Source organism: Miniopterus schreibersii (genome assembly GCF_964146895.1).
Source record: "Miniopterus schreibersii genome assembly, chromosome: 8".
Taxonomy (NCBI): Eukaryota; Metazoa; Chordata; class Mammalia; order Chiroptera; family Miniopteridae; genus Miniopterus; species Miniopterus schreibersii.
In genome coordinates this window covers 21,975,305-22,119,483 of record NC_138109.1, presented here as the reverse complement: position 1 = coordinate 22,119,483, position 144,179 = coordinate 21,975,305, and positions in this window count along the sequence as shown.

Sequence of the window (144,179 nt, the reverse complement as noted above, 5' to 3'; positions counted from 1 at the left end):
AATTGAAATTGTTTTTGTAAATACAGCAACAATGAAAGGATCTCCCCAGGAATTAAAATGCCTCTGATCATGAAACCTGCTGGGCAAAGGAGACTCTCATATGATCAGGCTCTGGGACCAAGGAAGGGGGCTGGATGGTCCCCACATGCTCAGGGTTTCCAGGGTGGGATAGGAGTTGCTGAGTCCCAATTTGCCACTGACGTCACTGGGATAGTTTCTTTCTCTTGTTAGTGTCTCACTGGCCTGTCATAAAAGAGTTAGTTGAAGCCAAGGTTTCTTTCAGCCGACCAGCCAGCGAAGCTGTGGCCGAGTTTCCTCCGGGGAAATCGGCTCTAACACAGGCTGGGAGGGAGCCAAGTCCTAATGCGGTGTCCTTTGAAGGTGCGCCCAGCCTCACCATTTCACATGCAATATGCTTACTGCCGGTCTGATTTTTATTGGGAAAAAGCAGTGGTGTACTTTCTAGGTCCCTGGGGTCTGAATTAAAATAAAGGAAGTACTTTAAAAAATCAAATCCAAATAGCAGGACTTGGAAGCATGCTGTTAGGCGAGGGTATCACAGACCTCGGAAGCTGCTTCCACACCAAGCCCTGAGACAAAGCCCCACAGTAATTGCATTTGGAGGTCCCAGAGGCATTGGTAATAGGGGCCAGCTTCTCCTGGAACCCTGTCTGCATTGCAAAGCAGATTCATTACAAAAGCTACAGCTTGTGGAGTGCCCACCAGTGCCCAGTCCTGTGCCATGTTACACATGCTAGTAAGACGGCCACTGTCTTCATTTTACAGATGAGGAAACTGAAGATCAGAATTTTTTTTTAAAAAAGCAAACAAACAAAACTCTTTCCTATAGTTACACCGAGGTAGTAAGTGGCAGAGGTGAGAGCTAATCTGAGGGATTTTTAAAATACCAAAATCTATGTGCTTTCCATAGGCCAGTGTTTTCCAAATTGCTGAGACCTAGAAGAGAGTCATGAAATCACTGTAGTGGGTAGCAACCAGCATTTTCAAAACTGAAATAAAATCGAATGGAAAATATGACTGCATTGCATGGGTAAGGATAACTAGTGCTTTATGACACACATGTGTATATAGTATGTATATATTAACACATATATACATGTTACAATAACATGTTTGTATGTTCTGGGTGATGTTGCCAGATGTACTCCTACTGTGGGTCACAGTCAAACATCTGAGAAAGTGACCGTGTCAGGCCATACTGCTTTTCAGCTAGTAAGAGCTAACGTTTACTAAGATTTCGCAGTGTGTTTGAAATGTTTTACATATGTGGGCTTAATTAATCATTACAACAACACCGCAAGTGACTATCATCCCTGTTTCCAGATGAGAAGACTGAAGTTCAGAGAGCTGAAATAATTGGCCCCGGGCCGCAGAGCCCATAAGCAGCAAAACCTGAACTTGAACCTCGATTGTCTGGCAGCGACACCTGCGCGCTCCGATGCCCGAGGCCTCCCACCGCCAGCACCGTTCAAGGCCCCAGGTCTGTGAAATCCGATGCCCCTGGAGCAAGCGGCTCTGCCACCGGCTTCAGCGCCTCAGTCTCTCACCTCCGCGTTTTCATTAGCAAGTCAGGCTTGCAGACCTCTCTGTTGAATCTTGGAGCTTCAAATTTCTCTCATCCTCCTATAGTTTAGATTAATTAACCTCCTAATTATTTAGACATTCATTCCCCAACTTGTGTGCAATTCAAATCTATTACACTTCAGGGGACGTGTCTATATCGTGTGTATTCTGCCGCAAATCCCACGTGGTCAGAGGAGAAGTGGAGGGGGGAGATTTGTAGAATCAATTTTTAAAAATTCCGATGCATTTCTGAGGCATCTGAAGTGTTGATGAGATAGCTGGGGTTCTTGGGTGCTTGACTTTTAAATTCACATTTCTGAAAAGCCAGATACAAAATTGATTATACAGTATGATCTCAACTGTGTTAAAAATGTATATAGAAAGGATGGGAAGGAAGTGAACAGTGGTTGCCTCTGGGTGGTGGGGTGCTGGGTGATTCTGATTTCCTCCTTTTGTGTGTTTTTTTACCCCTCCAAATTTCCTGCGGTTGCTAAAGAGTGTGGCTTTAAAAATTCGCTAAGTAAAAGTTAATTTCCAGGTAGAATATGGGATCGAGCGAGAACCACATAATTGAGGTTGTGCTTCCTGTAGAAGGGAATGTGTGTGTGTCTGGTTTGTGCGTTTGTTTTAAATAAGGGGACCGAGTGACCCTGGAAGGAGGAGAGTGGCCCGCTCCAGCGCTTCTCCAGCTGCCTTCGCCGAGGGGCTGGTCTCCCTCGCGGCCAACGGGCAGGAGGCGGCGCGATGGGCCGCAGAGCAAATGGGTTTTGGAGTTAGAACGCCTGTAGTTTCTCATGTAAGATAACAGAAGAAAACAATAGTACTTGCTCCCAAGACTTGCTGTGAAGATTAAGTGAGATAATCCATAGAAAGCTTTTAGAACAGCTCCTGGCACACGCTGGATGCTCGGAAACTGTGGATGGCGATGGCGATGGCTGAATGATTTCTTGGGGCGCAGTGCTGTGACTGGCAGGGCTCAGGTCGCCTGTGCAGCCCCGAAGTGGGAGTGGTGGCGATGTCTGAGCCACAGGGACTGAGAGCGGAGGAGGTGTGCTTTCCAGAGGAACAGCCGGACTGCACCTGGAAGATGGATGAAAGGGTTGTGGGGTGGGGTGGGGAGGGTCGGGGGTGCAGGGGGAGGTGGGCAGTGAGTTCGTTGCCTTGGAAGGAAGGGAATTCGGGATGTTAAAGCGCCAGAAGACCCGTCTTTGAGTGCCCAGCCTTCCACCCACCGCCCTGGGAAATCGCTTCTAACTCTGCTGGTCAGGTTAACGTTCACCAATGTCCCTGCTTCCTAAGGAATTCACTCTGGTTTCTTATCCTGGTTTATGAAGCTTTTCCCATCTGGGCCTGGGCTTTCACTGCCTCACATGTAATCTCTAATCTGGCCATGAGCTAACATTTCCCGTACTTCCATACGATAGTGACTTTGTACATGTTGATCCTTTCGACTAGCAAGGTCTTTGACTCTTTTTACACCTCAACAACCTCAAGTCTCTGCTCTTTTTTCAAGATAACGATGGCTGACACTTACTGAAGACTTGCTATAGCCACTCTCATTTTTTAAGCACTTTACATGTGTTAACTTATTTAATATTCACAACAAACCTAGGAGGTGGATACTATTATTATCTTTATTTTATGGATGAGGAAACTGAGGCAAAGGCCATTCAAGTAACTTGCTCAAGGTTGCACTGCTAGTAAGCCACAGAACTGAGATTCAAGCTCATGCAATATGGACATAGAATGTCCTTTTAGCCTCTGCAACACAGTGCCTCTGACTTTACGATACTGGTGAAATTCAGGGACAGTCACAGGGAACCCAGAAGGCCTTTTGGCTGCCAGACCCTCAATCACAGAGAGTAACAAATTTAAAGTCTTGACATTATTTCAAGTGAAAACTTTATTCCAGCCCGGCTGTGCGTGGCTCAGCGGTTGAGCATCGACCTAGGATCTAAGAGATCACAGTTTGATTCTCCGTCAGGGCACATGCCCGGGTTGCGGGCTCGATCCCCAGTCAGGAGTGTGCAGGAAGCAGCCAATCAACGACTCTCTCATCATTGATGTTTTTCTCTCTCTCTCTCTCCCTCTTCCTTCCTCTCTCTGAAATCAATAAAGATATATTTTAAAAAACAAAACAAAACCAAAACTTTATTCCAATCACAGAGATGCACTGACAGGACTGAAAGAGGAAGATGTTTGTCATGTAGCCTTAGTCTGTGTCCTCTTATTGGACCACCCTATGTAAAATGCACAACAAATCAATGTTTTCATAATCTTGAAATCATCTTGTGACAAGAACAATGACATTGCATTCTATCACACATGCATTACAATAATACGTTAAGTATAAACATTTAAAGCATACCAAAATTCTATTAGTTTGATTTTTATGTATTTAATATACGAAAGCCTTAAACACAGAAGTGAGTTGGGCCTTTGGGGCTCTGCGAGAGCCCTATTTAAATGACCTCCTGCCTTGGATTCTCCAGTTTTCTGCCTCACCCATTCCTCTTTACTACAATAGCAAGGTGGATATTTCTAAGCTGGTACTTACCACATCACATTGAGCTTGAATATCTATAGTGCCTAAAGGTGTAGACTTTCCAGCCAGGTTGCTTGGGTTCAAATCCTACCTCTGCCATTTGCTAGCCTGAGAATCTAGGGAATTCAGTTAACCTTTCTGGGCCTCAATTTTCTTACCTGTAAAATAAGAATAATCACTGTGCCTACCTCAGGGACCTGTTGTGAGTGTTAAATGAGTTGCAGCTTATGAATTGCTCAGACAGTGCCTGGCATGTGGAAAAGCTCAGTAATGTTAGCCGTTACTAGGATGAGCATGGTGATATCCCTCTCTCCTCTCTTGGAGTTTGAGCTCTTTGAGAGCAGGAGTCACATGTTAGTCATCTTTCTACTCCCAGAACTCCCAAGAATTGGTACTACCAAAATATCTGTGAAGTAAATGAAAATATAACTCTGTAAAAGTGGGCTGACTGCACCTACCCTGTGGGGTTGTGGTGGAAATCAAATGAAAGAAATGGTGCTAAAAGTAAATGGTAAAAATGGGGTGGATGTTCCTTTCCTCTCTCGCCCCACCTTCTTCCAGACCCAGGCCTTCTTGACAAGAGTGCTTACTTATTTCACAGGCCTGCTCATGGAGAGCACCTGACCAATGGGGCCAAGGTGTCATGCACTTACCAAGCACCACCAGACAGGCAGGTGCTGACCAATCCCCAGTCTGTGGGGTTATTCTGACCAGTTACAAGCACAGGTGACAAACATCTTTGAGAGGAGGGCACCAGAAGCAGAGACACCCAGGTCCAGACATACCTGTGGCTCAGCTGGTGCCTCAGGGAGGCCCAGGTCCTATGTTCAGAAACTGGGGGCCCTGGGGCTGGAGGGGCCTGGTCTTCTCTCGGCCTGGGTCTTGGCCAGCCTCGAGCTGAGATTGCCTCCAGGGAGGAGGGACTGTCAAGGCCATGGACCCCCCTCGCCCAGCACCAGTTGTGGGAGTAAATGCCCAGCTTCATCTTCATCAATGGCCTGATGCTGTCGGAGCCGCATGGCTGGAACTCCCCGTTTCCCATGTTTATGGCATCTTTGGCTGCCCCTGCCCTGTTGCACAAGAAGGAAGCTAGAAGAACTGTGAAATCACTAGAGGCGTTGTCCTGTTTGGCACAGAGCCGTGTTCCATGTGCAGGTGCAATTCCTGTTAGAGCCCGGCCTTGATGATGGTGCATTAGAGCAGGGAGGGCGCAGGGGGCCACGGGCTGGCCTTTGACTTGGGTAATGAATTCCAGGAGTGCTGCTTTCTTGTTCCCTCTTGAATTACGCTTCTAACAAGCTCTCTGCGCGCTCTTACCTGGCCTTCCTTTCATTGTAAGTGCGGTGTTCACAGCTCCATCTGCTTTGTCTGGGGGAGGGAGCCAGCAGGGATCCACAGCATGAGTGGGGGGAAAACCTACAAGATACCACAAGCTCTGCAAACTTGGTTGGCTTGGCCGGGACTTGTAGCCCCCTGTGGCTTTGAAAAAGTGTTAAAATCTGTGACCTGTCCTCTGAGTTTTTTCTCCTTGTCTTGTTCTCAGAAATTTGTTTATTCAAATCTCAGAAGATTAACCTATTCCTTCCGTCACTGGTCCTGAGAACCCGCTACAGACTTGGGGTGGCCCCTGAGGCTCAGCATGGTGAATGAGAGGTTGCCCCAGTCTGCAGGCCGCCCTCTACAGGGAGAGACGACAACTGCACGCTAATTCTAACAAAGCCGGATAAAATGAGTATTAATTGGAGGAACAAATTGTCTGTTATAAGAATCATAGAGGGAGTGACAATTATATTCAAAGAGCTAGGAGTCGGGGAGATCATGTAGAGAACTCTGAACTGGATTTGAAAGACAAGGAGATGGATTAAGGAAATGGAGGGATGGCCCCTGTTTGAGGACAGGAGGGAGCAGGGGACAACGGCACGACCCCCAGCCAGTGTGCGGGCGCTATAATCACGGCACAAATGAAATATTTTGGGACCATGAAGAAGGGAGATGATCACATGTCACAAAATAGTTGGCATTTGGCTATATTGTTCTTTTTAGCTTCTGCTTAGTCCATGATTTCTTGGAAAATGTCATCTTCTTCTCTCCCCTCACCCCTTGATCTTCATGCCACATCTTTTCTGCAAACAGATTGGAGGCAGTTAGCCCATCTCACACCAACAATAAGAGCTACCACTTCCTGGCTATCACACGGGACCTGCGGAACCCCCAATGCCACTGTGTTAGCTACTTATTGCTGCATAGCAAGTGACCCCCAAGTTGAGGGCTTTACCACAGTAAGTACTGGCTGTCTCGTAGCTTCTGTGAGTTGGAAATCTGCACATGTCTTAGCTCCAACCCAGGCCTCTCACAAGCTGCAGTCAAGGTGCTGGCGGGGCTGCAGTCACATGAAGGCCCCGCCTGGGGAGGGATCTGCTTCCGAGCTCACTTATAGGGGTGTCGGCCGGGCTCAGCTCCCGGTGGGCCGTTGGCTTGGAGGCTGCCCTCTGGACCTCGCCATGTGGATGGCTCCTTAGGGCAGCTCATGGCAGGGGAGAGGGGCAGAGAGGGAGCGCGGGCAAGACGGACGTCGCTGTCCCTTGTAACCCAATCTCGGAAATGACACCCCATCACTTGTGCTCTACTCTATTTGTCACCAGGTACAGCGCACACTCGACAGGAGGGGATTACACGGGGGTGTGGATACCAAGAGGCAGAGGCGTTGGCTGTGTTTTAGAAGCTCGCTAACAACCACTCTGTATGCAAGGGGTTCTCCCCATTTTTAGAGAAAGAATCTGAAACTCGCAGACCTCGCTCAGGCTCACAGGCTGTCTGAGTGGTTTAAATTTGAAATAGAATCACTCCTGCCCTGAAGCCTGCTCCTTCTCACTACCTCACACTGCCTCCCGTGGCTGATTAAAGTCTCCCAGCACATCCCACGCCCAGAGTCACCTGTGCCAGTGGCTTGGTTGACAGCTGCCCAGCCTCCCTCGAGGCTTAGACGGCCGAGCCTGCATAGCTTTTGTACTCTCCCTGGTCTTGAAAGCATTTTTCCCATTCTAGTTTGAGACAGCAGTGAAGTCCAGGGAAGGCCAAATATCGGGTGCTCTGTGAGCAGCTTGGGTCCTGAAGGCCTCGGCACTCACTGCCCAGGGTCCCGTTGAAAGCACTTGAGTGAGAGCACACACCTTGCACTAATGCCCTTTTCACAGACGATTCATCAGCAGCGTGCCGGGCTGGTTTGGCGCAGATGGAAGTAAGGACAGAGCCGGATCATAAATCCAAATAAACTTACAGCTTCACCATCCATCCCGCACTACATCAGGAAGGCTGTGTTTCCCTTTAGTCCTTGAAGGTATGGAAGAGGTTTTGCATCTCGAGGGCTCAGCACCGAGGCGTTAAATCCACCTGACAGGTTTTTGATGTTGAGTAACCAATGGGACATCGTTTTGGACGAACTTAAGGATCTTGCTTTGCTGAGAGGCGCGGTGATAAAAGTTTCACAAGAAACTCTTAAAGCACTTCATACGTGCTGCCTTAAATTGTAGCTTTCTTTAAAAATTTTTTATTTCAATTTAATTTCTTTTTTAATTTAAATTTTTATTGTTGACACTATTGCAGATGTCTTCCTTTCCCACCCCACCCCCTTTGCCCAGCTCCACCCAGTCCCCCCCTTGCCCCCCCTACACTATTGTCTGTGTCCATGGGTTATGCATATATGGTCTCTTTTCTTCTTTTCTATTTTTTCCTCTGTCTTGAAACTTCTTAAAGATTATCATCTTCGTATCTGTACATCTCCAAGCATATCTTGCTCATGGTAGCCACCCAATACCTTTCTTTTCAGAAACTATGCAGCGTGTCCCGAATGGATTTAAACAGCCCCCTTCTGTTAAGCTCGGCTCGGCCGCTTGTTTTTCTGAGGCCCGGGTGACAGAGCCAGCTCCCCGAGTGCAGCAGCTCCCCGAGAGCCTCCGGCGCGTTCCTCCGTCTGTCTGGCCAGGAGGTGGAGCGCATGAATTTGCGATTTCACATTCCAGGCTTGTATAATTACCTAGGAAATGTTCGGATGAGGCTGTGGCCCTGGTTCTTGCCTGATTCCCGGGCCTGCTCTGCACGGGACTCACCCTCTGCGCCGTTGTTTCCTTTTGTTCAAGGTTGTGAACAGAAAGCCATCTCTATTTCAGGATGAGTGCAGACAGACAAGCCTCTCAGGAAAAAAAAAAAAAGCAAAGAAAAAGAGCATTGGCCCAGGGACCAGATCTCCGTGTAAAAGCTGCTTTGTTTCTGTCTTTTTTATTTTGTTTATTTGTTGATTTTTTTTACAGAGAGAGGGAGAGAGAGATGTGTTGTTTCCACTCATTGGTTGACTCTTGTATGTGCCCTGACTGGGGGTCAAACCTGCAAGCTTGGTGTGTCGGGACGACCCTCTTACCACCTGAGCTACTGGCCAGGACGAAAGTTGCTTTGTTTCTGATATTGTCCCTTTTATGGAGTGGTGGAAAAAAACACTTATTTTGTTCCGCCACTTTCTAACCACATGGCATTGGTTCAGTAAAATACATTCTAACCCTAACTTTCCTTATCTCTATAATGAGACGATTATTACTGTCCTGCTTACCTCATAGGGTTAAGGTGGGGATCACTAGAAATAATGGACATAAACCACTCCATGATATGATATTAATGATAACAATAGTGATTGCAATAGCTATCATGTATCACATGGTCACTGTGTGTTGGGAAATGTACTAAGTGTTTCAGATGAATTATCTCAGTTAATCCTCATAACAACCCTGCGAAGTGGAAATATTTGCCCCAATCTACAGATGAGGAAGCTGAGGCCTAGAAAGGTAGAGTGACTTGCCCAAGGTTGTACAGCTAGTAAGTTATGGAGCCAAGATTCAAACCCAGACAGTTCAACTCTCAAACCCATGAACCTGTGTGGTTTATATGAAACTGTCTCATGTTCTATAACAATGTATAAATATAGGCTTATGTTAACCACCCCACCTTTTACACAAGTGTAAAGAGTTGCTATTTTATTTTTCACATTTAGTCACAGAGCACTTTGAATTCTGGTGTCTTTCACAATACAAAAAGCATGTAAAACTTTCAAGGGTGTCAAGACCATCCAATGGGGAAAGGACGGTCTTTTCAACGAATGGTGCTGGGAAAACTGGATATCCACGTGCAAAAGAATGAAGTTAGACCCTTACCTTATGCCATATACAAAACTAACTCAAAATGGGTTAAATGCCTAAACATAAGTGCTAAAACCATAGAACTTTTTGGAGAAAACATAGAGGATTTTTTTTTTTTTTTTTAAAGAAAACATAGGGGAAAGCTTTCATAACTTTGGATTTGACTTTTTGTATATAGCATCAAAAGCATAGCAACAAAAGAAACATTAGGTAAACTTCTGTGTATCAAAGTACACTATTAAGAGAGTGAAAAGACAACCCACAGGATGGCAAGAAATATGTGCAAATCATATATCTGATAAGGGATTAATATCTAGAATATATAAAGAACTCCTCCAATTCCATAACAACAACCAAAAAAAAAAAAAAAGTCCAATTTAAGAATGGGCAAAGGACTGGAATAGACATTTCTCCAAACGAGATATATACAAATGGCCAACAAGCACATGAAAAGACGCTAAGCACCATTGATCATTAGAGAGATGTAAATCAAAACCCAAATGAGACCCCATTTCCCACCAATTAGGATGACTAGACTAAAAATAGAAAACAGCAAGTGTTGACAAGGGTTTGGAGAAACTGGAAACTGATGCATTGCTGGTGGAAGTATAAAGTGGTCCTGCTGCTGTGGAAAACGGTTACTCAGAAGGTTAAATATAGAATTACCATATGATCTAGCAATTGCACCTCTAGGTATATACCCAAAAGAACTGAAAGCAAGGACTCAAACAGATACTTGCATAGCCAGGTTTACAGTGGCATTTTTCACAATAGCCCAAAGGTGGAAACAACCTGAGTGTCCATCAGCAGATGGTACATGTGGTATAGAGCAGGCCCTAGACTCTGCCTTGGCCTGAATATAATGGGATATAATTCAGCTTTACAAGGGAGTGACATTCCCATGCTATAACATGGATGAGCCTTGAAGACATTATGCTAAGTGAAATAAGCCAGAGACAAAAGGACAAATATTGTATAGCTCCACCTATGTGAGGTACTTAGAACAGGCAAGTTTATAGAATAGAGCTTACCAGGGGCTGGGAGAAGGGGGATGGGAAGTTATTGTCTAATGGGTACAAGTTTCTGTTTGGGATGATAGAAAATTTCTGGAAACAAAGGGTGGTGATCATTGCACAAGATTGTGAATATACTTAATGCCAGTGAATTATACACCTGACAATGGTTAAAATGACAAAATTCATGTTATGTATATTTTATCAGATTAAAAACTTTTTAAAAAAAAGAGAATGTAAGCAATTTTACCTCAAGATATTTAAATCTTGTCAGTTTTAATTTTTTTGTTATTAAAAAACTTGTATTATATTTTGCATTATTTAAAATAGTAACAGCTCTTTGAAGAAAACAGATAAACCAAAAGAGGAAAATGAAAACCTTCATTGTCCTAGAGATAGCCACATTTAAATCCTTAGGGTCCTTCCAGATCTTCTTTCTCTGTCATTTCCCTTCTTTTATTTCCTTTGGAGGCAGCTCTGCACCCCTCCATTCTCTAGCTGCTTTGGGGGCATTTTTTCTTTGTGAGTTTTCATCTACATCAGAGTTTGGTCTTACCCGTCCAATGGGTGGAAAAACACTTTCTAAAACCAAGAGAAGTGATAAAACACTGAAAAGAAGCCAAGAAATGTGTGATCAGAATTCTCCGATTCCTGCTGAGACCATTTGGAAGTTGTGTTGGAAAGGACAACTTCTAACACACTATGCCCGGAAGTCTCTGAAGACATGTGGCCAAAGGAGTGGTCTGCCTGTTTGATGTAGTCCATGTCACAGAGGAACATAATTTTTTCTTAGCTCCTACCTGTCCCCCATTTTAGCCTCTTTATTGAGTTGTAAGGCAAGGGCAAAGGGCAACACATGCTTAGCTATGTTCTTGGTCAAGATATTATTTATTTGCAGATAAAATCCCAGGTCTTCCTGAGCAGGAGCATGAAGGAACACCACCCTTACCTTTCAGGTCACACATAGGGTTCTACCCAGCTAATCGCAGAATGTGAACTTCTGTTATTGTCTATCTGTGCCTGTTACATGCCGTTGAGTTGGCTCCTGGCGACCGTGAATGAGTGATGTCCACAATGTTCTGTCCTCGACAGCCCGGCTCAGCTCCCGCGGCCTCATGCCTATGGCTTCTTTTATGGAGTCAGTCCATTCGGTATTTGGCCTTCCTCTTTTCCTGCTGCTTCCATTTCTCCAGCATGGTTGTCTTTTCCAAAGAACTCTGCCTTCTCAGGATGCACCTGAGGTGGGACAGCTTTAGCTTTGTCATTTTTGCCTATTCTCTGGTTATTATAATATTCTCTATTTACCATGATATCAAAGATAAATCGATGGATTCCTTTTTAAGGAGCAAATGAGCTTCTGCTCAGTAGGGGTTGCCTTTCCTGTGGAGCAACAGAGGGTCTGCCAAGGTACATAGGCTCTGAACAGGAATCGTCAGAAGGTTTACCCTGTGGTCCTAGACACTCCTGCTCCATGGGGTTGGTTGGAAGAAGAAAACATTGCTAGAGCTTAGAGTTTTGCTTATAGGGTTAAGAAAAAGAGGGAAGGAGAGCCTGGTTTCTAGGGGCAAGGGAGCTATGCTGCTAATTTGGCATATGCCCTACAAGGCTGTCTGCCTCACTTCTCAAATATAGTTTCAATGATGCAGTGAGAACCCAAATCCAGAATTTCTATTTTTATCACTTTCGGCTTTCTTAAGCACATCCAATAGTTCCCATTTCCTCTTGGCTCTTTGTCTCAATCTCGCACATTTTGTCTACCTATGCTCCTGGGCCCCGAGGCCCACTTGGGCTGGCTTCCTTTGGTTTTTTATTGCTCTTCCTTAAATCTCGCCCTGTGTGGGACATGACAAGGCTGGCAGGTCTTCTGTGAGCCAACACACAGTTTGGTGTGTTTCTTCTCCTGGGGAACATTCCAGATGGCCAAGTTTATCCTGATCCTCTCAATAGTTCTACTTAGCACTTAAAGCCATTGTAATGCTTTTCCCAAATAGTTCTTAAAGATTCATTAATTAATTCACTCATTCAACAAATATTTATAAAGCACTTCCATTCCAGGGCTTCTCATAAGTGCAGAGGATGTATTTATGAATGAGAAAAATCCCTGTTCCAGAATTCAGTTGAAATGAAGAAATACTTAGGTTTTTAGCACTTTATACAAAATTCCTTGTGATGGCTCTTAAGACTGTATAATCTCAGTGTCTAGGGAACATAGAGAATGTGAGGTGAATCTTCCTTTTCTCTCTTCTCCTTTGTTCCTAAGACATCATAAACCTGACCATCTTCCTGCCTCTCGGACCAACTGTTCAATATTGGTATTAGTCAAGATCCTATCCTAGGTTCTCTCCTCTTTTTTCTTATTCCATGTGTTTTTTCTGGATCCCCCCCCCCCCCCCCCGAACTTCAGTACCACCAATTACTGATGAACTCTCAATCTGTTTCTCCAGGTGGGGCACCTGTCCTGAGCTCCCCCTGCCACATACCCCCTGCCTCCTGGCCATGTGTTTACTGCACTAGCAATTCAGCACGTGGAGGTCTTCATCTTTCTCCAAAACCTGCTTCTCCTATCTCAATCATCTCCTAGTCCCTCAAGCCAGAAACCTAGGACTTGAGCAACTAGTCCAGTAACTTTCTGTTACCTACACTCCTCCCCAACTGAGAGGTTGATTCCTAACGTCTGCAGATCTCACCTTCTCTCTAGAGTCTCATAACTATCCCTCTCCCTTAGTCCCGGCCAGTGGCTTTCAAACCATTTTACTGGAGTCCTTACAGGGGCTCCCAAAATTGGACTGGAAAGGGGTATGGAGCAGGCAGGAGCCAGGGCTTCTCATCCCTGATTTAAACAGAGCAATTGCAGGTTTATCTGTTCTGCGTATTTGAAGAGCAATCGATGGCTACAAATTTGAAGACCATTGGTCTTCAATACTTATCGTTTCTTTCCTGGATTTTTGCAGGGCCGCTGCTGATCATGGTCTGTCCCGTCACCCCGAGTCCAGGGCTCTGAACCTTTTCTGGGGTGCCCCGCATGCGGGGCGCACTTCCCCTGGTCGGGCATAAACACCCGACGTGCAGACCGTGGAGCAGTGAGAGCGCAAGTGGAGGAATGCGGCGCTATGATAAGCATCACCTTGAATGCACTGTAATTTATTAAAATAAGTAAACCCTCTTTGGTCTTCACCTATTACCTGTGATAAATGACTTGCAGCACATCTCACAAGCGATCCTCGCTCTGCCCTAACCCCCTCCGCACAGCTACCGCAAGTGGGAGACCTGCCGTTCTCTCGCTTGACACCCTTCGGTGGCTCCTCGTTGGCTCTCAGACGGGTTTTGAGCTTTTTGGTGTGACTGGCAGGTTCTGCTGCGACCTGGTCCGTCTGTCCTTTCCGGCTTCAGCTCTTGCTCCCATCGCCCACGCCCCGGCCACCCGCCCGGCGCCCCCGGGGTAGCTGGGCTTCTGGGCCTTGGCTTAGGCGGTTCCCCCTGCCCGGCACTGCTCCTCCTCTTCTCCTCCCCTTGCTGCCCGCATGTGGAATTCCAAATAAAAGTTTTTTAAATGAAACTTTCGTTTCTTCCAGTAATTGCCACCCGTGGGCTCTCTCAACCTCGTTTTCCTTTCTCGCTGAGTAGCAAGGATATTTAGTCACATCTTAATTTGATAATTTTTCAGTCTGTTTATTTCTTAAATGGCTCGGTCCTGTGTTACTCTGTCCTAATCCGTTTTAGCTCTTCATTCTGAAAAAAATTCAAATGTATGGCAAAGCTGCAATAACAGTACAGCTTCCTATGTCCTTCGCCTGGCTTCACCGATTGTTAACCTTTTGCCACGTTTGCTTCTGTCTTTCCCTCCTTTTCATATATGTGTATGTGTATGCATTTTTATACACACACACTCACACTGTTATTATTATTATTTGCTTAATCAATTGTAGACACCAATACCCTTTATCCAGTAGCAGATCTCCCGGAACCTTTTTTTTATACATACCCATGACATAATATTCAAAATCTGGACATTTAACATTGATAACAATTCATTATCTAATAAGAAAGTTCATATTCATAGTAAAAAATTTTTTTTTGGTTAATCCTCACTTAAGGATTTTTTTCCATTGTTTTTCAGAGAGAGGGGAAGGGAAGAAGGGTGTGGAAGGGGGGGAGGAGAGAGAAACATCAATGTGAGAGAGAGACACCAACTGGTTGCCCCCTTCACACCCCCTACTGGGATCAAGCGCACAGTCGGGAATGTGTCCTGACTGGGAATTGAACAGCCATCTCCTGGTCCATGGGTCGACGCTCAATCACTGAGTCACAGTGGCCAGGCCTGAATACTATTCTTTTTTTTTAAGTCCTTACCAAAGGATATTTTTTCCATTGCTTTTCAGAGAGAGTGAAAGGAAGAAAGAGAGAGAGAAACATGGATGTGAGAGAGACACATCCATTGGTTGCCTCCCGCATGTGCCCAGACGGGGGCCAGGGACCGAGCCTATGACCGAGGTACGTGCCCTTGGCTGGAATCGAACCCAGGACGCTTCAATCCTCTGGCTGATGCTCTAACCACTGAGCCAAAGCGGCTGGGGCTTGAATACCATTCTTTACGGTGGATCTTTTGCCTGGGGGCCCTGACCAGCTCCTCCTTTGCTCTCACTCCATCTCTCCAGGCCTCCACCACATTGAACATGGCCCTGGACCTGTGTGCTTGCTTAGGTGCCTCAGTCTTTCTCACCAGGCTGGACACTTCTTGAGAACAGAGGCCGTACTTTATTAATCTTTGTCTCTTCAGTGTCTATCACCTAAGTGAATTCAGGACTGAGTATTTAATGAATAGCTCGGACATTTGAAACCTTAGGTGCCTAGTGACACTTTCCTGGTTGGTGGTGTCTTGTCCCCTGACTATTGGGGCACAGGGATGATGGTAAGTGGGCTGGGCTGGTGGAACCTACATGGCCCCGAGCAAGAGAAGGCCCTGCTCCTAATCCCGGCGGTAAGGTGGCCTGCGGCAAGTTGCTTCATCTTTGTGAATTTCGGTTTCATCGTCTGTATTATGAGGTTGATATCACTTGCTCTGCCTACCTCACCGGGGTGTTGGGAAGATCAAATGAGGGAATGAGTGTAAAATGTTTCAAAACAGTAACATTGCTCCAGAGGCCACGTTGTGGTCCACCCACTAAGAATGTTCTTAGCTTCAGGTCCGTTGGGAGCACTGTGTTGCAACACCCCAGACACACTCCGGGGTCCTTGCTCTGCCTGCTGAGATGCTGAAAGAGCTGGGTCTTGTTCATGAAGCATAGAGACCAGCAGCTGGTATGGATGGGCCTCTGAAGCTGGGTTAACTGCAGTGGGTTGAATGGTGTGGCTCCAAAATTCATGTCCACGTCGAATCTCAACGTAACCTTAGTAGGGTCATTGCAGATTGAATTTTAAGCTAAGATGCAGTCATACTGGATTAGGGTAGGCCCTAAACCCAACGACTGCTATCCTTATAAGAAAGCCATGTGAACACACGTGGATGAAGGCCATGCGGCAATGGAGGCAGAGGTTGGAATGATGCAGCTCTGAGCCAGGGAAGGCTTGCTAGAAGCATTCTTTCCCTGGAGCCCTCAAAGGGAGCATGGCCCTGCTGACACCTTGATTTCAAACTTCTTGCCTCCAGAAATGTGAGAGAATACGTTTCTGTTCTTTTATGTTCCCGTTTGTTATGACAGTCCCAGGAAAGGAATACAGTGGCTTTCTCCTTGCCACCTGCGTGAATCTGTTAGCAGAACCTTCCTGCTGGTGTTGAACTATCAGACAAGTGGAAGAGGTAGGAAAGGGTGGACCAGGCTGCTGAGGGAATTCAGTGCCCAGCCTCTCTAAACCCCTGAGCAGATATAGCCCTACAGGAGGGTCATTGGTCTGCTCAGGGGACAGAGCAGGGGAGGCTCTGGTTGGCGCCAGGAATATGCCCCATCTCTCTTCTGTAGTCTCCAAAAAATGCTCTGAGTCAAGGGGTACAGAGCCCGAGCGCTCCACTTTGGGCCCCGACCTCCTCAGGATGGGTTCTGTGGTTCGTTCCATTGGCAGCCGTAGCTTGTGAGCTCACTGAACACTGGGTTTGTCACAGCCTCCAGGGGTTGGCTCGGTTATTAGTGGAGTCTGGAGTTTGGGGCCTGTGCCTGCTGGTGCCGTTTGATGCTGAAGGAGATACTGCATCTGCGATCTGAGTGCCTCCTCTCCTGTGCCAAGGCATGTCCGCACTGGGGCTGCTCTTCCCTGAGCAGGAAAGACACTTCGCACACCTCAAGGTACCCTTGTGGGCTCCTGGCCCCTTGCCTGTCATCTCCGGGGAAATGGCATCGGGTGGGTGTCAGTGCCCTAGCCTTGGCTCGTGGGTGTTAGAGAGGAGGCGAGGAGGAGGAAGACTCACAGCTAAGAGTCTTTCCCTCAAATTGAAATAAGCTCCAGGGGCCCACCCACTCCCTTTATTGTGATGTCACAGAAAGGAGCAGCCGCGGCAGGGGTGGAAGAGATTCATGAAACCATCTGGCTCATTGCCCTCTTCAGCCTTCCTTGCCACCAGGACGCCAGAGGTTGGCACATGTTCCTGGCAGCTGAGCGCTTGAATACCCAAGGCCACACAGCGACAACGTCGGGCGATGAGCTCACTGGGCCGATGCCCGGCGGCTCGCCTGGAAGTTCTGCTGGGTTCTCACTTGTAATCAGCAAACCCAGGCTCCTCCCCTGAGGGCCCATCAGACCGAGCGTCTCTGGGGATCGCTGACGGTGGCTGATACCGAATGCGAAATGACTCATGTCACACTGAAGCAAGACTCTGGGTGTGTGTGTGAATGGGAATTGCTCAAAATCATGTTGGGGTGCTGCGGACTACATCAAAGGCTCTCTGTGGCGGGAGGGCGGGGGCGATAACGCGATGGCAGATTTCAGCGCTGATGGGAAGCGATGACCTGGGAATCTCTCTAGCGAAAGGTGATTGGTGGCTGGTTGATTTTACCTTCATGGGCTCCGGAAAACACTTCGCTGTTTTCAGAGTTCTCTAGGGAGAAAAAGTAAGAGAGACCTACCTTCGCCTTATGTAAGCATCAAATAGAGTATAAGGCAGTCACCGCAGTCCCCATGGAAAAGTTAGGACCAGAGCTGCTCCCAAGGGAGGAAGGCGGGACGGTGATCTGGCCTGGGGACGGTGATCTGGCCTGCCCCTCCCCCCCAGCTCGTGGGGTTTAGCACATTGCAAATGTCTATTTGATCCTGGTTAGAAAACTCCAGAGGAGGGCCACGCGGCTGATGGGTTAGAAGAGCTTCAGGGTACCACCAGTGCCATGGTGCCCTGAGAGCCGCTCTAGCTGATGACGGACTGACTTTTTTTTGTTACACACTCTTGTAACACTAGCCAAGGGAGTCAACTGGAATCAAGCAGTTTAGTTTGTAACTTTGTTCCATTGTCCTTCGGGGAAAGGGAAGGGTCAGGTGTGGGAAGTGGGCCAAATGGTTCCACATTTCTCTTCTATCTCAGGTGGAGATTAATTATGTTGTAACTTCACACTGTGACAGGCTAGCACTCAGTCTAAAGGGGCAAGGTATTGATGCCATTGAGGCCAAACTGTAGTCCTCCCCTTCTAGCTGGCATCCGGAAAGCCTCACATATCCAGCCTTTTAGGAAGTTTTAATAGCAGATGGAAACAATTGGATGGACATGTTTTAGGGTTACTTGAGGAAGGTATAAAAGGTTAAGCCTGTTTAAAGCCACATGACCCCAGAGCTATAAGCCAAAGGGAGAGAGAAATGGAAAAACAGCTTTGGGACAAAGAACGCAAATATTGGGCTTGAAATCAAAGGTCCTGGGTTCAAGGCCCAGCTCTCCTACATACTACTAGCTGTGTGACCTTGTGCAAGCCATTTCACCAAAATTTCCTCTTTGGTAAAATAAAGTAATAAGTCCATTAAAAATTGTTGTAAGGATCAAATGATATATTTGCAAGCGCTTTCGTATTGTAAAGTGCTGTGCAAGGACTGGGTGTGATGATTCACACTGTGGTGATCCTTAATGTGAGATGCTGAAGGGCAGAGGTTGTGTTCACATCGTGAATGTCCAAGAAACCTGGGTGGCCATGAGAGTTGGGTTCGATCATAAGATCTTCCCTTTTCTGAGAACAAAAGGTCTAGGAATATTTTTCACTTGCAGGTGGCTAGGGATACTTTTTTCCAGGCCTTTCTAGTTAAAATGTCTTGGGCGACTCTGCCCACCCATTTGAGCCTTTGTTTCTTAATCCTGAAATGAAGGGGTTGAATAGATTTCTACAGTGGTCCATTTCTGCTCTAAAGTCGTGTGATTTCACAAACCTAGAGGAAAGCTTTTGCTTGAGTCAAAATAGCTTATGGAACACAAGTTACCTACGAGGAAGTGTACAGGTGTAGTGGGACTCCCAAGTCTTTGGTTTTCTATACCTTGAGCTCACAATCTGGTAAGGACACCTGTGTCCAGGTAACTGGCACAGTTCAGGGAGGGGAGGCGTTACTCACGGAAGGGAGAGGGAAGGGAGAAACAGGGAAGGAAGGGGCCTTGAGCTGGCTCTCCTGATGAGAAGGTCTTGCAGGTACAGCATGACATGCTTAGTGCACAGCTGGGCAAAGGCTCAGAGGCAGGGACCAAGAGGTGGCATATGCTGTTATTCACCTAAAGTCTTTGCAACAGGGAAAATTAAATAGATGCTGAGGTTGGGGAGTTGCTCTTATGTTCTGGGTACAGTGCCTGACCCAGTGGTAATAGGTGCACATTTCTGAATTAGTTGGCCTGAGTTTATGTCTCCTGCTCTCCTTATTGGCAAGCGTACTTGGATGCCAAGCTAATCCTGGTAGGACTGGGCACCCACACCCTGTGTGCAAGGCCCCCGGGGTGGAGGCAACTTTCCTGTCTGGGCACTGCCACTTTTCATTCATTCCACACGCTGGTGTTTTGACATGTCGGTGCCGGGCTGCTAGCATGGAATAACACGGAGAGCGCCCAAAGGCGGTGCCCGGCTCCCGGGCTGGCACCAGGCCAGGGCAGCCTGTTTAGCTCCTTCCCCTGGGGTGGCAGCAAGGCAGCTACTTAGCAGTTCCAGCTCCTCTGAGTGCTTCCAAACCAGAATCTCTCCAAATGTCGGGGAGGAGGGGGGTTTATGACTTAGTCCTTTTATGATGTGCCTTTAAGGCCAATTATTTCTAGAGCTAATAATTCTAATACCTCATTGAATTAGGCATTGGTAAAAGAAGGCGTACATTTAAAAATCCATGAAATTACAAGCAAATTGAGTGACTTAGTGTTCTGGATGAATGCTTTATAGTCTGTGGTTATTATTATTATTATTATTAATAATAAGTGTTTATTCACACACACATACCCATGGGCACTGGGCAGAGCTCGTGGAGGACTCAGCCTCTGTCCTCAGGGATCCACAGAAGGCTGTCGCTAAGATGCTGCAGTAAATCACATGAGTATTGTAACTGTCAAGGTTTTAAACACCTAAAAATCAGCACTATCATTAGCAATCAGTAATCACTGTTATAGAAGAATAAATCTTGTAATCTCCAAATTACCTGTTTGCACCAATTAGAGTTCAACTGATGAAACATACCAATCAAAGGGGAATTTACTTGAGGCACCCAAGCTTATCTAGGTTTAAAATAAAAAAATTAAATTAAAAAAAAGAGGAACCCACTGAGCTCCCAAACGGTTGTTTCTTAGCTCAGTCTCTGTTAGAGTGGATTTTCTAGGAACAGAGCTGACAAAGTACCCCCGGGCAGGAGGGGGGGTCCACTATTCATTTGCTTATTTATTCATTTATTCCCTGCCTGCCTACAAAAAGGATTTGAGGTAGGTCACAATAAAAACACATATTCATAAGACAGCTTCTTAAAAAAATCGAAGGGAAGGCTGGAAACCTTGGGGTGGAGTGGGGGCCTTTTGCAGGAGCAGCTCACTTCCACGGGTTTCTGGTGATGCTGTGCTCGGCCCTGTAGGAGCAAGAGGAGAAACACACCCCTCGGTGGCCGGGAAGGAGCTTGGAACCTGGGGTGAGACACAAACACTGGCTTTGGTCCTGAGCTGCTTAGAAGGCAATGCGCAGAGGAACCTACGGGCTGCCTAGTTCTCAGGGTGCAAGAAAAGTAAGCGAGTTCGCGGAGAGGTAGAGCCCACCCCCCTTTTTGTAAATACTGAGGAAATATGGAAGGGACCCAGTGGGGAAAAACCCCAGTGTTCTTCTCAGTTTCCCAGAGACGTGGTCATGTCTTGGCTGGAGCAGGAGGAAAGAAATGGAAATGTGGGTTCACTGAGCCCTCCCTGGTGTGCTGGGGAGCTTCTGAAAGCCTGGATCTGGTGTTTGGGGCAAAGCCAGGGAGTGGGGCTGGGAGAGGTGGGGAAGTGGAGCTGCCGATGACCTGGAAGGAACACCAGCCCCTAGGAGACGGGGCTCGGGAATTCGGAAGTGAACTGGACGCTGAACCCGGTGGACGCCTCTCGGCTCCCCACTCAGCCCCGCAGGCCCCTTCCAAGGGCGTCTCTCACACTGTTACTGCCACAGTCCCAGCAGCCCCTCCGCGTCCATCCTCGGACCTTGGTCTCAGCACCGTTGTCCCAGCCTCTAGCTGGCTTGATCTTTTGTCCTATGTGGTTCTACCTCATACCTCATCTCTAGGGAATTCTGTCATATTGGGGCTCACTCGGTCTGTCTTGTATTTTTGTTGTAAGGTTACTGTGTGTTCGCTTTGACTTCTGCCCCGAGCATGATGATGTTGTTACAGTGGCAGAATTGGTGAAGCGGTGCCTGAGAGTTTCTCCCCACCATGACCCTGATGGCCCCCGCCTCCTGGCATTCGTGCCCATGCGTATCCCTTCCCACCCCGGCTCCGGGTTGACCAGCAGAGTTGCACAGTGTTGGACACGGCCAGGTGCCGTGCACAGGACAGGCCTGGTCTTTGACCTCACGGAGCTTACAGGACCTCGCAGCACAGTATCTAATGGGGACAGCAGGGACTTTAGCGGCGGATAGAACTGGCTGAATCTCAGCCTCTCCACTGGGCTTTGTGACTTTGAGCAAGTTCTTTAACCTCTCGGAGCCTCTGTTTCTTCATCGTTAGATCAGGCAAAGCAATAGCCACCATGGAGAGTCTGGCGGGGATTAAGCGTGACGGTGTGAATAAAGCGTTTAGCAGTGTCCAGGTTGTGGTGGCTACTCCACAAATGCTATTCCCCCAGCTGTGCTGGCGCTGAGAATATAGTGATGAATGGGGGGTCATCTCTGCCATCACAGGGCTCAGAGTCGAGGGGAGGGGACAGATGTATCCTCACTAAAGTTCAAGGCAGAGGGTGACAAATGCTGCAATAGAGGTAGACAGGGCGGGAAATGGGAACCCAAAAGAAGCTTCATGGAGGCTGGGTGACATTTTAACAAGCCTTAGAGGGGAAGCAGAATTTTCATCCGTGGAGCTGGGCAAGAGCATTGCAGGCAGGCAGAGGAAGCCCTGAGGTGTCACCAGGTGTAAAACCTCCTGGTATTAAAAAAACAGTGGAAGTGCCCTAGCGGAGCCTCGGTCATATCGCCTCCCTATTGTGGGCTGTGCTCTCGTGATCTGTGGGAGGCGGCTGCTGAACTAGAAATGTTTCTTCCAGCTCACATATTCCACAAGAGTGGGGAGTACTGCTTTCTTCATTACCAGTTTCCAGCTCCTCACACATGGTAGGCACTCAATAAATATTTATTAAATGAGTAGGTATAATTATATGTGTGAGCAGCTTGTCCCAAATGAGAGAATCAAGGGAGCCTTTTTCCATTTACTTGACATTAGTCGTTCCCCTCGGGTACATGTGTGGTGGCGGATAATCTGGCTACATCATGTCACTATGTTTTGTCAAAGCCCTTCTACCATTTTGTGCCTCCCATTTCCTGGCCGGGCTGCCTGTTTCTGACTTTATTCCAGAGTCTTCTCGTGGGGTCCTGCTCACACTTTGGAGCTACTGGCACTTCCCCAGAGACGTCTCTAGCGCTCAGCACCGTGATGTCAGGGCAGGGGGCAGACCCAGCCAACTCTGAGGAAGCTTCACAGCTTTTCCTTCATTAACTTCCACTGTGGTTTTGGTGTCACTTTGAAACCAGAGCTCAGCAGAGAACTTCTAATACCATTGAAGTGCTGCCACGTGGCAGACGAGGGCGGGCTGGTGGTGAAACTGCAGCGAGGGGGCCTGGGCCTCGGCGGTTCCCCACCACACCTTGCTTTGACTCTGCGCCCCTCCCCAAGGCATAAGACCCTCATGCTGTTTTGTGTGTGTGTTTTTCTCTCCACTGGGACTCCCATAGCACATTGTCCCCTGGGGTTTACTCTGTCCCAAGCCTTTCCAAACCATCTTGTTCTTTCAAAACTCAACCTGGGCTCCATTTCCTCTGAGATCTGATGTCCCCCCTGTTCTGGGTGCAATTCAATACACAGTTTGATGTCCAACTTGTGCCCAGATCAGTCATAAGTTCACAGGGTGCAAAGATGAATGAAACAAGATTCCTGACCCCTGCTCCTGCTTTCTAGGTGAGAGTCACCAAGGTGACAAACGAAACTATGCAAAACTATAATGGACAGTCCTTTTCAGTCCCTAAGATCTGCATTTTACCCGGCGCTTTCTGAAGTCAGTGGCTTACCTTCAGAGCATTAAAAAATAAATCTTAAAAAAAAAAACAACCAAAAAACCTTACGAGCAATACTTATTGTCGAAAACTTGGAAAGTGAAAAGAAAAAAAAAAATAGAGCCGGGGACAAACTTCTCGAGGATCTTACTGCCCAAAGGCAAAACAGCGTTGGCATATTTTCCCTGTCTTCCTTTTTATGCATCTGAGAGCCTGTGTTTACATAATTTTGCATTCCACTTTTGTTACCCAGCGCTCTGTCCCAGCCATTCCGCAGCGCTATCAGACATGAAGAGTGGTTCTAATGGCAGGAGTTTGTCAGCAAGTAGGAGTGCTGAATTCATTGGCACCGAGACAAGGGGTGGCCTCTAAGAATACACCCTTTTCTGCCAGCTTCGAAGACAAGCCCTGCCTCCGTGCAGGCGCCTCCATCGGGTCTTTGTGACTTAGCTGATCTGCTCAGCCCTTCTCTGAGGAAAGAGCACCCTGTGCTGTAAGGTGTGAGCATTTCCAGTCTTCAGACTCCCCCCTCCCCCCTCCCCCCACCCCAATTTCCCTCGTCTCCAGCGAGCAATGATATCTTTCATCTGAGCCTCTCTCCCTGCCTCCAGTGACTGTCTCCCCTGATGAATTCTCTCTGGGTGACTTTGGCATTTGCATATTTCCTCTCTCGGATGTTCTGAGATGTTGGAACCCGAGACCAGTTTGACGCGATCAGGTACTCAGCCGAATGAGGCTTTCTCGGGAACTGCACAAATATTTGGAGTCGGGTGTGTGCCAGTAGGCAATTAATTGAAATGTGGACACAGCATGCTGCTGGAGGAAGGAGCCCGAAGTTGAGAAATGAGCTGTGGGAAGCGATCCTCTGCAAGATACAAAACAGTAAATTGGGAATTCCCTTTACCCCAAACTGAAATAGATTTGGTGCAGACAGAGAAAAGAACAAAACAAGCCAAAACAAAGAGCTAGTACAGGATCCGGGCTGACTCCTGCATCCCTGCAGCTGAAAGGCCTTCTCACGCTAAGCCGCTCTGACCCCCGGGGGTGGAGGAGAGCCCAAGGTCAAGGGCAAGTCGGGGCAAATTCAGGACCTGAAGCAGGATGTCCTGACTCCAGCCCAGGGCACTTTCCATTTTATAAGTTGATTGTCTACCTGGAGACCTGGATTATCATATCAGAAGCGAAAGGGCCAGGACTGCGATTTAAGCAGTTTCCCGTCACCAATGACTTTGTGAATACATTTAGTAAGACCCACAGCAAAACCAGGGTGCTCACTGACTGTACCTCACCTCAGGAAAGGGAGCGCGTCTGACCAGCCTTCACGGAGCTCCTGCTGCATGCGAGGCTGCCTGCTAAACTCTGGGGATGGAGGCGATTACAAATGGGTCCCTGATCCACGCCTATGATGTTGACCCGATCCCAGCAGGGGCCCAGCTCCTGACTGTCCTCTTCGGAAGCCTGAAGCCTCTGCTCCCATTTGCATTTCTTCACCTTCCCAGACAATGGACCCATCTCCTTAAGACTTTTATATATGAAGTGTAAGAAAAGAAGAGCTCTGACATTACATTGCTTTAGGATTTCGTTTGTTTTAGGGTGGAATGAAAATCACCTTTTTGCCTTTCAGGTACACGGGGGCCAGTGATCATAGGTAGGTTTCCCCTAGAACCTGGTTCTCAAAGTGCGGCCCCTGAACCAGAGGCATTGGGACCACCTAGGAACTTGTTAGAGATGCACATTCTCAGGCCCCACCACAGCCCCACTGAATTGGAAACGCCGGGAGGAGGGCCCCCCAATGTTCTCTCTAACAAGCTCTCCAGGGGGTTCTGATGCACAGTTTTGAAAACCATTATTGCCCTAGAAAATTATGATTTGGAAACCTGGTCTGCTGAATGCCAGCTCGAGGGAAGCGATCTGTTTGTGATGTTTGGACCCTTAAGAGTAAACCCTCTGCATTTCCGAACACCCAGGCCAACTGTTTCTATGCGGTGCTGAGTGTTAAACCAGACAGAGTTTCCAAGCGGTGCTTTGGAATCTAACTGACCAGCAGCACATCAGGCACAATTCTGGTAGCCCAGCCTCTTCCCAGGAGGTACAAATTTCCATACTTTTAAAGTTTCATGGAGTGACTAAGTTCATCTGTTATTTTTAGAATTTCACTTCCTTACCTCGTGTGAAAGTGTATTCAAATGGGAACATTTTATTACCCCAAAATGTTTTCCTGTATACTTTAACACGTTACTAAGGAAACCAGTTGCAACACTGCGGCGATATTGTTGCTCTAACGAATTAGCGATTCAGCGATGTATATGCCATACTATAATGTTTTCTTCTCTCTAGAAAATTTCACACTTATTGAATTTATACATTTATAATACAGGACATTGGGAGCGACGGGAGGAAAGCCGTAAAAAGAAATCGGATTCCGGAGTGACAGCGGATATTTCTCCGGGCTGTGTTGTGTGGTGCCGGAGCACAGGCGGAACAAGGTGATTTTTCATCCTGCGTTAGGCGCCCCTCTGCGTGGGGAAGCGGAGTGAGAGCAGAGTCTCCCAAGGACGCTCTGGCGTGGAGGTGGGGGGGCTCTAACTGGGGGGCAGTGCTGGGAAGGACCAGGACTGGGTGTGCGGTGCAACGTGTGTGTTAATCACACGTTTAAGGAACCAAACGACACCAAAACACGAGATCACGCGAGCGAGCGAGCGAGCGGCTGAGATGGCACCAGGAGATGGGGAGACGGCACAGTGGGAGGCCTCCCGCTTTTCCTTTCTTGATGGGGGAGGAGAGGTTATTAATGATGGGATGGATTAGAACAGATGGGTCCTCTTGACACATTTCCCCATGTTGTTATTTTCCGATTTCCCGTCTTCCCACCACCTAGGCATGCGCCTTTCTCTAGGTTAGGAGTGAAAGCATCTGACCTTTTAAAGAGAGGCATCGGGAATGGAGGGTAGGAGTGGAGACATTGCCGCAGTGCTCCGAGGGCTCGCTCGGCAGATCCGGGCAGCCTTCCTGGAGCCTTTGCTGGGAGGGGAGAGGGACAGGCCACCGTGGGCACGGTGCTCTTGGACGCGGTGTTCAAAGGCAGGCCACGGACATCCCCACTGGCTCCATCTCCACTTCACTGCAGCCCGGCAGCCCGTCACTCCCCTCCTGATTGCAGGTACCTTTCTGCAGCCCAGAGATTTGCATTGTAAATGGTGTTTGTTAGGCCCCGGAAATAATATTAATCATTGTAAAACAATTAGGTTGCATAATTTGTACATAAAAAAGAAAGAATGAACCTTTGGCTTGAATTAATAGTTCCCTGTCTCCGTCTTACTCATCCCCACGAGTAATGAGACCCTTGTCTGCCCTTCTAGGTGAGAATGACTTTGGAAAAGTCAAGCTACCTACTTTCAGATGGGATCTTGAGATGATGCCCGTTTGTCCACAGCCAGGTGCTTATGCAACTTCAGGTGGAGCAGGCAGGGACCAAAAGATGCTTTGCAGATAGAGAAAACGGGGAGAAGACAATGGAAGCCAATGGTAACAGAATATGAGGGTGAGAGAGAGGGGGGGGCATGCAATGGAGCTGCAGGCCCGGCCGACCATTTGGCTTTACTCCATGACTCCCTTCCCCAGTTGGGTGTTCCCAGTGGGAGGAGTGACTGTGTTCAGATGGGTGGCTGCAGATTGAAATGGTGGATTCTCAGTGACCGCTTTCCCTCCCTCTTGTTTCCTTTGGGTCATTGCAGTCTCCACATCTGTGATGTGTGTTTGAGCACAGGGTCCCCCTACTCTGGGCTGGAGAGGTTGGCATGGACCACTCCCTGGAGCTCTGTAGGGACGGTGCCCTGACGGCTCTGACGGCAGCCTGGGCAGAGCCAGCCTTCCACATCCAGGTCCCTCCCATTCTGTATGCGACAGAGCCGGCTTGTTTTTCAGAAGGTGACATGGCGATCCTTTGTGAGAGGTTCTTATTCACCAAAAGGCATGAGAGGCTGGGCCAGCCTGAAAGGTGTCAGAGGTGCCGAGGGAGGGGACAAAGGGGAGGGCGTGAGGACTGGCCCTGTGTGAGTCTGGCCTAGCTGGGGTCTTACCGAATGGGGAAGTCTTGCTTGCCAGGTGCTTACTGGGCTCTTGGGGCTAATTATCAAGAGGTTCGAGCACAGCTCCAACTTTTCCCTTAAATAGAACCTGCAGGGGGGAGACTGGCTGAGTTAGTTCCTGGGCACTGGGGGTCACTCTTAGCCCACCAAAGGGCTGTCACAGGGCCCTTCTTGGGCTCTAGAGGAGACTTTAAGGGGTGGCCTACCACTAGCAGCAGAGACGTACGCCAGGGCCTTGGCCAGGGCTGTGTCAGATTCCAACAGTCCCCCAGCTAGCCTCAGGCTCCGGGCCCAGCCTCGTGCTTCCTGCCCAGAACCAGGGCAGACAGCTCAGGTCAGGCCAGGTCCCTGGCGCTTTAGAGAGCAACGTTCCAGGTGCGGGAGGCCAAGTTATGGAGTCTGTCTTTCTAGGCTTGGGGCAGTCTGTCTGTCTTCTTCCTCCCTCAATGCTGCCTTAGCAGTACTTCAAGACTTACCGTTTTTCCTGCTAGTACTACTGAGAGTCACTTCAGTGGGTCCTCCTGGTTCCAGTTTCATCCCCTCCAGTCCCTCCTCAGCACTGTGGGCGGTGACATCTATTAAATCCAGCCCTGTGTCAGACACTGCATCGGTTACCGGTGACACAGGAGTGAATGAGACCCAGGCCCTAAGCTCCAGAAGCCCCTGGTCTGGTGGAGGAGACAGACTGTGACAAATGATGACAACAAGGTGTCCTTTGTGCTATAACCGTGGTGAGCTGACTCTCGCTGCTTTGGAAGCATAAAGCAAGTCCCAGCAAACCAAGCTGGTGACATCAGAGCTGAGCTACAAAAGGCAAGTAGGCATTTGCCTGGCGGTGAGGTGAGGAGATTTTAGGCAGCAAGTTCCTGACAGTGTGGACCTGGCAGGTCTGCCGCCTCCAGGACCTTGGTAGGGACGCCTTCCTGCTAGGCTCGTGGTCAGGCAGCGACCGGATCAGGCAGGACCTGGATGTCCGACTAAGTTGGCTGGGAGTTTTGCTAAAACCAACATCAAATCGCGCTGCTCCCTGCTTATAAAGCTGGAGCTGCCACCAGGCAGGGCACACGTGCTGTGCTGCGGGGTTTGCCTGAGCTGTCCCCGGTCCCTCGGCACCTTTCTTTCGCCCGAGCCGCCTGTTGAGCTCTGAGCCACCCTTCAACAGTAATCCTAAACCCAGCCACCTCTGCGAAGTTTTCCAGGTTCATGCAACCAAACGTGACCTTGCCTTCTTCAAACCCTCGCAGCATCGAGTGCCCCCCAAGGATGCCTCTTTTCTGTACTTAGTATTTAAGTCCGATTCATTTTTCTCTCCATAGAGACCTGCACAGAGCCTGGCACACAGTAGTGGTCAAAGGTTTGCTGAGCTAAGACTCTGCTTTTAATGCCTGTTAATGGTTGAATTATGTTCCTCGCCCCCCCTTAAAAAAACACGTATGTTCAAATCCTATCCCTGGTATTGGTGCTTGTCAACGTGGCCTTCTTTGGAAAAAGGGCCTTTGCAGACATAATCAAGTTAAGATGAGGTCACAGCGGAATAGGGTGTCCTTGTGAGAAGAAACAGAAATACCAGAGGGCGGGTGATGTGAAGACACAGAGGAAAGCCAGCCCTATGAAGACCGAGGCAGACGTCGCAGTTAGGTGGCCACAAGCCAAGGAATGCTGGGCCTCCTGGAAGCTGGGGAGGCAGGGAAGGATGCTCCTCTAAGGGCCTTGTAGGAACTTTGGTTTCAGACCTCTGGTCTCCAGAAATGTGAGGCACTAAATTTCTGTTGTTTGAAGGCCCCCAGTTCATGGTACTTTCTTACGGGAGCCGCAGGAAGCGCAGACAGCGCCCTCACTCCTCTCCTCCGCCTCTTTCTCTGTTGTGCCACAGTCCCGCCGGCTGGGCCCTGACAGCCACACCTAGACCTGCCCCTGCCGCTGGGTCCCTCCCTGTCTCACCTGTGCTCCCAGCCGCCACCCTCTCTGCCCTTCGTCGAGGCCCCGCTCGATGCTGGTGGGCCAGTCTTCTGTGCCACCGTTGGCTCTTGTGTTAGTGTACTCCTGCTCTGGTCATAGGTTTAAATAGTAACCTGGGTCTTCTGGAGACTTAAAACGATCCCTCCCAGGAGTGACTCTGAACATGGGGCTATCGCAGCATCACAGAAGGGCAGGGCTGCAAGAGATGGAAAGACAGGTTCAGTACATACTTAAGGAGCCCCTACTCTGTGCCAGGCGCTGGGCTGGGCATGGGAAGTGCAATTGTGACTAAAGAAAAAAAATAATAAAACCTGCCCTTGTGGGTCTCATTCTCCAGTGGGGAAGGTGGGCACTAGCTATTAATCAAAGACTCACCTAGCTAGAGGTAAAATTACAACTAAATATTTGCTAAATGTTTACGAGAGAGAGGTACCCAGGGCCATGAAATCAGGATGAAATCTGAGACATGAGGCAGTTCTGTGGGTGCGAGATCGTGAGTCGGGCTGGGACCTTTGACCTCTCTGCAGTCACACCTCTGTTTTCATGGAGGGGAACAGCGCCCTGGCCCTGCCCGGGCGTAGGGCTCTCTGTGCGCAAAGGAAGGAAACGGCCTCAGCAGCACCTTCTCCAGAGCTGCGGAAATGCCAAAGAGAAGGGTATTATGCTTCTTGAAAGTCTGCTGGTGCCTTTCTTCATCCATGTATTCATACACTCAGCAAATATTTGCAGAGTAACTTGTGTACCGAGCCCCGGCTAAGTGCTGCAGACACACATTCACGTCCCTTCTCTCGAAGAAGATATAGTCTAGACGTGAGGACAGACACATGGACAGGCAGCTATAATCTCATGTAATAATAATACGAAAACAGAGGAAGGGCCAACCGGCTTGCCTCTGTCTCCTACCGAGAAAGGGAGAGTCAGGCTCGGCCCTGAAGGTTGAGGCCAGTGGCCATGTGAAGTGGGACTGGGTGCTGCATACGGAGGGAAGTGCAGCGGAGGGAACGGCGTGGAGAAGGCGCGCCTGGGAAGGTTCGGGACACAGCCGGGAAGTGGTGAGTGAGTTCCCCGTGACCCGGACGCAGAGTGCAAGAGTTGAGAGCGTGGGGAGGCCAGGCTGAAGACCCGGTTTCCATTTTTCCTGGGAATTCCTTCCCCTGGGTTACTTGGATGAGATAAGCTGTCATTTCTCACAGTCAAATTAGAACCGGTTTTCAAGGTTGTAGAACTATTTTTTGACTAAATTCTGTTCTTTTCCTGAAACAGGCCAAACTTAAGGCATCACAGGGTGGGACCCACACCTATATCTCTCCTTTTGTCCAACAGCCTAAGACATTATGAAAAATGCCATCGACTGTTAAATAAGACAGACCTGGGTTTGGAGCCTGCCTGTGCCATTTACCAGCTCTTAGGTTATGACAAGTTACTTACCTTCTCTGAACCTCAGTTTCTTCATCTGTATTATGGGGATAAAAATCTCTACTTTGTAAGACCCAGAAAAGTGCCAAGCACATAGTAGGCACTCAAGAAAATTTCTCTTTGAGATCCTATACTGGAGAAGACACCAGAAATGGACCCACTGCCCCCCCAAAGACCAGTCATGCCTGCTGCTGGGTGTAGGCCGAAGTTAGTTTAAGCGCCGTTAGAATGAGCAGGTGCAATGTCTTTCCAGTGAGATCCCCTTACATTGAACTTGGCTGAGCCTTTGATTAGCACCCAAACCTCAGTTTTCACTTTTAACCAGTAACCCCCTTTCCCTTTAACATTGGACGAAGCTCTCAAATTGTTCTTCATCTCTGTAGCAAAGTGTGTGTGTGTGTGTGTGTGTGTGTGTGTGTGTGTGTGTGTGTGTGTTGGCGGGAGGAGGCACAGAGAGGCAAGGTGTATTTTTAGAGTGATAGAGGAGCTGGCAGAAATTGAAAATAAGGTTTTCAAGTCCGTGTGTTTATGTTTGAGAGGAGATGTAGGAGGAAAAGCTCAGTGGCGGCCTGTGTGTCCTGTTCAATATCTAAGAAGCTTTCTGTGACATGCCTTGCAGCATTCTGATTAAAAAGCCGCCCTGCCCAGGCCTGGCCGGCCTCCCTTCTCTTCCCCTCCCCCAGGGGCAGCCTGGATTTCCCAGGTGGGTGGCGGAGCTCCCGCTCCCCAAGGAGGAGCCTTTTGTGTAAGCCTCACGGCTGAACGAGAAAACTGCTTTCTGGGGTTAGCAGGGCCCAACGGTCAGGGCAGATTAATCCCAAGGGGTGGTCGGTGCACGATTAACATTTTTGCCTCTTATTTTAATTAAGAAGGGCCAGGGGATAGGGTGTGAGCATGTCTAATGGGACAGCGTGGCATGTGCTGACGGCCAGAGGAGTTTGGGTTATTAGCACTTGTTGAGGACTTTCTAGATAATTAAATACCACATTAATCATTGCTCCGATGGACAGAGTGTTTCATGTGTCGTCTGCCTCCTCACATGCAGGAGGCAGAGTGGCTCCTGGACCCGGCGGTTCCCCAGCCACAGGCGGGAGCTCACCCGGGGCGCCCCACTCTCAGGGATTTCGTGGAAGAGAGAAGATTCCCCCAGACGTTCGCCTGCCTTGTTCTGACAGCTGAAGCTCTCTTCACAGGCACATTAACATGACCTCATTAGTTTCTGCATCTAGTCTTCTAACCACATAAAACTGAGTGCAGTAGGAGCCAATCATGCTAATTACATCAGATCGGTTTGCATATTCATAAACCATTTTCTGTTTTATGGACAGCAAAAATAAACACAGTATCTCTTTAATAATTTTAAGTGGGTCACTTTCAGGACTGTATCTATTTTAAATAAATTATCATATTGTTAAAGGCCACAGTCAAAAGTTATTTTTTGAGCAGCCTGAGAGGTGGGGGCTGGGGGGACAGGGCGTGTGGAGGGGACTCGGAGAGTCAACAGGATAAACGGATTGGTCAGTTTCCAAGGTCTCTTCCGCCAAAGGAGATCTGAACTTGAAAAACCTCCCTGGTTTAGTGAACAGGCGCAGCGCAGCCTCTTACTAATGACAAAATATATTCTTGTCAGAAATATAAGATTATCCAAATCACAGTCTTAAGCAGCGGGACTGAAACCCAGTAACATACCAGTTCCTGTATTTTCTTCGTAACGTTTAATTTTAGGGGCTGAGTTTGACATTCTGGCTTTTACCAGTGGGTTGAAAAATTGGCATAACAATTAGAAGTCAAACGTGCAGAAAGGGGCCTTCCCGGTGTCCCATTAATGTCGCATTCTTCCCAGACGACATTGGGACCAGAAAAGGCTACCTAAGGCCCCTGTTGTTCCTTGGGGATCCTTTCAATCCAGGACCTGTAACCATCAACCATGGAGCTGAGTTATAGATTTCCTTTGCTTTAAGGGGGAGAAAAACTCTAACAAAAATGCACAAGATTTTCCGAGCAAGAGTACTTAACCTAGTTAAGGGAATCAACTGCTCTCCAGACTACCCAAAGACCTGGTTCCACGAGACAATTGATTTGATAATTATAAATCGTTCCTAGTCATTCATTAAAGTAAGTCCTAGAGGACTAATATTGTCCTAATCTGATCGAGTGCTGTGTGTGTTTGAAGGTAATAAAACAGCATTTCTTTCTTTAAAAAGCATCCCGTAATCTAGGCATTCCACGGATGCAATCGGATCTTTTTCATCATGTTTAATGGAGAGGTCGTTCCCGTTTACATGCAGTTGCAACACCACGTTTATTTCTAGCGCTGGATCTTGCCTCCCTTTCTTTGTTGTAAACACTCCTGGGAGAATGAACGTGGCACTTCTTGGTGGCAGTTCAGGCTCCCCCCGTGTTGTTGCTTCTGAAATGCGGCTTCCGATCGAGTGGGCGTAGCAGCTGGAAAAGGCTCTCGTTTTCCCTGGTGCACAGGTCCCCGACTCAGAGCCTCCTGCGGACCTTCTGCTCAACCTGCAGGAACGCTTGCGTCCTTCCCGCTTCGCCTCAGCTCCTCACTAGGTGAGGAGGCTCCGCGCAGATGGCTGCCCCATGTCATTATCCCAGCCAGAGTTGAAGCTCTTGCGTGTCAGCTGCACTGATTTTGAAATACCCTATTATTTGTGCAATATACCTTGGAATTACGGCTTATAATTTCATGAAAGCCTAACATATCTGAATGTTTACAAGTTCTATCCCTTGGGGAAATATATAGTATTCATTTCTTTTGTTTAGTCTATTTAAAGTAGGACTAGATACAAAGCAGGAATGATTGACAAATTAATGCTCTCAGCTCCTACTCGAAAGTACTTGAATTATTAGTACAAAAAGCATGTTACAAACTGTAATAATTTTAACTCCATTTCATTGCTAAAAGCTGATAATAATGAAAACAAATGAAAATAGTAATGCAATCTAACACCAGCCAGAAAGGAAGCAGTCACAGAGTTGGGACTCTGCAGTCAGATAATTAGTTCCATTAAAACTCAGGAATGGGCGAGTTTGTTCATCTGTTTTGGATTCCGTTTGGTGGGGGAAGATGAAAAGGAAAAAGAATGGCCCCTATGGACATAAGTCAGACCTCACCTTTCCCTCCTCCACAGCCGAGGGGCCGCATTTCCAAGGTGATGGCTACATGTCCACGGCGGTGACTACACACCCGCGGTGGCGAAGGAACGGAGGGGCTGATGGGTGGCACCAGGGAGTGGAAGTCGCTGCTGATTGCAATTAGAACAAAGGAGTCTGGGAGACCCCAGCCCCCCCTGCAGACTGTCTCAGGCTCTCGGGGGCAGGGGAAGGGCTGGGCCTGTCTGGGAGAGCTAGCTAGAGGAGCAACCCCGAGAGGAGAGCTCCAGCTAACAAGAAGAAGCTCCCTCTCCCTCAGCTTTCCGTTCCATTCCAGCCTTCGACAGATTAGACGAGACCCACCCGCAGTGGGGAGGGCAATCTGCTCTGCTCAGTCTACCGATTCCAACATTGGTCTCATCTAGAAACACCCTCACAGACACACCCGCAATAATGCTTGACCACATGTCTGGGCACCCCGTGGCCCAGTCAAGTTAATATATAAAATTAACCATCACACGTGGGATCCCTGATCGGAATTCATCTTGGTCAGTGTATCAATTATTATCTATGGATGCAAAACAAAGCACTCGGTGTGGTTCTTCTGGTTTGGGCTGTTGGACTGATCCCTGCTGAGCTCACCCATGCAGTTGCAGCCAGCGGGTGGGTTGGCTATGGCTGAATGATCGAGGATGGCCTCACTCACATGTCTGGGGTCAGCAGACTGTCAGCGGGGAAGACAAGCCATGTGGCTCCCATTGTCTAGCAGGCTGGCCAGGGCCTCTTTTCCCGGCGGCAGTCACAGGGCTCCAAGTGCGAGTGTTTTTCAGGTCTCTGCTGCCATAGTATTTGGCTGATGCAAGTCTCGTTGGCAAGCCTCGAGTCAGTGTGGGCGGGAACTACCCAAGGGTGTGGATACAGGGAGGTGTAAACAAGCTGGAGACCAGTCTGCAGCAATCTGTTACAGGCAGATTCCTGGTTCCCTGGGATGCTCTCTCTGACCCAGGCATGGAGGGGCAGGTGTGGGCAGACATGCACATTCCTTCCCAATCTCTTTTGTGGATTCATTGCCCACAGCCTATCTTTTAAATGCTGCTAATCTCTGAGGTTCTGTCCTTGGCTCCCAGTAAGGAGAATCATGTCGGGACACTAACCTGCACACCCAGCCAGAAACACTGCAATATTGGAGCAGATTACTGAAGTAGAGTGTGCACATAAGCCTCAATGTCCTTTGAGTAGAGACTCTGAAATATGTAGTCCAGCCCCTTGAGGAACATATTCTAAATTCCCTGGCAGAATGTCAGGATAGAAGATGCTTTAGGAAGTTCTAGAAGAAGCTGTGCCCACAGAGGGGTCAGGTCATCCAAGCCCAGAAGCTCTGCCATGTTTCTGACCACAGCTGGCGCTTGCCCCGGTCACTATACTGGAGGAAAGACAGACTCAGTGTCACTGAGAGAAAATCACTGTGGCTGTTTAGGGAGATGCTGGAGCCATTTGTGCTTGGGGGAAAAGATGGGGCTGAAGGAACTGGGATTTTGTGTCCTGCTCTCTTAGGTCAGGAGGTGACTCAGAGTCAAGTACTCCATGACTGTCACCCCCACTCCGGAGCCTGGCAGCACACATGGCCAGGAGGGCCAGGCCGGCTCTGCGGTTTTGGCCGTGGCAATGAAGGGCGTCTTCCCAAGGTGGGGAACATTTGGCCCAGACATTCCAGGAATCTTGCCTTGGCCTTGTGGCCCCAGAACTCTGCCGGCCTGGCAGCCTGGGTGGCTGGGCAGGTCGCAAGCTCTGTAGTAATGATGGGGTTGGGTTCGGTGCAGAGCCCGCAGCAGCCAAGACAGCCGCCCACAGTGCTTTCCCTGTGTGTTGTGCGTCTGCCTTTGGAATTCAAATATTGTACAGAAATGCAGGTTTATTGTTATCAATCCCATCTCGTGAAACTTGACAAATGCATTCTTATGCAGATAATTAAGAGATAATGTCAACTGAACAAAGCTTTGTCACTGAAATAATGGTTTCCTGCTGTGAAGTTTATGCCTCAGCAAAGTCAAGGTGTTTGTTCCTAAAGTATACCTCCCTATCCCTTTGACAACCGCCTGCGACACCCTCCCTCAGCCCCTCGCCCCGCCTCCCCAAGTCCTGATTACAGCAGAGCCAGTGCCTGGGGACACCAGGCGGGGGTGAGAGTTCTCTTTGCTCAGGAGTCCTAGATTGGGACCAGAACCCAGCGCTTCCAAGGCAGGCTTTTCTGCTTCCCCTCTATGGGAGTCACCTTAGGCAGGATGCCCCTCCTCACTCTATGAGCTCATAGACCAAGTTAAAATTGACTTTAAGGGCATTGGAATTGGACATCAATTAGAAGAACTAACAACGCTTGTGTCATGCATGCTCTGTTGTGCTTTGCTTTTGCGTGATACAATAACGTATTAAGAAAGCATATTATCTCCCATGCAAGGGTCAGAAATAACCTTGGTCTTACCCAGGAGCAGCTATTGTGAGGCTGGAGGTCCTCCTCTTCAGAAAGCAAGAGCAAGAATTTCACTTGAAAAGGGTAAGCCATGCTTCCCTAGGGCAGGTGCAAATAGGGCGATGCATTGGGAGGGCGGGCTGCTGGGCCTGCTGAGGGATTCAGGGCTCTGTGGCCATCTCCAGCGAGGACAGGGCGCGGCTTCCTGGGAGCAATGCTGCAGAGATTCCATGCCCAACCTCGCCAAATACGTGATACAGCTTTACTTCCAGGTGCCCTTTAATTATACCGATTGGAATTTCATCATCATAGACCATAAGGGGAGATGAAAACCCAAGTTCTGCTCTGATGTCTTGGTGGTTTTTAAAGTAGAACCTGACAACAGGCATGAAAAAGGGAAGGCACAGGGGTAGGAGTTGAGACCTGGGTTCTAGTCCCCGCTATGCCCTCCCTCCCTGGGTGGCCTTGGGGGCGCCATTTGAACCAGGTGTTGACAAGGAGGGGGCACTTGGTGGTATCTAAATATCCCCAAGTTCCACATTTTATTATCCTGATACTTAGGATTAGAGATGATCATCTGGTAGAATTGTGCTATTGATCCCATGTTTGAAATATGATTTTAGAATTGCATCAAAATGTACTTTTCCTTAAATTTACATTTCTCCCCAGATTTGTCATGTGTGTGATTAATCGTTGGAAAAGAGGCCACGATTCCTGAAAGCTGATTACTAGAAAGGACCCCTTTCTTTAAGTAGAGAGACTTTGAGGAGATTTCTCTTATTTTTTTAGCTTTTCCTAATTTTTTCTTTTCTTTATTGATTTGAGAGAGGGGGAGGAAGGGGGGGGAGAGAAAACCTCCTTTCCCCAGCTTTGTTTCCATGGGGAAGGAGGACAAGCTGTACTCTTGCCCTGAACTGATGATCCTCACTTTGCCCCCGGGGTAGAGAGTGATGAAGTGATAGGTGAGTTTGGAGAGAAACCAGTGTGTAGATTTTCCTCCTTACCCCCTTCATTCGGGGAGCTGTCTCAGCAGAAAACCTGCCCATGGGCAGCCCTAGCAGTAAAGGCAAGAGTTACCATTTTCCAGCCACCTTGTGACTCAGCAGGTCATCTGTCCAATCCTGGGGTTGAGTATGAGGAAGCCCATTGTCACCCCGAGACTGAGCCACATCTTCTGGAACCAATCTGATCAGTAGTAAAGCCAACATTTCAGTTCTCACTTTCCTGACTCCCCATCTCTTTCAACTGGTCCAAAACTCAGGCAGGAAGGACAGAGGGGGAGACTAGTTAGTCCCTAACTCCACACACAGCGGCCCACACATGAGGCAATGGTAAATGCTTGTGGAATGAAAGACTGAACCAGTGAATCATTGCCAGTCCATAAAGGAAGTGGTACAGACAAAGGAATTCACAAAGAAGTTAAAATTAGGCTGAATCCTATGAAGCTGCTCGTTTTGCAGGTCAAAAACAGTTGAACATTGGCAATTTCATATGGTTTAACCTAATAATCTTCCAGTCCCAGGGGAGCAGGGAAGATCCTTCTGAGCTGCCAGTGGCCTCATTCTAAAACAACCAACTTCCAGCTGTTGACTGGCTGGAAAGGTGCACCCCTGCCTGGAGTACTTCTGCCTGAGTTCTGGGTGTCTGCATGGAGAGCGTCCTGTTTCCTGCCATCTAAAACCAATCTTAACCCACCCCCCAGCCGTGCTGCCCCACCCAGGCCTAACGACGCTCCTCCTGGCCCTGTAGTCCTCTCGCTGGGACTGAGAGCAGGGTGACGGAGACCCTCGAGGCCCGGGGAACAGTATTCGCAGATCAAACAACCAGCTCAATCCTACCCCTCGGCACTCCGTACACATTGTTAATATTATTCCGGACCTCCTCAAGGCCACAATCATCATAACAGTTCCAGGAGAGACGTGTTATTATCACCACTTTACATATAAGGCCGCTGCGGTTATATCGCTGATGGCTCTGGAGCACTGACCACGTGAAAGGCACTATGCTGGGCGCCTTAAATGAAGTCTTTCAACCCTCACGACCGAGCACAGAGAACTGCTGTTACTCCGTTTTACAAACGAGGAAACAGGCTAAGAGCGGTGAGGGATCTTGTCCAAGGTCACATAGCTAGTGAGTGGTGGAGCTGGGCTCTAAACGGGGCAGGTGACCCTGGGCCCACTGGGGGTGCCGTCTCCCTGTTTGCATGGAGAGAATCGCTCGCGGTGACATGGATTGAACAACTGAACTGAAACCTAAGGCCAAAATATGACACCATCATCTGTTCCCCAAAGGTATTTTCTCAGCCAGTATTACCTTAAAATAAAAATTTATTTCTAACTAATACTTCCTTAATTCTTAGGGTTGGAAGGACAAATCAAGATGTGTCATCAATAAATAGAAAACATTACAGTGTCTCAGTGTTAATTCAAGGAGAAGAATGAAATGCTACATGGGATTTTGTTTGTAATTTTATGTGCTATAAAGTTACTAATAAATGTAGGGACACATTGAGGTTATGATTATTATAGGGGCAACTCAGGGGAAAGGTTATGATTATTATAAGGGCAACTCAGGGGAAAGCCTTGGAGCCAGGGTTTGGGTCTCAACCCTGATACTTAAGACAAAGACTCTCTCCTTGACCAAACTTTAGTCAGGCTCCTCTGAGCCCCCTTTTTGACTAGATCTCAACCTTGGCTTTCTGTGTCTGTCTATGCATAGCCAAATTTTAGCAAGAATTCTGCTAAATCAGATTAGCGAGAATCCTCTACCCTGATGCCTGATCATGAGCTTTATCCCCCACCTCTAATATCTAAGCCCCTGGCCTGTCTCTAACAAGAATTCCCCTGCCCTGGATGCCTCCTCTGAGTAATTTCTCACCCACTGGCCCCCTCACTCTGCTCCTTGGCTATAAATCCCCAGCTGTCTTTGCTGTATTTGGAGTTGAACCCGATCCCTCTCCCCTGTTGCAAGTCTTTTGTTTGTTTTTTGTTAATCCTTACCTGAGGCTATTTTTTCCATTGCTTTTCAGAGAGTAGAAGGGAAGGAGGGAGAGAGAAAGAGAGAGAAACATCGACTGGTTGCCTCCCGCATATACTCCAACTGGCAGCAGGGAGCAAACCGGCAACCTAGGAACGTGCCTTTGACCGGGAATCGAACCCTTGACCCTTGAGTTCTTAGGCCGATGCTCTAACCACTGAGCCACACCGGCCAGGGCAACAATAGTCTTGAATAAAGTCTTTCTTACTGTTTTCCAATAAGTGTCAGAGCAACTTCCCCCTGAACACTTACTACCACATTGACCATGAGCAAGTCCTGGGGCCTCTCTGTGCTTCCCTTCCCTGCCCTGCAAAACAGGTTCAATGAGTCCTATTTGGGATTCCTCCTGGTACCTCTGAGAGAATCAAATGGAATAAGAAATATTAAGAATCTGTGGAAACCGTCAAATATTAAACAAACCTCTGTATTACCTTTGAGAAAACTAACAAGAACCCCAGGTTTATGTTTTGCTCTGTTGAGGGCCTTCCCCAGGCTGTGTGGGGGCCTCCAGGAAGGATCTGGCAAAATGAGAGCTAGGTGAACCGTGCCAGAGCCCCGAACTCCACGCGGCTGCTTGGAAACCTCCTGCACCCTCTCCACGTGCAAACTGTTGCAGTTCCCAAACCAAGAAAGCTTTCGCTGCCTCCGAAAGCGAGGTGTGATTGCACATTTGCACAGGCTCTGCCGGCACGCACCGCGCAGCCTGCCGGTGGAGGGGTGTGCGTGCGTGTGTCTGTGTGTGAGTGTGTGTTTGCACTCGGAGAGGGTGTCTGTGAAATCGAAAGGGCCATCTCGCACTTGCTGCAGCTCAGAACAGCCAGCGCCTTCTGGGGAGCCCCAGCCTGCGCCGCCGTAAGTTGTGACAGATAGATAGCATTCTGGAATTAACGTGCGAATTGGTTTGCCGGGGGTTAATGGGGAAGTTTGCTGGCTTTCTCAAGCTCTCAGCAACAGTAGCCAAGCATAAGCTTGCTGGAATCACCAGCTAGCTCTGCCAGGGCACAATCATCTAGCCAGGAGGCACTTTTTGGGAAATTGCTTTAAGAATAGTAACGTGTGAGGCCATTGTTGTTATTACTATTATTATAATTATAATTATACTTTTTAGTAGGAGTTTTAGTGGTAGCACTCTAAGTGGGTTTTGGCAACTGTTTTATCTTATTTTATAAAGGTTTAACAACTAACACTGATTTAAGGATCCAAGATATAGAAACAAGGTGATCCTCCTTCCTTCCTTCTTTCCCTTCCTTGCCTCTACCTGGTCTCTCTCTTTTCTCCTGAAAAAAAAACACATTGATTTCTCATTCCTTCTTTGGGCTAAGTGGCCCAAATAATATCTGGGTTCTAAACTGTGATGAAGCTGTGGCCCTTCAGTTAATTCAGCTATTCCTAGGTATGTTCAAGAACTAGAAGAGCGGCCATAATGGGTTCGTGAGCCAATACCAGAGTCGAGAAGAGAAAGTGACACGCTGGCCCTGGGCCACAGACCCTCGGATGCCAGGAGCAAGGCCCACTCTCTGCCCCAAAGGCACTCTAGGGGAATGGCAAGCCGTTCCCCCAGCTTTGTAACTGCTTTTGTGGCCCCCTTTGTATGCAAGGCTGAGAGCCCTGGGAAACGCTAGTTGCCCCTCTCCCGGCAGAGGCTGCCGAGGTAGGCTTTAGAGATGCTAATTTAAGCAATGGCTCGGAGTGACTGACAGGCAGCGGGACAATAAATAAGCCCAGAACCGTGAATGAACCAGGCTGAGCCCAGCCCAGCGGGCCTCGGGGGTGGAGGAACTGAAGGTCTCTATCTAGGTTTAGATTCCAGGGAAGCTGACAGTTGGGTTGCAGTTCAGACATCTGCAGTGAGAACTCAGCAAATAAGTACTAAGCAATTTAGACTGTTTAAAACGGGGGGTGGGGGGTGGGAGGGGTGTCTATAGATGAACTTTAGGAGGTTCCTGAAATGAAATGAAACATTTTATTTGTGGGTGAATTTTTCAGGGGAGAGGAGGCAAAGTTTTCATTAGATCATCAGTGGCATTTGTGACTCCAAAATGTTTTTAAAAACTCCAAAATGTTTAAAAGCCACAGGGCCCTGGATCTCCAGGGAGCAGGCTATCTCGGGAGGAAAGGCCTGAATTGCCAACTCCAGATGGGTGTGAAGTCCCCCAACAAGACTCCATTGCATTTACTCCCTCAGTCTCCTAATTGCAGATTCATTGTCGCCTTTTAGTGCTTGTGGCATTTGACATTCTTGACTACTCCCTGGAAACTCTCTCTTCTCTGTGTCAGTGACACTAATCTAGATTTCTTTTTGCTTCCCCGATTTCCTTGGTTTACTGTCAGCCTCTCCAGGGCTCCTTCTCTGCTCTCTTTGTTGATCCTACATCCATGCTCTCAGTGGCCTTGTCCCCAATCCCATTCCCTCGAAATACCATATTATGGTGTCCACAGCCTTCCCTCACCCTTTGCCTATCTGTCCGGTTCAAGTTAGGCACATTTTAATATTAATAAAATTAAAAATTCAGTTCTTCAGTGGCACCAGCTACTTTTTAAGAGCTCAATAGCCTACATGTGGCTAGCATCTAGCATCTTGGTAAATTGTAGAAGATTGACATCATCACAGCAAATTCTAATGGACAACACTTGTCTACCTAACTTCTATAGGACCTTGGAAATGTAGCCCAGTCACTTCCAGCACTTAGCCTTTCCAGTCTCGGTTAGACACCCTCCTCCCTGCACCCTTTTATCTGCCTTCATTACACTGTTGACCCTTTGACTTCTATGGATGCTCCACCACCCCATCAGTTTCCTGAGGACAGGGACCATACTTAACTTACTTGGCTCAGTCTCACCAGCGTCAGGCTCAGGAAACATTTGCTGAATGAATGAAGTTGTGACAAGCTGAGCCGAGAAGCCTAACCATGGCCCCCCTATAAGTTACGCTCGCCCGCAGCAGGTTAGCTGGTGGAGTGTGTTGGTTCCAGTTGGCCTGCTGTGGAGGACAGATGAGACTGGGATCACAAGATTGGAGGGGGAAAGGAAGAGGTCTTTCTAGTCCCTTGGCTGGTGCAGTGGGGGTGGCCAAAGGCACCTGGGGAGCAGTTTTGGTTTCCTGTGCTATAATTGTGATCTGCGATTCTGGCCAGTGTGGCTTCCTTCCCTCCTGTCTAGATCATTCATACACTTAGAGAATCATGGAATCTTAGAATTAGAAGAGACCTTAAAAGTATGGTAACTCAAACCTTTACCCAATGAATGAATCTCCTCTGTAGCAGGGGCCTCTGCTGATCACATCCTCAGGCGATTTCCTTTCCAGGCAGCTCTTTCAGTAGAAAGTGTCTTTTTAATGGTGAACTGTAACCTGCCTGCTTACATCTGCAGCCCTCCCTGGTCCTGGCTCTGCCTTTGGGTGCACAGAAAATGCATCTGTCCCCCTCTTCTACAGTTAAAAGCAACCTTCGGGTGCAGACATTTGTCCCTCCTTCCAGGGACCATTGGAATTTCTAGGTTGGATACCACATGGGTAGTTAATTTTTATTAAACCAATTATTTCACAGCTCCCTACTTCCTTACTAATTCACACAGAGGTGTAAATCAGCAAACTTTTCTTGTCATGAAAAGGCACTATAATATTTTACCCCTTAAATGCTTTTTATGTATAAGAACTAAGGCCAGTTTTTGTCTAGGATGCATGTCCAAGGAGGGGGCAGAAATGACAAGTGAGCCATGCCCCCTTGACGGGGACCTTGAGATGGAGAGTAGATGTGGAATGGTTCATTGACGTTGCCCAAGTGGAGGCAGGTGTGTCAACACCTTGTAGTTGATATTTCAGTATTTGTAGATTATAATTAGAGCAACGATCACTAACTTCTACTTAGAGCACTCACTCCATGAGCCAGGCAGGGTTCTGAGCTCTTTATATATATTATGTTTTTCAACAACCCCATTATATCCCCACTTTGCAGATGAGATCATTGAGGCAGGGTGAGTGAGTGTTCTTGATCTTGAATGGTTAGTTTCCTATTTCTCCCATTGTTCCTGTGATTTCCTAAGCTTGTCATGCATACAAAATATGTCACGCTCTAACATATCGCATTGACCTTCAGCTCAAGTCACCGAAATCCTCACAAGCATCCCTGTGAGGCGGGGTTTGCTAGTTCCATTTAATGGTTGAGAAAATCACAGTTCAGAGGAATTAGGAGGTTGGTCCACCCCAGAGCTCCTAAGTGATGAGAACTGGAACTCCAACAAGAATTCCAAAACTCCCAACCTGGTGCTCTTCCCGCTGTGCCACCGCAGCTCTCCAAGGGAAAGCAGGGTCCCATCTGCGACGTGATCGTTTATGACATAATTTGCATCTATATTCCCTCCGCCTTTCTAAGGCAGCAGGGCAGGCACTCTGGCCCTAATATCATAAGTATAAGACGGTGCTGAGGCTGGGCCCAGGAAAAAGATGTTCTAGCTTCATGCCCAAGAATTTCTGAAGACTCTTGGACCTACTCAAGGACTGACAAGGTACAGCACAGCACGGTCCCAGGTGTATCCAGAGCAGTCTCCAGTGAGGGCTTTGCTGTGATGGAAAGCACACCCAGGGCCTCCTGGACGGTGTAGGTGCTGAGCGATTCTGAGCTCCCTTTGGGTGCTCCAGCATCCCAGCCTCTTTACCTGCCCCTCCTGGGGCCACGTTGCCGGGCTGGCCTCCTGGGCCCTGCTGTTCCTCAATAAACGCTAAGGGAGGTCTCCCAACAGGGGCTTTCACACAGCGCAGGAGGGATGGCTCTGGAGTCAATGGAGAGGCCGAGTTCCTCTTTCACCCCCAATTCTCTATAAACACAGGCAAGTAATTGATTGTCTTTGTGCATCAAGTTTTTCAGAGCTAAGACAAAGACCATAATCTGCTTTTCTTTCAGGGCTGTGAGAAGGTTCAAATGGAATAAATATTCACTTGTTCAGTCATTCATTCAACAGATATGCAGCAAGTGTCAGCTAGGCGCCCGGCACTCAGGTGCTAAAGACACATCAGTGAGCAAAACAACACCCAATCTTTATGGAGCTTCCATTCCAGAAAGGGCTAGAGACAAAAAAAAAAAGCACATCAAGAAGAAAAACTAAAGCAGAATACAGGAACAGAATGTGCCTGGGGTGCTATTTTACAAGGAAGACTTCTGTGAGGAGATTACATTTAAGCAAATAACTAAATGAAGTAAGGGAGCCAGACACGTGACTAGGGCGAGGACTGTTCCAGCCAGAGAAGGGCAAGTGCAAAGGCCCTGAAATGGGAGCACGCTTGACCTGTTCAAGGACCCGCAGGAAGCCAACATGGCTGGAGCGGAATGAAGGAAGGTGGGGATGGTAGTCTGGATCATATAGACTCATGTAGCACAAGAGATTATCTTAATGAAGCTATGATCTGCCGCCCAGGCCACCCTCTGAACACGGGGTACCTGCCCCTCTGGCCAGCTCTAGCTCAGGCTAGAGTTCAAAAGGTGAGGGCCAAAGCTAGAGGGGTCCTAGGGGTGATTTGAAATGTAGGTTGGATCCTGGATGCAGAAGCCACAGCAACTAGCTCAGTACATACAGAGAATCGGGGTCTGGGTCCCAGACAGCCTCAGAGCCCTCCTGCAGGCAGGGAGCTCCGCGAGCCGGAGAGAGGGGATTTTTCTCTTTGGTTCCTGCTCCGCAGCTGACCCTGTTGATCACCCTCATTTCTACCGACCGCATTTCTGATTTATCTCGCAGTCCCGATTCCGCGCCTGCCTTCCGCGCCCTGGCTCCTCCTTTAGGCCTGAGGAGTGGACTGTGAGGCGCTGACCCCATGCTCGGGGAGGCCGCACAGGGCTGCCGGCTGGAGTGCGCGGCCCTCCGCGGGTTGCTGGGGTGGCCTTTATATTCACCCTTGTATGCACGCGGGTGCGCTCCAGCATCCCCTGCCTTGACAACACAGTGTGATGGCTTGAAAGATGGGCCTGCAGAGGAGAAACGCCGGCACCCCGTGCTCCCCAGGACAAGTGTTTCCATGCTGCCGTAGCCCTCTCCAGTCCTTTGTCACACACTGACATTGTTTTGGAATTTGCCAGTACAGTGCAATATGATTTGTGGCCTGATTTTCCACTTTGCTTTCACACTATTTCCCACCTCTCCACCTGGTCTCCACAGTACCCGTTTGTAAGACTTCATGGTGCCGATGTGCCCACCCCTCTCATGAGCATGTGGGCTTTCCCCCCTGGCTTTTTTCTTTTTAATTAATTTTATTTTCCAATTACAGTTGACATGCAATATTATATGAGTCTCAGGTGTGCAGCACAGTGATTAGACATTTATATACCTTACAGAGTGATCACCCCGATAAGTCTAGTACCCATCTGACACCATACATAATTATTGCAATATTATTGACTATATTCCCTATGCTGCACTTTATATACCCATGACTATGTTCATCACTGGCAATTTGTACTTCTTAATTCTTTCATCTTTTTCACCCATTCCCCCAATAATCCTCCCATCTGGTGACAACCCCCCCTGGGTTTTAAGAAACAATTTTAAAAAATAAAAACAAGCTATGCCCCAGAAATTTGGCAGAAACACATTCCTATTCCGAGAAACCCTGAATAAATGTGGTGGTCAGAGGCTGAACGGACTCCAGCTGACTGGAGACTGGCTATGCTGGTTCGAGGACGGATATGTGTGAAATGTCATCTCAACCTCAGTGTCTCCATGAAGATGACACCAGCCAGTTTGCTCATGTGGCCTAAACTCTTCCAACTCCTAGTAAGCGAATCAAGGGCACAGGCAGCTAAGTTAATAAACTGTAAGACTCTGAGCTGCATGAAAAAAAGAGGCAAATAGTAAACCAGCTTAGAAACAGGAGCGAGGCAAGCGAGGAGTCATTCCAGGGAGAGGGGAACGCTCCTCACAGTTCTGCTTGGGCTCTCAGCATGATCATTTGGGGCTTTAAAGAAAACCTAAATGACACAAGAATCTGAGAGCAGCTTGCCTGCAGGACTAATGACTCACTAGAGCCTTGAACCAGGTCCTGAAGAAATCCAGCCAGAAAAAATAATTCACCTGCCCGGTTCCCAGGAGATTCTTCTAGAAGCGAGGGAGTGAGAGCACACAGGGAAAGATGCTGGTGGCCTGACAGTGAAAGTCGCTTGCATATGGTCAGGTTCCCTTGACTTCTTTATCTGAAGCCTCCGTGTCTCCACTGAGCTCTCTCTGTGTGCCCTGGGTCTGCAGGGAACTGGGGTGGCCAGAGAACAACCATTGTGCCGGCCAATTAAACAAGAATGCTCCGATCTGACAGTTCCGCTGTGAAAGTTTTCAAATAGTGTTTGGAATGTTTACATAATTGTTCAAAAGAGGCTTTTTCAATGTACCTGTTTACACTCTTTACTTTTGGAAATTCTTTCAGCAATCAGGCCTTGGAGGGCTCTCAGCCCGTACTTGCCGCCCTTGATTGCTGAGGGAGAACTGAAAGGCCTGTCAGTGAATCACTGGGAAAACGTTCCCTAATAAACGCCCTCTAATGAGGGGGCGCTGAGAGCCGAGGGGAAGAGCTGGGGGGCCAGAGAGCGGGGGACTGTCACAGTTTTGTTGTGGAGCCATTTGGCAAAGGGAGCTCCAGACACCGTGTCTTTGTGTGCAAATTTCCCACCAGGGCCAAGCGACTTTCCACAATTTAATTAAGTGGCGGTGGAGTCCCTGAGTTGGCCTAACAAGCTACTCTTCATGAATGAAAGATTTGTCCCCAGCAGCGGGGGCCAGCCGGGGACAGAGTGGGCAGCAGTTACCGCTGGCTCCGGCCGACTTCCCCGCTCAGGCGGCCGCCTGCCTGCCAGGGACCTGCGGGGAAGGCAGCGCGGGGCGGGGGCTGGCCCTCCTGGGACTCGGCTCACCTAGCTCGCAGCAAACCTGCCATCCATATGCCCAGGATCACAACCGAATCAGTTCCATCAGGCCTGGCAAAGAGGCATTTAAATTGCTAATGTTGTGCTGGGGAGAGATGACAGCCCTGCCAAGGATCCGCTCTGTGGGCTCCATAGAGACAAACCTGGGGGGTTCGGAGGAGAGGAGGTGAGAGGCGCAGGGAGCTGGCTGTTAGGAGGCGGGAGAAGTGGGGATCCTGGGTAGAGAGGCTGCGGTGGGAATGCACCCAGGATGGAGCCCCGAAACTGGTGGGCTGACTGGGGCCCTTTCTCATCCGTTCTTTCTGATAAGAGGCCAGCTGGAGTTTGCATGACGGCTGCCCTGCAGGGAGAGAGGGGCATCTCCCTCACCTTAGGACAAGGCAGACTTTCTAGAAAGACAAAAAGACTTGGCGTGCGGACTGGTGTGAGGAAGGGAGGGCCAGCCGTGGCTCTGACATGTTCCCGCCGCTATAGTTGTTGAGATCCGGGGTCTCTCGCAGCCACTTTCCAGCGAGGGTTCACGGAGCGTTTCTCCCTGACTGTATTTTTAGAAGAAATTATGATGACAGTTGTTAGGTCTCAGGCAGGCAGGCGGCACATTCCATTACAAAGTTAGCATGAAATCAATATGTAAATAACCCTTTCTAACTGGCAGCTATTTTTGAAGGCAGAACGCACCTGATGTTGCAGGTTGGTTCCAGTTCACTTTAAATACCTCTCTGTCCTCTGGGCCTGTGGATGTGCTCACACTCCAAAGAGCCTGTCCCCGTTTTCGCTTGATCTCCGCGCCACCCTGGAGAGTGGAAACGCCACCGTGAGCCTCGGCCTCAAACCTCCTCCATCATTTAAAAATCGGATTGACAAGGCCTGCTGCGGGCTGGGCGTGTTGGCTCTCCTCCGGCATGGTCATTTTTCAAAAACATCGGTTGCTCCGGGAAGGGAAGGGGTGGCAGCGGCCTTGGCCATCCGTGGAAGGAATTAAAGGAGAGGAAAGCCCGAGAGGGTGAGATCAGGGTTGAATGAAAATTCAGTCACTGCCAAAATGCATAGAAGTCAGTGCCAGGACAGCGGCGGGCAGAGGCTCCCGGGCGGGGTGGGGGTGGGGGTGGGGACCAGGCTAGAACTGTGGTCGCAGCTCAGTGGGAAGAAACAGATCTGAAGGTACGTGGGAGTGAGTAGGGTCTGGGACCGAAGGTCTTTGAATGGCCTTTCCTCATTAGTGACAGTCCTTGTTGTTTGAGCTTTAACCAGCTGTGCTATGTGCATCTGTATTAAAAACAGAAATACTTTGAGAATGTTCTGTATCAGGCCTGGGTGGCGCCAGAGAGCCCAGTGTGGCATAGGTTGTGTGTGTATGTGTGTCTCTTATCTGAATTACTATATATGTAGGTCACTGACTGTTCTGTGGGTTTTTATGTGCTTGACAATTCTAGAGTCTTCTCATAACTGAGCTGAATCCACCTTCCTGTAACTTATGCCCATGGACTTACACCCCAAGGCTTCCTCTTCCATGGAACCGTCGAGACAGGTGGAAATTTCCTCTGAGACTTCTCTTGTCTTCTCTTCTCCCTCCCGTCTTCAATGACTGGAGTCCCCTTCCCCAGGTTGACTTCCTCGGGTCCATGTGTTACCTCCATGTACGTGCCATTTGGTGAGCCCCTGGAAGGAACTGGGGTCAGATATTCCTTTGGTGTGTCTAATACCAAGGGAGTGCCTCCTGGCTGGAAAGGATGCATCTGGGTGAGGCTTTGACTATCCCAGCGCATATTAGGAGTAGGCCCAGGGAAGCAGCTTTCCAGGCAGAGGGAACAACATATGCTGAAACCTCCTAACAGGTGAACAGAATCTATTCTTAATAGATAAAGAAATAAAGAGCCAAGTAAGCGTTGTCCTACGAATGGATCCTCTGGGTTCAAAAGTTACCCAGAACCCAGGAAAACTGAGGGATTCACTAACCGAAGCGCCCAGTTGTACGCGTGTGATTCAAACAGAAGCATGCCGTTGTTGCCGCCACTTGGGTGAACCCCACAGGAAAGTCTCCTCAGCCCCTACTTGGCTACGCGGTCATGAGCTTGCTGCTAGGAAGGTGTGACTGGAGTGGTGAGTGTGTATTCAGTCTTCCTCAGTGAGGGACGGGGGGCTGCCCCCTTGGCCTCTCTAGCTCTACGTGTACGATAGCTTGTGTTTCTAACAGAATCACTTAAACCACTGAGTACGTCAAGAGTTTTATCTAAAATCAGCAGATAGAAACAACTGCTCAAAAACAGGGCAACGGTTAAGCTCATTATGGTCATCAACACAATGGAATACTACACAGCCATTAAAAAACGACAATTTCTATGAAAATGTAAAACTTAGGGAAAATGTCTACAGCATAATAGCAGATGAAAACAAGAAACACATGAAAAACGGTATGGACACCATGACTACAATGGCATAAAAATACAGCAGCTCCCCAAATAACGTTGTTCCGTTCAATGTTGTTTTATAATAACATTCATGAAGAGAGAAAAATCAGTTCCTAGCAAGGGCTACTCTCTGTGTGGAGTTTGCATGTTCCCCCATGTCTGTGTGTTTTCTCTGGAGACCCTGGTTTCCTCCCACACCTCAGGCATGTGCATGTGAGGTGGCCCGATGCGTCTACATTGTCCCAGTCTGAGCAGGTGAAGGTGTGTGAGTCACCCTGAGATGGAAGGGTGTCCTGTCCAGGGTGGGTGCCCACCTTGTGCCCCAAGCTGCTGTGAGAGGTTCCTGCCACCAGTGACTCTAAACTGGAATGAGCAGATTGGAAAATAATGACCTTATTTGTTTTTATTAATCTTACTTTTAAATGTATATATAGCTCATATTTATTTTAATGTTTAATATTGGAAACATTTTAGGTCTTTATATAGAAGTTTGGTGATGTTTTTCTGACCAGAAATATGCCACAGGAACTTAACTCTTGTTAATATCAATTAGTCTACAGTAAAATTGATGTTGTTATGCATCGTTTTGCTTAAAGTCGCAGTTTCCAAGAACCTGTTGTCAATGTTAAGTGATGTACTATCTGCCTGCATTTGAATGAGACCCAGGGGTTAAATATGTAAATGGGGTATAATTGTTATGTTTGGTGAGAGGTGATGGGCAAGGTTTTCTTTTCATAAGTTTAATGTTATTATATATAGTATGTGTGTGCATATATATATATATATATATTTAAATAATAGGCTTTTGAAAACCAAGAATTTTCTTGGAGACAAAAGAGTAAATACGAACACAATGTCTCCAGCCTTAACCAAAAGGTTTGGGACCCCTAATGGGAACAATCTCTGTCAATTACGTGACCAAACCTTTAGGCTGAGATAAGGTGTCATCACTAGAATTGTGGCGAATCAGATACACAAATATTTCTTCTGGTGGGTGAAAAGCCTAAATAATTCTATGATAGTGCACAATTGTACTATTCCTATGAAATCTTGGCTATCATTGGTTTTCCTTATATTCAAAGTTATTATTTATATGTAGTTACTTTTATTTTTAATTCTGGTAAACAAAGCAATGTAAAATGTATTATCTCTATTATTTCCAACTGTACACTTCACTAGTGTTAAGTCCATTCACATGGTTGTGCAACCGATCAAGAGAACTTTGTCACCTCGCAGAACTGAAACTCTGTACCCATTAAACAATAACTCCCCATTTCCCGCTCCCCTCAGCCCCCCAACTCCGGCTCTGCTTCCCGTTTCTATGAATTTGGACAACTTCGGATGACTCCCATAAGTGGAACCATGCAGTGTTTTTGCGTCTGGTTTATTTCACTTAGCATAATGTCCTCAAAGTTCATTCATCGTAGCATGTGTCAGGATTTTCTTGCTTTTAAGGCTGAACAGTATTGTCCTCCGCACCTGCTTTGTTATCCGTTCGCCCCCGATGAAGGCCGAGGCTGCCTCCACCTCTTGGCCTTGTGACTAACGTTGCCATGAACGTGGACATACAAGTGTCTTTTCCACCTAAAGTTACATTATGTTGCTCCACTGATTGGACGCTCTTTGGGAAATCAGGCTCTTCTATTCGCCCACTGCTCGCTCCTCTGAGCCCGAAAGTCTATAAACTCCAGGGATTATCTTCGGTTAATCCCTGGCCCTCGAGAGCTGGGAGGCTTGTTCCAGCTGGTGAGAGCTGATGGTTAACCTCAATGTCAGAAGTTATCTTCTGCCTGGTGCTCGCCTGTTTATAATGCCGTTCGTTAAGAAGTCATTCTCGGTGCTACCACGACATCTGGAGAAGTTTTCAAAAATAAAATGATGGCCTTAAAACAGCTTTCTGTTTCCAAAGTGCGATTTGGACTTGTGGCTACTCTATCCTGCTCCTGTCATATATTCAGAGATGATTCCACCACTTACTAACTAGGTTTTCAATGATTTACGACGTGTGGTAATTCATCTGGTGCAAGACTCATAGCTATTTTTATACTGTTTATGAATTAAGAGACTGCGAAACAAAATAATCCTGTAAACAAAATTACATGGCGGGGGAAGGATGTTTCAGCTGCTTAAGGGGACAAAACATATTCAAGGATATTGGCATTTTAATTTGCATATAATTGATGTACTAATTATAGATGTTTGTCTACTAATTAAAGTAACATTAGAACTTCTGCTTAGAAATATTGGTTAACAAAGTACATACTTAAATTAGCAAAATTACATTTCTTTTCCTTTGCAATTTAGATATAAAAAATTTCCACTTCTTGATACAAGTTCCTGGAAGTATTACTCAATGAATTATTGTAAGTAGATCATATTTACCAATTAGAACAATGTAAATCGTTCATCCACAAACGTTTTATTGAGCACATACCATATGCCAGGCACCAGATGAAATACACAACAGACATGCTGAGATCCCTGCTCTCCTGGAACTTACTCTTAGTGGATGGAAGACAGATACAGACAAATAACGGCTCGGTGAAGAAGATCATTTTAGACAGCGAGAAGTGTTATAAAGGCAGTAAGGCCGGGCCACGTGACAGTGTGCGTGGGGTCTTGCCACTTAGATTAGTAGGCAAGGAGGAGCTACGTGAGAAAGTGCCCCTTGAGCTGATACTGGAACTGGAGACAGAACCGGTGGCGTGACTGGCTATGGGGAGAACATTCTAAGGCAAACGCCCTCGGGTGACATAGGGAAGAGAAAGGCACACTGCAAAGAGACTCAGGCTCAGGGACCGACAAGACTGGTGTGGCCGGAGCATGGTAAGGAAGCGGGAGGGTGGCGTGTGCTGGAGCTGGGCAGGGACAGGGCAGGGACAGGGCCGGCCAGGTGGCAGGGCCGAGGTGAGGAATATCGTGCTCTAAATGCAGCGGGAGCCACGGTGTGTGGGCTTAAGCAGGGCGATGACAGGCTTCGATTTGTTTTACAAAGCTATCCTGAGGGCTTTGTAGAGAGCAAGTGTTTAAAGGGCAGGAGAAGATGCAAATCTCATACCTGCAAGGACAGGTACATGAAATGGAGTCAGGAGCACGTGGAGATTAAGGGTAATTCCAATGAGTTATTTTATGTATCTGCCTTTCTCGCTCTGTCTCCCTCTTTCTGAGCCCAGCACGCCCTAGGGCAGAGGTTCTTAACCTGGAGATTGCAACAGAATCACCGGGGCAGGTGTCTGTAAGGGAGAGGCCCAGTCTTACCAGGTGGTCTGGGGTGAAGTCTGATCATATTGGTTTGTTTGTTTGTTTGTTTGTGAACCTGACAAGTGATTGTGCGGTGCACTGAAAAAAATCCCAAAAGGCGGTGATGGGCAGGCTGTTGTGTAGAAAGTAGGGACTGCCTGGGACTCTTGGTGCAACAGTGGAGACCAGATGCTCTACACAATTAATTGTGACGCTAGATATAAAGAAATTGGGGCTGGTGCTGGTGGGAGGGGAGCTTCCGACAAAGGGCTCCTGGTGCTCGGGGGGGGGGGGGGCGCAATCTTGACAGTGAATAGGGCTCAAGGCCCGATTATGGGGATTTTAGCCCCAGAGCTTGGTTGATGATAATTGATGGAACCACTTCACCCCTCAGCTGGCTATGTCATGAGTGACTGGCTGCCCCCGGCCCCTCGAGCCAGGGATGCAAAGAATGGGTAGGAGACAGCCTTGGAAACAAGCAGGGACATCCCAGAGGCTGAAGGAGGAGGGCAGCAGTGGGAGGCAAGGGACGACGTGAGGCGGGACGTCACTAATTCCGATCCACTCTCTGGCTCCCATTCCCACCAGGTCTGAATTAGTGAGCATGTGTTCTGACTAAGTCATGTTTTTCTCTGGATAAATTGGTTATCGGTGCAATAAAACAGAGGCAGTGCTTTGGATTTGTGGGCAAGCTAACAAACAAAATGAACTAATTTCTCAGGTATTCATTTGCTATACTGACCCTCAATAAAACTATTCCCAGAGTGGAGGGACTGGGGAGTACATAGAGGATCTAGGGTTCCTCTCACAGAACTCCCCTCATGGGTTGAGGAACAGACTAATAGAATTCGGGGCGGGAAGGAAGGGGTGCAGAGTAACAAAATGATGGGTTTTACCTATCTGCCCTGCTTTACTCAGTTTTTTTTTAAAAAACACACTAAACTTGTAAAGAGATCAACCAAGGGGTGAGTATTGGCCTTCTGAGTGTGTTCCCTAAGGAGTTTCTTTAAATTGCAAGGGCTCCCTAGAGCCTTCATTATTGTGAATCATTAAGTGGAAAAGATACAGTGAACACAGGCTCAGGAGCCACTGGTAGCCGAGCACTCATCCCAGGTCAAGCTCGGTGCTCTGTGTTCATGGACTGTGCGGAATGTGGGTCATACGGTTGAGTTCCCACTTCTCTGAGCTGTTTCCGAGCTCCCTGCTATTACCATGGGCCTCCTCATTTGGCCTCTGCATCTTGTGGAAGACGCCAAAGCACTTGACATTTAAAATTTATCAGCAAAGTTTAAAAAAAAACCTAATGTGAATTAAACGGGATTTTTAATCCCCTCAACTGTTGCCATCAGTATAATCACTAACAGAATGAAATCAGAATCAGTGAAGGAAAATATTAATCATGCATTTGCATCTATTAAATGTAATGCAAGAACAAGGAGGCTGGAGACTCAGGGGTGATTTTCTAGCATTTATGAGGAAGGTGGCTGTGGGTCACTGAGGGAGAAGGGTGATGCTCAGGGGTGTCTGTTCCCTTCTTACTGGATCTTGTGCCTGCACAGTCCACATAGGCCCAGCCTGCTTAAGGGTGATGAGGCAGAGAGCTAGCTCGAAGCCTTGTGACCTGGTTTGAATCATATAAGAACTTGCTGGAGACTTTGGGACTCTGAGTCTTTCACTTTTAAAAAGGGAGGGGTGCAGAGTAACTCCCCACCCCTACTCCCCAGGCTGGGAGTTCACCTCTGAATCTATAAAATAAATCCACTGCTGGGGATCTAGTCAGATAGCAACTGAAGCTTAAGCGGGGGTGGGGTGGGGTGACTGTAGGTCTTTGCGGACACTACCTTGAGCAAAATGCTAGCCTTAGTGGTTAAAAGTATGAACTTGGCATTGAAACAGACCTGCCTTTTATTAGCTGTGCAGCTCTAAAAAGGTTCTTAGAACTCAGCTTCAGTTTTGTTTTGTTTTTTCCCATCACTAAAATAGGGTTAGCAATAGTTACTGCAAGAATTAAATGGGATAATGAATATAACAGCTCTATGCCCTGTGCCTAGTAAGCACTCAACAAACATTGTTTAAATGTTCCCCATACAGTTTCTCTTTGGACAGCACATTGTCCTGGGCACCTCATCTCACCTAACGTTTCAGCCTCTAATGACCTGAAACCATTGTCTTCAGATCTCTCACCTGCATTTCAGACCCAATTGCGTTCTAAATAGAACCCACGGGTGCCACAGACTCAGCAAGTTCACAACAGAACTGGGCATTTCCCCCAACCCAACCTTCCTTCTCTGGTTCCTAATGTGTAATGGGCACTACTCTTCCCCCAGCTGCTCCAGCCAGACAACTGGAGGGCATCCTCTTCACCTTCAACCTTACCTCCACCATGCAAATCAAATTAGGTTCCATAGCCTGTTGATTCTACCTGCTAAGTAGCTCTCACATCCATGCTTCCCTTTTAGCAACTAATTCCTAATCTAGATCTTTAATCTTATCTCCTCAAATTCACCTGCCCTGGGGCCCAGAGAGTTTCCCTGAAATCTCCTCTCTGACCATTTCTGTCCTGCCCATAACCCTTCAATGAATGGTTTACAGAGTGGAATCTAACCTCTGTGCCTTGGGTTTAAGACCCTTCTCGGCTTATCCCCTATGGCCTTTCCAGCCCTGTCTCCTGCTGATTCCCCTCCTCACTCAGGTTCCTTTAGAGGAAATAAAGGCATGCATCTAACCCTGGGTGTTGTGTAAAAGCAGAGTTAAAAACATGGGACTTCCCCAACAAGATTTTTTTTAATTATAAAAGTACAACAACACTTTTTTTATTTATTTGCCATTTCAATGACTATTTGAGTACCTACTATGAGCTAGGCACTGTTCAAACACCATAAATACAGTGATCATATAAAATAACATCCCTTGCCTCGAGGAGTTACACTACTGTTGCAGGAGCCCACAAACAGATCCATGGAGATGAATAAAAAATCCAGCTATGGGCTCAAACATGTGAAAAATATGCAGGTATTATGAAAGTGACATGTAAAAACAGTGAAGAAATGTGGGTGACCCAGTACATGATATTAGGATAACTGGCTTGCTCTTTGGGAAAAACATTAAGTTGGATCCCTGCCTCACACCATATACCAATACATTTCTAAGTGGATTAAGGCCTTAACATTGAAAATAAGCTTCTGTCTTTGGCCCCCCCATAAATTATAGTCAACCCCAATTTCTGTCCTTGTCCTCTTTCCACACCAGGAGTCACAAACTCAGCTGCTGACAAGGACCAGACAAGTCATCTAAAAAAACAAAATGGTCTTGCAGGGTAACCTGGAAAGCATATGCTCCAAGGAAAATATCTAATAATCACAATGACAGTCCTAATCATAATAGCAGCAGCTAACATTTGTAGAGCCAGACACTTTCTAATCACCTATCATGAATTTACTAATTGAATCCTTATAACAACCCCATGTAACATGTATGATTATTACAGATAAATAAACTGAGGCACAGATGAGTTAAGTAACATGCTCAAGGTTACATAATAAACGAGTAGGATCTGGAATCCAGGTAGTCTGATTCCAGAGCCTAAGCTCTTAACCTCTATATTCCAGACAGTTATTACAACAAGCAAATACCATATGCACTTGCTAGACCCAGTCCATGGGTTGCCAGTTTCAACCTCTACCCTGAATTCTCTTAGGAGGCTCATCACTCTGCTGACAATTACACATTTCTACCTCAACCTCAACCCAGACTTCTGTTTCCTGAGCTCTAGATTTTTTCAGCCTTTTCTGGATCTCACCTGGATTTCCCCCAGGCACATCAAACTAACAGGTTTAAGCTGACCTTCTCTTCACTTCTACCCAAACCTGCTCCTGCCTTGCAGCCCACTGCCATGCCTTCTGCGCTTCCTCCCTTCTCCAGTCTTTCCCAAATGTCATCTTCCCAGGCACACTCATTCACACATTCCTGCCAACCTTCCTAATCTCATTTCTTCTCTGGTTTATTTTTCTTCATACTACTTATCACCACCTAACATATCACATATTTTTCTTATTTTGTTTGTTGCCTATCTCCCTTTTCTAAAATGTAAGCTCACGAAGACAATCATTTAAATTTGTTTTGTTCACTGTTGTAGGTTCAGTGCCTCTAACAGTGCCTGGCATAGAGGAATTACTTCGAAAGATTGAATGAGTGAATGAATGAATAAATTATGGTTTCATCTTGTACAACAATGAAATTTCCTAGCGGTCTTGTTTTCTCTATAAAAGGAATCCCAATTTTGAATTCTACTCTATAATATATCCAATTTTATTTTAATATTAAAAGGTATTTTGTATTGTTCTCCCTACAACCCAACCAAAATTTCAAGTAAAATCGATGCTCCAGCTCAGTGCTCCCTGTTATCTTGTGGCCCCTGTACACCTGGCATACCATCACACAGCCCATCCTGCTCTTTGTCTCGCTCTTGCCTTGACTTTCACCATAAATGAAGAGACCAGCTGTTTCAGTGAAAGGCTTCTAGGAGTGAGTTGCTGCAAGTTCAGGAGCATTTGGCAATATAAAAGACTCTCCTTGCCTCAAAGCCAAGGACACCTCAGCCTTCCTGAATAAGCACACTGGGGTTAGAGGTAGGGAAGGGACAAGTCACCTCATTCTTCACAAATCAAACTATATATTTTTTCTTTTCCTTTTTTATTCTTTTGTTCCCTACTTGCCTTTAAAAATGATTCCTTTGTTTAGCTTTTCATTCTTTCACTTTCTTTCCCATTTTAAAATTATCTCACTGCCCAGCCAGCATGGCTTAGCAGTTGAACATCAACCTACGATCCAGGAGATTGAGGTTCAATTCCCGGTCAAGGCATATGCCCAGGTTGTGGGCTCGATCCCCAACAGGGTCCATGCAGGAGGCAGCAGATCAATGACTCTCTCATCACTGATGTTTCTCTCTCTTTCTCCCTCCCCTTTCCTCTTTCTGAAATCAATAAAAATATTTTTTTTAAAAATAAAAAATAAAATTATCTCACTCATTAATTTGTTTAATAAATATGCATCAAGTTGCCTAGCAGTGCACTGGGCTCTGGGGATAAAGCAGTGGGCATGAAAGACATTATCCTTGCCCTCATGGAGCTCCCCGTTTTGTGGGGTACACACAAGAATGCAGGCTGTGCATTCTGGGGTGATCAGGATGCTGGGAGGGCACCTATGGGAGCACCTAACCCAGATTTAAGAGTTCAAGGAAGGCTCCCCAAAGGAAGTGATGGTTAGGCTGATACCCAAGAATGAGTACAATCTTCTCAGGCTGTTGGGAGGGGATCCTGTCTCAGTGCCTGCATTCTATCAGGAACATGGTCAAACTAAAGTGGGTAGCTGGAGATAGCCAGGATGATGTGTGTGTGTGAGTGTGTATGTGTGTCTGTGTGGAAACCATCCTAAAGAACTGAGGATTTTTTTCTCCTGAGAAAGATCAGACTTGGGCTCCCTCAGGTATTTGAAAGTCTGACACATAGAAAATGGATTTGGCTTTATGCTCAGTGGCTCCAGAAGGCACTGGGTAGGTGTGAGAGGCAGGTGAGGCTTTCAAACAGAGCTGTCCAAAAACAGTAGCTTCTGAGGGAGGCCTTAACACAAGAGAGGCCAAGGAGCATACAAGAAGGTGTGTGCAGTGACACCTGCCAGGGAATTGGGCTAGAAGGTATCTGTTGGCTCCTTCTACCAGAGGTTCTGTGGCTCTGGGCCATCGCCCTTCAGGAGAGACTCCTTTCAGAAGAGGTTGGGGCATATCTGGGCTCTGCCTTGCTCTTGGCTAATAGAGAAGTATCAGACCCAAGCTTCACCCATGGGAGCTCACACATCCATCAGGGAGAAAAGCACAGGCAAGGCTACAGGAACTCCCAGGTGGATTTGTGGAACAGATCATAATAGTAAAAGAAGCTGAATAAAGGAGCTACTCAGCAGCCCAGAACACTAGAGGATTTAATGAAGGGGAGTGTAGAGCCCTGTTTGGAGTCAGTGGCCTTGGGTTCAAGTCCAGTTCTGCCCAGATGCATGGGGTAGCTTCAGGTCAGACATTTTCCTTTCTGAGCCTTCATTTGCTCCTCTGTGAAAGGAAAGGCCCTATTTGAACTCTATCATTGTAAGGTTCCATGACCAGCATCCTGTAATCACCATTTCAGTAACTGAAAAAAAGGGAACACTCACTCATTCACTCATTTATTCATTTTTTTCTATAAGTATCTGTCAAGCTCTCCCATGGGCTTGACTGCTAGAGAAGGAGCCAGACGCAAACATGAAGATGTTGATACGGTCCATAAGAAGATGCACACAGATGTTCATTGCAGCCTTGTTTGCAATGAAAACAATAAAAATCCATCAATAGGGAAATAGCTAAATAAATGTGGCCTGTTCATACTATAGATAGTATTCCTCAGTTAAAAGGAATAAACTAGATCTATGTACCAAATGGATAGGTCCCAAAACCAAAACATTGAGTGAGGAAAGGAAGAAGCAGAACAATATATGCTTGGCTAAAAACAGTGGATGTCATTTGTAGAAGACCTGTTGCCTCCCCAGCATCCACTCCTTTCTCTTGATATAATTTTATGCAGGTTTCCACAGCAACGTGTGCAGCCTGTGTGTTTTGAAATAGGCCAACTCTACCCTTTTCTTACAGTTGGGAATGTGTCCCAGGCCAAGGCTGACCAATATAATTCCACCCATGGCCATAATGTCTGGTCCAGGCATGGTAGCATGAACCATTTTAGGTTATGAACACTGAGAAATTTATTGGAGCTTCTGGGGAAGAAGCTTCCTCTCTGTTCTCCGAGTTCTTCCCAACTGTGCCCCTCTCTCCCTGGATGTGGACAAGGAGGCCTGTGGTCCTAGAGGAAGAGCCAGCCCTGGGATGAAGTTAACATCAAGGAAACAGAGTCAGGAGACAAAAGAAATTGGATCCTTGATGACATGGTTGAGTGGATAAACCATGAAATCCTCTAAACTTTTCAGTTATGGGAGCTAGCAAATCCTCCTTAAAGTTAAGTCAGAGTCAGGCTTTCTGGATTTGCAACTCAAAGGATACTAATCAATACTAACCAATACACTATTTAGCTAAATTAAATAGCACATACAAAAAATACCCTATATTTTCCATGAACATAGTACACATATAGAAGTGCAAGTACAAAGCAGGGACTGAAAGAACTCATACTCAATTCATGTTGTGGTTGACTCTGTTGGATGCTGGGGGAAGAGCACTGAGAAATAAGTCCAGGGATGGAAAACAAATAGCGGCTAGCATTTATCAAGTGTTTACTATGTGCCAGACAGGCACTGTTCTGAGGCCTTTACATGTATTAACTTACTGAATTTTTATGACAACATTCCACATCCATTTACAGATGTGGAAACTGAGGCACAGAGGTTAAGCCACTTGTCGATGGTCACCATGGCTAAGAAGTGGCAGAACTGGGATATGAACCCAGAGAACGTAGCTCCAGAGCTACTTATTAGTTTTGTGTTCTTAATAGTTATACTAAAGTGACATCAACCTTATCTGTAACATTCCTGTCACTTAAAAAACAAAGTGAAGCAAATATAATACAAATTTAACAACCATTTTTTCTAGTGAGGGGGTACAGATGTGGTGGTCTTATTATTCCCTGCCCTTTTGTGTGACTTGCCACATTTCTTACAGGAAAAATCAAGCTGGGGCCAGCTTCTGTTCTCAAGGAGTCCTCAGTCCATGGACATAGGGCTGCAGCCCAGACGAAGCGCTGGAAGACAGGCTGAGACAGTCCTGTGGGGGATCCATAGAGGGCGAGGCCACATCATGCTTAATGAGCATGGAAGGCTTTGTAGCAGCCGTGGCATTAGAAGCCAGACCTGGAGATGAGGTCCAGATAAAGTTTGGAAGGCAGTGTTGAGGGCGACAGAGCCACCAGGCAGAGAGGAGGCAACGTGCAGGACCAGAGGAGGCCCATTTGGTTGGAGCTGAAGACACATGAAATGGGGAGTGAGACAGAACATTTCTGGAAATAGCTGAGGTCAGGTGGTGGTGGCGGGGCTCTTTCTCCACTCGCCCTTGTCCCCCAACCTAAAAGATAGCTTTTTGTTAAGAGAGGGCCGGCTGCTGCCTCTGGCGCTGGCCCCCTCTCCACCCTTGCCCATCCCATGAGGTGCCCATCTGGCTGTTTTTGCTGCATCTCCAGATGTTCTCTGGGCTCCTGCCGTGAATTTTCTGCTGACCCAGCAGCAGCCCTTCCCAAGCACTCAGGGTACTCTCAGTGTAAAACATACGGTCACATTTAAACTGGTGAGACCTTGTCCGCCTGGGAAGACACATTCAGACCAATATGCATGGGCCTATTTATTCTGGGCTCCAAGCCTGCTCAGGGTCACCTGCGCAGAACTGGTTGAGATGTCCCCATCTGTCCATGATGGCTCCTGACAGCCATGGGAGGGACACAGATGCAGGCTAGCATGTAATTAGTGCCAGAAATGCAGCTTTCTGATCACTTTCCCCCAAGACTGTGCCTCTCTGGCTGAGAAGCAGATAATGGACAATCATAGAAGACCCTTGATTATGGCTAGATTGAGCTTATGGGAGCTCCAGACGGCTAATGCAATTGTGGCTTCCAAGTCATCAGTGGAGGGCATTTCAATATGGGCAGGGAATTAAATAAAGCTGTCCGAAACACTTACTGGGCTTGGGCCTCCAGTGTCGGTCCGGATACAATCTTCTGCTTCAAGTGACCTCAACCGAGACTGTAGGGAGTGGTCATGACCCAGGGCAGAAAGGCCAGCTTCCTCCGTAATTACTGTCACATTTCCCCTCCAGGGCTCTTGACCCGCTTGGCATTAGCTTTTTGCTCCCTTTCCTGGAGCCAGCGATCCACTCTTTGCTGCCAGCCCCCAGTCGGCACCTTTACCCCAGGCCTTGGGCTTTGCCAGAAGTCTTGATTTTCAGTAAGAAGAGGGCCATGCTGACCACTCTTTCCAAAGGGAGATGGCTCACTGGTCTGGTGGAGACGAACCAGGGAAAAGCATAGGGTGGAGCACAGGTCCCAGGTCAGGGCCTCCGGGGGGGTCAGATCTGCCCCAGATTTGCCCTGCCCAGTGCTTTGCCAAGTTCTTTGCCTTTCTGGACCTCAGGATCTCATCTGTAACATAGAGAGATGGGCTAGATGATTTCCAAAATCCAGAGATTAAACCAGTTAACTCCTCTATGAAAGCGATGATGTAAGTGAAATAGTATGTAGAATGGACCTTCCTGCTGTCTTGAAATATTGGCAAAAGAACCAAAGATAGAAACAGTAGCTGCCAGCTGCCCTGCCTGGGCTTCTGGAAAGAGGGATGAACTGGTCCTCAGTCTCTTGCCTGCCATCCATTTTCAGCCCATCTAGACAGAAGGACTAGAGCTCATTGAAGGAGGGAATTTGGAGGAAGAGTGAGCTGTTGGCTTAGGAGGAGAGCTGTGCCATGCCCCTCTGCCCATGGTAAAGATAAGGGGAGAGAGTATTCCCCTTACCCAAAGCCAAGTGACAGCAATTCCAGGTGAATTACTCAGAGCCTGAGCTGCCAGCAAGAGTGCAAACAGGCATTTTACTCTCCAGCCGGATGACTGCCAAGCTGCAGACTTCCAAGCCTATGGGTGATGCCCAGGAGTGGAGCACAGTGGAGAGTGCTTGGAGAGCTTGGCACGCATCCCCTGGAATGCACATGAATATAGGAGCTGGCGCCTGGAGAATTCTGAAGGCAAGTGGTAGTTGAAGTCATTTGTGAGGCCAAAGGGAGGACAATGGATGGCCAGCCTGCACCTCACTGTAGACTGTGGCAAGGACACAGGAGTAGCTCAGGAGGGAAGCGGATGCCTCAGAGGATGGCTGGGTTTAGGTATCTTAGGTGGTGAAGACACTGCCTTCCAGGCAAGGGGCTCCATCCATAGAGGTCCTGGGGTGGAAGGAAGATTGCAAGAGGTCAGCCAGAGTGCACATTGCTGATGTCAGGAGACTGTTCAGGATGGAGACCCCAGAAGGAAACTCAATGAGAAAGCCAATATTTGGAGGCATGGAGCTCGACAGCCCCAGCTCTCTTCTCAGAGCTCCCTTTCACTATAAGCACGCCTGGCTTGTACTGCACTTATAAAGAGGTGAGCACTGTGATTTTTACATGTTTGGCCCCAGAGCACATAGCCAACACAAGAGAACGAGCAGGGTTGCTACAAGCTTGGATTTGCAATTTTTCAAGGACTCTGGGTTAGGGTTAGGTTTAGAGTTTAGGGTTTAGGGCTTAGGGTTTAGAGTTTGAAGTTTAGGGTTAAGGTTAGGGTACTCTGGGATGCTCTGGGGTGCTCAGCTTGGCTGGGAGGGCCTTAGGAGTTGGGGAAGGACCCAATAGAAGGGTTTTGTGATTTCAACACTGTGTTATTCTGCCCCCCCCCCCCGTCCCTGGCCATACACACACACACACCTCAGTCTTCTTAGTAGACACACGCTGAGCTATGGGATTCATGTAATTAGCACAGTCATGGCAGATGGTCATTTCCTGTGTCTCCATCTCCTCTCGCACAGTCAGGACATTTACCACCAGCCCCATCCCCAACGGCCTCTGCCCTGTGGGAGGGTTTTCAGCCCAGGGAGGTGTGTGAATTGTCCCCTGAGAGCTCTCTGCCTGGGAAGAGGACTGGGGAGGAGAGGAAAGAAAGGAAGAGCCATTCTGACCCCAGCCATCTCCGTGGGGCTGTTTGACTTGCATGAAGTGTGACTGCAGAGAAACTCAAACCCCTTGGCTGGTGGGACAGTTGGCTCCAGTCCTTCCCACACGGCGATGACTCAGGCAGGCCAGTCCCGCCGGGGGCAGCTTCTTCATGGCTTGCTAACAGAATATTGTGTTTCCCGGTCTGGTTTCCTTAGGGTCTGATATAAGTTCTCTGAGGAATGCACCAGTGACTTTAATTCAGGTTTCCTCAGGGTGTCTGAGGCATACTCGGTTTGTCCCAGTGACAGGAGGTGGCTGTTTCAGCAAAAGGAAGCATCACAGTGACTGGGCTGGGCCAGCACATGAGAGATGTTCTCTACTTTCCAACAAAAGGAATCTCTGAAGCATCTCAATTCTTTTGGTTTTAATTATAAAATTACACAAATTTATGGGAGAAAAGTAAACATTAAACTCAATTTTAGTTATGGCTCGCTTTGGTTGCCGGGAACAACCCTTATCAACCATCACAAGCACAGGGCGAGTGTTGGGAGGAAACTTGTAGCAGAAACATGGACTCAGCGTAGGGGTCTTGCAGGGACCCATTGCTGCCGGCTCCCAACTCCCTGCGGCTGGACCTGGAGGGAGATGTAAGTTCAGGGTGTCTCAAGGGACCTCAGAGGAGGCTATCTATGGGCCTTCTCTACCGTACTGTTGTGACCCAGTGTTGTGGTTGAATTGTGTCCCCCAAAAGTATGTTGGAGTCCTATCCCAAGGTACCTGTGAATGTCCCCTTATTTGGAAACAGTGTCTTTGCTGATGTAATCAAGGTAAACTGAGATCACAGTGGATTTGGGTGGGTCCTAAATTCAGTTATGGTTGTACTTATAAGAAGAGTGACAGAAACACACAGAAGATGGAGGGAAGATGGCCATGTGAGGATGGAGGCAGGATTGGGGTGATGCCGTCAGAATCAAGGAACGCTAAGGATTGCTGGCAACCACCAGCAGATAGGAGGCTGGGAGGACTCTGCCCTTGGTCCTTCCGAGGGAGTATGGCCCCACTGACACCTAATTTCAGACTTCCAGTCTCCAGAGAGTAAGTTTCTGTTGTTTTAAATCACCAGCTTGTGGTGCTTTGTTCCAGCTGCCCCAGGAAACTAATACACCCAGCTACAAGCCATGGGCCTACTAGCAACTGACATCTCTTCCTCTGTTTCCTGTTCAAGTTCTTAATACAAAAAGCATCTAGCCTCAGTCATCTTTCATGGCTGTCCTGAGGCCCTGGTCATCTTTTGTGATTGTCCTGTGAACCAGCAGCCGTTGATGGTTCAGGGACTGCCCTAGGGCAGTCAACTCTAACCAATGTATTGGGGTCACATGGAACAGAGCAGGATGTCCTGAAGAGGTCAAACCTCCTAAGAATGTCCTGCATCCCCCTGTACCTGGCCACAGAGCCCTACTGATCTTGGAAAGAAACTAAAAGAGGTTCTTTGGAGCTGTGCCCCTAGAGGTCTATCCCTTTCATGCATCAGTCTAGTTCCTGCTTTTCACTGCTAATGGCTGGAGAAAAAAGTAGATTATTATTATTATTTTTAAATGGAGGTCTGTGGAGAGTACAAGAACTTGGGTCCTGGATTCAGATTTCTGAGTTTAAAGCAAGATTTTGGTACTTACCAGCTACAGGACCATGGCCTGGGCTAACCTCTTACTTCCCTAAGGTTCTAGAATCCCTCCTGCCACTGACCTGCTTAGAATGTGACCCAATAAGAAAATAGACACAAACTCTCTCTGATCTTGTCGAAGCTCTACCCCCCCCCCCCCCCATGGAATCCCGTAGGCGAGAAGCACCCCTCCGTTCAGGGAGGGCCTCTGTGCAGAAACCAGGATGTGCAGCTGAGGGGCAGGCTCAGGGATGGGGTGCTTGCTGGCCACCTGCTTTTCCTTTGTCTTTTTCGATCAAGCTAATTTGGTTACTCTTAGTAACAGCTACTCTCCATTACTATTACTCATTCCAGGCTCTGAATCATTGTGATGGATACAACTTGACATCAACCAATTTGCCTAATTCAGCACCTTTGCATTTTTTTTTAATACTGAAGACAAAATGGGAGGGTTTTCCAACTGGCTTTGCAATTTTCTTTTCTCCTCTCCTCCAGCATTGGTGGCGGCTGCAGAAAAGCTTCCTCCAAAGGGCTGTTGGGTGGAGAAATGAGCTGCCCGTTCCCTGTGTGGCCTCCTTCAAGTTCAGATGACCATGGCTTTGCCTTACCCTTGACTCTCTAGCCCCCAGGGCTGGTTGTTGGGCAGCCATTCTTTTCCTGTCTGCGAGTGAGTCCAGCCTGGTTATCCAAGGCCTAAAGGTTGTGCAGGTTGTCCAAGGTCCAAAGGTTGGAGTTCTCAGTCAGCAGCTCAGGCCTGACGCTCCCCAACCCCAATTTTAGAAGGTCCTAAGCTGACTTATCCTTTCAAGTCCAGCCCAGCCACCTTCCCCCAGGGCGGAAGAAATCTCCTGCTCTTAACTTTCACACCCGTTCTCCTGTTCCTGCATCATGGCCCTTAATCCTCTCCTTCACGTTACAAAATAAAAATGCTCACAAGTCCAAACAATATTTAAATTATATAAGGAAGAAGCTACTATTTCCCCCAGTCTTCCTCTCCAGCCTACCCTCCCACTGCATCCCTTGGGGTAACCATGTTTTGTTTAGTCTGCACCTTGCAGTGCTTTTCTCTATGCTCACGCCAACTTATTCACTTACATAGTCACGTGCAGAAAGTTTTTCTTCTAATGTTTAAGTGGAATTGTATATATACAATTACTTTTTAAACAAAATTTATCAGTATATTATGTACATTCCTTCATGTCAACTCACATATATAGAATTCATTTTAATGGCTTCACAACATTCCATATTTAATCGACCCTTGTTCTCTGTTCTGCAAATACACATCTTTTCATACCGGTGCTCCTGTTTCTGCACAAACATGTGACTTCTGGGTCAAGGGCATGACATACTTAATTTGTATAGTTACTACCCGATAGAATGCAGTGACACAGCTCATCAGTGAAGTATGGGGGTGACTGTGTCCTTCCACTCTCACCAGCTTTTACATGTTAAATATAAATATTTTACAATTTTGCCTGTCTGCTGGGTGACAAATGGCATTTTATGGTTTTAACTTGCATTTTCCTAAATACTACTGAGTTTGAGCATCTTTTTATATTTATTGGCCCTTTGCGTTTCTTTTTCTGTGAATTCCTTGTTCAAATCCTTTGCCCGTTTTTTATTGTATCCTTCAACACATAATGCCTGATATTACAGTTATTTTTGTACTTGTCCAACATTCCCCATAATGATAGCTAACATTTGTGCGGAGCATACAGCACTTCTCACATACATTAGCTCATTATGTTCTCACTGTGATTTTGCGAGGAATGTATCATTATTCTTAGTTTTAGGAAACTAAAGCTCACAGATCTACTCAAGATAGGCTGTTTGTGGCAGGGCTCAGACTCCAACAACTTCCACAGCACACGGGAAGAATGCATGGGTAATTTTTTCTCCCATGTGGTGTCTTGCACAGGCCTTATACCAAGGAATAATTGCAGATTGGGTAGAGAAACATATGACGGGTGGATTGACGATAGGAAGATGGAGGGACTGATGGACACATGGAAAGATGACGGGCTTCCCAATTTAATTTCCCCCCGATATGCGCCTCCCGGATCTCTGCTCAGTTATGCCCTTCTCATTCTTCATTCTCATTGCCAAGCACAGTCTTCTGGAGCTGTCTCACTTCGCTGCCTCAATCCCCTGACTTCTCCCACAGTGAGGAGTCTCTGGCTCATGCATGGAAAATAGCCCCTTGCCTCAGACAGACGACAGTTAAAGAAGGCCATAGAATAGAGAGGTATAAAGCAAAGGTTCTCATTTGGAGGTGATATTGCCTCCCTGAGGACATTTGGCAATGTCTGGGGACATTTTTGGTGTCACAGCTGGCGTAGGAGATGCTACTGGTATCTGGCGGATAGAAGCCAGGGATGCTGTTAAAACATCCTACAACACACAGGACAGTGCCCACAACAAAGAATTGCCCTGCCCCAAGTTTCAGCAGTACCACTTTTGAGGAGCCCTGGCTTGCAGTCACAGCAAACCCATGATGAAAAGGAAGGCTATAGGATTTGTGACTCAAGGTTCTTGCCTCGGAGTGTTAAGGTTCCTACATACCAGCTGCATGATCTTGGACAAGTCATTTAGTCTCTCTCAACCTGTTTTCTCAAATGTAAAAGGAGGATAACCTTCCCTTCCCTGCGAAGCTATTGGAAAGATAAAGAAAACTGATGTCTGCGAAGAAGCCAGGTAACATGGGAGATGGTCATTGTTGTTGGGAAGCGCTGGGGAAAGGCCCTTGTGTATCTGGGTGTGAGTCTGAGGGAGCCGAGCTTATACTCTCTTGGTTTCTGGACTGACTGAGTGCAGGGTCTTTGGATGTGAAAATGCAGGTGTTTGTGGTTTGGAGACCAAAAGCCTAGCTGAATGCTAATCTCTCAGTGCCCTTGTTTGTGCCTCTGGAAACTTTGCGGGCGGACAGCTAATCAATGGGGGGAAATGATGACTCCTGCATTGCGCACATCCCGCCTGGCAGCCGTAGCTGAGGCCCAGGCCTCGGGAGCACGCTTGTGCTCTGGAAGGAAGGCCGGGCAGAGAACGGCAGTGGAATTCCTAATCCTAGATCTGGCTGCCAGGGAGCAAGTCCTGATCCACTTGGGGTATAGAACTAGGCGGCGAAAGGAAGAGGAAGGAGGGAGGCACGGTGCCCAAGCAGGCCTGGAAAATCAGGAAAAAACTAAGAGGGGGAAAGGAAAGGAGGTCTTGAGGAATTTTAGAGCCTAAGAGCAAGATGCCCAGAGAGGCATTTTGCACTCACGGTCTTGGGATGGGCAAATGACTTACCTAATTGGCCCCGCTGTGTTACCCTCCGCTCTGACCATGTTTCCTGACCCAGACTGTGATTTCTGCTCTGTCCTAAGCCAGGCCCTATATTCTGGACTCTCTTCTTTCCACTCCTGGACCCCCAACCTCTTCACCCTCTCTGCTCTGACTAGAACCCCACTCACCATCCTTGGCTCAGTTCATCATGTTGACTTTGGCAGGGAAAGGAGAAGGGAGAGGGCAGAGGGCAGGGGGTAGAGGACAGGGGCTTGTCTCTTTCGAACCCAGGGCATCATATTCCCCGGCTGTTGGCATCTTATTTATTCTGCTCCAAAGACCAAAGGGTGGTCCTTTCCTCAATACATCGAGGCTAGAACCAGCCCGTGTGCAAATACACACGTTCCTCTTGGAGTCAAACAGTGGTTCATGAGCGTCTTTTGTGGAAATCACATTTTGGATGCACAGTCCCCGGGCATTCAGGCCCTAAGCCGGGCTCTGCGCCCCGCCAGCATGAGCAGCCCCAGTTCGCCGGCCTGCTTGTCTTTCTGGAGCTGCTGGGCTAGGGCCGCCCCAGCGCAGTGAGAAGCTTCTGGGAGGGTGGAGAGGAGCAGATAGAGCCAAGGGTGTCAGGATGGCTGTAAGGTGACTCAGACCCCAGTTCTGGGAAGGAGGAACCAGGGAGATTCCTTTATCAGTGTCTCCGGCTCAGCGGCTGCAGCGGGCGGGGTGAGGGGACACGGGCTGCCGTCTCCCATGCCCGGCCAGCCCCCCAGGGGGCTCCAGCGCCCCCAGCCTGGCGGGGGGCGGGGCCTGCGGGGGCGGGGTGGCAGCTGTGGGCAGCGCCGGGCCTGTCAGGGAGGAATGATTAATGAGCAGCCGCACCAGCTGAGGCTAACCTTTGGAGAGCGGAGCAGGACATCTGCAGAACTGTCAGCGCTCTGACAAGGACAGAGCTGAACAACCAATTATGCCGCCATCACTAAGGTGGGCTGTCACTTTAATCCCAGCCATTCACTTAGGCAAGGACAGGGAGATTTCTCCTCTGCAGAGGCGTGTGCCTGGGCCACCTTAACCATTTCAGGACAGGGCAGGACCTTGGCCGGGAGCTGCTCTGGGGGCTGCTGGAGCTAAGCCTCCTGACAAGTCGCCTTACTTCTGGGCTGTGCCCTGGTTTTCAGGCCCCCTCTCAGACTGGCCATGGGGGCAGAATTCCAGAGGCATACACGCGCGTCCCGTTGCATCTGCCGCCTCCCGCCGCTTGCAGGATCAAGTCTGAATTCCTTGGCCTGGCGTTCAAAGCTTTCCATCGCGTTAATTCACTCATTCGCGTATCTGACGAACAGCTACCGATGAGAATTTGGTATGTAGTAGACGCACTGCTATCCAGTGAGCGGAGTAAGGAAGCACGAGAGGGCTCTTACCCGTGAGGAGCTTGCGATCGCAGAGCAGAGGCAGACAAGCCCCGAGGGCAGGCCAAGCCCGTCCAGGGTAGCGAGGGGAAGCTGTGGGAAGTCGCAGGAGGGGTACTGAGAGAGGATCGGTGGCGGCAAGGCGCAGGGGTCATCTTAGGGTCCATCTGAAGCTCCGAGCACACATTAGTTAGCGAGAGGTGGGGAAAGGGAAACGCAAGTACGAAAGGTGAAACTTTCATGAATTCCAGCAACGGGGAGTCATTCCATGCTCCTCGAATACCAGGTACATGAGAGGGGGCCGGTAAGTCTGGAAAAATGGGGACCAAGTGGCGAAGGGCTTTGAATGTGAGAGAAAGTGGTTTGGAATTTATCCTGCTGCTTGGAAGGGAGTAGGTTTGGGCCATGCCCTCCGACCGACGGCTCTGGCATCCTCGGTGACTCTGTCTCTGTACATCCTGGATTCCAGCCGCCGGGACTTCATGCTGTTCTCTGGCCTTGCCCTGTTCTCACATGTCCATGTTTCGGCTCCTGCTGTTCTCTCGATCTGGAATGTTCCTCTCCCATTCCTTGCTGTAAAGCTAGGAATTGTGTTTAGCTGAAATAACAGAGGCCTAACATAGGGGTGGCTTGAGCAAGATGGAGGTTTATTTTTCTGTCATGTAACGGGAAGTTTGGTGATAAGAATCCGGGGCCAGCAGCAGCGCAGCAGGGTCATCGGGACCCAGGCTTCTCGCATCTTCCTGTTCCCTCATCCTTAGGGGGCTGCCATCCTCAAAGTCGCCTCATGGTCACAAGGTGGATGCTAAGCGGCAGCCGTCATGCCCACATTCCAGGAAAGAGGAAAGAAGGGAAGAAAGGCAAAAAAAAAAAAAAGTACCCTTCACCTAAGTCAGTCACGATGAAGAGTTTTTCCAGAAGCATCACCTGAAGCTTTTGCTTTTATTTCATGGGCCGCCCCAGCTGCCATAGGAAGTGGGAAGGGGCAGTTCTGTTCTGTTAATAAGGAGGGGGCGGGGGGGGGGGGGGAAGCGAGCGGCCTGGGCCCGGCTGAGCTGAGCGCGGGCAGGAGGCCAGTGGAGGGTCGGGGCCTCGACGGGGCAGCTGCGGTGTGAAAGGGGCAGGGAGGGCTACGAAACTGCTGACGTTCCCAGTATCTCCCCAATTTTTAACATTTTGCTTGAAAAAGAAGTTTTGCATGATGTAAACAGAGACTAATATAACAAAACGACCTCTCTCTAGATTCTCCATTTTTTTAAAAAATGGCACATAAAGTTGAGGAGGGAAAATATGCTCAACTACTTATCTTAAATAAAAATATCACAAAATTCCAATCCACGCTCGATTCTCACCATTAGAAGAATATAGATTAAGAACTATTTTTGGAAAATGTCAAGATTACAAATAATAAAATCGGAGCCAACATTTACCTTCTAAAACATTAAAAAAAATAAATGCAAAAAAATGGAATCCATGTACCAATACATGGTGGGGGGCACAAGATAGTTTCTATCAGTTACAGGGGAAAAAACTAGTTATAACAATGTCTATAAATGTATTAAATTCACCTATTAAAAACTAAGACTCAGATTTTAGCAAAAATAAAATTCAGGCCCATTCCATTTATAAGACAATCAACTAAAACAAAGTTAGGAAAAAGAACTTCTTAAAAAGGGATGGGCCAAAGTGCATCAGGCAAACAGAAATCAGGGACCACAATATTAATCAGGCAAATATAATTCGGAGCAATAAAGAATGAAACAAGGAAAAGCCTTGCTCCAAGTAGAGAGGATCCTAGTTTTAGCCTCATTAGGACTCAGAAACCTCTGAGTATTTCTTCTGGGAAACCAGAAACGTATGTGAACAGAGGCGGAAGGGCCTCTCGGGAAAGAACTCGAGCTGCGCCCGCCGCGTGTCTTAGGAGGTGATGGGCCTGCCCACGCCAAAAGTCATTTTGCCTGAGACTTTAGGAGGCTCATCATTAAAGGAACCAGCTGTGTAAGGAAACCAAGTACAATGAGTGTGACCTGGGAAAAAAATCTTAGTCTCCAGAAGACAAAGTAACTGGGATTTGCCTTTTGGCTATTCTCTGTTACTTTTCTGGTCTAAGTCTCTTGGAAAGTATGAAAACTGTAAAGATGTATAGGATGGCTTTCCTAAAAATGTGATTTGTTGTTTTTTTGGAAAAGAAACCAGCGGCCCTGGCCAGTTTGGTGCAGTGGTTAGAGTGTTCGCCTGCATACCGAAGAGTCCTGGGTTCGATTCCAGCCAAGGGCATGTAGCTCAGTTGCAGGCTCCATTCCCAGCCCCAGTTGGGGCGCGTGTGGGAGACAACCAATCGATGTGTCTTTCTCACATCAATGTTTCTCTCTCCCTCTCTCTCCCTTCTACTCTCTCTGAAAAGCAATAGAAGGAAAAAAAGAAAGAAAAGTGTGTCCTTGAGATCCCTATAATGCAAAAGGTAGGGAAAGCTATTCATTCGCTTCTACTTTGCATTTGGTGCTATGGAATTTGATTAGTGTTTTAGAAATATTACTCTAGTAGCAGTATGGAGCGGGTATGGAGTTAGAGAGAATAAGCATTTTAAAAGCTGTTACAGTAACCTAAGAGAGAAGTACACTTTGGCACCGAAAGGCTCTAGCATCCTGTCATTTGTCCCCAGCAAAAACCAGAGGTGCTTAACGAATAAATGCATAGTTGTAGCCCATGGGTGCCTGGATGGATAATGGAACTTCCACTTCTGGTCATGATGGAGTAACTGGGAGCAGACTTCCCTCCCACTGTAAAGAGCTACACATCTAGACAAAAGGTGGCAGCAGGGGGAGGAATAGAAAAGTATTTAAAGAAAGAATTGCAAAAAATTTCCAAATTTGACAAACCCACAGGTCCAAAAAACTCAACTATGTTATGGAAGATAAACACAAGAAAATCACACCAGGGCGCATCATAATCAAATTGCTGAAGACCAGCAATAAAGGGAACTAGAATATAAATAATCAGAAATAGAACTGTGGTGAGAGATTTCAATATTCCTCCTTGTATTTATTTTTATTCATAATTTGGTGAATCTTTTCCATCTATATACTTAGATTTGATTTCAGTTCAGGAAGTTTTGCTTTCATTCTTCTTTTCTTTTCAATTATGTCTTTGATAATTGTTTCTGTTATAGATATTCTGTATACATCCTTGAAAATACCTTTAATTTTTCTATTGCATTTCTTTGTGTGTGTGTGTTTGTTTTTTGTCCTCCATAGATATCCTTTCCCCCCATTGCTTTATCCTTGCTTTTTTCTTTTATTTAGGAGTTTTCCAAACTTTAGTCCCGAGTCCTCTACATTAGTGATTATTTTAAAATACTATTATTATTATTGTCATTATTATTATTGTCATTATTATTTTAAAACTCCAGTCCCAAGTCCCCTACAGTAGTGATTCTTTTAAAAATACGATTACTATTATTATTGTTGTTATTGTTATATGACTCGTTTTGTTCTACAAACCTTTGGCATTTACTCTTCACTTAAGCCAGAAACATGGGCCCAATATTTGATTTTATTCTTATGTCTTCCCCTTCCTATTTTTCATCTTCGAAAGATGTCTCGGAACCTTATCTCTGTTCTCACAGGCACTCCCTTTGTTTGGTGCCCATCATGTCTCCTCAGGGCTACTACTAAAGCTTTCTCTCCTGGACTCTGGCATTTTAGGACAATAGCCTGCTTCCTTGGCTGTCCTAAAAAGCCCCTTATAATTTTACCCTTTGCTTCTTCTCCGGATGCGTGTCACGCTCTTCCTTCTCTTGGATGCCGAAGTGATCAGTATTCCCGAACCTTCCAGGCTTTCTCACACCTTGGTGATTTCGCATGTGCTTCCTTAGATGTTATTGCCTCTACCCCCTTGTCAAGCTCTAATTCACTCCTCCAGATTCAGCTCAAATATCACAGACACTGGGAAGCCTTCTCTCACACCTGCCACCCCTCCCTAGGCTGTGCCAGGGGGCTCCCCTAGTACCCACATCTTCCTCTCTCACAGCACAGGTCACACGACACTGGAATCCTCTGTTTATTTGTGCATCTCCCCCACCCTCAGATTGTGAGCTCCTTGGGTACAGGAATAATCTATTCATCTTTATTTCCCTAGCATCTAGCACAAGGCCTGCTGTAAGATGTTTCTATTGAATGAAAAATCTAGATGAACAGCACTCATACCCTTTGCTTAGTGCTGCTTCACTCGAGCTCCTGGCCTCTGTGATACAAGCGACAGAAAAGTCAGCCCCTGCGCCAGCTGTGTCTCCAGCTCCGGACAGGGTTGGACACACAGTGGGCACTCAACAAACATTTCTCGAGCTGGACTCGGCTGCGATATATTATTCTGTCTTAAACTGGACCTGTGCAATGAGCAAGGGCTGGAAGTCAATGATGAAAGGCTATCTAACTGCATCCAAACTGGTCTCCACAGGGATTATATGGATTTTGTTTTACATGGGGGAGTGAGAGGACTACAGAATAGAAGAGACCCAATGCTGCGCATCGGGAGGGTTGTAATGACAAATGGCCTGTTGAATGAGCAAGAAGGCATCTTCTGCAGGGTGTTTCTGAAGTTGGTCGAATTCAGTGGGATGTGCACCAACACTCCTGCTCATTCGTGGGGGCATCTAGCAAATGGAAATCAGATGTAGAGTGAGATCATGTTTGCAGGACAAATAAATAAAAGAGTGTCAGCTCCCTCCACTCTGCTCCCCTAGCCCCCACATGCAGTGAGAGGTCTGAAGGGCAGGATGGTGGCTGGATATTGCCAGCCAATGGTGCCCACCACAAAGAGGGTAGTTTTGGGCAATCTCCGAGAAGGAGACAGAGGCGTTTGCAATAGGATGGCCACACAGCCCTGTGCAGCAACTGGTGCATCGAGCTGGACCAGGGAATTGGCCCCTGCTGGGCCACCACCAAGGGCCATTTTAAGAAGTAATGATAAGATCTAATCAAGTATTGTGCAGGAGAGGGAGAGAAATGATAACCAATAAATCGGTTAGTTAGCTCCCCTGATTTGCCTAAGCCACTCTTTGCTAAAATCTCACATTAAAGAAGAAAGCATTGAGGTAGGAGAGGGTAAAGGGAGGATAAGTGGTGATGGAAGGAGACTTGACTTCAGGTAGTGAACACACTACAATATACAGATGTATTATAGAATTGTACACTTGAAACCTATATAATTTTACTAACCAATGTCACCCCAGTAAATTCAATGAAACCAGAGAAAAAGAGGAAAGCATTTACTTTCCCTTGCCTTTCAGTTCAATTTTAGTTTGATGAGTTCGTAAAATTTTTTTTTACTGAGCACCCCCTCGCTGCTGGCAACTGTTGTAGAGGTCGGGGGTCCAAAGAAGAGTGAGAACATCTCTGTCATCGTGGAGTTTGGAGTGTGCCCAGACGGTTGGGGGACAAAAGGGGAGGCCCAAGCAAGACTGCGCAAAAGACAGGACTCGAGCTGGGTGGGCGGTGAGCACAGGGGCCCAGCAAATCTCAAGGAGGCTGAGCCCCAGGGGAAGCCGGGGGTGGGAGCGGGGCATGTGGCAGCCCTGAGAACAATAACCGGGTAACCAGAAAGGGGGGAAGGAAGGCTGTTGTGTGGGGACGGGTGTGGAGAAAGCAAAGACCTAAAAGTAACTGCAAACCGTGTAGATCAGAAAGTGCTCAGAGCATCCAAAGAACCAGAAGGACGGGGTCACTCCTGCTGCCTTGGGTCCCCTGGACCTCATGTGGTGTTTCCATGCCAGGTATTAAATGCCCCTGGCACAGCTTCGGTCCCAGTGTGGTGGGGAGACCAGCACAGCCACCCAGGTTAAAGCACCGTGTGCGCAGGAGCCCCGGGTGCTCAGAGCGAAGGACGCAGGCAGGCTTGGTGGAAGCGATGACATGTGACTGAAGCCCGTGAAGGGCCAGGGCAACCCCCGCCTTGGCCCGTCCCCTGGAGAACCGGCCCTCCCGGCTCCAGATGCCTGAGCGACTGCGGGTCCGCGCAGCTCCTTTCCCGCGATTCCACCTCCGCCCGCCGATCCTGGGCTGGAGCATCGCGATTCCGCGAGGCGGCGGCCGATGGGAAAGCGCGGGAGGCAGCCGCCCGCAGCCTGCCCCGCGTCTCCCCTTCTTCCTTTGGGCTGTGTTCCAGGGAAGGCGAGAATCTTCTTTTCCCTGGCTCCTGAGTGGAACACCTGAATTCCCCTGGGAAACTCTATTAATTCAAAACCCAGTGATTCAGAATTTGTGAGCATATGAATAGAGACTTGGATTAACTTGCTCCTTGAACTTGAGAAAAGGAAGGATTGTTCTAATTCCATAAATAGGGTAAGATTTCGTGGGGAAGGATGGATCTAAAAGCTACTTTTCAAAGGCTTTAGGAGAAATCAGAGTCACAGGGGAGATCTCTGGTCATCAGTTCAGCCACAGGTAAATCTGATATCCAGCTTCTGCTTGCACGATTACATACATCCGAGACGGGGAACTCACCCCATGCTGAGGCATCAGATTCCATCTGGTAGCAAGTCAACTAGAAGGGTCTTTTTTGTACTGAAATCTCTCCGTCTGGCGTCTGGAGCTGCACAGAAAGCGTTTGTGCCACAAGGCTGCCTACCAGGGACCTGAAAGTGAGCGCTCCAGGTCTTCCCTTTTCTGGTCATACACACGGGAGTTGGCCTCGAGGCCTCAAGCCTCAGGGGGAGAGAGTGGACTTTCTGGGTGGGAAGCTGCAGCGGGCTACTCTCCTGGGGATGGAAATTGGCCTGGAAACCTTGGCCAGGGAAGGATTGGGAGACGGGAGGGGATTCAAGGCCAGCTGTCCCTGAAACCAGGCTCAGGGGTTTGAAGGGCTGAAGGAGGAGGGCAGGGCTCTGGAACAGGGTGCTCCCTCTCTCAAGGATGCGGACTGAAGGGCGCAAGCCCCCTGCAGGTGTGTTGACTGAGCAATCTTCCCCCCACCTTGCTTCCCTGGGTCCTCACTCTTTCTTCAAGCTCTGCTCTTCTTTCTCTCTCTAACCACAGTTTGGGGCTGCTGTCCGCATCCCTGACTCTCTCTGTCTTTCAATTTGTCTATTTTCTTTATTTCCTATTCCTTTTATCTCACTCACTTTCTTTCTGTTTTTGTGGTTCTCTCTCTTCTCCTGCCCTTTCTGCCTCCGTCACTGTTGACCTGAGTCCCTCTCCCTGTCTCTGATATAGTCAAAGAGAATAAATCATGTATATAACGTCGCGTGCACATATACACAATTTCATAACCACAAATCACACTCAGCCACAGCTACTTGGGAGCTGGGCTTCATTGTCTGTCATCTTGAGTGCTTTCTGTGGGGCAGTGACCCTCCCTTGAAATAAAATTCTGTTCCCTGCTGCTGAGTGATGGTTTCTGCATCCAGTTGGGGATAGTTGAGAACAGGTAACTCCTGCAGCAAGCAAACAGCATACAGAGGTGGAAATCCAGATTCACAAATACTAAATGATTTGCTTCAGGAATTATTTAAATAGTCAGTGCACTTACAAATATGATTCAATTTATAAAGATTGGCTTCACGTATAACCTCTCTGTAACATCCCTCTTATGCATGGTGAGTTCATACCTGAGTCCTTAATTTTTAAAAAATAAACAAAACATTTGAAAGCCTGAGTCCATGTTCCTTTGGGCAACTAGAGGAAGTAAAATCTTTTCCAAAAGGCAGCTTGACATAGTAGAAAAAAGCACCAATTTTTCATCTTGGCTCCTCAATCCTCTAGAGGAAGGTTCCGCCTCTCTGAGTCCCTGTTTGCTCATCTGTAAAGTGGAGACACTAAAGTGACCTGGCAGGTCTGTTGTGAGGAACAAATGAATTGACACGTGTAACTCATGACTTTTGAAGCTGGTAGGATTATGTGAGAGTTTAGAAACAAGTATATCTGGGGTCGGTCTTGGCATTTCCTGATCACACTTAGCAAAACCATAAAGATTTAGAATCTGGATTTAAGAAGGCCATGGTTCTTTGCAGTAAATCCTACTGGAAGGACCGCCTTCAATTCCTGGAATCCGCTTACAGGGAAACTTGGTTGAAGCCGGCATGTGAGGAAACAGCAAGAGCACCCTGTTGTTAGTTTGGGTTAACAGCTATGTTGCAAATGGTCTGTTTGAAGATTGTGTTCCTTAGAGGCAATAGTTAGGTATGAACTTAAAATGTGGAAATTCTAGGCTCTGTAACAGAAGGAAGTAGTATCCGATGACATAGCAGAGGAGGCACATTTCAACAATAAATAGGGAGGAGGAAATCTTGAATTAATTCATGCCAGTAAGGAGGGAAAGAGAAGAGGTGAGGAAGTGATGAACCAGAGAGAAATCTGTAGGGGCTTCAGAGGACACCCCCAAGGGGCTGCCCAGCCAGCAGTGGAGGAGACTGAAGAGCTTTTGACACCACATTGACTTTGGATCCAGAGTCCATGGAGTGAGCGAAGTACTCCGGATCAGTGAGAAGCATCTCACTCAGTGCTGGGACTAAATCCAGGCCAGATTGGTTTAAATAGTCATCAATACTAGTCAATGATTAGAACAGAATGAAAAGAACAGAATGGACGCTAACTACTAATTTCCTCAATCCTACAGTACATGTGCTAAAAAAATTTTCTTGAAGACATGTTTCAAGTTGCTTTCTCCACTCGCTCAGTTGACATTCTCTCCTCAGTCCCTGCCAGTTGAATCTCTGCCTCGTCTCTCCCCCGATACTGCTTGTTAAGGCCACTAGCGACTGCCGTGTTGCCAAGTCCATGCTGGCCACTTCTGAGTCTTCTCTCACTTGACCTGTCAGCATGTTCAGTACCAGTGACTGCCACCTCCATTTTTTGCATATTTTTAACTTTTTATTTTGAAAATTTTCAAAGCAATAAAAAATTTGCAAGAGTACCCTGATGAACACCCATATACCCTTTCACCTGCCGTTTAGCACTGTACCATATTTGTGATAGCTCTTTCCATAAAATTAGACAAATTATTATTGTTATTTTTGCTGAACCATTTAAAGATAAATGGCAGATATCATGGCCCTTCACTCCTAAATACCTATGCACATATCTCCTAAGAATAAGGACATATGTTATTGATACAATAGTGTTATCTAAAAGATAGTACATATTCTAATTTCTCTACAACAACCTTCACAGCAACAACAAAATTTCCAATCCAGGCCCATGCATTGCATTTAGTTGTCATGTTAATTCGGCTTTCTTTCATCTGGAGCTGTCCCTCAGCCTTTGTCTTTCAGGACATTGATGTTTTGAAGAGTACAGAGGTGTTGCTTTATAGAATGTCTGATGCTTCCTCACAGTTAGATTTAGGTGACCCACCTTGGGCAGGAATATGACATAAGTCATGCTGTGTTCTCATGCATCACATCACCAGGCCTGCTGTTGCTTTGTCCTGTCATTGGTGATGTTCGCTTTGATCACTCAGTTAAGGTACAATCCACCAGGTTTCCTCACTGTAAAGGGATTTTTTTCCCCTTTGTATTTAGTATGTGATCTGTGGGGAGTTAGTCTGATCTGGATCCCCAATGAAAGAATTTTAGATCCATTAATGATTTTTACCTGAACCATTTACTGCCAAATGTTGAATTTCTTACTCTAACATTCCTTCTACAGTTTTCAGCGGGCATTTTACTGTAAGGAAGACTTTTCCTTCCTCCCCCTTTGTTTGTTTATTTGGTTGGTTGTTTTGTTTTAACTCAGTGAGTTACAATCCATTACTGTTATTACTCATTTTACTGTTCAAATTATCACCAAATTGGCTAGTGGAAGCTCTTTTTAAGTTGACTCCTGTGTCCCTGTGGACATATTGAGAGACTAAATATACAAACAGACAATGGCCAGACTGTATATAAAAATAAAACCCTGGCCCATAATCGGCAACAAGCAGCCCAGGAAGCCAATCCATTATCTACAGTAACCAGCCCAGGAAGCAGTGTGCTGTCTCCACATGTCAAACCATCGGGAAGTCAGACCACTATCTCTAGCAACTGATCCAGGAAACCAGTCATTAACCTCTGTAATAATCAGCCCCTTATGGCCAGGATTTCATTAATAACTGACAGCTTCCCTAATTTCTGTCCCTGCTCCAGTAGCAAAAACCACATCTAATGCACAGATATTGGTTTCTAAATATCATTCTCCAATAAAAAGAACCAGGGGTCCTTGAAGAAATGACTGATTCTAGGGCTGGGGTGAGAAAATACAAGATGAGCCTGGGACATCTTGTAGTAACAGAAAATGAAGAAGAGGAGAGATGGGGGAGGGAGGGAGGGAAGTGGGAGAGAGACAGAGAGACAGACAGACAGAAAAATAAGGAAAACATGTCAAAAGGACACAGGAGCTGATCTGAGTGAGTTTCCAATGGCCAAAGCTGAGATAATTTAAGCAACAAAATACATTACAATAATATTTGATTATGACCCTCCAAAAATAAATTTCTATTAGTCTGTACTGTTACAAATAAATATGAAACAAATAAATAAATAGGGGAGAAGAGACAAATTCCCCATGCAAAATTCCAAGTAATTTATGTAGCTTTCTCCCTCAACACAGTAGAGCATAACTCCCAACCCTTAAGAATGGACTGTGCATATGACTTCCTTCCAAAGAATACAGTATGGGAAGGGAGAGAGGAGAGTAACTCTAAGTGGAGAAACTGGCAAACACAACCCCAGCCAATTGATCAAGGTAAACACCAACGACAATAAGTCATGTTACTAGTACACACCCTTGATATGTGATGAAAATGGCTTTTTACTTGTGTGGTCTTCATCCCCAAAACCCATAACCCTAGTCTCATTATGAGAAAAACATCAGAAAAATCCCAATTAGGGATGTTCTACAAAATACCCAACCAGTACTCCTCAAAACTATCGAGACCATCAAAAACAAGGGAAGTCTGAGAAACTTCCATAGCCAGGAAAAGTCTAAGGAGGCATGAAGACTAAATGTAATGTGGTTTCCTGGATGGGATCCTGGAAGAGTGAAAGGGTATAAGGTAAAAGCCAAGGAATGTGCTTAAAGTGTGGACTTTAGTTAATAATGTCAATATTGGTTCATTAACTTTAACAAATGTACCATACTTATATAAGATGTTAATGAATGGAAACTGGGTGCAGTGTATATGGGAACTCTCTGTACCATCCTTGCAACTTTTTGGTAAATTTAAAACTGGTCTACAATTTTTAAAACATTTATTTATTTACTTGTTTATTTGTTTATTTATTAAAAACTTACTAGTATTTTAATTTTTTAAAATTTATCTTTATTGTTGGGAGTATTACAGATGTCCCCCTTTTCCCCCATTGATCCCCTCTAGCCTGCATCCACCCCACCCTAGTATTTTAAAATGTGTGAATTACATTGGGTAAAAATAATACCCTAATTTTTTTAAATGAAACAAGATTGAAGAACCTGCAAGATTTCCCCAGCATAGCTAATAAATAGTGATGTTAAGATGAGAATTCAAGTGATCTCATTCTATATCCCATACTACGTACTATGGAGTGACTTTTGCCAGCCCTAAAACTCCTATGTTGAAGCCCTAACCCTCAATGTGACTGTATTTGGAAATAGGGCCTTTAGGAAGAAATTAAGATTACATGAGGTTATAGGATGGAGCCCTAATTCGATAAGACTGGTGACCTTATAAGAAAAGGAAAATATCTCTTTTTCCACCCTCCCCCTACCCCATGCTCAGACCAAGGAAGGGTCATGTGAAGATAAAGCAGCGATCTGCAAAGCAGGGAGAGAGCTCTCACCCTGATGGACCATGATCTTTGACTTGCCAACCTCCAGAACAGTGATAAAATAAATCTCTGTTGTTTAAGCCACCCAGTCTGTGGGATTTTGTTATACAGCCCAAGCAGACTAATACACTGCCTTAAAAAAGAATAATTCTGTAATTTATGGGTACTATGTCCCAAGTACAGTTCTCCAGGCAGTACACTGGTTCAATAATAGGGCTGCGTTTGTTTCCTGGTGTCTTTGGGATCACTGTCCTTCATTGCCTGATATTCAATGTCATATATTTTGTCCCGTTTTTAAAATTTGTTTTACATGGGAGGTTAAGTCCAGCATGATACTCCATCTTGGACAAAAGTAGAATTCTTGTCAATTCACTTAACAACATTTTAGAAAAAAAAAGAAACCTTTTAAAAAGTATTTTTCCACCTAGTTACAATGTCTAGTGCTCTTTACTCCTTCCTACAGATCTGAATTTCTATAGGTCTCATGTCTCTTCAGCCTGAAGAACTTTCTTTAGCATTTCTTGTAATTGGGTCTCCTGATGACATATTATCTTGCCTGTCATTTATCTGAAATTATCTTTATTTTATCTTCATTTTGTAAGGTATTTTCACTTGATGTAGAATTTTAGGTTGACAGGATTTCCCCCCTTTTTCTGTTAGCATTTTAATGAGGTCTTGTGGCCTCAATTGTTTCTGATGAGAAATCAGCTTCTTTGGTGGCTTTTAAGATTTTCTGTTTATTTGTGCTTTTTCAGGAATTCAACTTTGATGTGTCTCTGTGTGATTTTCTTTGTATTTATCTTGCTTGATGACTGAACCTTCTGGATCTCTGGGGTTTGGTCTCTTTCTTTCTTTCCTTTTTTAAAAAATCAAATTTGGAAAATATTTGGCCAATATTTCTTCAAATATTTTTTCTGCCTTGTTCTCCTCTCTCCTAATGAGACTGCAGTTGTTCATTTGTTCAGCCACTTAATGCTGTCTCACAAATCATTGGGGCCCTGTCAGTTGTTTTTCAACCTTTTTCTCCCTCTGTGCTTCAGCTGGATGTTTTCTATTGAATTGTCTTCCAGTTCACTGATTCTGTCTTCTTCTTTATCCAATCTACTATAACTTCTAATAATTTTTTTTTTTTTAATTTTGGATATTTTATTTTTCAGTCCCATAATTTCCTTTTGGTTCTCTTTTACAGTATTCATATTTCTTCTCAAACTACCCCATCTCTTCACACATTAAATACACCTTTTCTTAGCAATTATTATCATATTTATTACAGTTATTTTAATGTTCCCTTCTGCTAATTTCAATATGTGGTTTATTTGTCACTTTTGATTTTTGTGCTAGTAAGCAGGTAAGTTACTACCCACTCCCCTTGGTCCTGTGGGGTCTTGGTTTTAGGCTTTGTTAGAGCAAATCTACTCTGATTTTTCCCTTACTGCTTGGCTGAATCCCTTAATCTTAGGATGTGGTATTTTATCCTAGGATAGGGCTCTTCTGAGTTTTCAGTTGAAAGCTTGAGGTACTTACCAAGGCCCTCTCATCTGGTAGGATGCAAACTTTAAATTCTTCCTCCATAGTGGGCAGCTTCTGAATTCTCTGCCCACCTTTTTGTTTCTTTGTTTTGTGTTGTGTTAGTTTGTAGGTTTTATTTGCTTGTTTGATTTCAGCCTTCCAGTTATTGTTTTCTCCATAGGCTTCTTGGAGTCTCACCTGGACATTCAGGGTTTAAGTAATCACCAAGGATTTGAGAGGCATGTATATGTAGCTTTGGAGGCTCCTCTCTCCATAGCTCCTTCCTCCCTGGGATTTCCCCTTCAGTTTCCAACAGCTCTGGCAGGCCCAATGTTCAACCTCTGACTCCTCAAGCCAATATAACTACAGCTTTCTGCTTGCGCTCTCTCTGAAATGCCCCAGCATACCATATAGGTAGGAGACTGCCCTCAGGTGAGAAGCTGGATAAATTGAATTTCAACCAGTGTGATTCCCTTCTTTTAAGAATCAAATTTTCTCTAGTTTCTGCCTGATTTTGGTCATTTTCTAGTACCTTTAAGCAGTTAATTTTTTCCTATTTTGTCCAGAGTCTATAATTAGTATTGGTAAGATAATTGATACAATACAAGCTATCCTGCCATCACCCTACATTGAATGTCTCCTGGTTTCTCATTTCTAAAACTAAGATAATGTTACTTCATGGGGTTATATTTTTTTCTCTGTATGAAATTAAATAGGAATTTACATGTAAAATGTCTGGCATGTACAGATATTCAATAAATGTTAGTTTCCTTCTCTTTATGTTGAATTGGCATCTGTTTCCTTTCATCTTTCCTTCATTCGTCTTTGCTTTGCTGTCTGGGTCCAACCTCTGTAGGATAATTTCTTTCCCATGGGGCAGCCCATCAGGGATTTGGTGACAGAGATCATACCCTATGCCTCCACGTCTCTTTTGTCTTCAAGCTAAACATCTCAGTTCTTTCTCCATTTCCTAGGCCATACGTTTTGTCCAGGGAACATGGAGTCTCTTTGACCATCCTATTTCCTCATTAATGAATCTCTTAAGTTCAAGCTTCAGCTCTGCCCTTTATAAACTCTGTAACTTAAGCAAGTCTACTTATCTTCCGAGTTTCAATATCTCGATCTGGAGAACGGCATGGTAATTCCTATCCACTCTGTACCTTGCAAACTCAGAAACCTCAAACTTAAACCACAGTTGGTGGGAGAGCATGAGGTGAGGTCTCCACCACCCAAGTCCCCGCTGGCACTGATGGAGGGGCTGGGGCTCCCTTCCTCTGATTATCTTGGTAGTGGGGAAGATGAGGAAAAGGGGGTAATAGAACCATAATTTCGTCTCTCTCTTGAATTCCAGACACAATTGCATCTTTCCTGTTGCAAGTTTCACTTCTTTTCCAATCACCTGAGAAATGCATATTCTCCCTGTTTTTTATAATTCTGACCTTATTCTTTACAAATTGACACTAGTCTTACTATGCAATAGAAGCATTTTCTTCCCTCCTGGGTATATCTGGCTAAAATACTAGGATCAAATAATACATCCCTCAAAAGTCTCCCTGATCCCCAGATTTCTTTTGAGGGAAAGAGAATGGTAGAGATTTGTTCTTTCTCCAGTGACACAAAGCAACAACAAAATTATACCAATTCCTTTATAAACTATAAAGTCCTCACACAGTGAGTAGGGCGGTCATAAATTTTTTTTTCCAAAGCAGGATTCTTTTGAGAGTGAAAGGGGACACTATTAATAACAATGCAATGACTGTCTCAGGGAAACTGGAATGTAGATGGCAGAATTGTGCTATTATGTACCATAGGGTATGACTTCCTATAATGCTTCCTGATTCTCGAGGGGGGAAAAATATGTTAGGCAACTGAATTACCAAAAATACAGGTAAACAGCCCTGTGCTCCATTCCTCTATAAAGATTTCCTTTGTAAGGAAATTTATTGTTTGGGGCCTCCACCCCACTGATGCAGGGAGCTTAGGATCGCCTACGCAGAGACACCCAGGAAAAGGGCTGATGTGACCACTTTTATCTGAAACACATTCTCAGCTCTGAAGGCAAAGACTTGAGCTCAAATCACCTTTTTGCAAGTCAAGGACTCACTGCCCCTCATTGAGCTGTGTCCTGCCTGGCTAATATCTGTTTACTCACACAACTCCTGCAAAAGGTCACCACCTTCCCCCAGAGGTTCTGGTTTGCATGTAATGGAGCTGCAAAGTGACCCTCCTCTCCTCCAGCTCAATTCAGCCCCAGCCCAAGCTTAAGCCCCAAACAGAATATTCAAGAAATACACATTACACTCATCTTGCTATTTTCTGAACAAGCCATGCTTTTTCATGCCTCACACCTTCTCACACTGCTGTTATTATGTGTAGGATGTCGTCCTCTTTTTCTAATTCTTTCTATCTGATAAGATTTTACTGATTTTTCAAGTCCCTTCTCTGTGAAGCCTTTCCTGACACCTCTCACCTCCACTAATCTGCTTCAGGTGCCAGAATTCATTAGGATTTGCTTCTGCTAATGTAATAATAATGATAATTTTTTTTTAAAGCATGACAGTAGTTTAAACAAGATAGGACTTTATTTCACTTTCACATAGTAGAAGTCAGAAGGTCAGGTCGTCCAAGGCGGGTACAGTGTCTCCTTGGTGCTATCGGGGACTCAGGCTCCTATCTTTCCGCTTTGCAATCCTCAGAGCATGGCCTCCTTCTCAAAGTCACCTCATAGTTCAACATAGTTGCTGGAGCTGCAAGCTCATGTCTACATGACTGCTGGAAGAAGAAATAGCAGGAGGAACCAAAATGGGGATTTTTCTAGCTAATCAAGTCCTTTTCATGTTAATGCTGTGAATACATGAAAAAAAAAAAATTCTTATGTTAAACCAACCTTGAATTCCTGGAATTAACCTAACTTGGTCAAATGTATTATTATTTATACACATTTCTGTATGTCAATGCTCTGTTTAAGATTTTTGCACATGTGGTTCATGAATGAGAATGATCTGTAATTTGCCTTTCTCATATAGTCTTTGTCAGATTTTGTTTATCATGATTATGTTAACTTCATAAAGCATGTAGAAACTACTTCTTTTTTTGGCACTTTGGAATACTTACGTGAGATTGGAATTATTTGTTCCCTTGAATGTTTGGTAGAACTCACTGATAAAACTTCTGGACTTGGAATCTCTTTATGGAAAGACTTTTAACTCTTCAAATTTTCTTAACGATTTTAGGACTCTCGGTTTTCTATTTCTTCTTGAAAAGTTATGTTTTTTAAGAACACACTCATTTCATCTAAATTTTCTTTAATATATTTTATCTTTTTGTCTGGTTCCCCTATCTACTATCTGTGCATCCCAGATAATATCTTCAGTTCTTGCCTTTAATTCTTTGACTATTATTGTGGATTTGTCTATTTCTTCTTGAAGTCCTATGAGTTTTACTTCAAATATGTTGTTGTTTTGTTATTAAGTGTATAAGCATTGAGGATTGTAATGTCTCCTTGATAAATTGCCTCTTTTATCATTATGAAATAGTATTCTTTATTTCTGGGAATATTTTTTCTCTGAAATGTACTCTGTATTAATGTAGCCAATCCAGTTTTCTAATACTGTTAGCATGGTGTATCTTTCTCTAGCCTTTTTTTTTTTTAATTCTCACCTGAGAATATTTTATCCATTGCTTTTTAGAGAGAGAGAGAGAGAGAGAGAGAGAGAGAGAGAGAGAGAGAGAAATCAATGTGAGAGAGACACATTGATTGGTTGCCTCTCGCACGTGCCCTGACTGGGGCTGGGGATCGAGCCTGCAACCCAGGTATGTGCCCTTGGCCAGAATCGAACCCAGGACCCTACAGTCCACAGGCTGATGTTCTAACCACTGAGCAAAACCAGCCAGGGCTATCCTTTTATTTTTAATCCATTTGTGTCTTTATATTTAAAATGGGCTTCTTAAAGGCAACATATAGTTGAATCTTTTTTTAAAAATATAATCTGATCATCTCTACCTGTTAATTAGAGTGTGTCGACTGCTTGTAAATTTAGTGTTTTTACTTACATGATTGGGTTTAAATCTATTTTCCATTTGTTTCAGCTGTTCTTTGTTCTCTTGTTCCACTTTTTATGCTCTCTTTTGGATTAATTATGTTTTTATGATTCCCTTTATCTTCTTTGTTGTTTATTAGTGGTAACTTTTTGTGTGTTATATTAGTAGTTGCTTTAGAGTTTATAGCATACATCTTTAACATCACATTTTACTCTCAAAAGGATACTTCTGTGTATATCGTATAAGAATCTTACAGATATACTTCAATTTCTCCCCTTCCAGCTTTTGTGCTACTCTTGTTATACATTTGACTCCTATACCACACTTCACACTGCATTATTATTATTTCTTTTGCTTTAAATAGTCAATTATATTTTGACGATACTTAAGTAATAATAGTTATTGATTGCCAACTCTTACTAGACTTTCCTCTTTGGTCATCTTTTGCTATTCTGTAGCTCTTTCTCCAAGTAGCTCTGAGTTGTTCTTTACTGCTTTGCCCTAAGCCTATAGATAAAGCCTTCCATTAATTCTCCCACAGAACACTCAGCACAATAAGAGTGGGGGTGGGGAGGAACATGTGTAAGGCTAACAAAAGAAAAGGAAGAGTTAAAACTGGATATCAGGTACACAGAGTGCTAGGGTCTGTCCATTGTGCCCTCCGCTGAAGTCATCTCCAGCCACCTCTTGCTTCTCACTCTGGGACTGCTGCCAGATCGCTGGGCTACCTTACCCCCAAGGATGGGACACTCCGTTGGCTCAGTCCTTCTCCGTGGACTGCAGGCCCTAGAAAGACTGGGAGATCCTCCTTTCTTCCAATTCGAGGCTCACCTCATTTCCTTCCCAGTGAGGATTTCTAACTTATAGACTAGATACCCTACCTCCATCCCCAAGGCAAGGTGAGGCCCTATGGCCTGGCAGGCAGGCACATGGTCAACAGTAGATTTCCTAAAGACTATGCTAAATCCCCTCCAATTCCATCTCACAGTCCTTCACCTCCCGTGTGAGATGAAAAGAGAGTCAGGCATGCACATCCCCCTTGTTAAATATAGCTCTCAATAGCATACATATATTTGGAAAAAAATATGCTCACACATCTCCAAAGAAATGAATGAAGGCATTGCAGGTAGTCCTTTTAAAATTTACTTTTAGTAAAATAATCTCTTGACAAGGGCCTGGTCCTGACAGAGATACGACATCACAGGGAACACTCAACATCTCAGAGCTAACTTAGGCGATGTCATTAGTTCAATGTTTGCCTAAGAACAGCAAGGCATAGCTACCGACCTTGCATCTGCAATACAGTGTTGTGGCTAAGAGAATGGACTGAAAGGCCTCCCCTTAATGACTCTTCTCAGAACAAAAGGAGGGTCTTCTCAATAAAATACGTGTTTCCCTCTAGAAGCAGATACTTTTCATGATCCTCCATGAAAAGTCTTCTAACTCCCTCAGTTTTAAAACCTAGAACTAACTTTAGGTAAACTTTTCTGCTAGCAACTTTAAAATAACTGTGTATCTCCACTGAGTGGAGGTTTGAGATAGAATACTTTAAAACCTCTAACAATTACCACCACCAAAGGTACAACTAGAATGTGTCATTACTGGCCTGCCCTACCTCAAAAGAGTCGTCCCATGTTCTGCACATTCGTGCCTTTCCTTTTCCCTAATGTATTTGGACCAGAGCTAGATACTTGTCCCAAGGCCAGCCATGGACCAATGAAAGCATCTTACCCCAGAATTTAAATACGAGTCAGCACTTGGTAGATAGTGATGGGAATTTGCGTTGAAATGTACAGTTGAGGAGAGAGTAGGTTCCATAGGCAACGTGCCACGCACACTGAAGATACAGGGAGCAGAAATCACAGGCTCGTAGGAGAGGAGTAAAACCAAGAGCCATGTGTCCCCCGAAAAGGAGGCGAAGAGAGAGAGGGTGCCTCCATCCCTAACATCACTGTCCCTAGTTGCAGGCCCAGCTGCGCTTGCCCTGGGTGCTGGAACATCCCCCCATTGGCAGAGGCGGTGATTTTCCCACTCAGACTCCACTCTCCCCTTCTTGCTTTTATTCAGGGTGGTAACAAGCACAACAAAAAGATTACATCTCCCACCTCCCTTTGCAGTAGGAATAGCCTTAGTCCTGGACAAAGAAACTGAGGGGAAGTTGTTGAGTGGAACTTCCCAGAAAGTTCTGAAAAAGGGGGAAGGCAGCTGGGATACACTTTCTTGCCCTCCCTCCCCTCCTTCTAGCTGAAGTGCAGATTAATGGCTAAAGCCCCAGCTTAAGGATGATTCCTTGGTTACAGAGGAAGGAACAGAAAGATGGAGCACAAGGTCTCAGTTTCTGATGACGATCGGGCCACGTACTAGCCAGGGATTGCCTCCCTCTCAACTCTTTTAATGAGAGAAAACAAACTCCATACCAACTTTGCTCTGTTGAGAGCTAGAGGCGGTCAGCAGCACATGGCCTTTGCAGGGCCAGAAGCCACTCAGCAACTGTTCCTTGCTAACATGTGGAATGTTGGTAAGCTATGAGCTGAAACATGGCCCTCCCTGACCGTGGCCACTACCTCCCAGGCCCCATATCCATGGAAGAGGTGAAAGAGCAGGAGTTGACCAGCTAGAACAAGAACAGAGCCACTTTGTGGAGCAGCTACCCACCAGCATCAGGGTGCCGTGTGGGGCACCCCTCTTTGGGGCCTCCAGGTGGTCGTGTGAGGAGTCCCTTCTTGGAGCCTCAGCTGGCATCCATGCTTATGAGCAACAGCACCACTATTCATGAGGTTTTTAGCACATCTGGGAACAGTCTTCTGTAATGGTAGCCAGGCCTTCCTTCACCGGTCTATAGAAGGGATGGATGGGGTGGAATTCACAGTAGAAAACGCCATGGTGACCTGGGGTTAGAATACCAGCAGAGCAAAGAAGCTATAGTTAACGATAGAGAAGAAACTTTTGGAGATGGTGAGGAAAAGATCAGTTGAGTAAAGGAGCCTCCCTGCCTCCAATTAAAACAAACAAACAAAAACCATGCTATTTCTTTAACCCTTAATAATGAAAGACCTGCACATCTTCAGACTTAGTGCTGCTGGGTATAATGGCTCCCATGGTTCTAAATAAGTTTATACAGGAACCTCAAAGACATGGCAAATGTGTAATAGCAGCCATCTGGACTATAGAGTGAACACCAAAATAGCCAGGGACTGGCAATCCCACCAAACAGACCAGATGATGATGATGTTCTACCACAGGACGTGAAAGAACTGGGGAGCCATGAAAGGCTAAATAAATAAGCCTGATGTTCCCTTTAGGGTTTGTCTGTGTCGGAGATTTCTCACGGAGTGTAGTTAGAATAATTAGTAGTTTTTCATCTTTGATGAAACCCTGAAGTTGTGCAGTAATGTACAACAATATTGAATACGCAATATTAAACTTTGAAATAATCTTTTTATAATAAAATACTAAATTACATTAAAGGGTTTGCTGGAAAAAAAATCAGTAGTATCTAGTAGGACTGAAAGGATGCAAACCCGAAACTGCCCAGTCCTTATAAGCATGTGCCCTCAAGTGGGGCAAGCAAGGTTTTTATGAAAAGGGCCAGATAGTAAACATTGTCAGCTTTGCAGGCCACGTGGTCTCTGTCACAACCACTGGACTCTGCATTCCTAGCATAAAAGCAGCCACAGACAATAGTAACCAAACGGGCATGGCTATATTCCAAGAGAACTTTACAGAAACAAGTGATGGGCCAGATTTAGCCCCAGGGTCATAGTGTGTCAACTTCTGCTAGAGAAACTCATGCAGGTTTGCACCAAAATATGGGTACAAGAACATCATTGCAGTATTGTTTGTAATAACCTCAAACTGAAAACAACCCAAACCCAATGCCCATCAACAGGAAATTCAACAAATAAATCGTGGTCCATGTAACAGTGAATCAAATGACCTCTGTATACATATAACAACATTCTCCTAAGATTCCGGGGTGACTCTTAAAAACAAAGTGTTGAGTGTAGGTAGCGAGGCACAAAGGAGTAATCCTGCATGATGTTTGATTTGGCGAAACTAACCCACATCGCCCGGGAATGCTATCAAATGAAGCAAAGGCGCGATGGTGATGGAAGTCGGGAGGCGAGAAGCAATGGTGCCTGGGACCGGGTTGAGAGTGGGCTCTGGGTGCTCGCAGCACCCTGTTTCTTGACTTGGGTGATGGTTACATAGAGATTCACTATTAAATATTTTACAGAGGTTGTGCGTTCAGGTTTTTATGCAGACCTAAACCTCTGTTTTATATTTGTACAAGTTTCATAAGAAAAATGTGAGTGTTTTAGTGCTTTCCCTTTATAGAGCGCTACAGGCATGACAGAGGTTAATAACATGAGGCCGCCCCGCCGGGCGCAGCTCAGTGGTTGAGCATCGACCTAGGATCCAGGCGATCGGGGTTCGATTCCCGGTCAGGGCACATGCCCGGGTTGCGGGCTCGATCAATGACTCTCTCATCATTGATGTTTCTAGCTCTCTCTCTCCCTCTCCCTTCCTCTCTCTGAAATCAATAAAGATATGTTAAAAAATAATAATAATAACATGATGCCTGGGCCGCCCTGGGAGGAAAGGCGCCTCACGGCTTTCACTGCGGGAGGCAGGGCCCGCCTTGCCCTGCGTCCTGGGCGCTGAGGCTGACCAGCAGTGTGAAGCACCCAGGCGAGTATTAGGCAGGGCTCTGTATCCACATACTTTCACATGCATGTAACACCATTCCTTAGTAGTTCATATGGCTTTTATTTGGTAATCTGCAAAATACTAACGAGCAACCCCCCCAAGAAAATGTCTGCACTGTTCCTATAAGTGAAATCAGACACCGACTACATGGTATTCTGGAGCCGCTGGGGTCTGCAGCTGTCTTCCCTCTTTTACTCTGAAAAATATTATGAAATTGAGAAGTGCTATCTTTGATAGTGTCTCTTGGGAGCCGAGCACGTGATGAACAGACTTCCACCGTGGAAGAGATGGGTGAGGGGGTTAAGTAAATTTTCTTTGTGTAGTTCCCATTAAACTTCAATCAGAGTTACAGAAAGAAATTTCCTCCAGGCGGCTGCGAATACAGGTATTGGTTTGACTTTAATAAAAGTCATAACTGATCTCTCTGAGGTCTCTCGTGAAATGAGCTCAGCAGAATTCAGGCAGGTCCTTGAGAGGGAAAGCGCCCACTTAAACATCGCATTATCCTAATAATCCCATTCCAGAGCTGCCGTCCCATTATTTTAAAGGTCTTCATTTGCAAATTGTGGTATTTGAAAGTTTTCTTTTTACATTATTGCAGAAAGCGGGGTGGATCTTTCTGAGGGCCCCACACCTATTTACACAGCCCCCCCCCCCAGGCCAGCGTTAGACGGCATTGTGGGTAATCCAGGCTGCCCTGCAACTCCCCTTCCTCACTTTGATTAAACCCCCTGTTTAAAGTGACACCTACTTTGCAGATGAGACTGACTTTAATGAGACTTGTTAAGAAAGGGAAATAAAGTCTTTCATTGCTAAGAAGAGCCTTGGTCAGGATGGAGATCAGAAATAAAATCGTCCCAAGACCCAAAATCTCATTCAGTAGTCATTGGACAAATCTTTTCAGGGCACCTACTATGTATTAGGCACTATTGGAGGCACTGGAATAAAATAAAGTGGGGTTCAGGGTGGACAAGGGATTTACAATCTAGTAAGGAAGACATGGAGTGAACAGTAACAAATTAGTAAGATGATTTCAGGTAATAAGAAGATATAAAAAATTAGATTGGATAATAGGTGTTGATTTGGGATGGGGACACCGATGTGGACAGGGTGGCCTTCCTCAGAAGGTATTGTGTGAGTTAACAAGTCACTGAGGAGAAGGAGCCATCCATGCAAACATTTTAGGGAGAGGGGCTTGCAGGGAGAGGGCACAGCAAGTGTCAAATATTTACAGGAAGGCGGGAAGGAATTCAGAGATGCGGGACTGTCCCCAATGGGGTCAAGGGAAAGGAGATGCTGTTGGAAAGGTGAGCAGAGGTCAGGCCCTGCAGAGCTTTGTGGGCCACGTTAAGGTTTCAGATTTTATTGTATGTGCAAAATCTCTTTGTTCTTTTAATATATAAATACTATTTCTTAGGACAGTGTCTAGCTTTCTTTCTGAGATGCAGAGGCACCCGGGTCAGTGTGAGGGAAGAGGCAAAGTGGCTCTGAATCCTGGCTTTGTCCTTTTGCCAGACCCTGAGTAAGGTGCCCCAGCCTCTCCAAGTCCCTTCTGCAGAGTGGGGGTAACTGCAATTCTTCAGAGTCATAGCCAGTATTCAGTCTGCGAAAATGCCCCACCGGTGTCCACACTCAGCAGGCACTCGATAAATTTCAATATAATTTTAACCTGACTAACCCAGGGGCCTGCTGAGCCTCTGGGGAAGCCTTCTTTTCAGTTAAAGCTCATTGTTTAAAATGAGTTCAAGCCAGCACTCAGGTATTAAGGGAAACCTGAGGATGTCAGCAGGTCCTGCAGGCAGTGGAGTGGTGGGGTAGGCGCCGGTTCTGGTCCTAGCTCCTCCTCTGCTCACCGAATGATCTCAGGAAACTGGGCCTCGGTTTCCAAGTCTGGGAAACAGGAATAATCACCGTTGTAATTCTGGCCCTGCCCACCTCACAGAGCTATGAGCACTCCCAATGTGAATGTGAGCCCCGAGGGCCTTGCCCGGGTGAAGTCAGCCCCCTGGGCTCCCCTGTGGATGCCTCAGCCTCCAGCCTGGGAGCTGGCGGCAAATGCTAAGGCCTCTGGATGAGCCTCACTCGGTGCTGTGAGCTGGGGGAGGGGCAGGCGGCCCCCTCAGGACTTTCCTCGGTCTTATTCTCCACTGGAATGAAAGGCATTGCATTTATGAATTTTCTTAGGATGTTCTCTAATTTACACTCTTTATCAGGGTTCGAATGACTTTAGTCTAATTCTTTGGTCAAATGTCCCCTCTCTTTGAGGGTCAGGGCACCCATCCAAATGCAGGAGATTTCCGCCAGCCCTCTCCTCTCTCCACTCACTCCCCTACCCCTCATCCCTGTCCTTTCTCAGCCAATAGACCAGCTTTCACCCAGGGCCCACCCAGGAGTCTCATCAGGATTATGATAATCACCCTGGTCAGCAGGGTTTACAAAGCAATCTACAGGGCTGCTGTGGTTCCCATCTCCCGGGTGAGAAGGGCCCCCTAGGTTCAGAAGCCTGAGCCTCTCTTCACTTCTGCCACCTGCCTAAGCAAAGGCCTGCAGATAAGAAAGGCTTGGTTGGGACCAGGTAGGTGTGAAGTGAGGGGCTGCTGGGAGTGGGCAAGGCTGGAGTGGAAAGGGGGTCCTGGGGCAACGCTGAAAACTGGAGAACGTCAGAAGCGCTCCAACATGACCTTAACAGACAAATGTATTTCCTCCTAAACTGAGATGGGGGCCCAAAGGGACAAACACAGTTGGGTCATGGGCACTTGGGTACAATGCAGGAGAAGGGAAGGGAAATGTAAATATAGAGTCAGCTCGGGGTTGGCTTTGGTTTTGTTGTTGTTTTTCAACTCTTGTTGGCCTGGGTGCCAGGCTGTTTCTAGAAGTTCTGAAAATGGCGATGGGGAGTGGGGACGGAGGACTGTGGAGGGGGACAGGGTCCCTGCCAGGGAAGCCTGATAACACACATTCTCCTATTTAATAGTCAGTTCTGTGAAGAGGGTAAGACGGATCATTATTCCCACTTACAGGTGAGAAAACTGAGTCCAAAGGGGTGAAGAGCTTGTCCTTTGAGACACAGTTTATAAAAGGCAGTGCCCCTAAGCCAGCTGGCCCCAGTCCTGAGCCTGTGAGTGGCCAGGGCTTTTGCAAGAGGAACGCTCACCCAGCTCAGCGCCAGCCCCACCTCCTGCACCACTGTCACCCTGCACCCCAGAGGGAAGAGAGTCCAGACCCCCAGAGACGGTGCTGGCCGCTCACTAACTGGACGGACAAAGGAGGGGCCCACAGCTCTCTCCTGCTTAAAGGAACAATTTGTACTAATTGGGAAAGGCATTTCTCAAGTCTGCAAACCCTTTTAAAAGCTAGACTCAACTTCTGTGCTGAAAAGGCCTGTGAGCAGAGCTTCGAACTCATGATAATTACTAGTCAATTAGTCTTTTGTGAAGCCCTGGGCCCGCAGAGCACCTGGAGGGGGTGGTGCCTGCGGGCCCCCCTCTGCCCTGTCCTGCTCCCCCAGCATCTCAGGTTAGGAACCAAAAACCAAGCTTCTGGGCTCCGGGACAGACCAGCAACAGGTCCCACTCTGGTCTGCAGCCCTCGTTTTTTGCCATATAAAATACAGGTGTGCCAGATGGGACACACTTTAAAAAATTGTGTCATTTATCTGAAATGAAAACTTAACTGGGCATTCTGTATTTTAATTTGCTCAATCTGGCAGCTCTACACACTACTCACCCCTTTCCTACCAGCCCTGCTGCCTGGGCCCTTCAAATCTTGAATTTCCACTTGGGGAAGAATGCCTTTTCTCCCCAGGCTCCCCGTGGTTTGGGTCCCCAGAATCTGTGGAGTTGGGTGGGCACAAATATAGATCGTTGCCTACTATAGGCCAGCCTCCCTCCAAACTTTACATATTCTAACTCATTTTAATTCCCACCACAACCCTGTGAAATAGGTATAATTTTTTGATCTTAATAAAAGCTGCAGACACTTCTGCGGAAAAGGAACACACACAATTTTACATACAATTTCCGAGGACCCACACCACCCATCTACCCCACCCCCGTCTGTGGCTATTAAGTCAAGTACCCCGGATAATCCAGGGTGTCTCTGCGAGTCCTCCCAGCTCAGATGCAAAGTCTCAGCATCTGAACACTCCAAGGATGCACCTGCTTGGTGGCAGCTGCCTCCGAAACCTGGCAGCTGTGCAGGGCTTTGGGGCTGCAGGGCAGGGTGGAGATGTGGGGGCCCCACGGTGCTGGACCCGGCTTGACCCAAGTGGCCAGGGGCCTCAGAAGGAAGTTCTTCCCCTCCCTGCTCCTGACCCCAGCAACCCTGTCCCTCCCCTTTTCCTTCCAGAAGGAACGAGCGGAGCCCTGGCCACCTCGTCAACACAGACAGCTCATCACCAAAGGGCCCAGACCATTAATTACCCAGCATCGCGGTGCGTGCAGCCTTCCACTTTCCTGACTACCACAGGATCGACTCAATCCGCGAGACTTCACTGGGCCATTTAAGGGAGCATCATAACTCTTTCTGTTCCCCAGAAATTGTAACCCGGACTCGGTTTTGTAATGCTAATTGCCTTATCTTCATAAATTCTACAGTCTTACATAATTTACCCGCATTGTAGCAGGATTTCCCAAGAATAAGAAAGCAGGTGCCGTCAATGGTAATTTGAATAAGAAAAGACATGTTAAGTGGTTCTTCTCTCACTAGTAATAGAAATTAATTAGCTTTGAGCGGCTTTGGAGGTTTTTGCATTTTTTGCTGTAACCTGTTATGTTTTCTAATTGTATGGGAAGAAGGTTTGATTTGATCACATTATTTGGTGACGGAGAGGGCTCTGTTTGGAGTCAAAGGTACGGGAAGGGTGGCAGCCAGAAGTGCGGGAAGGCCCGGAGGCGTGCGGAGAGGGTGGGCTCCGAGGGAGAGCAACCGGAGCTCCGAGCCCGGGGAGCCATCTGCCAGCTCCGTGACCCGGACAAATCGCTTTTCCTCTTTACACTTCAGCTTTCTCACCTGTGACAAGGGTCACCAACTCCAGCTGCAAGGGGGAAGCAGAGCTGAGCATGAGCTCCGGAGCTGGGCATGCTCAGTTTTGGTCCAGGCCCACCACTTACTTGTCCTGGGGTTTTTTCCAGTTAGGAAGCTTTAACTTCAAGAAACATGAAATGCCGTTTAAACTGGCAACACAAACGTCTTACTTCACATGACAACACCAGAGCTAGTGCGGGCTGCAGGGGTGATACAATTGATGGACTCAATTTTTCCAATTTCATCAAAGATCTAGGTCTACTTTCTTCACTCACTTTATCCTAATGCTGGTCCTCCCCTCCCCTGGCAAGAAATACAAGTTTCCTGGCTCACATCTAACAGAAGAGGGAGTGAGCCTCTCCCCCTAAGGTGGGATGTAAATTCTTCCCTCCAGTCTGACTAAGCCAGCTAGTTTACCCGCCCATCCCTGGGACAATAGTCGACTCCCAGAGAAAGCTACTGTGGATTGTTAGACTAATCAGGGTCGACCTCTGCAGAGGCAGGAGGTCTGCTTCCCTTAGATCATGTGGGCACTGCCCAGTGTAGACACACTGCAGTTATCACCACAGTGGCCTTGGCAAGTTGCTTCTCCCTCTAAGCTCAGTGTCCTGGTCTGTAAAATGGGGACCATAAAAGCACCACCTCCTAAGGTCATTGGGAGGATTTCTTAACAGGCCCAAGGCAAGGTAGGCTTTTCCATGCATGCCGGTGTCTCCCTCCTGCTTGCTTTTCCCTTTCCTTGAAGTCCTTTCTCTGATTCCCTGAAAGAAACCCTCAAGCAGAGAAGAGAGAGAGGAGAAACAGTTTCTCCTCGAAAGTCGCATCTCCTCAACCGCAAGGAAACTGGAATTAAGGAACAAGGTTGTCATAGATGTAAGGAAGGGATATGACCCTCAGTATTGAAGAGGAGCATTGTGAAAGCAGGACATCAGTCATGTGAGAAGGTAGCCAAGATTGATCTCTGTGGGGTTTTTTTACACATTTGTACAATCAACACCTTAAAACCTGCCCCAACTCACTCCCTTTGGGTGGTTCCACCTTGAGCCCTGGCTCCAAATCTTGGCAAGCCAGGTGGCAAGCAGGTCCCCTAACTAAGGAAGAGACTCAGGGTCTCGTCCCCCACTGATCAGTGTCATAGAGATGGGAGCTGCAAGGCAACTCTCCAATCAGCTGGTGAAGCCTCTCATTGTACAGCTTTAAAATACCTGACATCCTGTGATTATCGGCCTGCATAAAAATGCAAGAGCTAAATATTTTCTGTCCAAAAAAAAAAAAAGGCATTTTAAATGTAAAGACACAGATAGTTTGAAAGGGAAGACCACGCTTTTTCTTATGCAAACAGTGAGCCTATGAAAGCTGCTGTGGCTGTATTAATATCAGACAAATTAGACTTCAAGATAAGAAATAAAATCAGAGATGAAGAGGGATATTTCATAATGATAAAAGGACTAATTCATTACAAAGACATGAGTCCCCTAAATGTGTATGCAGCTATTAATGGATCCTCAAAAGAAATGAAGCAAACATTGGCTAGCACTGCTGCTCTCTCAGTAATTGATAGAACAGCTAGACAAAAACAAAACAAAACAGGAAGGATACAGACCATTTGACTAACACTATCAATCAGCTTTACCTGCTTCACATTTATGGATCACTATACCTAACCCTTGCAGAACATGCATTCTCTTCAAATGCAGAATGGTCACCAAGCTAGGCCATGTCCTGGGCCATAAAATATGTTTCAATAAATTTCAAAAGACTGAAAACTTACAGTGTGTTCTCTGACAACAGTGGGCTTAAATTAAAAATCAATAACACTAAAATATTTTTGAAAAACTTCAAATAACTGGAAATTAAATAATGCACTTCTAAATAACCAATGTGTCAAAGAAGAAATCACCAAGGACATTGTAACATATTTTGAACTTGAATGATAATAAAAATACACATATCAAAACCTAAGGGATATAGTCAAAGCAGTTCTCAGAGGGGTGTGGTGTGTGTGTGCGTGTGTTTCAATGCCTATATTAGAAAAGATTTTTAAATAAAAGATCTAAGTTTCTACCTTAAGAACTAGGAAAAAAAGAAAATTAAATAAAAGGAACTCAAACAATGGAAATAATAAAGAATGGAAACAGAAATAGAAAAAAGTGAAAAGAAGAGAAAGTCAACAAAGTCAGATTTCATTCTTTTGAGAGATTAACAAAATTGAAAACCCCCTAGCAAGACTGATCAGAAAGAGATATTGAAAGAAAGGGGGAAAGAATGACATAAGATAAGGAATAAAATAATGATCAGAAAAATAAAGCAATATTTTGCAAATAAATTCGACAACTTAGATAAAATGGACAAATTCCTTAAATATACAAACACAACTTATCGAAATTGACACAAGAAGAAATAGATAATTGATATAGTTCTTTATTTGTTAAATAATTCAAATTTATAATTAAAAATACCTTCCCATAAAGAAAACTCTAGATTCAGATGAGTCCCTGGTGAGTTCTAGTAAACATTTAAGGAAAAAATAACATAGATCTTACACAAACTCTTTCAGAAAATAGAGACTGAGACAAGCCCATCTCATTATATGAAGCCAGCGTAACCTTGATACCCAAACCAGACAACGATATTACAAGAAAGCCATATACTAATATTTTTTATGAACATGGGTGTAAAAATCCTGAATAAAAAATTAATAAACTGAATCTAGAAATACATAAAAAGGATGCTACATCAGAGCCCAGGAACACAAGGTTGATCTAACATTTGAAAATCAATGTAATTCACCACATTACAAAAATAAAGGGAAAAATAATCTTAACAGATGCAGAAAAATTTTTGAGACATTCAGCATCCATTCAGCTCACAGAAAACTCCCTCAGTCTGACAAAGGGCATCATAAACAACAGCAATAGTAAGGACGACAACTAAAACCCACAATGAACGTCACACTTAGTGAATGAAATCCTGAACATTTTCCACCTAATACTGGGAAGGAGGCAACGATACCTTCTCTCACCACCTCTATGCAACATAGTATTGGGGAGGTTCTAGACAGCACATTTAGGAAGAAAACATATTGGAAAAGAAAAACATATTGGACAAGAAGAAGTAAAACTGTCTTTAGTCACCAATGATATGATTATTTATGTAGAAATTCTAAGAAATAACTTTTTTTAATTACTTGAACTACTGCATTAATTTAACAAGAGTACCAGAAGACAAAATACACAAATCAATTGTATTTCTGTATACTAAGAACAAACAGTTAGAAATGTTCATTTACAATAGCATAAAATTATAAAATACATAGGAATAAGTTTATCAATGAATGTGTACAATCTTTACATTGAAAACACAAAATATTAAACTCTAGAAATTAAAGAAGGCCTAAATAAATGAAGAAATATACCATGTTATGGAATGAAAGCCTCAGTGTTAAGATATTGATTCTCTCTCAAATATCTATAGATACAATGCAACCTTAATCATAAATTCAATAGGCCATTTAAAAAACTGAAAATGACAAGTTGATTCTAAAACACACACACACAATTGCAAGGGATCTAGATTAGCCAAAATAATCTTGAAATAAAAAACATAGTTGGAGGACCTTACCTGATTTTAAGATTTATAAAAAGCTTACAAAGCTACAGTAATCAAGATAGTGTAGCGCAGAGAGAAGGAGAGACAATTAGGTCAATGGAACAGAATAGAGTCCAAGAATGAATCCCTACATATACAGTCATTTGAATTTTAGCAAAAGCACCAGGGCAATTCAAGGTGAAAATGAAAGTCTTCTCAACAAATGGTCCTAGAAACAAATGGAAAGAAAATATGAAAAAAAATGAACTTCAACGTCTACCTCACACCATACACAAAAATTAGTTTGAATGAATAATAGACTTAAATGTAATAGCTGAAATAATCAGAAAAAAAACCTAGGAACACATCTTTGTAACACTGGAGAAGGCAAACATTTTTTTAGCACATAAAAAAACTAATCATAAAACAAATGATAAAGTAGACTTCATCAACATTTCAAAACTGCTCTGTCATTACTAAAATGGAAACTAAGCCACAGACTGGGAGAAAACATTCTCACTGCGCATGTCTGTCTAGCTGTATAAAGAAGTCCTAGAAGTCAATAACAAAAAGACAAATCACCAAATAAAAATGGACAAAATACTGGAACCTAGACGTCACAAAACAATATGTATGAGTGAGTATAAGCATTCATTTTTATGGGTGAGTAACAAATTACCACAAACTTAGCAGCTTAAAACAACATACACATATTATCTCCCAGGGTGTATGGGTTGGGAGCCCGGGCATGGTTTAGCTGGGTTTGCTTTTCCAGGATCTCACCAGGTCGCAACCAAGGTGTAGGCTGGGCTGCATTCTCATCTTGAAGTTTGAGTGGGGAAGAGCCCACTTTGAGGCTTACTGAAGTTGCTGGCAGACCCCAGTTCCTCGAAGCTGCAGGACTGAGGCCCTCTGCTCCAACAAGCCTCCTGCGGCTCTCGCCACGTGGGTCCCTCCAAGGCCAGTTCACAACATGGGTACTTGCTTCCTCGAAGCCAGAGAAAGAGAGCGCAAGGCTGCTAGCAAGATGGAGCCTTATAAATGTAATGTAATAATGGGGGTGGCATCCTATCGCCTTTGCCATTAATCTATCTCAGGGTCTGCTCACCGGAAGACAGGGATCACAGGGATTATCTTAAGGTCTAGTCACCAGATGCCATGGACTTTCAAGCTTCTGAGCCTTTGCTCATGCTGTTCCCTTCCTCTGACATGCCCTTCCCTGGTCCCATGCCACTGTATAGAGCGACAAGCGTTTCACCTGAGTTACTCTATGCTCATTCCAGACCCACCTCTACAGGTTGTAAACTGGATGGACAACCTCTGAGAAGACAGATGGAAAAGCTTCCATTCAAGTCTGTCTCTGTCACTTAACCTGTATGACTTCTGAAAAGATATTGATCCTGCCCCAGCCTTCGTTGCTTCATCAGTAAATGGAGAAGTGATGCAACCCATCGCGTAAGGCGGCTGTGAGGATTAGGTGAGGCAATGCATGGGAAATGCCCGGTGGAGTGCCCGGTGGAGTGCCTGGCACGCAGGAAGCCCTCACTCTGTTTTGTTCTACTGAAAATGATCTCTGGGTTCTGCTGCTCCGATGCAAGTCCTGTGTGAGCCCATGATGCCATGGAAGCTAAGGACATTGTCTCCGGGTGGAGGCTCCCCCTTCTCTACACAGTTCCTGCCCCCGTGGGGTTTACAGAAATGACTTATTCCAGGCAGTGTCCTCCTCCTGCAGTTCCTCTCCAGCCAGGCCAGCCACTGCCCAGCCTCAGAGGCGGTCAGCACCACGGACAGGGGCCAGGTCCTCACGGACTCACCCGCCCTCACCGGGGCAGATTTCCTCCCAGAGGAGAGAGAGCCACCAGTGTAGCCCCAGGGCAAGCACAGCCTCCGCCACAGCTCTCAGAGCCTGGCTTCCTGCGAGCAGGAGGGGGGCACCATCCACCTTTTCCATGGCTGCCTCTGAGCACTTTGAATTTCATTAGAGCAATTATTTCAAATGGAATTAAAAGGGTTTAAAATTAGACCCTAAACTCTTAACAATTAGTGACGCAGCGACCTGCCATCCACGGAGCCACAATAGACCTATGTCGATTGGTACGTGAGCACAATGCCAGTCTCCAGAATAGCAAGCCCTGTTACAATAAACGGCTTTTAATAAAATGAATATTCTTAATTACTGCCGCATTAATAAGCTGCAAATTAGTCATCATTAAAGGCCCCACGGTCCCTCTCCACCTCTCTGAGAGTCACTGGTGGGCTTCACCAGCGCAGCCGCTTCTGCAAACTCTCGAGTTTTCTTGGAGCTTCTTAGGAGGTGGGCAGTGAGTGGATGTGCCCCACATCGGCCTCAGGGTGGAGGTCTGAAGGCTGGGTCAGGTCCCTGGGATCCTTCTGATTGCCCTAGCTCATGCTTTCAGCACTCCCTGGCCTAGGAGGCACCATACCAGCTTAGGACCCTCAAACCTTGAGCACATCATTTATTCTCACCTTTATCCATTCATTTATCTGTCAGGTACCAAGCTGGGGATATTCACTGGAAAGGTACCCAGCTGACCCTCTCTGGGAGCTGGGGCAGCCCCTGCTAAAAGATCTTCCTTGTAGGAGGCTGAGATCTGCCTGAACTTGACTTCTGATGCCCTGGGCTCTACCCACCCACATGCCCAAGGAGGTTCTGAGGAACCCAGGAGAGGGCCATCCTGAGCAAGAGCACCAGACGCGCAGGTCTGGAATCTGTCTCCAAGTCCCTGTGGGAACTTGGACAAGTCACCTTCCCTCCTGGGCCTCAGTTTCCAATAGGGCATGAACTGTGTCCTTCATCTCATTGTCCTCAGGGCCATCCCAAGGCAGGGCTCAGAGCAGCTGATTAGGATGTTCTGCTGGGCTGTGTGAAAGGCTCCAATGGGACAGATGTGCATGTCATTGACCAGTGATACTAGAATCACTGGGAGGCACTAGTCTAGGCCAACAGCCAGCACACTTTTTCTGGAAAGGTCCAGATATTTTAGGTTTTGAAGCCCAGTGGTCTCTGTCACAGCTACACAGCTCTGAGTAACTGGCAGGGACTGAAAGTGACCTAGGGGCTGTAGTTAGCTGACCCCTGGTCTGAGTGAATGACAATGCCAGTGAATGGCAGCTCCTGTGTTATGAGACTCTCTAAAAGGGCTGTTCTTCTACTGGGACGTTTGGGAAACTTTAAGCAAGATTTCATGAAGGTCCTTTAGACCAAATTACAGGATGTTTTGCATGGAAGGTGATTTGTATAAATGTGACAGAGGATGTGTTTTTCTGGTCCATATCACACCCACCAGCGCGCGCGCGCGCGCACACACACACACACACACACACACACACACGAACCTGTGAAAGTCACCTGCATCATAAAGTCTCTATAGATGTGATTAAGTTAAGGATCTTGAGATGAGGCAGTTATGCTGGATTAACCAGATGGGCCCTGAACACCACCACAAGTGTCCTCATGAGAGAGAGCTAGAGAAAAGGGAGAGGAGAGGAGAGGAGAGGAGAGGAGGGGAGGGGAGGGGAGGGGAGGGGAGGGGAGGGGAGGGGAGGGGAGGGGAGGGGAGGGGAGGGGAGGGGAGGGGAGGAGAGGGCCATGTAAAGATGCAGGCAGAGGTTGGAGTGATGCAGCCACAAGCACAAGGACTCCAGCCACCTCCAGGAGCTGGAAGAGGGGAGGAGGAGATTTCCCCCTAGAGCCTCGGGAGGAAGTGAGGCCCTGCCGAACCCTTGATCTCAGCCCAGTGAGGCTGATGCCAGGCCTCTGGCTTCCAGAACTGCTGGAGAAAAAATTTATGTTGCTTTAAGTCACCAAGTTGTTGTAGCCATTAAAACGAATACACACACCTTTTCTCCTATGGGAGCCACTGATGTTCCTTATACCTCTGTAGCTACATTTTGGCTAAAAGGCGAGATAATAGCAATGATAATCCTTCACATGGGTTCTTGCACTCCACCGGGCACATACTGTGGATTGTGTTGATAAAACACGACCATGTGCACATGGTAGCCCTATGAGGAAGATGGTAGAGGCTCTGCTCCCTAAGGGAAGAGCTAGACTCCCAAATGTGAAGTGCTTTGCCCAAGGTCACTCTATTAGTAGGTGTCAGGGCCAGAACTTGAACCCACATCTTCTAATCCCAAGTCTATACTGCCGTCCAAGTTGAAGGCTGTGCTGAACACACCTGCTGTGTGAAAACAGGGACTATGGGAGAGTTGGAGTCAAACTGCAGTTCGGGGAAACTGTCCCTTTGGAATAGAATGATACTGCTCAGCCAGCATCCCAGGGAACGCCTGGCTCAGGCCCAGGCTCTGATGAGGATTTGCCATGTATTCAGTGTCCAAGTGGTTGGCAGAGCCCATCTGAGGGCAGCTCCTGGCTGGGGACCAGCAGGTCTATGGGGCATTTGACTCACCCAGGAATCTGGAAGACAACTCATTGACTTATGTCTTGTCAGGCCCTTTCTGAAAAAATCATCACTGGGGTAAGTACCAAAGAGGGGAACTCTGCAGCTAGCTGGTTCTGCATTCTTCCCACCACACCACAGCTGGAAAACCAGACAGCAGATATGTGAATGTCTTTATAAGTGCCAGTGTGAAGGGGAGCAAACCCAACCTGAAATCTGCCTTGTTAAAAAGCAACATCCTGGAAAGGAGGCTGGTTATCTAGTTTGTGAGCAGAATCACGACTGCTATAGCAGGAGAGTGCACCAATCCAGATCTTTATTTATTGCAAAACCCAAATGAGTACTTTAACTCAGCAGTCTCAGAAGACCACAAACATATTGACTGAGAGTGATTGAACAACCCGCACTGGGCAAAGATAATGTATACAATTTATTATACATTTAATTCAAGCACATTTATTTCCAACAATCACAAGTGATATATAGTGTGGTGTTCTAAAGTTAGAGGACTTGTACTAACTGGTTTGAAGGCGTATTATAAAGCTATAGTAATCAAGACAATGTGGTATTCACGTACAGGAAAGACAGTGGAACAGAAGAGAGTCAAGAAGTAGACTTATGCGTATAGGTTTGGTTGAGTTTTGACAAAGATGCCAAGGTGATTCAATGCAGAAAAGAACAGTCTTTCAACAAATGGTGATGGAACAACTGAGTACCTTTATGGGGGAAAAATAAACTTTGACTTGTGCCTCAAACTATACAAAAAAATTAACTTGAATGGTTCATAGGCCTAAACATACAACCTAAAACTATAAAACAGAGTGCAAAAAGTCTTTTGGCCTTTGTTTCATATATAGTATTAGGGTTCTCCAGACAAAGAGCCAAAAGGATGTGTGTAGAGAGAGATATAAGAGAAGATTTATTATAGGAATTGGCTTACACAATTTTAAGGTTGTAAAGTTCCACAATCTGCCATCTGCAAACTAGAGAACCAGGAAAGCTGGTGGTAAATGTAATTTAGTCCAAATCCAAAGGCCTGGTGTAAGTCCTGGAGTCCAAAGACCCAAGAACCAAGTGCTCTGATGTCCAAGGTCAGGAGAAGATGGATGTTCTAGCTCAAGAAGAGAGAGAATTTACCCTTTCTTCACCTTTTTGTTCCATTCAAGCCCCTGAGGGATTGGATGTTGCCCATCTACATTGATGAGGGTTGATGTCTTTCTTTAGTCTACTGACATGCTAATCTCTTCCTGAAACACCCTTACAGACACACCCAGAAATAATGTGTTACCAGATGTTTATGCATCCCTTAGGCCAGTCAAGTTGACAGATAAAATTAACACATATGTTTATTTACATTTATAAAATATATTTAAATATAATAAATAATATATAAAACATAAATAAATATATTTTAAATGGCAAAATATTTTATCACACTTTTATAAAAGGATACACACACACACACACACACAGCCAATAAACACATAAAAAGGTGTTCAACATCATTAGTCACCAAGGAAAAGCAAATTAAAACTTCAGTGAGTACTGCTTTATACTCACAACAATGACTAAACTAAGAAAACTGACAATACCAAGTGTCATTCAGGGTGTAGGGCAATTAGAACTCTCATTTCTGGTGGAGGGTGTAAAATTCTACAACCCATTTAGAAAAGAGTTTTGCCGTTTCCTTTAAGTATACACTTATTATATGACACAGCAATGCCTAGGTATTTACCCAAGAAAAGTACATGGCCACAGAAAGACTTGTACACAAATATTCATAGTAGCTTTATTCAAAAGAGCCTAAAACGAGAAACAATCCAAATGTCCATCAACAGGTGAATGGATAAAAACAGTGGTACATCTATACAATGGAATACTACTCAGCAATGAAAAATGAGAATTACTAATACATGCTACAATATGGATGAACCAGATGCAAAAGAAAACATACTGTTTGAAACCATGTGTATGATGTCCTCGAACTGACAAAATTAATCTTTAATGCCGGAAATTTTATCTGCAGTTGCCTGGGGAGGGAAATTTTGGGGGGAGGATTGACTTGGAAGGGGCACACAAGGCCACTTTTTGGGGAGATGGAAATGCTGTATATATTGATTGATATGGTGTTACACAGGCATATACATTTGTCAAAATTCAAATGGGTTCATTTATTGCATGTAATTTATCTCAAAATTTATTTAAAATATATAGTGGAGCTCTGGTCATTAATTTTCATATCTTCCCCAAAAGAAACTGGTAAAAGCTCACACTCAAATACAGACATGAAGACAAATTCAGCCCAGATCTTTCTTTTTCTTGTGTTGTTCATGTTCTAGGGTCCTCCCCAGTCCCTGTCTCCACTGGCATGCCACACCCTTGCATGAGGGCCTTCATCTAATTCTGAAAGTCCTCAGCCTCTGCTTAGGACAGAGATTCGGTTTGGGGGAGTGAGAGTCACACCCTGCTCTGAGTATGGAACTAACTGTGAAGAAGATACTAGAATCAGAGAGACAGCCTGAAAAAAGTTTAGGTCAGTGGTCAGCTAAGGTCCCTAATATTTCTCCCTCTGTCCAATCACTGGCCTACTAGGCAACCTCGGCCTCTTCCACAAGGACAGACCTGTCCCTTAAGTTGACCACATGGAAGAAAAGAGAATGCCCAGGTCCTGAGAATAACTGCTCCAAAAAAAGGGGGGCGGGGATCTGGAAGGTGCTGAGTGGCAGTCACTCAATCTTCATTCCAAATTACCCCATGCCGGTAAGTCCCAAGGAGGAGGAGGAATGGGGAGAGGCCAAGAGTGGAAGTCCCGCCATCTCTAAGATATAGGAGTCATGGTAGGGGAGTGGGGAAAAAAGCTAGCAGCAGTGACCCCACATTCTATTCTTTCAGGGACAATCCCAATAAGCCTTCTATCAGGTAGTAACTACACATGGCACCCCCTTCACCCTCAAAAGTGCCCATTTGGGTAACTGATATGGCCAATCAAATGGGAAGGGGATTGCTCTCTTCTTGTGCTGACAGCAAAGGCCTCTGCTCCTCCCTATGACTTTCTATTTTTCAGGCCCAGCAGCTCTTTCTCTCTCCCTGGGCACTCGATCTACTGCCTCTAGGTCCTGCTCACATTGCAGGGTCAGGAAAGGTTTATAAGTCTTATTTTAACCAGCCACATAAGGTCCTTTAGGCAAATTGGATCCAAGCTGAAAATTAGTGGCCCACTGGGCAAATTCACAGCAGCCCTGATCTTTCTTGCGCATTGCCATGAAATGCGGCCCCACTCAGGGTTTCACTGTTTCGCATGCTCCCTCTGCTGTGAGTGGGGCTGCGAGGAGTGCTGGAAGAGCCACAGAGATGCCTGTGACAGGGCTCTGTCCTTGCAGAGCCTCTAGCCTGGACTGTTGTGACAACTGGGTGGGATTCATACACAGTGGGCCACTCCACAGAGAGCCCTGGAGCTCGGAGAAGGAGGGAGATGTAACTGGATGGGAGAGACAGCGTGAGGACGCGGTAGGTACCTGGGCAGAGCCTGAGAAACGAGCAGGCTTCCTAGAAACAGAGGCCAAGGAGAGGCCTCTGGGGCTCGCACATGCGATATGATGGCAGCCCACTGGGTCTTCCCTGCTACCCCATCCTTGCTCAGATTTCGGCCCCTCTCACAGGATATACTCCAGCAGCCCTATAAAGTGCCACCCTCTCATCCATTTGCCACACTGCTGCCAGAGCTGTCTCCCTAAAGCACAATGCTGGTCATTCCACTTCCCCGCTCCAGAGCGTGCAGTGGCTCCCCATGCCTACAAAATGCCCAGATGCCTCCATCGCGCTGCACCCCCTCCTTTCAGGTGCTTGCATGTCCAGTGAAAGAAGTCCCCATTTCCTGGGAGCCCGCTCAGGTCCTCCCTTCTCTCCGCAGCCTTCTCTCATTCATCTAGGCTGCAGTAGCCTCGCCCTGTCCTGTCCCCTTGCTGCATTTCATTCATACTTAGGCTGGTAACTCTCATCAGTTTCTGTCTTATAATTCATTGGGGTTGTGTGCCCCCCCCCCCAGACTGCAAGACCCAGTGGGGCAGGACCTGTGTCCTTCATCTCATCGTCCTCAGGGCCATCCCAAGGCGGGGTCAGAGCAGCTGATTAGGAAGATCTGCTGGGCGGTGTGAAAGGTTCCAATGCGACCACTGCCTACTTGTCCTGCCCTGTCCAGGCCCAGGGCTCCAGGAGGTGCCCTCAACCATCAGCCAGGACTTTCTTTGGAGGAGTCTACAGGAGACCCTCCTGCCCTCCAATCATTACCGTGTCCTTTGGCTGGAACTACAGGCAAAAAAAAAAAAAGAAGTCTATTAGTTTACGGCTTGATCTTTGCTCCCCTTAAGCGGCGCCAGCTCCAAAGTGCATATTGATGACTTTACAAAGCCACGTTTGGTATTCTCTGAAAACCATTGTGTATCCCCTAAATAGTTCGTTTTGTTTTCGAAAGTTCTAAAAAACTCGCTGTGTTGAAATGCACGTTGTTGCATCGATTTTTCTAAAATACACCTTGTTATCTTTTCTTTGGTAATTGGTGACTGGTAATGACTTTGGCAATTTAACATGTTCTTGCAGACACTTTTCCCATTCCCCTTGATAACTGAAGTCAGCAGCGAGGGCCTGTCTGTCAATCTCTGACGCCTGTCAGCCTGCGTGATTGACGGCTTTTGGTCCCACAATAGAGACCATTTTTGCAGCCCCCGTTCTGTTATTTTCCCCTCCTTTAATACTTGTGGGGGATGGTGTTTGCTTTATAATCTGCGTTTAAAATCCAACTTGGAATGAGGCCAGCGCCAGAGAAATTATCACAATGTCTTGTTAGCTTTGCATAAGGAAAATTCTCCAGAGGGTTCCTTAAGCTATGATTCTACCTTCTGAAATTACCTCTGCTCAAAAAACCTAAGCTTTCGCCTTCATCCTGATCCTTTCAAATTCCTGGAGAAAGGCCGAGGGGTCGGCCCAGCCGCGCTCTAATAGAGGGCACGACCAGGGGGACCGCGTGCATCTGGAGGGGAGTCGGGCCATCCCTCTCTCCCGGGGCCTCTGCGTATAAACCCCCACATAATGAATGTGGGTCTGAGTGGCGGAGCTCAGCAGAAAAGAGAAAGTTCTGGGGCTGCCGGGCAATTATATTCTTCAAAAAGCTCCTGTCCCAACTGGGACGAAGCAGCGTTTGGTTCAGCCTGACCCCACTGGGTCATAGGGTTGTCAGGGTCTTTTGGAGAAGCATCAAAAAAGCAAAATCAGCGAGGGCCAAGGATTTAACTGATGGCAGCCTCTCTGTGGCTGTGAATAGTTTGGGGTCCCCAGATCCATTTTAGAATCTGATAAAAACTAAGACCTAGAAAACTACACACCCTTCATTCATACTCGGGTCCTGCCCACAATTTCTGGGGAAGCCACTCCCCCTCCAGGGGCCATGGCTCTCTGGGGGTAAGATCTGCTCTGTGTGAGTGTAGCTGGTGACCTTGAGCAGAAGGTTCACCCCCAGTTCATGACTGTAGCGTTGGATGCAGATCTGGGGGGTTGGCTGCAGGAGCAAAGTCTGTATGAAGCCCACTCTTGGAACCAGTGTCCTGGGTCAGAGTGTCTGTGTGACTGTGGGAAGCCAGACCTGTCACTGGCAACTGCCAGGCTACTAGTGGAGATTCCGGGTGGACGGGAGAGCAGGACGCAGAGAAGATTCTAAGATTCTACACAGCAGAGGAGGAACACTGAGAACCAAGCCAGTGCTGGGAACCAGAGAAGGGCGAGGCTGGGTGGGTCGGGGGATGGTCGGCTGCTGTGGCAGTTACAGAAAGACAACCTCAGGGAGTAACCCCGCGGACCCTTCTGGCCAGGCCTCCCTCTTCGGAGTGGCTGGGCGCCTCAGGGAGAGGCGGCAAGTTGTTCTTAAAGGGACCAAGCCTCATGGTAAAGACTTCTTGATTCAAAATGTATTCTCCTTCCCTTCCCTGCTTTCCACCCCAGCCAAACAACTACCTACATCATTGTTCACAGGCATGAAACCTGGGAGGCTCCTGAGGGAAGCGGGTCTCCATTCACTCCCATTCCTTTCAGGATGAAGCCCAAGCTTCTCTTTGTGGATTCAGAAGCCTTTATAAGAATAGGAACATCTGTCATACCTAGCAAGTGCCATGCGCCAAGCATTTAGTCTTTATAATGTGAAGTAGGTAAGTACTGTAGGCAGAATAGTGCCCTCCCCAAAGATGTCCACATCCTAAACCCCAAAACTGGTGAACACGTTACGGTACAAGACAAGGGCACTTAGCAGATGTGATTAAGGATTTTGAGATGAAAAGATTACCATTGTGTGGGTGGGCCCAATGTAACCCTTAATGGTCCTTAGGAGATACAGACTGCAGGGCCAGAGTCAGAGAAGGAGATGGGGTGATGGAAGCCAAGGTTGGAGTGATGCCACTGTCTCTGGGCTGCTCCCTCCCCTACTCTACACACTTCACCTGGAACTTAAGAGATGGCTCTTTCCTTCTCACGCACCCCTCTCCCAACCTTGCTGTTATTTCCCTTTATTCGTATCCACTTTGGAAACAATCAAGCTCGTTTCCTCCATGGTCGCAGACAGACCACTGTGCCTTACATTCAATGGGAGGTGTGAAGTCACCAGTTGGAATGGCCATTTAGAATCCAAGACCCTGGGTTCAAGTTCTGGGCCCACTGGGTCTGGCCTGTATGACCTTAGGTGGCTTGCTTTACCTTCTTAGGCCTTGAGATTCTTATCTGTTAGATGGAAATTTTAAATGCATACTTCACAGTGTTGGTGCAAAAAGAACAGGTGGCCCTCAAGGGTTGCTTCCAAGCCTGAGGAGCCTGACAAGCAGAAAGGGATTTTTAATCAAGCAAAACAAGATTATGACTGAACACAAGGAAGAAATGCCTGATATTTGTGGGAAGGGATAAGATTATTGGGGGGATAAAAGGTGGGTTCACCCTGGAGATGTTTAAAATGAAAATAACTGGCTGCCTATCTAGAGGGGGGCCAAGGGTGTCTATGGGCCTGATGTAAAAATAAAGGCTGGAATCTGCAGCAGCTGAGCTCAAGATCCCTGCTTAACAAGTTCATGTGTTCATTCAAACAGGCCTGGATGCAGGTCCTAGTTCTTTCAGTTGCTAGCTGTCAGTTTGGGCAAAGTACTGATTCAGTTTCCTCATCTGTAAAGTGGGAAATAATAATATCCATTCTTGAGGGGTGTTGGGAGGTTAAACAAGAATAAAGTGAAAACATAATCCGCACTCTCCATATGCTATATGTAAGTGCTAAAATGTTGCCAGCTTGCTTTCTCCTGCTTACAACGTGCCAGGCCCTGCGTTATACCCTGGGTGGGGAATGGGGGGGATACAAATAGAGAAGTGTTTCCAGTGTAGTCGTGGGGAGGGCAAGTGCTGTATAGCAGCTGCCATCACACATGTTTAAATACTGAGAGGGTAGAGGCAGAAAAGCAGCTAGGTACCTGCTGAGAGCTGGAGTCACTCTCAACCCCTGATGGCTTCCCATGTCCCAGCTTCAACTTCCATGTGGTCTGGCTGAGTTTGGTTTCTATGAGACCCCCCACGTCCTTACAGTAGGCACCATCTCCCCTTACTTGAGCTGGTTGAGTGGATTTCTGCTCCTTGTAATCACTGAGCCCCGAGGAATACAAAACTATGAGGTCATCAGCGTGTTTAGAGAGCCCCCAGGGAAGGTGAAATCGATCATTTCCTGTTGTCACCGGGAGACAGGGGCCAGGAGCTTAATACTTAGGTAAGAACTGAACCTTGTTCCGGTAGAGTTTGGTCAAAAGGATGGAAGCTGGAGAATGCAGGGCATGTTCCAAAACCGGGAGGTGATACTAGGAATTGGGTACGTGGAAAAGAGAGCAGAGACCCCCAGGGATGGAGAGGTGGGCAGGAGCCAGGTCCTGCAGGCTCTGGGTGGCAGATTGAAGAGACAGGACTTTCTTCACAGAAAACAAGAAGGCCCCACCAACCGCTTTCAGCACAGCAATGCCAGAGTCAAGGCCGATGAGCTGCAGTTGAGGGTGGATAAGAGGTGCGGAGCCCTGGAGGCAAGACACAGAGTGAAGGCTGTGGCCATGGCCTGAGCAGAAATGATGAGGGTGGGGGGCAGGCAGGGACAGTGGACACTGATGGAATTATCACCAAAGCCAGCAGGATGGGGAGCTCTGATTGGCCAGCCTGGTCATGTGACTGCCCCCCAACATGCCAGTGGGTGGGGCAACATGGCATCACATGGAGTGGGTGGGGTGGTCCCAAAGGAATCAGAAGGAAGACCCTGGAAACATGTGCGGGACAAAGGAAACAGCAGGAACTGGAGCGTTAGCAGATATTTTGCTAGAACAGCAAAACTTGGGGCATGTGGAAGAGAAAGAGAAGACATAAAAATTCAAAGTCATAGAAGTGTTCATTGCAGCTTTGCTTTTAGTAGTAAAAACGGAGGACACTGGAACGAAGGGACTGGTTAAATAAATCACGGACCGTGTGTTCCATGGAGCCCTACCCTAGACTTTAAAAGGAAATGATGCATTTGAATGCACAGGCATGGAACTGTATCCACGATAGCAGGGTGTGAAAACAAGAGTGGCTAACTGAATAATGTTGTAACATGATCCTATTTATGCCAATAGAGAGATGTAGCAACTTTTTTCTTAAAAGTTCCAGGAGAGCCGACTCTGACAAGAATGGCAGTCGCAGAAGAGCCGCGCTTCCTGGGAGCTGTGCTGGGGGCCGAGGGCTCCCTGTGCCTGGAGCTCAGGGGGGCACAGCCCAAAGACAGAAGGATGAGTGGGAGGAAGCGAGAGGAGGTGTTGAGCAGCTGCTGTGAGTGAGACGCTTGGGGGAGAAGGAGAGATATCTGAAGCTGACTCTCAGAGCCGTGAAAAGCCCCTGCATGCCTCGTCAAGGGAACCAGCACAAAGGATTCCCACTATTCTTCAGGCTTCCAGAGTCCGATTGGGGTTATTTTGGATGCACTGTTGGCCAGAGACTGGCCTTGAAGGCTTCTTAGGCATATTTGGGTCACATCCATGTATATTTATATAAACACTTAAAAAAATTTCTGAAAGGATATACACCAAACTGTCCACGGTGGTTATCTCTGAAGGAAGGAATATAAAGGGACTTTATTTTCTGTGTATTGGATTTTTAAAAAAATTTTTAAACCCGATCATGCATTAGTAGAATAAACAATACAGATATAAAGAAAGGAAAAGGGGAAATCTACTAAAATCAAAGTACACAGTAAATAAATACATGTTAGCTACAAGTCTACTCAGTAAACAGTAATTAAGTGACAAATTAAGTAAAGCTAGTAACAGACTAAAAAGATGAAAACCCAAAATAATGGGAAAGCTCCCTCCTCCTCTCTCCATCCCCCAGCAGTGCCATGAAGGTCGTTTTGGCTGGGGACTGAGGCTAGGGTTCCACTTCCAGGAGCCTAAGGTGGAAAGCCTTTAGCCCACAGGCTATGACCTGTTCCAGAAAGGGCTGCTGGGAGAGGAGCCCCAGGGCAGATTCCCAGGTTAGAACCAGATGCACTGGGTGGTTATGCCTCTGCAAAGGCTGCAGTCTCTCTCCCCTCCCCTCCCCTCCCCTCCCCTCCCCTCCCCTCCCCTCCCCTCCCCTCCCCTCCCCTTCCCTTCCCTCTCTTCCCTTCCCTCTCCTCCATGCCCCTGCTCTCCTCCCTCTCCATAATCTCAGTTCAGTTCAGCAAACATTATGGGAGTCAACTCTGCATGAGAACCCACTGTCCTCTAAGGGTGAGTTGCAGTGGTGGGTGGGAGATCCAAAAAAAACCAGGAGAATTTATATTTAAGAAGCTCCCAATCCAGAGGAGAGAGAGAAGCCCCAAAAGGCCCCAGGCAGCCAAACTTATGGAAGAAGGAAATTTATGGTTTGAAAGGAAAGGTAGGTCCATGTCTCTTCCTGAAAGGCCAAGGTGACACTTGAGCAAAGGGGGAGAATTCAGGCAAGTACACAGCAGACAGAGAGCATAGCTGGGACAGAAGTTCAGGGTGCTGTCAGCCCCACATTCAAGATCAATGGGTGACCTATGGTGACAGCAATGTAGGATGTGTGGCAAGGAAGAGCCGGATCCAAGTCCTGAGGGGAAGAGCCTTGAATGTAATGCTAAAGAGCTGAGACTTTATTTTCTAGGCCTGAGAGAGTGAGCAACAGATTTAAATGGGGGAGTGACAGAGTAAGGCATGTATTTGGAGCAATGTCTGGAGATGATGTGGAGGACGGGTTGGGGAGGAATGAGTTGAAGCAGGCAGAGAGTAACTGGGCTGCAGAGCAGACCAGGGTTGATAAGATGAGGTGCCAAGTGAATGCAATAGCAGTGGGGGTGGGAAGACAGTGAGAGAGCCAGGCACACCCTTGGGCAGGGACAGCTGTGGTCTGGAGCAAAGGCCAGAGTACTCCCTGTTATTTGGTTCACAGAGAGAACAGTTCCTTACTGTGTCATTTTCATTCATCTCATTGCATATCATTCTTTCATTTTGAAAGACATTATTGATGCCTTCTCATTACCCATCTCAGGCCAGTCGCCAAGATAGAGACATAAATGGGACAAAATCCCTGTTATCTAGGGGCTCAGGGTCCAGTAGGAAAGGCAAACATGATAGATTGATTGTAAAAATAGCCCCAATTATTCCTCTCCCTGTATACATGTGCCTTTGCAAAGTGATTTTGGAGTTCCTCTCATATGAAGTGGAATCTATTTCCCATGCTGTAAATCTGGTCTGCGTTGTGATTTGCCCCGGCCAAGAGAAGGTGGCAGCTCCAAGCCTAAGCCTTAAGAGGCCTGGGGCCCTGCTGCTCAGTCTCTTGGAGCCCTGCCATGCCATGAAAGACCATATGGAGCAGAGCCAAGTCTCCTCGGTGTCCCAGCTGGGGTTGAGGAGATGTAAAAAAGCACAGCCAAGATCAGCCCAGCCCAGGCCAAATCAGCAGAACCTCCAAGATGACTCAGATTCGTGAACAATAATAAGTAATTTTTATTTTAAGCTCCAAGTTTTGGGTGGTTTGTTACATAGCAATAGATGATATAGCATATATTATAATAAACTAATTGTTTACCCAGATGTCACTAGGGATCATAAACTCTTCTGGTCTCACCCCACACCCACCTTGAAGCAGGATCAGCACTTCCTCTTACTCTGTGGAGACAATTCTCCATGGATCTCTTGAATTTTTGCACATTTTACAAGCCAAGGTACTAATTGCCTTTTATTGGGATTATCCTTTGAAGTATGTTTGTATAGCAAACAGACCTGGAAGCTAGAGGCTGGCTCTCCCTAGAGCAAAGGGAAGGTTTGTTTAGGGTCCAACATAAAGATATGTCTCTCTTCAGGAAAAGTTTCAATTAGGCTTACTGCCTATTATAAAATATTTGGGTTCCCTAAGCTTATAGCTACAGGTGTTAGTTGACTCTGTGTCACCCTGTGGAAATTGAAAAACCGACACAAATGCTCACACTCTGGCTGCTATTACTGTCATGAGTCACAGAGTCCTCTGTGTCTTACTCAAGAGCCTCCTGTGTTCTGCCAGCATCCATAACACTGTGGCAAGTAGGGTGAATCTCATACCCTTCACAGTTCTTGATACTTACCCTTCCAAAACAATTTAAACCAATTCTACAAAGCCATAGTGAATAACAGGTTTTGCTGAAGATGTCATTGGGAGACAAAAGAGAGATTTACATAGCACACCACACATGAAGCTTACCAAAAGTCCCCCATGAAACATTTATTTCCTCCACATAGGCCCCCAAAGTTCTTTAGCCATCAGCTGCCTCTTTTTCCTATAGACTCTTCCCCTTCCCTCCACCCACTCAGCTTCCCAGACATACACCCCACCCCAGGTTTTTCTACAGCTCTTCCCTTGCTCAAGCAGAGAAATTTGGCACAGGCTTCCCCCAGTTGTGCCAGTCTAGCCTCCCCACGCCCATCAGCCAACACAACAAACAAAGGACCCACCCTTCTTGGAAGGCAGCTGCAGAGGATAAATAATAAACAACTTTTTTCTGTCTCGGATATTTTTTCTAACAAAGGTGTAAACAATATGTTTGAAGGTTCAAAGGAGAGGGAAAAAATATTTCTGACTGGGAGATCTAGTAAGGTTTTGCAAAAGGTGACACTGATGCCTGAAGGATGGGTAGGTTTTCCAAAGACAGGGAGAACAAGATCTTCCTGTGGGGGGAAGGGGGGTGGGGAGAGAAAGAGAGAGAGAAGGAGGGAGGGAGGGAAGCAGGGAGGGAGGGAGGGAGAGAACCCTTCTGAGGCTAGAGGCTGGGGTCAGAGGTTGAAAGACTGGCTCAGGGTGCAATCCCAGGCTTGGGCTACACTGGAGTCCACAGAACAGAACAACCCATTGAAATCACCATAAAATGTAGCCTGTCTCTGGGTGCTGGGCGCAATTGTGAGGTTCTTTAAATTCACACATGAAATATCAAAGAACAAGGGCTTGTAACCAAAGGAAACACTCACTAATCATAGTTTTCGCCAGGAACACCCTAACTGACATTTTAATTAACAAGCTGTTCTCCCCCCACTCCGTTTTTAATATAAGGACTTCTTGTTGCTTTAAATCTAAAATTAATTAAGTGAGAGTTCTCCTCTGGAGTGGAGTATACGGCTCATGCTAAATGGACGGGAGTGATAAGGTAAGATATATGGCTGGAAGTGGGGGGCTGGGGGGCACTCTGCTCCTGCAGCTAAGGCGAACCGAGCCAGCCACAGCCCACCTTCTCACTGAGGACCTGGGAATCCTGGACTTTTTCCAAGAAATATTCCATTTGGCATTGCAGCCCAGCTAAGGCCCAGGATCACGGAAGCTGCGAACACCGTTACAAAGCCCTGCACCATCTGGCCCCGGCTTGCCTCGCTAACCTGAATCTCACGGGGCCCACCTCGCTCACGGGGCCCACGCTGGCCTCCCTCCTCCCCAAACAGGACACGCTGGCACCCACCTCAAGGCATCTGCACCTGCTCTTTCCTATGCTTGGGGCACTCCCCTGGCACATACGCATGGCAGGTCTCAGGTGAGAGGTCACCTCTCTCCTGGTACATTTTCTAACCACTCTATCTAAAATCCTAACCAGTCCCCCTCCCCACCAGCACCCTGATTTGTCTTCATAGCACATCACTGCTGAAATTGTACGTCACTTATGGGTTCACTCTCCGTCTCCCTCCACTAGGATGGCAGCCTCAAGAAAGCAGGGATTGGTGCCTCGTTGGCTTAGGACACAGCTGACGCTCAGTGACCATTGGGTTGGTGGAGGGAGTATTCCTTCTGCTTTCCATGCGCCTCCCCACCCCTCCCTCCTCCCTCTCTCCCTGGGTTCACCCGGCTGCCTCAGGCTCATGGTTTTGCTTTCAGCTTAAAAGACATTCCTTGACCCTTCTGGGTTGGGCCAGGCCCTCCTTTGATATTCTGCCGTATAACATCCATCATAACCAAAATTTAAAATTGCTAGAATTGGTTATTTAATGTGCATCTAGAATGTAAGCTGCAAGAGGGCGAGGAGTTGATGAGACACTCCATAATTAGTAGCTGCTGTTTCAATTTTATTTTTGTCATGATCATAATTGCATCATCATGATACAGGATCCTTCTGACCAAGACAAACAGAAGGAAGATCTTCCAAGATAGCCTCAGACACTGCCATGGCCCTGCTGGGACCAATGAAGGTATTTGGGGACCCCAGGGGGAGGGACCTGTGTGATCTAAGGCCCACAGTCCCAGGGATCTCGGCACAAGCATTCTTAAGCAAGGGCACCGCTGGGGCCCCTTCTTGCTACTGAAATTTGTTCCTCCAGGCAATGAGTCAGCTGTAGAGCATCTCGCCGTTCTGAATAGAACATATTTTATTTATCTATTCTTCTCTTGATGGACATTTTGGGCTGTTCATAATTTGTTGCTGTGACAAATAATTCCGTAATTATCCCTTCACTCTCGCACCATCAGATCTTTTCCTCACTACTGGACCGTTCCCACCAGCCAACAAACACGTTGTAATTTCTCTCATCTTAATAAAATATAGTAAAAAAAGCTCTTTGTCCCTACATCCTGTTCCAGCTACCACCGCATTTCTTTGCAAAACTCCTCAAAAAGTTGCTTTTACTCAACGCCTCCGTATTTTCTCCGTCTTCCTCTCTCCTGAGCCCCGTCCCAGCGGGCCCTTGCCCGGATTCCAGCAGAACACCGGGCAAGGTTGCCGGCGGCTCTACGTGGCCAGGCCCGCGGTGAGTTCTGCTGCTCGCTCATCCTTAACCATTGGTGTTATCTGGCATATCGGGTCGTTATCTCTTCCTTGGAAACTGTTCACTTCCCCGTCTCGTGGCCCTCTCCTAAAACGGGCCATTTCTTCTCAGTCTCATTTTCTGATTTGTCTTGATCTCCTTTTGCTCCAGACAATGGCAGGTACCAGGACCCCCTCTTTAGGCTTCTCCTTATCACCTGGGCTGCTTCTCTGGGCGATTCTCCTGCCCTCAGCTATAAGTACCATCTACATGCTGCTGAAGCCCAGGCTTCTTCCACCTGCCTGACCCCTCCCCTCAACTCCAGCCTCAGAAGTCCAGCTGTCTTCTTGACCCCTTCGCTTGAATGTCTAATAAGCTTATTAAATGTAACATGCACTCTCTCGCGCGTGAGCACCCCCCCCAAATCCTGTTACTTCCAGGCTCTCCCCCACCTTCATAAAGGGCAGTTCCATTCTTCCAGGTGCTCAGACAAAAAGCCGTGGAGTCAACATGGACTCTCATTTTTCTCTCTCTCCATAGCCAATCCCCCAGCCAGTCCTGTCACCTTCGGTAGCCAGCACTGATTCTGGACACCTCGTCACCAGCGCCTCTTCGTCCAAGCCACATCCTTCCTCACCTCAGTCATTCTCCCTGTCCCCTCACCTTGCCCTCTTCCCAGCGTATTTTCAACACCGCCCCAGCAGCAGAAGCGCTCTTCAGAAGCCATGTGTGACCATGTCCATTCTCTGCTCAGAACTCCCCAGTGGCTTCCCATGTCACTGAGAACGAAAGCCTGAATCCTGACAGTGGCTGACAGGGCCCTGCATGAGCTCGGCTCTGGCCATTCCTCTGGTTTCATCTCTTACCCCCCTGACCTACTTGCCATTTCTCACACTCATCATGACCACTCCTTACCCTCGGGGCCTTTGCACTGGCGTTTCTCTGCCCCAAATACGCCCCCTCCCCACAGCCATATCCACATGCTTTACTCTGCCCCAGTATCTCCTCATCAGAGGGACCTTCTCCAACTGCCCGACCTAGATCAGCAGCCTTCCCCCGGGGCTCCCTTATCCCCTTACCTGGCCTCACTTTCCTCCTCAGCGCTCATCTCCATCTGATATACTCTTAACTTACTTATTCGCTTATAGATTATTGCTTGTCTCTCCCCAAGTAGAAGGTAAACTGCAGAAGGAAGGGGATCCGGGCCTGTCATTACCGATCTCTCCCTGGTGTGCAGCACACATAGCAGGTGTGCCGTAAGCACTTGTTGAATGAGTGAGCATCTGCACTGCCTCTCTGTGCACACCTGGGTTCCTCAGGGTCGGATGCAGGAGCAGAACTGCTCACTGACGGAGGGCACGCATTTTCAGGTTTCCTACATGCTGCTTGAGTTGCTGTCCAGGGTGGCTTCCCGTTTCCCCAGATCCTCTCCAACACTTTGCATGGGTGAAAAGTGGCACTGTGTTGTTTTAATTTGTATACCCCTGGTTATGACGGACGCCGAGTGTCCTTTCCTGTTTTCCTAGGACTTGCCTTTCAACTTATTTTCTATTGGGTTGACCTCTCTGGGCCTCGGGGCCCTTCTGACAATGGAGAAGGTCTGTTCAGATGCTCCCCAAAGTCCATTCCAGCCGTGTTCTCTGATGCAATTTAGTTGATAATTATTTATTGAGCAGCTCTATGGGCCAGGCCCTTGTCTAGGCACTGAGGGTGCATCTGAAAAGCAGACATAAAGCCTCGCTCTTGGAAGCTTGTATTCCAGGGAGGAGAGAGGCAAAAACTGCACAAGGACACGAGTAAATGACATAAATTCAGACCGTGCTCGGAGCCATGAAGAAGAGTGACGCGTGGGAGGGGCTGTCACCAAAATCCTTCCTGAGGAGCTGAGATGGAGCTGGCAGGGGGAAGAGGTAGGAGAATACGTTCCAAGCAGGAGGAACAGAAAGCAGAGAGGCCCCAGATGAGTTCAGCATGTGGGAAAGAGGAAGCAGGCTCGGGAGGCCAGAAGGAAAGGGCTGGGCGTGCAAATACCCGGGAGGAATGTTCCAGTTGGAGGGAATAGCGGGCGCCCAGGCCATCAGGACGGGGAGCCAGCAGGGCTGTTTGGAGGGACCAAAAGGGGCCATTGATGCTGGAGCAGAGAGGAGAGGAGAGGGCGTGTGTGGGGAGGAGAGGGAGGCAGGGCCAGAGCTGCAGAACCTCGGGTGACGTTGTAAGGGTGCTGGACTTTATCCTAAAAACAGCGGGCAGGCCAAGAAGGCTTTTATGGGGGAGCCAGGTGTTCAGATTTGCTTCTTTAAGAGAAGCCACGGGACACATGGGCTGAAGGACAGAAGCAGGTTGAAGGAGACGTGCTAGGAGGCTGGCGTAGACACTTGTCATTTCTCTGAACCTCAGACAGCCCTTGTCAGATTTGGGGAGTCACCATGCTGAGAGTCCTATAGGGAGATAGGGCCAGTTCCACATGCTGGAAGCTAAAATGACAGAGACTTACTCTCCCTGACCCTACGGTTAGAGCAGGGGATGAGCTGGGACAGTCACCTAGCCGTGCCTATCTGGGATGTGGGTCTGAAGCCAGTGCCACAGAGCAGCCAGGGCCACTCAGAAGTCATTCTGCTGCGTGGGTAGTGGGAGCATGACGGTCAGTGCGGCCATCAGGGTGGTGCTGGCCTGTCCCACGCAGGCTGCAGGCCAGAGGACGTGGAGTGCTCAGGAAAGCTTCGCCCCCCCACCGGTCCAGCCGCTGCTCAGTGACCTGGGCCAGGCCGCAAATCAAGCCCAGTGTGGCCAAATCATCCAGTGTCCAAGAAGAAGCGGGAAAGTTGTAATTTTATGCTGACTACAAATTAAAAATTTTTAAAGCCTGCAGGTTGGGACAGAGGAAGTCAGACAACTCGCCGGTGACCAGTTTATAACCTCCCCTAATGTTTTATCCTTTTGAGAGCAGGAAATCCTTCCTTGCATCTAACAAGGGCGAGGGGAGCATTTTAGCAGAGGGCTGGGGAATGGTCGGCTGGAGACAGAGGTTTCTTGACTAGAAGGAAGTAGCTGAGCATCCACTGCTCCCTAAAGTGCAGAAGTCCGAGTGCACAGGCTGAGCCGAACCCAGAGAAAAGGAAGTGGGGGCACCTTGGATTAGTCGCGTGGCTGGAGACAGCCGAGGGCAGGAAGAGGCGCAGATGCCCAGGGAGGCAGCCTTCACCGTGGGTGGCCCTGCCCGGCCCAGGAGCACCGGGCTCCCCCTGGAGAGAAACGGGCAGCACAGACAGGAGGAAGCAATGGCCTAAGAGACCTGGGCTCTGCCATCAACACACCAGATGACCTTGGGCCCTCCCTGGGCCTCAGTTTCCCCCTCTGTGCCATGGAGGGGTGGGGCTAGGTGAGCCCTAAGAGAATGCCCAGCCCTGCCACCGGAGGCTGCTGGCATCCCCCACTCCAACAGCTGTAGGACGGGCCGTCTGTCTGGAGATGCGCTACGGGGCGAGGGGCAGCCGATGAACCCCGAGACACGCACCTCCCCACCACCACTGCCACCAGGCACTGAGCAGTCATTTCTGGAATAACTTCAGATTCAAGCAGCTTTTGTAAACTGCCCCCATTTAAATTAAAACAAATCAATATGCTTTCTAAAATTTAGTCTCAGCTAAACAGCTGTGACAGTTCATAGCAACCTGAACTTGAAATGAACCCACCCTACGTATAAATAAAGCCTTTGATGTCTTCATTAGTTTCTCACATGCCATTTTTTCACAGTCTATCAGGCTAAGTGCTTTGCAACTTATATATATTTTTGCAGGAGGAGTATTTAACCTTCTGATTAGTCACTGCAAGCAGCACAATGACAGAAACCCTGATTTTGCACACAATGAATTTATTGATAGATTTAGCCCATTAGCTGTATTTACCTGTCAGTTCTATGGACACTAATGAGTTGTTTTTCAAGGACTAATGAGAACTGTAATGGCTAATGGATGTTTACAGCTTCACCGCGCCGCACCATGTGATGCCGCGAGCGCCCGCTCCCGTCCCTCTGAGTCTTTAATTGGCACCATCAGAGGACTCTTTAATTACATTTGAGCAGACAATAAAGATCCCGGCCAAATCAATGCGAGGAAGGCAGCGGGATTCCGCAGAAAACTGGTCACTCCGATGGACACCAGCCCAGTGCTTCCTCCAACATTGTGACTTCCTCCTGACAACCTTTGGTGGGAGCAAGTGTTGAAGAACTCCATGTAGGCTGTGTCTCTACAGATGGGCCTCCCAGCCCATGCCCTGGGCTTGTAGAGCGGGGCTGGAGGTCCTTGTACCTCCAAAGTGTGACCCCTCCAGGCACTGGGAAACAGTGCATCCTTGGATTTAGTTAAACTTTTTACTCATAAAGGACATGTCTTCCTACATGTTACATCCAAAGAGTAACCCTGGCTAAGGTCAATGTTAACCAGATAATCTTAGCATTAGCAATGGAGAATTGGCTAATAAACTTATGAAGAAAAACCTGATATTTGCAATACTTATTCACTCACTCATGCATTTATCCATTTATTCAGCATTTATCAAATACCCACTGAAGATAAAATGCACCAAAAAAGGTAAAAAATGTGATAATATCTCACCAAGTAGGTGAGCAAAGGGAAAGAGCACCTAAATTTACAGAATGTTTTTGAAGAAGTGTTAAGTATATTACTTTCAAATGCATGAAAGCTCATTGCAAAGATAACCTTTCTTTACCAAGGTCCCATACTTGCTGGGCCTTCTGTTACATGTTCCTGATCAGAGTCAATATGCAGATGGCTTAAGAACACCTTGATATTTTTAGCAGATGGAACTGCTGTTGATCAGTTCTTCACAGGAAGGGCAGAGATCAGGTTGGCTCATCAACCAAATCTCCATCAGAGGAGGCTGTGAAAACGGAGAGGAGCCTGTTGTTTCACAACAGGAGCAGGTACGGGGATGTTAAGGAACTGGGAATGTTAAGCCTGGAGGAACGTGAATTGGTATAATGGGCGAGTTGGGGGGTGCCACTGAGAGAGGACTTTTGTTTGTTGATCCAAGGGGTTATGCAAAGATCACTGGGCATAAGGCACAGGGTAGGGCAGCTAATTGAACACCATCCTACCCCCAAGTCAATCTACCACGGGATGTGCTCTCCCACCAGCCCTGACTTTTCCCAGGGCCCTAGACAATCCTGGTGGGGAGGCCTTGACCTTTCTTGGTGCTTCTTATGGGCCATGAACACATTCAATTTGGTGATGAGGTTGCTGCTCGAGAAATCAGAAGAGCAGTTTCCATAGAGAAGTGGGGGCGGAAACCAGATTGCACAAGGATGAAGGAAGGAGTGGGTGGTGAGGAAGTGGCAGCAGTGACAAGTTGAATGATGGAGAGAGAGCGAGAGCAGTCGCTCAAAGGGTCAGGAGGACCTGAGCATGTTCGTAAGTTCCTGGGAAGATGTCAACTGAAAGGGAAAGATTGGAAAGGCAAGAAAGGGTAGTGACTGATGGAGCAACGTCTCAGAGGTATCAGGAGTTGGGCGAGAACAGAATAACAGAAGAGGAGGAGGGGCTGGCCTCCGAACAAGAGGAGGACCCTACTTCCAATAGCAAAGGGGGGTGCAATGAAGATGCCAAGCATCTTTGAAATGGAAAAGAGAGAAATAAGGGGCAGTTCAGTCTTTCCTCGTTTTGTTCTCTGAGAAGAACCGGGAGACCTCAGTCATCTCAGGCCCGTGCCTGGGGGAGAGTGAAGATTTGGAGCAGCCACACGAGGGCTCTCAGGATAGAAGAACTGGAGGGGATCCCGCTCAGGACCTCAGAAGACTCAGTCTGCAAGGCTGCCGGCTCTGCCTAGGAAGGAAAAAGACCAGCAAAATGGTCTTGCCAGGGTTGAGGATTAGCAGGGAGCTGTGGGCAGTCAAGGGCATAAAGGAGGTTTCAAGCTTTCGAGACCATTGACGGAAAAGCTGGCCATGGGGTCAAGGTGGGGCATCTAGGGAAGAATGAAGGTAGAAAAGCAGGAGAAGCACGGGAGTGGGGAGCCTGCTGAGCATGAAGAAGAGGTTCAGAGGAGCTGGACAGGACATGAGGAAGGCAAGGGAATGTGGGGCTCAGTGGAGCTTCAGGACAGACCACATGTTCACTCACTGACTAACAACAAGGCTCTTCTCCAGAGCTGGGCTCCTCTCGTGCTTTGAGACCATCCCAATCAGGAAGGGAAGCCATAAGCAGCCTTTCCCTTCCCTGTAGGAGATCCGGGGGAAGGCATGAGGCCAACGTCTGCTGCTCCTGGGGTGAATTCCTGGCTCCGTTGTGCCCCCCAGTCACAACCTTCCTCCAAGGTATGGCAGGTCCCCGCCTCAGTTTCCATGACCAACACGCGGACTCCTTGTTAGAACAGAAGCATCCCCAGATCCCAGCCTGTGAAATAATCTCACTGTGACCTTTTCTTTGCCTGAGTCTTATGGGTTCCTTCCTTAGGGAGATGGGGTTCTATTTGGAGTCCCATAGATGAAGTCAGGCACAGTCCTAGCCCCCTGGAGGAGAACCTTTGGATAGTGATGTCCTCAGCTTCGTCAAGCCAAAGAACACAGCCCCCTTGGCTCCGAAAAGTCCCTGTAGGGACAATGACGCCATGAAGGACCACGTTGGAGGCATTGGGAGGGAAGCCTGAGCTGGGAGTCATGGTCACTGAGGGAAGGGGGGGTGGGCATGAGGAGAAGCGGGCTTGGGTTGGGTCACCCCCATCCAGCACCTCAATCACTCGACAAGCATTTACTGAACAAGCACTACCAGGTGCGAAATTCTGTGCTCGGCAGGGGGGCACCTAGACAGAGGAGACACAGCTCTGGAGAAAATAGGCAAACAGTACGCTGTGCGCCCTGGGGTAGGGAAAGGAAAGGGCGTGGTGGGGGGAGAGGGCGGGTCACCGGCCGGGGAGGTCGGGGAAGGAATTGGGGGCGCGTCTGGGCTGAGTTTCACAGAATGAGCAGAGGCGAGTGGGAGAGGCGCCTCCAGAAGAGAAGACAAGGAGGCACTTGTTCATTTATGCACTGGCCCAGGTACAACAATGAGCAGAAGGCCCCAAATCCCGGCTGCGTCGAGCTCCGTTCTAGGTAAGGGCACCGTGCTGCACTCAGAGGACTGCAGGTTTCCCGCATGAGCAGAACCAAAGGTCTACTGCGCTAACAGCAAGAGACAAAGCTGAGGAGGTGCGCAGGGTGAGACCGTATGGGCCTTATATTCCGTAAGGAGTTGCAGTTTCCCTGAAAGCAGTAGAGGGCTCAGCTTCATTAGCAGCCATCTTCCCTGCGTCTGTTCATCAAAGTCAGTAGCAGCTTTTGGTATTAAATTCTAACAAATCCTGTTTCTGGGACCCAGCATTCATTGGTCTTCCCAAGAGTCGGACCACTGGTCAAGTCCCTCTCTTCACCACGCTCAACGTCCCAGCGCCTTGATTTTGTCATTTATCAAAATGAGTGAATTGGACCAGCTAACCTTGACAATCCCTCCAGACCTGACGTCCTCAGACCTGACTTCATACATCAGCGATGCTGGAGGCTCTGACAGCTTCGGAGCTTGGGGGTGACAGGATCATGGCAGGAGCCTGAGGATCTGCTGGAGGGGCTGGACAGGAGGCAGAGGCCAGATAGGAAACAACTATGCTGTTGTCCCTAAGAAGTCCCAATGAGGCAGCCGAAAGGACACAAGACACCACTTTTTTGCACAGTGAAACGATGCCTGCCCAGCAGAGAGCACACTCGGGAGTGAGTACACTCAAGTGCGTGGTCCCACTCCCCACTCTGGCATCCATGGTAACAGTCACTTCTCTGAAGTGCGCCTCTCTCTCTCTTTATAAAGTGAAGAGGTTCAACTACATGGCATCTGACTTCTATTTCCTCTGGGGATAAAGACCCCACTGCAGGTGAGGAGATGGAGAAAAGGGGAAAGGTGTGGGACACGTGACCCTTGACCTAGGCAGGGCTAAAGGGAGGTGGGGAGGGCCCAGGGGCCCAGTACTCTCAGCCTCAATGGTGCAAAGAGGGCCAGAGGACAGAGGGGTGTGTGTGTGTGTGTGTGTGTGCGCGCGCGCATATATGTGGTGGGACTGAGTTTAGCTTTAAAAGCCTGTGTGCGATGGTGTTGGCAGTATCTCAACTATATGAACAGCACCCCAGCCCTGGGGTCGTCCTGGAACCTGGGCACAGGGCGAGTGCTGCCTGGGGATGCTAGAGGGAAGCTGGGCTGATCTTTGCACTGTTGCCATGGGACCCCAGGAGAACTGCAGGCTGGGAAAAGGCTGCTGGGTGCAGCCCCACCTCGAAGGAGCCTGCATCAGGCTTTTGGCAGAATATTAGGTGGGAGTCTTGGTACACAATGAGCTATTGTTCTTTGAGGCTTAACATGAATTCTGTTTCCAAGGTTTTATGAATCATTTTGCTGCTGATCTTAAAAAAATAATAATATACAAGCCTCAGTGGAGGAAGCCTTCAGCTTATTTTCTCTGAGAGAGGACGTGAACTGGAAGACTTCTTCCCCGTGTCTTGCCTGCGCAGACACTTGATCTTCTGCAAGACTGTCAGAAAAGCCTCTTTGAAGGCTGTGATGCTGCCTGTGGCACAGGCCACCGTGGTGTTGAACCTCAGCCTGGGAAGGAAAGCCTGGATCCTGAGGAGGCAACAGGGAAGTACCCAGACTCGGGGACTGCCAAGGAAAATGAATGACAAGTCGCTCGAGCTAAGGCTGAGCAGTTGCTGTGTGACCTGGGCAGTCCCCACACAGGCCTGAGCCCTCGGCAAGTCCGTCCAGCTCAGCAGGAGCAGCCTCTGCAAGGAGAGTTTAGGCCTCCCGGGGGATGAACATTTGCCTTTAAGTAAGAAAGTTCTCCCATGTTTGACAAGAACTCACTTTCCAGAATGCAACCCATGGTCAAGCAGATTTCTCTGCTTTATTCTTTATTCATCTGTCTTCTAGCTCACTTGTCCTTCTGTCTGTCTGCTGCCCTGTTGACTGAAGTTTCTTCTTGAAAACCAGGCTACGGACGATCAGGCTACAGCCTTGGACTCCAGGTATCAAAGGCTCATTCATTGGCTGTGCCACTTAAGGCGTCCCGGCTCCCAAGCAGGAGGTGAAGCCTTAGGTCCCTCTCAGGCCACCCACCTCACCTGCCTTATAGTGGGTCTTAGCAACTTGCTGAGTCGACTGCCAAGAGTCGGAATCCATACTGGACAGTAGCTCGTGGAGGGTGCTCCTTCACAGGCTGGTATCTCTGGGTTTTGTTTTTCCAAATGGAAAGTAAGGGACTCGTCTAGAGCTCATCGGGCTCTGCCACTGTCATCAGTGTGGACCCTGTTTCCAACTTCCCAGCAATGGCTGCATTCCTTCACCTGGTCTGATTCTTGACCTTGACATGCCCCAGCTTTTGCTTGCCTCTCCCCTTCTGGACTCACCCCCACCTCATTTTCTCCCCTCTCCCTGCAGCTTCGACTCTGAGCACCCCCCAGCCCCAGCCAAAGCTCTCCTGCCTCCTGGGCCCCTATCCCTGCCTCTTCCAACTGCCTGGCTCCTCCTCGCAGATGGTTCCAGTCTGGTTATTATTTAAGCGAGCTGCTTCTGGCTCACATGTTAATTAAAACCCGCTGTCCAAAATCTCTTGGTACAATTTGCAGTGTAATCTGTAGCCTCTAGTGCATCGTTGTATCTCTATTAAAAGGGATTCTCTGTAATGATGCGGGGATTTAATTAGTTTCTTTGCCAATGTTGTAAAACACAGTGATAAACGAGCCAACAGGTCCGTGGATCATCATTCTCCTCAAGATGAGCTTATTAGCTGATTATGAATCATTAACAAAGTCTACATGGGATTTTCTTATCTAATTCAACACAATTTTTAACATTCAATGCTCAACATCCATTTCTCTCCACCGGCAACATTGGGTGGTGATTGCAATCTGTATGTATGGCTTCCTGGTCTCGTTTGGGTTTTCCCCCTTAGTATTTAATTTCAGACCCACTGAGGGGGAGAACTCCATATATAATCTCCAATATTTAGATATTTATTATGGTCTCCAACATTTATACGTATATTGGAGACCAGGTTGTGACTAATTCAGGGTCCCATTTTACGGAGGGAAACAGCCATGGCAAACTGGGAGTGTATGTGTTTGCATCTGCACACTTGTGTAGGTGTGTCTGCCTATTGTAGAGGAGCAGCCTGGGGCTCTATGAGTTCCTATGTACCTGGAAGTGCTTGCTCTGTGTAGTCATATGTGTGTGTCCACAGACCTGTGGATGGTACTTATTTGTTCAGTATGCATCTTGTATATCTGTGTGTGTGTTATGTGCACACAAGTACATGCACATACAAGGGAGCTTAAGGAGAGGGAAAATTCTGGACAGGCTTTCAGATTGATGTGATTCAACCACTCCATGAGATGTCAGCATCTTCCAAAAGTTTCAATGGGTCTCTTGTATCTTCCCAGTTTGGGGTCATTCCCCTTTCAGTCACCACACATGTGGGTCCCTGATGAGGGCCAGGTGCAGTGCTTGGCACTACTGGCCCTTACAACAGCTCTGTGAGGTAGGGGTACTCTCCGTGTTTTATAGATAGGGAACCTGGGGTTCAGAGAGGGTGAATGGCTTGCGGAGGAGTCAGGGTCACATGTAGTCTGCTTCACTCCAAAGCCCTTTCTGCGGCACCAGGCTGCCTCCTGGGTGTTGGCTTCCTCTTAGAGATCCCTGTGGTTCCTCTGGGACTGATATGGGCACCATTCCCTCTGCAGCACCATCTCCAGGCATACCCTCCTTGGTCATGGCCTTCCAACAGGCTGACTGCGGGAAGAACCTAGCTACTGCATCCAGGACAAGGCACCCCAAGGAGCTCCTCTCTGGACTTGGTCTCAGCAAGCAAGTGGTATCATTTGAGCCATCAGTGACTCTGCCCACAGCTACTGTTGCTAAAAGTATGACCGCCAATTAGGTATGAATGTGAAGAGAAGACCATTAGGCATTATCACCTCAAAGTTGCAATGACCAAGAGACTCTACGTGGGGGCAATATGCATGTGAGCTCAGTTGTCACAGGTCAGATGGCCTGAAGGCCAGCAAGCTCAGTCCTCAAACACACAGGCTAGAGGGAGATAAGGAAAGTTAAATTTGAGTGTGACAGGTGTTGTGGGGAGAACCGTGTCCCCCCAAAATTCATATGCTGATGTCCTATCCCCAGTACTTCAAAATGTGACTGTATTTGGAGATAGGGTCTTTAAAGTGGTATTTAAGTTAAAAATGAGATCATTCACATGGGCCTGAATCCAATATGATTAATGTCCTTGTAAGAAGAGGATGTTTGGACACAGACACATACTGAGAGAAAACATTATGAAGACACAGGGAGAAGACTTTCACCCACAAGTTGAAGGGAAAGGTCTCCGAGGAAACCAACCCTGCCGACACCTTGATCTTGATATTTAGCCTCCAGAATTGTGATAAAATTAGTTTCTGTTGTTTAAGCCTCTCAGCCTGCGATACTTTTTCTTATGGCAGCCCTGACAAACTAATAGAGGAAGCAAACCCTTACAGAGGATAATTCCTCATCCATCTATCAATGCAGTATCCACAATGGACAGGTGCATATGTGAGGCCAGTGTCCATACCCAAGCAAGTCCAATGTGACTATGTTGGTGAGGCAGTGTACAGCTAGGTAACAGAAAATGTCCTAGATGAGGTAAGTGACTCCCAGCGATTCATCCATTCAGAGAAGAAGCCCAGCAAGCCAGGGTGATGAAAAGAACTTTGCAGGAGTCAAGGGCCAGCCAAGCCAGTGGAGCATTAGGGCAGCTTATATCCAGTAAGGATATAAAGTTCTAGACAATGACACAGAGGGATAATCTTGGTCATGCCACCAGAACCAGTATGGTGGCAGGTAGGAAAAAGCTTTTCAGAGCTTTCCACAAGCCCATGGGAGCAAAACAGGTGCTCCACAAAGTTTTTTGAGTGAGTGAGCATCAGTTAGCTACTGTTTCTGTATCAGTTAGCTCTGCTGTGTAACAATGTGTCCCAAAACTTAACAGCTTAAAACAACAACCATTTATTATTACTTCTAAATAACACATAGGTCAAAAAAAGAGATCTTAAGAGAAGTTTTAAAACATTTTGAACTAAATAAAAATACAACGCATCAAAATTTGTGAAAGCAGTGCTTAGAGGAAAAGCTATAGCATTAAATGCATATAGTAGGGGGAGAAAGAGAAAGAGTTAAAAATCAACAATCTAAGCTTCTACCTTAGAAAATTAGAAAAAGAAAAGCAATTTAAGCCTAAAGCAATCATAGGAAAAGTAATAATTAGAGCAGGATTCTTATTAAAGTGGTAAAATTAAAAGCTGAGAAACAGAGAAAACTAATAAAACCAAAAGCTGGTTCTTTGGGGAAAAAAGTCAGTAAAATTGGTAAATCTCTGCATCCGTATCAGAAAGGAAGAAGTAAATTGTCTCTGTTTGCAGATAACTTTGTCTTATATATTTAAAAAAAGACCTAAAGACTTCACCAAAGAAAACTGTTAAAAGTTAAAAAAAAAATTCAGTAAAGTTGCAGGATACAAAATCAGCATACAAAAATCAGTTGTGTTTCTATACACTAACAACAAACTATCTGAAAAGGAAATTAAGGAAACATTTCCATTAATAGCCTCAAAAAGAATAAAACACTTAGGAATAAATTTAACTAGGAGGTGGAGGATCTGTACACTGAAAACTATAAAACACTCATGAAAGAAATTGAAGAAGACAATTGGAAAGGCATCCATGTTTGTGAATTAAAATAATTAGTACTGTTAAAATATTTATTCTACCCAAAGCTATCTTCATATTTAATGCAATCCTTGTGAAAATTCCAATGGCATTTTTCACAGAAACAGAAAAAAAAAAACACCTAAAATTTATATGGAACCACAAAAGACCCTGAATACCTAAAGCAATCTTATGCAAGAATAAAGCTGAAGGCATCACACTTCCTGACTTCAAATTATATTACAAAGCTATGGTAACCCAAACAGTATGGTACTGGCATAAAAACAGACACATAAACCAGTGAAACAAAATAGAGAACCCAGAAATAAATCCATGCATATACGGTCAACTAATTGTCAGCAAATACACCAAGAACACACACTGGACATCCGTTAAGCAGAGCCTGGATAAGAGACTTACTTTAGATTACAGTGGAGGATACAAGACAGTGGCAGACTGAGTAGAAGCTACACTGACACTCCCCCGGGACCAATTTGGATTTACAACTAAAACATAGAAAAAACATACTGGAAACCAAATGAAGACTAGCTGGAGAGCACCCTCATAACCAAGGACAAAAAGTGGAGACCGCATAGAGACTGGTAGGAAGTGCGGAGGCGCGAGAGGGCTGGCTGGGCTCCCACAGTCAGCAGCTGAAGGTCCGAAGGGATATCTCAGCTGTGGGGGGTTCCCCCTGAGGACTCTGGGACCTAAACCCCAGCTGGGCTTCCCAGTCAAGAGCACCAGAACTGAGAAAGGTGCCCACATAACATCTGACTATGAAAAGCAGGGTTTCTGTCAGCCAGGGAGAGGCAGCTGGAACTGCAGGCACCCTCTTAAACAGCCAACGCACAAAGTTTCCTGTGCAGCCACTCACCTTGGGCTCCGGCAGGGGAGGAGTGGAGTAGACTGGAGCTGTGGGGGTAGAGTCTGAGGTTATGGGTCTTGGAGAGTGATATCAGGGGACACCCATCTGGATCTCCATGCCAAGTCATTCCCCCAGACTGTGGAGGACATCTTTCTCTGGCGGCCAACTTTTGACTTTTGCTTGAGGGGGGAAAGCCTCTTGCCCTACCCAGAGGAGTTTCTACAGCCTGAGTCTTGTTAAGAGACTAATAACAACCAGCCACCCCACCACGTAGAGATTCTACAGCCTGAGGCTCATTAAGAAAATCAGATTAATCAGTCTGCAGGCAGAGGCAGACCTCAGGTTGCTTTGAGTCTTTGCCTGATCTGCTTTGGGACCTGGGCCTTAGAAAAGCAGAATTTGGTGTGCATCTTGGTCCTGTATCAATGCACCCAGCCCTAGCAGAGGAGACCTCAAGCCTAGGGTTGTTGATAGCTCCAAACAGAGTTCTCAGGGCCAGTCACAAACTGTGTCTGACATTGGCCTGTACCAGAAACCCTCCAAAAAGACTGAGTCCTAGCAGATCTACCTAATACGTAGAAACAAATCCCAAAGGGTAGCCAAAATGCGGAGACCAAAACACAAGCCCCAAATGAAAGAACAAGAGAAGTCTCTGGAAAAAGAGCTAAATGAAATGGAGATAAGCAATCTATCAGATAAAGAGTTCAGAATACTGATTGGAAGGATGCTCAACAGCATGAGAAAGATATGGAAACTATGAAAAATGATGAGTCAGAAATGAAGAATGACAGCAGAAATAAAGAATACGTTGGAAGGAATAAACAGCAGATTAGAGGAAGCTGAGGATTGGATGAGTGAATTAGAAGACAGGGTAGGAAAAAATCACTCAATCAGAGACCCAAAACCAAAAAAACAATTAAAAAACAGGAGGACAGTCTAAGGGAGCTGTGGGACAGCATGAAACGTAACAATATTCATATTACAGGACTGCCAGAGGAGGCCAAAAGTAAGCAGTGGTTAGAGAACCTGTTTGATGAAATAATGGCAGAAAACTTCCCTAACCTAGTCAAGGAAAATTCACACAAGTTCCAGAGGCACAGAAAATCCCAAGCAAGAAGAATCCAGAGGCCCACACCCAGATACATCATATTAAAATGCCAAGAATTTAAGACAAAGAGAGAATCTTAAAGGAAGCTAGAGAAAAGCAATCTGTTACCTACAAAGGAGCCCCTATAAGGCTGTCAGCTGACTTCTCATCAGAAACTCTACAGGCCAGAAGAGAATGGCATGAAGTATTCAAGGTAATGCAAAACAAGGGTCTGAAACCAAAACTTCTCTATCCAGCAAGATTATCAATCAAGATAGATGGTAAAATAAAGAGCTTCCCAGACAAAAAAAAAAAAAAAGCTAAAGGAGTTTATCACTACAAAACCAGCATTACAGGAAATGTTAAAGGGACTGCTATAATTAGAAATAAAAATAAAGAGAATGAGAAACATAGACATAAAGAAGTAAAATGGCAGTAGATAAGTATCTTTCAATAATAACTTTAAATGTAAATGGATTAAATGCCCCAATAAAAAGATATAGGGTGGCTGAATGGATAAGAACACATGACCCAAACATACGCTGTCTACAAGAGACCTACCTCAGAACAAAAGACTCACACAGGGTTAGAATGTGAAGGGATGGAAATAATTTTCCATGCAAATGGAAATTTAAAAAAGCTGGAGTAGCAATGCTCATATCTGACAAAATAGACTTCAAAATAAAGACCATAATGAGAGACAAGAAAGGTCATTACATAATACTAAAGGGATCAATCCAACAAGAGAATATAACCCTGATAAATATATATGTACCCAATATAGGAACACCTAAATTTGTTTAAAAACTTCTAGAGGACTTTGAGAGATCAACAGCAATACTGTCATATTAGGGGACTTTAACACCCCACTGACTTCACTGGATAGGTCTTCCAGACACAAAATCAACAAGGAAACAGTGATCTTAAATGACACACTAGATCACATGGATTTAAATAACATTTACAGAACATTCTACCCCAAAGCTGCAGACTATACATTCTTCTAAAGTGCACACGGAACATTCTCAAAGATAGATCACATGTTAGAACACAAAACAAGTCTCTACAAGTTCAAGAAGATTGAAATCATATCAAGCATCTTCTCGGACCACAGTGGCATGAAATTAGAAATCAACTACAATAAAAACACTAAAAAACATTCAAACATATAGAGGCTAAAAAGCATGTTTTCAAACAATGAATGAGTTACCAAAGAGATCAAGAAAGAAATCAAAAACTTCCTGGAAACAAATGAAAATGAACACACAACAACTCCAAATCTATGGGACACAATGAAAGCAATCCTGAGAGGTAAGTTCATAGCACTACAAGCCTACCTCAAAAAACAAGAAAAACCTCTAATAGACTCTCTAACCCTACAACTTAAAAACTTAGAAAGAGAATAACAAGAAAAGTGCAGAGTAAGTAGAAGGAAAGAAATAATAAAGATTGGAGCAGAAATAAATGACATAGAGACTAAAAAAAAATACAAAATATCAATGAAACCAAGAACTGGTTCTTTGAAAAGATAAACAGGATTGATGGACCTTTAGCCAGACTCATCAAGAAACGAAGAAAGAGGCCCCAAATAAACAAAATCAGAAATGAAAGAGGTGAAATAACAACTGACCCAACAGAAATACAAAGGATTGTAAGAAAATACTATGAACAACTATATGCCACCAAGCTGGACAACCTGGATTAAATGGACAAATTCTTAGAAAAATACAACCTTCCAAAACTCAATCAGGAAGAGTCAGAAAGCCTGAATAGGCCGATAACTGCTGATGAAGTTGAAGCAGTAATCAAAAGGCTCTCAGCACATAAAAGCCCTGGTGCAGATGGCTTCACAGGGGAGTTTCACTAAACATTCAAAGAATTAACACCTATCCTCCTCAAACTATTTCAAAAAATCCAAGAGGAAGGAACACTTCCAAACTCTTTTTACAAGGCCAGCATTAGCCTAGTTCCAAAACTAGATAAAGACACGACAAAGAAAGAGAATTACAGGCCAATATCCCTGATGAACATAGATGCTAAAATCCTCAACAAAATATTAGCAAATCGGATCTAGCAATATATTAAAAAGATTATACACCGTGACCAAGTGGGATTTATTCCAGGGATACAAGGTATAATATTCGCAAATCAATAAATGTGATACATCACATAAACAAATTGAAAGACAAAAATCACATGATCATATCAATAGATGCAGAAAAAGCATTCAACAAAATCTAACACTCATTTTTGATAAAAACTCTCAGCAAAGAGGGAATAGAGGGATCACATCTCAACATAATAAAGGCCATATATGACAAACCTACAGCCAACATCATACTCAATGGGCAAAAACTAAAACCATTTCCCCTAAGAATAAGAACAAGACAGAGATGTTCACTTTCACCACTCTTATTCAACATAGTACTGGAAGTCCTAGCTACCGTGATCAGACAAGAAAAAAACATAAAAGGCATCCAAATCAGAAAGGAGGAAACAAAACTGTCATTATTTGCAGATGACATGATATTGTACATAGAGAATCCTAAAGACTCCACCAAAAAACTACTAGATGTAGTAAATGAATTCAGCAAGGTAGCAGGATACAAAATTAACACCCATAAATCAATGGCATTTTTATATACCAATAATGAACTCTCAGAAAGAGAAACTAAAAAAACAATCCCATTTACCACTGCAACTAAAACAATAAGATACCTAGGAATAAACTTAATCGAAAATGTAAAAGACCTTTACTCAGAAAACTACAGGACACTGAAAAAAAGCAATAGAGGAAAATATAAACAAATGGGAAAATATACCATGTTCATGGATTGGAAGAATTAACATCATTAAAATGACCATACTACCCAAAGTAATCTATAAATTCAATGCAATCCCTATTAAAATACCAATAGCATATTTCACAGATCTAGAACAAACACTTTGAAAATTTATATGGAACCAAAAAACACCCTGAATAGCCACGGCAATCCTGAGAAAGAAAAACAAAGTTGAAAGGATCCCAATACCAGATATCAAGTTATACTACAAAGCTGCTGTAATCAAAACTGCCTGGTACTGGCACAAGAACAGACCTATAGATCAGTGGAACAGAACAGAGAACCCAGTAATTGACCCATGCCATTATGGTCAATTAATATTTGACAAAGGAGGCAAGAACATACAATGGAGTACAGACAGTCTTTTCAATAAGTGGTGCTGGGAAAATTGGACAGATACATGCAAAAAAATGAAACTAGACCACCAACTTACACCTTACACAAAAGTAAATTCAAAATGGATAAAAGACTTAAATGTAAGACATGAAACCAACCATAAAAATCCTAGAGGAAAACATAGGCAGCAAAATCTCAGACATCTCTCGTAGCAATATGTTTGCTGATACATCTCCTAGGGCAAGAGAAACTAAGGAGAAAATAAACAAATGGGACTGCATCAAAATAAAAGGCTTCTGCACAGCAAAAGAAACCATCGACAAAAATGAAAAGGGAGCCCACTGTATGGGAGAACATATTTGCCAATGACACATCTGATAAAGGGTTACTATCCAAAATATATAAGGAACTCTTACAACTTAACAAAAGGAAGACAAACAATCCAATTAAAAAATGGGCAAAAGACCTAAATAGACACTTCTCCAAAGAGCACATACAGATGGCCAAGAGACATATGAAAAAAATGCTCAACGTTGCTAATCATCAGAGAGATGCAAATTAAAACCACAGTGAGGTATCACTTCACACCTGTCAGAATGGCTCCATCAACAAATCAACCAACTACAAGTGCTGGCGAGGGTGCAGAGAAAAGGGCACCCTAGTACACTGCTGGTGGGAATGCAGACTGGGGCAGCCACTATGGAAAGCAGGATGGAGTTTACTCAAAAGATTAAGAACTGACCTGCCATTTGACCCAGTAATTCCATTTCTAGGACTATATCCTAAGAAACCCAAAACACCAATCACAAAAAACTTATGCACCCCTATGTTCATAGCAGCACAGTTTACAATAGCTAAGATCTGGAAACAGCCCAAGTGCCCATCAGTAGCTGAGTGGATAAAAAAAGCTATGGGGCATTCACATCATGGAATACTACGCAGCTGTAAAAAAGAATGATCTCGTACCCTTTGGGACAGCATGGAGGGAACTGGACAGTATTATGCTAAGTGAAATAGCCAGTCAGAGAAAGACAGGTACCACATGATCTCATTTATATGTGGAATATAATAAACAAAATAAACTGATGAACAAAATGGATCCAGAGACATAGAAGCATGGGACAACTGAGGGTCTGAGGGACAGTGGGGAGTGGGGAATGGGCGGGGAGAGATTAATGAAAGAACTTATATGTTTATAAGCATAACCCATGGACACAGACACTGGTCTGGGGAAGTCCTGAGGGTGGGATGGATACAGGGTGGAGGGATCAACGGGGGTAAAGAGGAAACATCTGTAATATTTTCAACAATAAAGATAAAGAAACTTAAAAAAAAAAAGAACACACACTGGAGAAAGGATAGTCTCTTCAATAAACAGTGTTGAGAAAACCGGATAACCACATGCGAATAAATGAAACTGAACACTTATCTGACACCTTACACAAAAATCAGCTTTAAAGTTAAGACCTGTAACTGTAAAATTCCTAGAAGACACACAGGAAAAAGCTCCCTGGCATTGGTCTTGGCAATGATGTTTTGGATTGGACACCAATGGAATATTACTTAGCTTTAAAAGGGGAAATCCTGCCATTTCTGACAGCATGGATGAACTTGAAGGAATTATGTTAAGTGAAACAGCCAGACACAGCAAGACAAATATTGCATGGTGCCAATTATATGTGCAATTTTTTTAAAAAGCCACACTCATAGTAACAGAGTATAGAAATGGGGAGTAGTAGTAGGGAAAAGGAGGAGGTACTGATCAAAGAGGACAACTTTCAGTTATAAGATGAATAAGTTCTGGAGACCTAATGTACAGCATGGTCATTGTACATAATGTACTGTATATGTAAAATTTGCTAAAAGAGTAGATCATAGATGTTATCACCATACACACAAAAAAAGCAGCTATGTAAGGTAATGGGTATGTTGATTAGATTATTTTATAATATATATACATATATCAAGACATCACATTGTACATCTTAAATATATATAATTCTATTTGTCAATCATACTTCAAAGCTGGAGAAAAACTTTAAAAAATTTAAAAGCTAGTGTTTTTTCTTAGTGAATAGTTGAAATGTAAATGGCTTATAAATATCCTAATGTATGCTCAGTTATGATTAAGAAGTCCAAATGAAAATAGTGAGAACAAAATAAAAATTGATAAAGCTCTAACAAAGCTAAACAAGAAGAGAGAGGACACAAATGACCAGTATTAGAAATGAAAGAAAAGTCATCACTACTGATCCCATGGACATCAGAAGAATAATAAAAGAATATTATGAAAACTCTATGCCCACAAATTTGATAACTTACATGAAATGAACAAATTCTTTGAAAAACAAACTACCAAAGCTCACAAATGATCATCTGAATAGGCCTTTATCTATTAAAGAAATTAAACCAATACTTAATATCTTTCCAAAAAAGAACACACTGGACTTAGATAGTTTTATTGCTAAATTCTACCAGACATTAATGAAAGAAATAATATTCATTCTCTACTCTCTCATCTCCAAAAGTAGAAGCTGAGGGGACACTTCCCAATTCATTCTACGAGGCCAGCAGTATCCTAAGGCTGACATTGAATAAAGACATTACAAGACCAATTTTCTTGGGATAATAAAACCGAATTAGAAGGCAACCATAAAAGTTAATGCAAAGCAAAACAACCATGTTGAAAACTTTAAAATGCATTATTAAATAACTCATTGTGAAAGAATACAAAACAATAACAATTACAAAATATTTAGCATGGGCTATCATTGAAGGTTGCATATTAAAACTCTGTAGCTAGAAGAGAATGGACTGATTAAATTTTTTAAAAAGAGAAAATAAATGACTGCTGTTCAAGTTAAGAACAAATAAAATGATCATAAACAGAAACAAGATAGAAGAAAGGAAATATTAAAATTAAGAGTAGAAATTAATGAAATAAAGAGAAAACAATAGAAAGGATCCACAAAGACAAAAGCTAATTTCTCTTTTTAAGAAAAACTAATAAAATAAGCTGCCAACGAGACTGACTGAACAAGAAAACAAAGGGAAAGGGCCTAAATATCTAAAATTAGGACTAAAGAGACTTTAAAATCATAATAGAATACAATCAACTTTATGTTTTTAAATTTGAAAACCTAAAGAAATGTTCTATTTCTAGAAAATAAGAATTACTCAAATTAGCTCAAGAAGAAATAGGAGCCCTGGCTGGGTAGCTCAGTTAGTTAGAGCACCATCGCCATACGCCAAGGTTGCACCAAGGTTGTGGGTTCAATGCCCAGTCAGGGGACATACATGAAGCAACCAAGGAATGCATAAACAAGCGGAGCAACAGATCGATGTTTCTCTCTCTCCCTTCCTCTTTCTCTCTAAAATCTATAAATTAATATTTTTTTAAAAAGGAGAAATAGAAAACCTGAATGAATCAAGCCGTTAAAAAAAAAAAACACCATAGTAAACAAAAGTAAACTCTTCTCAATAAAAAGATCTATCATTAAATGGAAATCTGATATGTAACAGAGATGATGTCACAGATCAATGGGGAAAGAATGAATCCTTCGATAAATGGCACTGAGACAACTGGCCATCCTTATTGAAAAAAGTAAAACTAGATGGCTACATTTTCATCATATATCAACATTATTTCCAGGTAGATTAAAAACATAAGCAGAAAAAGCAAGACTTTAAAACATTTAGGGGAAAATAGAAAAATGTCTTCAGGGTAGAGAAAAGATTTCTTAAGCAAGACACTGTAAGAGAAGATAAATATTGATAAATTTGACTGCACTTTAATTAAAAACTTTGTTCAACAATAGCTACCATAAGCAAAGTGCAAGACAAGCCACAACAGCCACTTTGGAAAGTAGTTTGTCACTCTCTAATGAAGCTGCAGGTATGCATACCTGATGATTGAGCAATTCCTCCCCTAGGTACGGTCCCTGGAGACACTCGTGTGCCTGTGCACCGGGAGATATGTGCAGGAATGTTCACGGTGATAGCATTTGAAATGGTCAAAAACTGGAGGGAGTAAAAACACAAATCAACAGTAGGGTGGATAATTAAATTGTGGACTGTTTATTTGAAAAAATACCATCAGCTGTGAAAGTGAGGAACTAAAATTACACATCACAAAAATTAACTTTGCAAACATATGTTGAGTCAAAGAAACAAGACATAAAAGAAAAGCTACAGATTGATTTCACTTATATAAAGCTCAAAAGCAGGAAAAAATGAACCTATAGTGTTTAGGGACCCCTATGTAGGTGGCTAAATGATATAAAAAAGCAAGAATGTATAAATAAAAATCAAGACCATGGTTACCTCCAGGAGAGGAGAATAAATATTATTAGGAAGGGACACATGGGGGATTTCTGGAGCTGGCAGCTCTCTACTTCTTAAATTGGGTGGCAATTTCCATGAGTGTTCGCTTCGTAATTATACTGAACATTTATGTCTTAAACTCAAGCCACAGACTAGGAGAATATTTTTGTAATGCATATGACCAACAAACGATTAGCATTCAGAGTATATCTATTCTGAATATACATATATTCAAAATATATATAGCATTCAGAATATATGTGTGTGTGTGTGTCTTCAAGTCAGTAAGAAAAGGGGAGCTAAGATGTGAACAGCAATGTGGTAAAAATATGTATAACAATATATATATATATACACCGTATAAGAATCTCAGTCTTATTAGTAAGTTGGGGAAATTCAAATTAAAACAACCATGAAATACGATTTTATAGCCATCAGAGCAGCAAGCATTCAAACACCCGACAACACCAAGTATGGGGGAAGATGTGGAAAAACAGATCTCTGCTTATCCTTCTGGGAGCCTGCTTTGGGGGCAGTTTGGCTGTATTTGAAAAAGAGCATATCCTACGGCCCAACAGGGTGGTTGTGCCCTGTGCCGAGGGGTCTTTGTAAGAAAATTTATCCGTGCCACGGTTTGCATAGCTAATAATTAGAAGCAACGTTAGTGCTCCTAAGTGAAAGAAGGAATAAGGAAGCTGTAGGAACACAATGCTGCTGCTCTGTAACGCAACTCAGTGTCAGAGAGCCACTAGAATGAGCTAGAGCCTCAAGTATCAAAATGGAAGAGCACTCTGTAGATTATGCACAGTAAGGCACCCTTTATATAAACTCTAAAAACATGCAGAACAACACCCCATATTGTTTACGATACATACATATGTAGCAATTGCATGCAAATATGCATGAGAAGGAGAAGCACTGAATTTGGGGTGGTCTTTGCCTCCAGGGAGGGAGGGAAAGCACACAGAGCTTCAGCTATATCTGAAATACTCATTTAAAAGGCACTGAAGCAAAAAGAAAATCTATCATTGTAATTCACCAGGTTAACAAATTAAGGTAGAAAAACCATGGGATCATCTCAATAGGTTTGGAAAAAGCATTTGATAAAATTCAGCCACACTAATTCATGACTTAAAAAAAAAAAACACCAAAAAAAACCCTCTTAACAAGCTAGAAAAGAAACCTTAACCTGATAAGAGTTAGCCACCAAAAATCAATAGCAAATATCAGACATAATGGTGAAATGTTGGAAGTGTTTCTTTTAAAGTCAAGAGCAGACAAAGATGTCGAGAGGCCCAAGTAAGTACAACATGGGCGGGTGAGGGGTGGGGAGGGAAAGAAAAGGAAATGTGAGGATCCCTGAGATAACTGCCGGTGCTTCTCAGACTGGCGAGAGGAAAGTGGCTGAGTGCACCTCCTGATTCGGAGGGTGGAGGAATGAGGACTCTTCCACTGAGACAGACACACCACTTGGGAGAGTAAACCGTTCACATCTGGAAAAGTTGAAGATGTGCTTATAATATGACCCAGCACTTTACATATGCTGACTTACTCAGGTAGGTGCTATTATGAATCCCCATTTTACAGATGAGGAAACAAAGGCACAGAGAGGTTGAGGCACTTACCTGAGCTCGCACAGATAGTTTTCAGCAGTGCTGTGGTTTGAATCCAGACAATCTGGTACCGGAGTATCTGCTTGTTTAATCCCACGGGGCTAGGCTGATTGGAGTCCTTCTGAGCACTCATGTTTGAGGTGTTTATATACATGTCTTATCACCTCCATTAGTTCATCTGTTTTATAACCTGCTTCTTCTCGCTTAACACTTTATCATGTACATCTTTCCATGCCATTAAATACTATTCCACAACAACATTTTTAATGACTGCTTAGTAATCCACTGTGATATGTTAACCAGCCTGATTGTCAGACTTTTCAATTCCCCTCACTTTTTTACTACCATCAACATGTTTTGGTAAATACACTTATAATTAAATCCCCGCATACATCCTCTACTGTTTCTTTAGGATCTGTTCCAGGAGGAACTGCTGGATGAAAGCATGCACGAACATTGAAGACTTCTGATACATAGTATTGCCAAATTACCCCCGGAGAGAGTCACTGGCAGTGAACGGGAGAACCTGTTCCCCGGGGTCTTGGCCAACCAGGGCTACAGTCACACAATAGGGAAATAAGAAGTCTGCTTTGGGGGGGGTGGGTGGGGGTGTGTGTATCATTGTTTTAACTTGTTTCTTTGTTTATAAGTAAAGTAAAAAAAAAAAATTAGGTCCTTATTATTTTTATTTCTTCTTCTGTGACTATCTTTTGCCTATTATTCAAGTCACCATGCTCACCTCCCCTATCTAATGTGCTATGTCAAAGCCATTATTTGCCTATTTTAATTAAGATGCCCTGTATTAATGAATGCCATTTCTGTCCATGAGCAAAGAATCTTTATGTTGTCCAATGGTACAAGAATCAGTCCACTTAATCTAATGAATTGATGCTTTTCATAATGATGTGAACTGATTCCCAAACTCCACAGCCAGACTGTGGGTCTCCGGGACGTGCTGGGTCTGGGTGGCTGCACAGACGTGGTGTGAGGCTGTGTGGCCAGGAAACTCCACTGCATCCCTCAGAGGCGAGATGGAGCCATCAGGGCCACAGTCTGGAATTGGCAGCTGTGCGTGGATCCAATTTCCGGCACTTGGGCAGATGCCCTGTGCTGCAGATGGACTGTTTACTCTGCCATTTGTGGAAATAATTTCTGATCTTTTGCTTATTGTGTCAAAGATAAACACTGGCCGCCTTGGCTGATCCTCCCGGGAGCAGGACGCCTGTTCCACAGGGCTTTGGGAGCCATCGCTTCCCACTTGAAACAACCTGTTATTTTCTCTCTTGAAAGAGGCCCATAAAATGATAGATGAATCTCCAGTAACTATAACACCTTCTTAATGGTTGGAGAAACTGGAGCCATATAGCA